Source organism: Entelurus aequoreus, linkage group LG01, assembly GCF_033978785.1.
Source record: "Entelurus aequoreus isolate RoL-2023_Sb linkage group LG01, RoL_Eaeq_v1.1, whole genome shotgun sequence".
Lineage (NCBI taxonomy): Eukaryota > Metazoa > Chordata > Actinopteri > Syngnathiformes > Syngnathidae > Entelurus > Entelurus aequoreus.
This window is the reverse complement of record NC_084731.1, coordinates 89,649,624-89,755,356: the sequence shown is the minus strand read 5'-3', so window position 1 is coordinate 89,755,356 and position 105,733 is coordinate 89,649,624. Positions and strand designations below refer to the sequence as shown.

Sequence of the window (105,733 nt, the reverse complement as noted above, 5' to 3'; positions counted from 1 at the left end):
GGCCAGGCAAAATTGGCCCCGCGGCCATGATCCACAGAGGGCCAGAGGCTCTCAATCATTATTATCAAAGCTAATTCTCAAATTGGATGGATCACACAACCTCACTCACATATTCTTTATCAATTATTAAAGGTTGTTTCTGAATTTTGATCACAGAACTTAATGCAAATATTCTTGATTGATTGACAAAGCTCATTCTCAAATTTTGATTACACAACCTTACTCTGACAAATTATCATTATCAAAAAGCTCTATCTCGAATTTGGATCACAGAATCTCACTCAAGTATTCTTAGCTGTGCCCCTCCCCCATCAAGTCTTTCATAAACCGGTCTGTTCTTTTAGAATCTCCTCATTTGGTATTTTGAACTCGTGAGAGACTGCTCAAAATTTGGTTTCCTTTCCCTCAGTTCAGACTCAGAGATAATTTGAAATCATTCAACAAGAAGTTTAACGCGCGCACACACACACACACACACACTTGAGTTGAGCATTACTTGGAAATTCTTATATTTTCCATTTTGCTGTTATTATCAGCATCTTCCCATTTTGTCCTTTTCTTTCGAGAAAGTTTACAGTCTGACATTTGTCACTGCTGTCAGTTAATAACTTTTTGGTCTTTGACCCATTTTGTCATTTTCTCGATTCGATCGTCACTGACCACTCTCTCCTGTCTGGCAGACATCGTTGCTGCCATCATAGCTAGCAAGCTGCCTGCAGCGGGTCATCCCTATGTTCCCCGTCCCTATGTTACCCGGGTCCTATGTTCCCCTCTACCGGGGAACTAAGGACCCTTTTTAAAAAAAAGGGTTCTATGTTCCCCGCTGCGGGGAACGTACAACACTTTTTCCAGAAAAGGGTTCTATGTTCCCCGCTGCTTCCAATGCGCGACTAAGTAAGACGCACGCAGACACGCATGACAGAGACGCGTTTAAGTTGTCGAAGGAAGGAAGTTCGCGTTTGAGTTGCTCTATCTGCTGCCGCACGCCCTGTGACAGGTTAGGTTTAGGGATGGTTTTGGTCAGGGCACAATTTCGCCAAAAAAGTGCTCCACAACGCCCTGTGACAGGTTAGGTTTAGGGATAGTTTTGGTCAGGGCACAATTTCGCCAAAAAAAAGTGCTCCACAACGCCCTGTGACAGGTTAGGTTTAGGGATGGTTTTGGTCAGGGCACAATTTCGCAATTTCGCCAGATACAATGCAGGGAACATAGGACCCTTTTTTAGAAAAAGGGTCCTAAGTTCCCCGGTCGCATACAAAGACCCAGGAACAACCGGGGAACATAGGACCCGGGGAACATAGGACCCGGGGAACATAGGACCCGGGGAACATAGGCACGCTCCCGCCTGCAGATAGCAACATTTTGGTGTCCTTTGGGAAAATATTTAGAAAGAAGACAAAAGTACACACAGTTGTACAACTATTATCTTTATGATCTTTTTTTTGTTAGTTTCTCTGTTACTGTGTGTGGCCAATTAAGCGACTTTTGGCCATACCTGGCTGGTGACATTTAGCGACTTTCTGGTTGATGTTAAGATTAATAATAGCAACAGTTCTCTTCATCTTAATGCAATTTATTGTGTCTGTCTCTCCACATTTTGCCATTAGGTACTTTGAGCTCTTGTTGGTCAGTCACTCTAAGGTACATTGTTGCTGCCATCATAGCTAGCAAGCTGCCTGCAGATAGCGACATTTTGGTGTCCTTTGAGAAATATTAAGAAAGAAGACAAAAGTACAAGACATTGTACGATTACTATCTTTTTAAAATTATTTGTTTCACTGTGTGATTGACCGACTTTGCCGCTAGATTTCGCGTCTTTTGGCCATACCTGGCTAGCGACTAAAAACATCATTTAGCGACTTTTTGGTTGTGAAGATAAGTGGTAAAAGCAGATCTTCCTGTTGGTCTTCCCACATTTTGCCATTTGGTACTTTGCACTCTTCTTGGTCACTCCAAGGCATTTGTCCCTGCCTTCAGCTAGTCACTTGGCTCTTTTGGAATATATTTCACTGTAATTGGCTCTCTCTCTCTCTTTCTCCTCAGTACAAATCAGCCTGTTCCCTTGCCATTCATCACTGACCACTCTGCTCTCCTGTCTGTCAGACATTATTGCTGCTTGCAGATAGCTTGGGGTCCTTAGAGAAAATATCAGAAGAGAAAAGTACACAATTATCTTAATTATCTTTTTTATTCAGTCAGTCCTTCAGTGAGTCCCAGTGTGTTGGCGATTAAGCAACGTTGGCATTCAATTAGCGACTTTTGGCCATACATGGCTGGCGACTCAAAAAACTAGAAAAAAAGTACAAAAAGTTGTACAATTAATATCTTTATTATCCTTAATTCCCCTGAATCCTAGAGTGTGTTGCAATTAAGCAACTTTGCTGCTAGGTTTAGCGACTCTTGTTTTGGGCATACCTGGCTAGCGACTACAAACATTATTCAGCAACTTTTTGGCTGTTAAGATTAACGTTAATAAATTAAATCCTAATACAATTTATTGTGTTGGTCTCGCCATCTTGCTATTAGGTACTTTGAATTCTTGTTGGTCTCTGCTAAGGTATCTGGCTGTTGTCTTTGCCTTCAGTTAGTCACTTGGCTCTGGAATATATTTAACTGTACTTGGCTCTCTCTTTCTCCTCAGTACAAATCAGTCTGTTCCCTTGCCATTTAGACATTTTCTTGATTGGATCATCACTGACCACTCTGCTCTCCTGCTGTCTATCAGACATTGTTGCTCCCATCATAGCTAGCAAGCTGCCTTGGTGTCCTTTGTGAAAATATTTAGATAGAAGACTAAAGTGCACAAAGGTGTACAATTATTATCTTTTCAAAATATTTGTTTCACTGTCAGTGTGATTGACCGACTTTGCCGCTAGATTTCGCGTCTTTTGGCCATACCTGGCTAGCGACTGAAAACATCATTTAGCAACTTTTTGGTTGTGAAGATAAGAGGTAAAAGCAGATCTGCCTGTTGGTCTTTCCACATTTTGCCATTTGGTACTTTGCACTCTTGTTGGTCACTCCAAGGCATTTGTCCCTGCCTTCAGCTAGTCACTTGGCTCTTTTGGAATATATTTCACTGTAATTGGCTCTCTCTCTCTTTCTCCTCAGTACAAATCAGTCTGTTCCCTTGCCATTTAGACATTTTCTTGATTCGATCATCACTGACCACTCTGCTCTCCTGCTGTCTATCAGACGAATCAGTTGATTCTCTGCTCTCAATTGTCTATGCTAGTAAGCTGTTATTCTCTGCTTTGGAGTGTTGATGCTGGGTTGCTAGTTTTCTAAATCACCTCACACACTTGAAGGAAGCAGCACCGATCATAAACACACAAACAAACTCACACACACACACACACACACACACACACACACACACACACACACACACACACACACACACACACACACACACACACACACACACACACATAGTTGGTTTATCTGTTGTGATAGGCAAAGAGCCAATGTGCAAAGAAAGAAGGGAAATATGGATCATAAACGTTTAAGTGGAGGAGCTAGAAAAAAAATTCAGCAAGAAAAGAAAAAAAAGGAATCAGTTTTACTTGAGAGTGTTCCAAATATCTCCAGCTTCTTCAGTACAAAGACATCTGCTGAAAGCAATTCTATAAATGCTACTGCAAATTCAGCTAAGGTTAGCAATGCACCTGAGCTAGCATGTAGCTCCCAAGATCCTGAGACCACTACAAGTGTAGACACTGAACCAAATGCTTCTGATGCTTATGATTCAACCAATTCAGCAGTAGCCAGTTGCTCGGATGAATGTGAGGTCACTGCACCTCTGGACAGCATAGAAAATGAGCTGAATCTTTCTTCAACACCATCTACAGTGACAACTCTACCTAGTGATCCCGCTAAATGGGCTGAGACCCTCACTGAGTCAATGAAGGAAGTTCTTATTCAAAGAGGTGCAAAATCATTTCACAACCGTCACAGCCATTATCCAGCTTCTGTGAGGAACAGTGGGCTAGGAGGCAAAACCCGATGCCTAAACAATGAACATTTTACTTCACACTTGCCCAATGGACAACGAGTACAAAGAGAGTGGCTGATGTACTCTCCCTCTACTGGTAATGTTTACTGCTTTGCATGCAAACTGTTTTCCCCAAAAACGCATTCTTTTGTGACAGGCTATTGTGATTGGAAACACTCAGAAAGATTTGGTGAACATGAGCGAAGTGCTGAGCACATAACCTGCATGCAAGCAGTCTTGAACCGCGCCAAAGGTGCCACAGTTGATGCAGACCTGTTCAAACAGTTTCAGGCAGAGAGCAGCTATTGGAGGCAGGTGTTACAAAGAGTTGTTGCAGTCATTAAATTCCTTGCAGAAAGGGGCCTTGCATTTAGGGGTAAAAATGAATCGTTAGGGTCTCCTCTCAATGGGAACTACCTTGGTATTCTGGAGGTCCTGGCTGAATTTGATCCCTTTCTAAAGGATCACATCAGAAAGTTTGGGCAGATGGGTCGAGGTAATACCTCATATCTGTCCTCCACCATTTGTGAGGAATTCATTGAATTGATGGGTGCAAAAACCAAACAGGCTATAGCAGATGAACTGCAAGCAAGCAAATACTACTCTATCATTGTGGATTCAACCCCAGATGTATCTCATGTGGACCAATTGACATTCATATTCCGTTTTGTTAGCAAAGAGGGCAGTGTTGTTGAACGCTTTGTGGGTTTTGAGCCCATTACTAGCCATACAGGTGAAAGTTTGGCTAACTGTGTCATGTCTGTGTTGGAAAATCTAGGGTTAGAGCTGTCAAATTGCAGGGGGCAGGCTTATGATAATGCCAGCAACATGTCAGGGAGGTATAATGGGTTGCAGGCTCACTTAAAGAAAAGCAACCCATTAATACACTATATTCCATGTGCAGCTCACTCTTTGAATTTGGTGGGAGTCAACAGCATTGACAGATGTGGAAATGAAGTCTCTAAGTATTTTGACTTGATTCAGTCTATTTACAACTTCACAACTGCATCCACACACCGATGGGACAGGGTATTTGGCAATTCCAACATAGATCTCACACTTAAAGCTTTATCCAACACGCGTTGGAGTTGCCGTGCAGAATCTACCAAAGCACTGTGGCAGAACTACAGTAAAATAAAAGCAGCACTACAGGTTATTTCCACTGATGACACAGAGAAACGAGACACACGAACTGAAGCTGACAGTCTAGTGCGGAAGCTGGATTCACTTGAGATGGCCTTCATGGCAGGCTTTTGGGACACTGTTCTGTCCAGATTTCAGGCCACAAGTCTGCAACTTCAAAAAGCAGACATGGACCTTGGTACAGCAGTTAGATTGCTGGAATCTCTGCGCACCTTTGTTCTCTCCCAAAGAGATCTATTTGATCATTTTGAGCAGAAAGCCTTAAACATGTTGGGTGGCACCCCATCTTACAGGGCTGAACGGACGAGGAAACGTAAAAAGTTTGCTGATGAATCAGCATCCCCAGATGTTGTGCTTGAGGGAAGGCAACTGTTTCAAATAGAGACATTTATTGCCTCTATTGATCAACTGAGTTCAAGCCTTAATCACCGTCTGGAGGCCTACAAACATCTGAACAATTTGTTCAGTGTCCTTTTCTCTTTGGATACAGAGTCCAATGCTTCAGTCCTTCACAAGGCCAAGATTCTCACTGAATCATACCCATCTGACCTCAATGAAAGTCTTGGACAGGAGCTTATACAGTTCAAATCTTTTATACAGCTCAACAACACTGATGAGGAGAGGACCCCTTCAGGACTGCTCAAAACAATAATACATTTTGGACTACAGCCTACGTTTCCTAATACATACATTGCGCTACAGATTTTTCTCACTCTACCGGTCAGTAACTGTGAGGGAGAACGCTCATTCTCTCTTTTGTCAAGAGTAAAAAATGAGCTGCGCACAAGAATGACTCAGAAAAGATTAAATGCGTTATCTCTAATGGCAATTGAGAGTGAGCTGACAAGAGAGTTGGACTTCAATGATGTGGTGGATGATTTTGCAAAATTGAAAGCACGAAAGAAACCCCTTGCTTAAAGGTGCACTGTGTAAGATTTTTAGGTTATTTCCAGAATTCACCCATTCACTAATGTTAGGCTACCTGTTTTCATGAATACTTACCACCACCATAAAATTCTAAGTATCCATTATGACTTGGAGAATTGCACTTTTGCCATTTCTGGGAAGTGTCACCTGGATTGTGAAGATAGGATTGACTTTAGGCAGAAGCTTGGTGCTTTCTCTGGCAAACTGAACCTCAAGCTTCATTCTCTGCAGCTTTGCATTCTTGTGCAGACTTTCATCCACAAGGAACTTTTCAACTTCCCCACTATCGTGAAGGGGCCATCAAAAGATTTCAGTGTGTCCAGCATGTCTAGTCTCTTACTCTCCTTTCTTTGAGCCATCTCTTGTTTCTCATCTGCCCTACTCTCGAATTTTGCCTTCATGAATTTACTCCAGTTGAGTTCAACCTCCCTTTTTGCTTGTGCTGCTGCCTTGAAACCTCTGAAGCTCCTGGCTCTTCTGTAAAATTATTGACCTATTGACTGCGTTCAGTGTGCCCAACTTCTTCAGTTTGTAGTCCACCTTGCCACATTGTCTCTCCATCCCAATGTTGTGCACAGGGGTGCCATCAATGTTACTAGCCTGTTCACTGACAGGGTCCATTGGGAAGGTCTCCTCATCCATCCTCTGCCTGGCCAGGACAGTCTTCAGATGGGGCAGCATGAGATCTGTCAGCTGCTTCACTTCATCCAAGTATTCGGCAGCCACGTCTGACACTGAGTTCAGGACATGTCCAGTGCCTGTCCAGCCACTATAGCATTCTTGGAAATGGGCTATCTTGACCTGCATGCAGCCCTTGTACCATGAACTGGCCTACACCTTTCTTTGTGGTGCTCTCCGATGCATGTTATCATTTTACCTTTCTCCTTCTCCTCAAGCTTAACCACAAATAGATACAGACTTTGAGCCTCAATTTGCTGCACAGCTGCCGTTATGCCAATGTGTTTTCCTAAGATATTATTTTATTTTTAATGATAGAAGGGAGGAAAAGGGGGCAAAAATCATGTCCGATTTAGTTTTTTGGGTGGGTTGGGGGGTTTATTTCATGATAGCTACCAACTTCCAATACATAATATCTCTCAAATGACCCAATGCACCATCACTGAAGTGGGCGTAATCATTTTCAAAAATGTTTATTTTTAGGCCATTTATCCCCTCCCCCTGTGTCTGTGTGAAACCTGTGCTTGTCAGTGTCTGTGTGGTATACCTAATAGTGTGTGTGCAGTATGTGCACTCTTCTGTACAGTACAGTGTGCATGTCTGTTCACAGTATACAGTATTTCTTGCATAGTGCGTGCGTGTGTGTGCGCCCACACGCGCGGGGGGTTGAGGGGCCAAGACCATGTCAGGCCCAGGGGGCCAAAATTTCTTAATCCGCCCCTGGCTGCAAGCCACATATTTACTGCAAGTACACTTTTGTCCTTTTTCATTCAGTCCAAGGCGACGCCAACGACTCATTAAAGGGTCTGTTCACAACATTTAGACGCTAACTTTCCAATGTATTTTTTTTTTTAGCATTAAATCCCGACCTCTTCTTGCTTCTATGACGTCACACATGCACGCGCGTTAGCTTTGGGTGTTGTTGGCTAATAATATCGATGTGGATAGTTGACAATTGTCACGCCAAATTTCTTCCCCCTACAAACCCCCCCCGCATTTACTTCCGTGGTCATGTTTCCTCTTACGTCATTGACAGCGATCGATAGCACTTCGGCTTTGACAGCTGCTGGAATCTGAAGAAATCGACTATTGTTTTTTTTTTTGTACAGGCGCGAAACAGGACAGTCGCGTGCCGGTTAAGGACCCCCGGCAACTTTGTGATTTTATTGGACGCAGCCCCGGAAGTAAAGGGGGGGGGGGTTTGTAGGGGGAAGAAATTTGGCGTGACAGCATATACATTCAATGAGAGCTAATGCTACAATGACGTCACTGCTTTTGTATATGTGCACGCGCTCTCTGCGCGTACATGTTGACGAGACAGGGTGACACTAATCATTTTATTCGGGCCGGTTATAAAAAAAAATAAAAAAAAGTTGTTACCAAACTTAGTAATCGTGAAAAATATACTTTCAACATGTATGGTAACATAACGATTATGTTTTTACATGTTACAGTTACTTGTAATGTAATTGTGAACAAGTTGCAAACAGTTTGTCAGTTGTTGCAGCGCAAAACCACAGAGTTTGATTGATTGATTGATTGAAGCTTTTATTAGTAGATTGCACAGTACAGTACATATTCCGTACAATTGACCATTAAATGGTAACACCCGAATAAGTTTTTCAACTTGTTTAAGTCTGTGTGCAAGAAGAATACGACTTTACTTGAATCGCTGAAGATGAACTTACATTGACCCCTTCAATAAGTGCATGGTCTCTCTCTCTCTCACACACATTCTTGTATTTGTTGCCTTCTTGACACCTGAGAAAAAGGCCTACCTCTTTAGGACCACCCTTTCTAGATATATAAAGATTTGTATTTACAACATTAATAATATATACATACTATGCAAATATAAAAAAGGTAAGCTTTTAGTTGTATTTTTTTTATAATTGGTTTTTAATCTTACTTTAATAACTTGAAGTAAATGATGTCTCTATAAAAATATTTAGTACCGTATTTTTCTGACTATAAGTCACAGTTTTTTTTCATAGTTTGGCCGGGGGTGCGACTTGTACTCAGGAGCGACTTATGTGTGAAATTTTTAACACATTACCGTAAAATGTCAAATATTATTTATCTCATTCACGTAAGAGACTAGACGTATAAGATTTCATGGGATTTAGCGATTAGGAGTGACAGATTGTTTGGTAAACGTATAGCATGTTCTATATGTTATAGTTATTTGAATGACTCTTACCATAAAATGTTACGTTAACATACCAGGCACGTTCTCAGTTGGTTATTTATGCCTCATAACGTACAGTTATTCAGCCTGTTCACTATTCTTTATTTATTTTAAATTGCCTTTCAAATGTCTATTCTTGGTGTTGGGTTTTATTAAAATGAATTTCCCCCAAAAATGCGACTTATGTTTTTTTCCTTCTTTATTATGCATTTTCGGCCAATGCGATTTATACTCCGGAGCGATTTAAACTATGAAAAATACTGTAATTACGATGCAAATATAAAAAAGGTAAGCTTTTAGTTCTTGTTTTTTTTTATAATTGTTTTTTAATCTTCATTTACTTCAAGTTATTAAAGTATGTCTCTATAAAAATATTTATTACTTTTGGCCAAAGGGGGTGCATTTCAATTTCTTACACACTTGTTATTTCACATGTTGGCCAGAGGGGGAGCACTTTTAAAAAGCGACAGTCAATTTGAAAAGTCCCTCCTTTTTGGGACCGCCCTAATTTTGATAGATTTCACCACCATGGGTGCAAATGAGACATTCTCTATTAGAGGCAATGCTTTTCTGTATTGGGACCATGATTTATGTCTTAACTTGTCCTCATATGGAAGCTACTTTTCCTTGTCTCAAGAAGGGTAGAAATACAATAAAACACAGACATACTTGCCAACCTTGAGACCTTCGCATTTGGGAGTTTTTTTGGGGGGTTGGTGGTAGCGGGGGTGTATATTGTAGCCCGGAAGAGTTAGGGATGCAAGGGATTCTGGGTATTTGTTCTGTTGTGTTACGGTGCGGATGTTCTCGGATGTGTTTGTCATTCTTGTTTGGCGTGGGTTCAGTGTGGCGCATATTTGTAACAGTGATAAAGTTGTTTATACGGCCACCCTCAGTGTGACCTGTATGGCTCTTGATCAAGTATGTCTAGCAGTCACTTTCGTGTGTATGCAGAAGCCGCATGTAACATGTGACTGGGCAGGTACGCTGTTTGTATGGTGAAAAAGCGGACAATAAAGGCAGTGCCGTCACGGCACGCCCTTAATATTGTGAAAATCGGGAGAAATTCGGGAGAATGGTTGCCCCGGGAGATTTTCGGGAGGGGCACTGAAATTCGGGAGTCTCCCTGGAAAAATCGGGAGGGTTGGCAAGTATGAACACAGTATGCGTTATGAATAATCAGAAAGGGTTGAATCTGTTAGTTAAAAAATAAAAATAAAAAATCACTTCTTTAATTCAAACAGAAATACAAGATACATGCTTTTTGAATGAAACAAAGTATTTTTAATGGAAGTCAATGCTGCTTTTTTGACACAAAGGTGACAAATCCCCCCGCCCCCTAATAATATATTATATGGAAAATAACTACCCTTGTGTCTTTTGTAATAAATAATGACAAGCTTCACATGAACTGACATTTAATGGTTTTAAAGTCCTACAAATGATTGAATGTTTGGCAGCTATGTGAAGTGTAAAAATATTGACGTACGACTCGACAAACAGCAGTTTTTGTGTGTACAAGCGTGGGACTGAGGGGGAACGCGGCCTACACGCTTCCTTTAGGGCGGCTGTGTATTTACAAGACTTTTTTATACACTTCAAATAAGTCTTGGGCTGTTTGCAAGCGATATCCTCAGACCAGCTGAGAACTAGTTGTGTTTTTACTTTAGACTCCGCATATAATGCATGTGTGCAACTTTTTTTTGTTCATGCCAGCAGACTCTTCATGTTGAAATGGCTTTGAGTGTTTAAAAGTGAATACTTGAAGCAGGACCAGTGTTGCTATTATTTACAGTCACTAACCGTCGCACTCGACATCATTCTTTGCCAGTTACTGACGTTCATTTCCTACGAGTGCGTACAAGTCTGTCGAATGTTTCCGACTCCAACGTCTTCTACTGCAGCATATCCACAAAAGCGTCAAACTCATCGATGTTTTTCTCGTAGATGGCCAGTTTCTCTGGCAGCGAGTCCTGCGTGGAGAAAACAACAACAACTTCATGTTGGGTCCAGCAGGACGTCGGTGAGAAACCTACCAGGTCGTCGGCCATGGACTGAGAACTGATGTGCAGCGAGAGGCTGGCCAGCTGAGGAGGGTTTTGGAACTCCCGGTAGAAAGTTCCCAGGTCCATGGGCAACAAGTCGTCCTTGGAGAACGCCGGCCGCTGAGGGTGAAAGAAGGCGTGAGAAGAGAGATTCTGCCACGGCCGATGAAAAGGACGGACGCACGTACAAAGTCCACCATGACGAAGTCGTCGTGCTGCGCCGAGCCCTCGGAGTCCTGCGAGTGGAGACTGGCCTGCAGGGGCGACATGCAGGTGGGAGAGTCTGGAGGGTGCACCTAAACACGCAAACACACTTTTGAATACGGCTGATGAAGAAACACTTCAGCATCCACACTGACCATCGGGTCGTTGTCCTCAGAGTCCAAACCTCTGGGAGCAAACGCGGCGAACGGCAAGTCCATGGCGGCGGTTAGCTGCACAAAACAAAAAGTCTTAAATGAAATCATCTTCACTTTTCAACGTTTTCGCCAACGGGAAATCTTTCATTGTATATTTCATCCATTTTGAACATTTTCCCTAGGGCGTGCATTTAAACATGGAGACGAGTCCATTTACCCACAGATCATTCCGCAGAATCGAGTGCCCAGACAAAGAATTGTGTCACAATAAACACTTAGGTATTTTTTACATGTGAATAATATAAATACACTAAATACTATAATACTAAATACAGTCTATTATACAGCATTATTCACATGTGAATGATATAAATACAGTCTATTATACAGCATTATTCACATGTGAATGATATAAATACAGTCTATTATACAGCATTATTCACATGTGACTAATGCTGTATAATAGACTGTATATTATTATAATGCTGTATAATAGACTGTATATTATTATAATGCTGTATAATAGACTGACAGCATTATGCACATGTGAATGATATAAATACAGTCTATTATACAGCATTATTCACATGTGAATAATATAAATACAGTCTATTATACAGCATTATTCACATGTGAATAATATAAATGCAGTCTATTACACAGCATTTTTCACATGTGAATAATATAAATGCAGTCTATTATACAGCATTATTCACATGTGAATAATATAAATGCAGTCTATTATACAGCATTATTCACATGTGAATAATATAAATGCAGTCTATTATACAGCATTATTCACATGTGACTAATGCTGTATAATAGACTATTTATATTATTATAATGCTGTATAATAGGCTGACAGCATTATTCACATGTGAATGATATAAATACAGTCTATTATACAGCATTATTCACATGTGAATAATATAAATACAGTCTATTATACAGCATTATTCACATGTGAATAATATAAATACAGTCTATTACACAGCATTTTTCACATGTGAATAATATAAATGCAGTCTATTACACAGCATTATTCACATGTGAATAATATAAATGCAGTCTATTATACAGCATTATAAAAATATAAATACGGTAGTCTATTATACAGCATTATTCACATGTGAATAATGCCGTCAGTCTATTATACAGCATTATAATAATATAAATACAGTCTATTATACAGCATTATTCACATGTGAATAATATAAATACAGTCTATTATACAGCATTATTCACATGTAAATAATGCTGTATAATAGACTGTATTTATATTATTATAATGCTGTATAATAGACTGACGGCATTATTTGCATGTGAATAATGCTGTATAATAGACTATTTATATTATTATAATGCTGTATAATAGACTGTATTTATATCATTCACATGTGAATAATGCTGTATAATAGACTGTATTTATATTATTCACATGTAAAAAATACCTAAGTGTTTATGGTTTATTGTGAGCGAACTGGGGTGCTGAATATCCCCCCAGGGATCAAGAAAGTACTTTCTATTCTATTTTAACTCCACACGCTGGTGACTTAGTCTCAGTGCTGCTTTCATTATGAAGTATGACTGCTAGATAAGCCGCCATGGGGCCAATGAAAGTTGCGAGTGGCAGCACTTTGATAACGAAGGTGAAAAAACGATTGAATTCCAGCATAGTTTATTAATCACTTATTTGTCTCTTTTAGTGATGTCCTGATACCAATAGTTTGGTACTGGTACCAAAATGTATTCCAAAATAAAAGGAGCCACATTTTTATTATTGGCTTTATTTCAACCGAAATAAACTCTTATGATACATTAAACATGTTTCTTATTGCATTTGAAGAACAATTTAGCAACACAAAATGAACATACTAGACTACTTGTTTTTAAGCAAACAAAAGTGCCTAATTTGGCTGCTGATACATGCAATAACATATTGTGTCATTTGCCATTCTATTATTTGGTCAAAATGATAAGGGACAAGTGGTAGAAGATGAATTAAATTTTAATCTACTTGGTAGTATCTACCGTATTTTTCGGACTATAAGTCGCAGTTTTTTTTCATAGTTTGGCCGGGGGTGCGACTTATACTCAGGAGCGACTTATGTGTGAAATTATTAACACATTACCGTAAAATATCAAATAATATTATTTAGCTCATTCACGTAAGAGACTAGACGTATAAGATTTCATGGGATTTAGCGATTAGGAGTGACAGATTGTTTGGTAAACGTATAGCATGTTCTATATGTTAGTTATTTGAATGACTCTTACCATAATATGTTACGTTAACATACCAGGCACATTCTCAGTTGGTTATTTATGCCTCATATAACGTACACTTATTCAGCCTGTTGTTCACTATTTTTTATTTATTTTGAATTGCCTTTCAAATGTCTATTCTTGGTGTTGGGTTTTATCAAATAAATTTCCCCAAAAAATGCGACTTATACTCCAGTGCGACTTATAAATGTTTTTTTCCTTCTTTATTATGCATTTTCGGCCGGTGCGACTTATACTCCGGAGCGACTTATACTCCGAAAAATACGGTATACATCTGTTGGTTGTAGTCCGGTGCGGCAGATATGTAGAAAAATATTTTTTTATTTTCAAATTTAGTGGGTGCGGCTTAAATACCGGTGAGCTATATAGTCTGTAAAATACAGTTTGTATCAAATTTTTCTCTCAAACATATTTTTACGTGTCTATCGCGGTGTTTATTGACAATGTTTTAACACCCATCCCTATCTCTGTCTGTCTAATGTTTTCTGTGCACGGTCCCTAACAAACTAAAAAAAATTGCTTGGTCTACAGACCTTTTTTTGAACTGCAAACTAACAAAAACGGAATTACTGTTGTACGTTGAAATAAAAAAACAGTAATTACCTGTGCGTTGGGTTTATTGACAAACGCTCCCACTTTCCTTGTGAACGCGTTAAGAGACTGGAGCGGGTCGGCGGGAGAAGCGCTCCTCCTTCCCTCGCCGGTATGGGACAAGATGTCGTCGTCGCCGCTGGGAAGATATGCCGTTAGTACGGGACAACACATCAACTTTATGAAGCAAAGTACCTGCTCCCAGTCGTGTTGCCGATCGTCTCTACCGTCAGGTGGGCATCCGCACCACGGTGAGGCTTTGCTGGATGCAACACCACCCCATCCTCCTTCCCGGCATGCAATGTCTAAGGAAAACAGGTTTACAAGTGTATCACGTCTGGAGCTAACAGCGCCCTCTGGTGGACGAGATATGTAATGTAACTTGAAGGCATCTGCATTTGTATTCCTGTCTTTCCCTTAACACTGAAAACTTAAAGGCCTACTGAAACCCACTACTACCGACCACGCAGTCTGATAGTTTATATATCAATGATGAAATCTTAACATTATAACACATGCCAATACGGCCGGGTTAACTTATAAAGTGACATTTTAAATTTGCCGCTAAACTTCCGGTTCGAAACGCCTCTGAGGATGACGTATGCGCGTGACGTAGCCCGGCGAACACGGGTATGCCTTCCACATTGAAGCCGATACGAAAAAGCTCTGTTTTCATTTCATAATTCCACAGTATTCTGGACATCTGTGTTCGTGAATCTGTTTCAATCATGTTCATTGCATTATGGAGAAGGAAGCCAAGCAAGCAAAGAAGAAAGTTGTCGGTGCGAAATGGACGTATTTTTCGAACGTAGTCAGCCACAACAGTACACAGCCGGCGCTTCTTTGTTTACATTCCCGAAAGATGCAGTCAAGATGGAAGAACTCGGATAACAGAGACTCTAACCAGGAGGACTTTTGATTTGGATACACAGACGCCTGTAGAGAACTGGGACAACACAGACTCTTACCAGGATTACTTTGATTTGGATGACAAAGACGCAGACGTGCTACTGTGAGTATGCAGCTTTGGCTTTTTTTTGCGTATGTACGTAACTTTTTTGAAATATATAAGCTTTATGAACCTTGGGTTAGGTGAACGGTCTTTTGGGCTGAGTGATTGTGTGTGTTGATCATGTGTTTGAATTGTATTGGCGTGTTCTATGGAGCTAGGAGCTAGCAGAGGAGCTAGGAGCTAGCATAACACGTACCGTACCGTACGTGCGCGTCACGTACGTAACTTTTTAAAAATATATAAGCTTTATGAACCTTGGGTTAGGTGAACGGTCTTTTGGGCTGAGTGATTGTGTGTGTTGATCAGGTGTTTGAATTGTATTGGCGTGTTCTATGGAGCTAGGAGCTAGCAGAGGAGCTAGGAGCTAGCATAACAAACACGCAGGTGTTATTATGCAGGATTAATTTGTGGCATATTAAATATAAGCCTGGTTGTGTTGTGGCTAATAGAGTATATATATGTCTTGTGTTTATTTACTGTTGTAGTCATTCCCAGCTGAATATCAGGTACCGTGAGTATGCAGCCTTGGCTGCTAAACATTCGATAACTTGACCGTATGTGCGCGTCACGTACGTAACTTTTTAAAAATATATAAGCTTTATGAACCTTGGGTTAGGTAAACGGTCTTTTGGGCTGAGTGATTGTGTGTGTTGATCAGGTGTTTGAATTGTATTGGCGTGTTCTATGGAGCTAGGAGCTAGCAGAGGAGCTAGGAGCTAGCATAACAAACACGCAGGTGTTTTTATGCAGGATTAATTTGTGGCATATTAAATATAAGCCTGGTTGTGTTGTGGCTAATAGAGTATATATATGTCTTGTGTTTATTTACTGTTGTAGTCATTCCCAGCTGAATATCTCACAGCATCTTCCCTATCTGAATAGCTTCAACTCCCCACTAGTCCTTCACTTGCACTTTACTCATCCACAAATCTTCCATCCTCGCTCAAATTAATGGGGAAATTGTCGCTTTCTCGGTCCGAATCTCTCTCACTTCATGCGGCCATCATTGTAAACAATAGGGAACTTTGCGTATATGTTCAACTGACTACGTCACGCTACTTCCGGTAGGTGCAAGCCTTTTTTTTATCAGATACCAAAAGTTGCAATCTTTATCGTCGTTGTTCTATACTAAATCCTTTCAGCAAAAATATGGCAATATCGCGAAATGATCAAGTATGACACATAGAATAGATCTGCTATCCCCGTTTAAATACAAAAAATTCATTTCAGTAGGCCTTTAACACAATTACATTTTTCCAACACCTTCCTTTGGATGATAAAGGAACACATTTTAGAATAGTATATATTACATAATGTAAATAATACAATTAATGCAATAAACATGTAAAATATTGGGTAAGAGACATGTTTTAGAATGAAAAAAAACTAGAGAAAAATAAATTCACATTACATGGTTCTGAAAATATATATTTTTTAAATATTGGAAGCCTTTTTAATTATTCCGATAAACACACAAATAATTAGGTGACTTTTTATGTGTTTATAATTTTTGACAAGCAATTGACTATTTGCTGTGCTGACCATGCTGCTCCTATTTGACCACGATTTTGATTATTAGTGATATTGCTTACCGATACAGTGTTATGATTGTACTATGGCTGACATTTACATTTCAATTCAAGACATTCATACTTAATTGTTGAAGATATTCACTGGGACATATTTATATCCAACATCTTAGCTCTTGTAGAAAGTAAAATACATTTAGCTGTGTGACTATGGGGGTAATGTTGGTGTATACGAGGTGTGTATAAGCAAATTAATAACACCACAAACAACACAAATTAATACATAAAAGTGTCAACTCGTAAAAATAATCAGTTATAGACACAGAGAAAATGTAGGATTAAATAAAGTATAATCATTTCTTCTACTTTTTGGACATGTTGAATCAATTGTGCAATTGTAACTTTGTGATGTTCCTTAATGTAACTTAACTCCTCTGACATCACTGATTTCTTAGTAGATGAAAGAATTACTACCTGGTTTGGATTGGCAGCAGTGCGACAAAGATCAGGAGTTCCAGGAGGCTGGTAGCACAACCTGGAGGCGTACAGCTACATGTGCACACAAAATAGCACATTCATTTCATTTGTGGGTCAATATGAAGATGTTGTGTTAGATAACAAATGAGGAGGAAGAGAACAAGATACATCTGTGAATTCAACCAGCAGAATTAAGAAAGAAGCCAAGAAAATAAGCAAGTGTGGACTCACAGTGTGAGTGACAAGTCCAGGAACCAATGGGATCTGTGGACTGTCCAGAGGGAGGGCTTTAGACAGCTTGGAAGGAGAAGGACTCAGTGTACAGACACACTGTACAGCAGTCAGATGACAGGAAGGAGAACAAGCAAGTAAGAAAGCGGAGGCAAAGGGAGAGTAAAGAAATTGAGGAGTCTATTTTTACCTGAGAGGGAGGAGAAGTGGAGAAGGAAGTCGTGCAGACCTCCTGCGAATCCTGGACGCCGGAGAACTGGACTCCATCATCATCATCGTCCGGTGGTCTGGTGGGAGAAAAAAAAATAGAATGTTTTGTTTCTCAAATAGTGGGCCAGGACCACCTGGGAGCATACAGAGAGGTATCAGAGTGGGTCGTGAAAAGCCGAGAAAATGTCCAATATGTGTGTCAGCATTAGGGATGATGTTCGAAACCGGTTCTCCCGGTTCTTCGATAAGAAAAGGACCGTTCGATAAGAAAATAACCGATTCCATGGACCCGAATCCCTTTTTTTATTTTTTTGTCCTGTCCAGCTTCTCAGGCAAATCATATAGTTGATGTAGATGCCCGTATCAGCTGTTCAGATTTACTTTACAAAAGAGAAGTGTAGGATAAGGACGTGCAATCATTCCTGGAGGAGGCCACACTGATAGACCCCAGAAGGATGTTCCAATAGCAGCAGAAGTGCACTTTTTGGAGAGCTGTATTATTTTCAGTTTTGTGCCCAAGGGACTGATTTTATTTAACACTATATTATTATTTATACACCTATAGTGATCACAGAGACAGGTTGTTTTTGTGTTACTGTATATATTTGTTTTTCTGAAAAATCCCACTTAATATACTTTGGGTAACAACAGTCAATATTTATTTATTTATTTATTTTTTAGGGGGGTAACAACAGTCAATTTTTTTTTTTTAAATAAAATAAAATAGAGCTTTTGTTAAACCAAATGTTTTTTCTTCCATATACAACAACCTATCTGGATTCGATAAGAGAATCGATAAGGAATCGGTTCGATAAGAGGATTCGATAATGGGCTCGAACTCAATAATTTCTTATCAAACATCATCCCTAGTCTGTATGCTAGTATACAAGTTAGAAAGATACATCAGCCTACAGGTAGGGGCAGCATGGCTCGGTCTAATCAACAAGCTCACGGTTATACCCTGTAGAGGAAGTAAGCACGCAGGAAAACATGTGTACATACAGAGCTAATACCCATTGGGAGTATTTAGTACACAGGAACACATAAGTACAGAGCTAATACCCAGTAGAAGTAGAAGTACACAGGAACACATGAGTACAGAGCTAACACCCAGTAGAAGTAGAAGTACACAGGAACACAGGTGTACAGAGCTAACAGAGGCGAAGAGATGGAGAAGATTGTGACAATCATCAGTAGCAAGGAAAACTAGTGACAATAACCACAATATAAGCTAGCGCTGAATAAAAGTGACCATGAAGTACATCACATATTTACAGTTTCACATTCAAACATGTCTAAAAGGGAGTAAGAAGAAGCAGATCGTATGTGTGTGTGTGATTAAACTGCAAGTGCAATTAATCATTCATCCCAAGTCAAAGCCCGTTTAATGTCAGTACCTGTAGTTGCAGGGCTGACCCATGTTTGCAGCTCGCTGGCCACCACAAGGAGGATCCACAAAGTGGTCCACAATGATCCCCATGATAGGGGCGGATCGCTCAAACTGCCTGCAAGCCAACAAGATGTTTGTTGGAATCAATGAGGTGTAGTCTATAAAGACAATTGTATGATTTAGAATTTGAAAAGCAAATACTCTGTGTGTTACCTGTTGGACATAAAAGCCAGGTTGGTGCGATAAGCACAGGAAAGTGTGATGGTACCAACAGGGGTGCCCACAACACCAACACGCACCGTCTGGAAACCTAAACAAACAACGGTATTTTACAAGCTCACCACCTGCGCTCAAGACATGACAGATTTACTGTATGCGACACACATGCATGTTTGGAATCTGCTGCTGCACAGACTGCACGGAAAAATCATAACTACCTTCTCCAAATCCGCTCATCTGAACTTCCCCGAAGTAGATCCTAGACGCAAAAGACATGCAGAAACAATAAGCTGACTGGTTGTTTACACAGTAAAAACCCAAGATTTATACATGTATTTATATTTATGTTCAAGTGAAAGTAAAAAAATGTGAATATCGTGCAAAGGTTCATTAATTCCAGCAATTAGATTTACAAGGTAAAACTAACATAAAACATTGGCTAATAACATGCAACTCAAGATGTTTCTAACCATTATTTTGATTATTATGGCTTACGGCAGTGATTCTGAAACTGTGGTACGTATAACCATTACAGTGTTTTATTTTCCTATATTCAAACTGTGGTCAAAACCACTAAATGTACTTGTTAATTAAAAAAATTTGGTGAATACTTACGCGTACTACACTACTGCTTTTTAATGTTGGTCATTAGAGCCAAGTTTTTTCTGAGGTTATGCCTTGTGAAAAAAGTTTGAGAACCACTGGCTTACAATTTATGAAAACCTCAGAAAATTTTGGGTTTTCGAAAGCTGTAAGTTGTGATCATCAAAATTATAACAAATAAAAGGCTTGACATATCACATGTAATGAGTTTATATCACATATTAGTTTTAATACTTGAAGTTGAATTGCTGAGATGAAAAACATGGTATTTAAATCTTATGAGTTTCACCTATATATCATTCTTACTTGATAGTGAGTGATTGAAATACTAAAAGAAAATGCAAATGTAACTCACCTGTATAATATGACATAGTCATGTCCCTGTTTTCTGGAAAGTTTATAGGCAGGTGTTACTCTGGTGATGGCCAGCAGAGACTTCAGAAGGACAGACAGTCGGTTGTAGACGGTGTATGACACTTTTATGTCTTTATCACACCTACAAAAGAAATAAACACATTTGAATACAATCACCATAATAAATATTACAAACATATTTGAGCTTGATCTTCTTACAAACATATTTGTAACAAAAAAACTCACTTTTCATTCATCTCCAGGCACCAAGTCTCTAATTCCATCGAGTCCCCCTAAAATAAAGGTAGATGATGACGTTAAGTTATTTATCAATGCTACAGATTTGACTTTATGTTCACATTCCACATAAGAGAAAAACACGCTACAGTGGGTTTATCGATGCCACAAACGTTGAGAATTTTACCTCTGAGGTCTTGAGGGAGATCTCCACGCACATTGAGTGTCCCACTCCTGGGAGTTGACCTGCCAGTGCTTTCTTGGCTTCATGAGTCACCTCTGGGATGTCTTTGATTGCTAAGTTAAACTGGAAAAAAGTACCTTTCAGTATCTATGCAGTATGTTACATTGTTCAAATTAAAGCAATGACTATTTAAAACAATGCTCAAAGTTTTACCCAATCAGAACCAGTAGGGGATGACGAAGAGCGAGTGCAGATCTTCTCACCAAGGCGAGCCTGGACTATCACCTGAACGGTCTATGAATGAGGAAAAAAATGTACTTACTAAAACAAAAATCATAGAGGAAGGCACTGTGGTTTTTTTGTTTCCCCGCCAATTGCTCAACAATGTCATTTAAAGGGGAAACACACTTTTTTTTAAAACTTTGCCTATCATTAACAATCCCTATGTAAGACAAGAACAAAAACAAGTCATTAAATACGGAAAGGACTAAGTGGCTAACAATGCAGCCAATGGGAGTAATCTATTGCGCCCTTAAGCCCTCCAAAAAACATCCAAAACCCACCAACGATACTCCATCTTGTGACCTGAATATTAACCAAACTACTTTTAGTGGTGCTGTGATCACAGAGAGCTATCTAGCTTATGCAGCTACAGTGCTGACATAGAGTCGTTGAGCTTCTGCCTCGCCTCTGAGCTGGTGAAAGTTAATTTGAGATTATTAATAATGCCTCTCACTTGGATAATAGAAGGTTTTAGCCATAAACCGATAAATTGGTCAACTTTGACATTCAACGCATGGCAAAAAGCAAAGCTTGTTTGCGGACACCTTTTCTTTTTTAACCTACAGGTGAATTATGATTAAATCTTCATCCACACAAAAATATATAAATCAATCAAAGACTATTCAAAATCAAAGTGTAGTTCCCCTTTAAAGCCTTATTCAGCTGTTTACTGACATATATTATTCATGTTTAAATAAATTTTACTGCAAATGAATATCAGCTCGTATCGGCCTTCTTGACAACTAAGAATCAGTATACGTCCTAAAAAAAACACATCGGTCGAACTCTCGTTAGAATGCATAATAAAAGAAAACGTGTGCTTGTCTCACATTTAGATTGTGAATGATAGGCAAAATCCCCCCCAAATGAGTGTAGTACCCCTTTAAGATGAATATCATTGCTTTCTCACCTTCAAGGCAAAGAACTTGATGAACTTGTCCAAGTCCTTTTTATCCTGGAGGCTCAGGTCACTATCCATGTTGACACGAGCCTGCAACCATGAGCACACACTGAAGATGCTCAAACCACATGAAAAAGAGCTATTATAAAAATTTAAAAAAAGTTACTAAATATACATGAATATCTGAACGTGTAGCAAGAGAACACTTGTGTTGTTGTATTCAATTTACGCAACAAAGCCACTCAAATCCTATTTGACAAAAAAAGGTTCAATGCAGTGTTTTTCAACCTTTTTTGAGCCAAGGCACATTTTTTTCCTTTAAAAAAATAGGGAGGCACACTACCAGCAGAAAAGGTTAAAAAATGAAACTCCACCAGGTTGTCGCGCCTTATTTTGAGTTTGTTGTTGTTTCCTGTGTGTAGTGCTTTAGTTCCTGTCTTGCGCTGTTATTTTGGTGACCCTTACTGTTTTGTTGGTGTTCTCCTGTAGCAGTTTCACGCCTTCCTTTGACTGCTATTGCCCGCACCTGCTTTGTTTTCGCAATCAAGACTATTTAAGTTGTGCGTACGCTATCCTTCTTTGTGGGGACATTGCGGATTGTCATGTTATGTACGGATGTACTTTGTGGACGCCGTCTCTGCTCCACACGCTGTAAGTTTTTGCTGTCGTCCAGCATTGTTTTTTTAAATTTTGTAGCCAGTTTAGTTTTACTTTTGTTTTGCATAGCCATCCCTATGCTTCAATGCCTTTTCCTAGCAGGACTTGCCTTTTGTTCATTTTTGGTTGAAGCGTTACAAACCTTTTTACCTGTACGCTGTCTCCCGCCGTACTCTACATATTGGGATCACGACAAACCATCCTCGACGCATTCCGACTTCTACAAAGCAATGAACTATCTGCTGCCACCTACTGATATGGAGTACTACATGGTTGCACTAGTGCAGTGTTTTTCAACCGCTGTGTCACTAGTGTGGCGTGAGATATTGTCTGGTGTGCCGTGGGAAATTATGCAACTTCACTTAATTGGTCCAAAAAATATTTTTTGCAAATCAATAATCATAACAATGTGCCGTTGTCTAGTGCCTGTGCTGTGTAGAGCTTGGCAGGGTAACCATGTAATACTCCATATCAGTAGGTGGCAGCAGGTAGTTCAATGTTTTGTAGAAGTCGGAACGCGTCGAGGATGGTTTGTTGTGATCCCAAAATGCAAAGAGCACAGCGGGAGACACTGTGCAGGTAAAAAGGTATGCAACGCTTAAACCAAAAATGAACAAAAGGCAAGTCCCGCTAGGAAAAGGCACTGAAGCATAAGGATGGCTACGCAAAACAAAAGTCAAACTGAAATGGCTACAAAGTAAACAAAAACAGAATGCTGGACGACAGCAAAAACCTACAGCGTGTGGAGCAGAGACGGCGTCCACAAAGTACATCCGTACATGACATGACAATCAACAATGTCCCCACAAAGAAGGATAGCGTACGCACAACTTAAATACCGTATTTTTCGGAGTATAAGTCGCTCCGGCCGAAAATGCATAATAAAGAAGGGAAAAAACATATATAAGTCGCACTGGAGTATAAGTCGCATTTTTTGGGGAAATTTATTTGATAAAACCCAACACTAGGAATAGACATTTGAAAGGCAATTTAAAATAAATACAGAATAATGAACAACAGGCTGAATAAGTGTACGTTATATGACGCATAAATAACCAACTGAGAACGTGCCTGGTATGTTAACGTAACATATTATGGTAAGAGTCATTCAAATAACTATAACATATAGAACATGCTATACGTTTACCAAACAATCTGTCACTCCTAATCGCTAAATCCGATGAAATCTCATACGTCTAGTCTCTTACGTAAATGAGCTAAATAATATTATTTGATATTTTACGGTAATGTGTTAATAATTTCACACATAAGTCGCACCCCCGGCCAAACTATGAAAAAAACTGCGACTTATAGTCCGAAAAATATGGTAGTCTTGGTTGCGAAAAACAAAGCAGGTGCGGTCAATAGCACTCAAAGGAAAGCGTGAAGCTGCTACAGGGGAACACCAACAAAACCAGAAGGGTCACCGAACTAACAGCGCAAGACAGGAACGCTTAAACCAAAAATGAACAAAAGGCAAGTCCTGCTAGGAAAAGGCACTGAAGCAAAACAAAAGTCAAACTGAACTGGCTACAAAGTAAACAAAAACAGAATGCTGGACGACAGCAAAAACTTACAGCGTGTGGAGCAGAGATGGCGTCCACAAAGTACATCCGTGCATGACATGACAATCAACAATGTCCCCACAAAGGAGGAGAGCGTAAATAGTCATGATGGCGAAAACAAAAGCAGGTACGTGGACCCCGACTTAAACAAGTTGAAAAACTTATTCAGGTCAATTGTACGGAATAATACTACTATAAAAGTTTCAATCAATCAATCAAAATTCAAAAGTACGGGCAATAGCACTCAAAGGAAGGCGTGAAGCTGCTACAAGAGAACACCAACAACACAGGAAGTGTCACCAAAATAACAGCGCAAGACAGGAACTAAAGCACTACACACAGGAAACAACAACACACTCAAAATAAGGCAATACAACCTGGTGGAGTTTCATTTTTTTAACCTTTTCTCCTGGTGTTGTGCCTCCGTATTTTTTTTTTAATGAAAAAAATGTGCCTTGGCTCAAAAAAGGTTGAAAAACATTGCAATATTGTACATCCCAGAGTTTCTACTTAGTATACTATCTTACCATTTTTAAAAGAGAAACACTTGTTAAAGTGTATTAAACCATTTATAGATAGATATGCCGTTTCTCAGAGAAGCAGCTTTACAGTGACTTTGCCAATGCGTGGATTTTAGCAGTAATGCGATGCTGGAAAGAAAGAATATAACGTTTATTGCTGCAAACCTTTTTTAAAGCAGAAGCGTTTGTGGTCGTTAGATAGCAAATGAGGCCTCCACGTCACCATTAGACTGCACGTTGACATGTGGAGGAAACGTCAAACCACTGACCAGCACAATATTATGTACAATAGTCGTGCTGATTTATCATTGTATGTATTAAAAACGTTCAATAGTTTCTCTACCATAAGAACTGATCAATTATTAGCATGTAAGCTAATGCTAGCTAGCCAGCTAGCTAGACGCCACGCACTTTAACCCCTGCTGCAAAAACAAAAAAACCTTACATTAGTTTTCCCTTCAGCAACGCAGCTCCGGTGAAGTACAAATCAAGTCAACGAATATGACATTTAATGTCACTTTCTATCAACGTTAATACGCCCAATTCTAATGTTAACAACGTCAAAACAGGCTGTGCTCTGTTTATCTTCCCCATCTCAGCATATTTGGCTAGCAACACTTTCCCAACGGCACTTTCGTTATTACGTATTGGAAATAAAATAAACATAGATAATTGTGTCATATGTTAATACATTTGCATTATATAGAATACTGATAGTACATCAAAATAGTAGTCTGAATAAAAAAAAAAACATGGTGAATTTATTTGGCGAATCTGCGAGCAAGTGCGGTGAGTTAGTTTCCTTGAAATACGTTGAAGGTGCATTTGGAGTACATACAACATGGCGATATCAATAGCCGTTCTGGATTGCGACCTACTGTTGCATGGTCGGGGCCACAAGACCCTGGACCGCTTCAATCTGGACTCGGTGTCTGACGAATTCCTCCTCGCACAATTTGGCTTCCCCAGACACTTTATCCTGTATTTGGTGGAGTTGCTCAAAGAGGTAACATAATGTGACGTCACACTTGATTTGGAACCAGGTCTTAGTCGTACTGAATCCGTACTATGTTGTGTTGCAGTGCCTGTGTAGACCCACACAGAGGTCCAGAGCCATCAGTCCCGAGGTCCAGATTCTGGCTGCTTTGGGCTTCTATACATCAGGTTCTTTTCAAACATCCATGGGCGATACCATCGGAATCAGCCAGGCGTCCATGTCCAGATGTGTGTCCAATGTAACCAGTGCTCTGGTTGAGAAAGCCTCCCAGTTCATCACATTTAACAGGTCTTATCAAAAGGGACAAGCGGTAGAAATTGGATGGATAATAAGTATGGAGTGAAATGACTGCCAACATTTCACAAACACACAAAAATGTTTTAAATCACGCCCAACGATTTGCAGGTAAAAAAAATATATATATTTCCTGCAAGTATAACAACTATTTTCTGCAAGTAAAAAACGATTTCCAAAAAAAAACACAAACATTTGCAAGCGATTTGCAAGTATGAAACCAATTTTCTGATAGTAAACAAACGATTTTGAAGTTAAAAAAAATTTTTGCAAATAAAAAACGCTTCGCAAGTATGAAAACAATTTTCTGTCATTATAAAAGCGATTTGCAAGTATAAAAAAAAATGATTCGCAAGTATAAAAACAATTGTCGTCTATTAAAAAAACTATTTGCAAAAATAAAAAAAAATGTCTTCAATTAAAAACGATTTGAAAGTAAAAAAAAAAAATTCTTCAATAAAAAAACGATTTACAAGTATAAAAAAGCAATTTGTGCAAGTAAAAAAAACGATTCTCAAGTATAAAAACAATGTTGTGCAAGTAAAAACATGAATCGCAAGTAAAATATCGATTCGCAGGGATAAAAATAATTTTCTTCAATTAAAAAATGTTTTCAAGTAACTAAAAGATATGCCATAAAGCAAGCAAAAAAACAATTTTCTTAAATTAAATAATTAATTTGCAAGTAAATAAAACAATTTTCTGCAAGTAACAAAAAGATCCTCAAGTATACATTTTTTTTCTCGTTAATTAAAAAAAAACAATTTCCGAGTAAAAAAAAACTGTTTTTTGTAAGCAAAAAAAAAAAGATTCGCAAATATTAAAACTATTTTCTGATAGTAAAAAAATTTTTCGAAGTAAAAAAAAAAGAAAAAAAGATTCGTAAGTATAAAAACAATTTTTGTTAATTAAAATAACAATTTCCAAGTAAAAAAAAAAAAGATTATTGCAAGTAAAAAAACAGTTTTTTGCAAGTAAAAAAAACGATTTTACAAGTATGAAAACAATTTTCTGTAATTATAAAAGCAATTCGCAGGTATAAAATAAAATTTTGCAGGTAAAAAACGATTCGCAAGTATAAACTTCTTCTATTAAATAAACAATTTTTAAAAAAATAAATACAATTCTTCAATTAAAAACGATTTGAAAGAAAAAACAAACAATTATTTCAATTAAAAAAAAGATTTACAAGTAAAAAAAAAAGAAGCTATTAGTGCAAGTAAAAAAAACAATTCTCAAATATAAAATGTTGTGTATTGTTTTGTTGATTGATTAATAAATTCATTAAAAAAAAAAAAAAAAGTATAAAAACAATTCTGTGCAAGTAAAAACATGATTCGACATCCGCCAAAAATAACAAAGAAGAAGCAGCAGGGTGGGGAGTAAAATGGCGGTCAGAAGAGAGGGGAAACAAGCTCAACCTGTAAGTTAACATGTAAGGTGTTCTGAGTTGCTTACTGCCAAAAGTTTTAATTTGGGGGAAATTGTTTTTTTACTTGCAGAATTATTGTTTTTTTAACTGAAGACATTTTTTGTTTTACTTGCAAATCTTTGGGCAGGAGTAAAAACATTTTAGTGTGTTTGTGGAGTTTTGGCAGTAATTTCACTCCATAAATAAAAATGAGCCATTGAATGTGTTTATCGCGCAATCAACATTGTTTCCTGCACAGAGACACTGCCATCAGAGAGCAGACGTCCCAGGAGTTCCAGAGGGTGGCGGGATTGACAGGAGTCCTGGGAGTGCTGGACTGCGTTCAGGTCTCCATCAAAGCTCCGAACAGCGAAGACTCGTCGTACGTGAACAAGAAGGGCTTCCACTCCATCGGCTGTCAGATAGTATGTGATGCCAGGGGCTTGTTGCTCAGCGCCGAAACTCACTGGCCCGGCGGGCTCAAAGGCGTGGAGGTTTTGGAGAGATCTGCCCTTTACAAACAACTACAGGAAACCCAGGAGGGTTATTTGCTGGGTAATCAGGGTTTGTGTGGAGTTTATATTCCCTGATGTGTTGAAGCTAAAGGGTTTCTCTTTGTTAGGTGACAGCCGTTATCCCCTGAAGACCTGGTTGATGACCCCAGTGGCGTGTCCACAAACCCCTGCAGAGTTTGAATATAATCTTGCTCACGCAGCGACTCACGAAATAGTGGACAGAACGTTTAGAGCCATCCAGACCAGATTCAGATGTTTAGATGGCACCAAAGGATACTTGCAGGTACAGTGGAGTCTCAATTTACAAACGTAAATGAGTTTTGAACAGGGTTCGTGATTCGAAAAATGTGTCTAGTGAAGCAAATTTCTCAATAAACAATGTAAATATGAATAATGGGTTCCAGCCTCGACAAAAGTCCACATTTTAGTTTAGGTTTGTACACTTTGAACACAATATAAAGGGCTACAGCAGGGGTGCCCACTACTTTTCAATTGACCAAGTCGAGGGGATCTACCTCATTCATGTATATCATTTATATTTATTTATTTATGAAAGAGACGTTTTTGTTTACAAGTTAAAGGTGTTTAATGATAATACAAGCATGTTTAACACATATAGATTCATTTCTTTCATGAAGACAAGAAAATAAGTTGGTGTATTACCTGATTCTGATGACTTGCATTGATTGGAATCAGACAGTGGTGATGATAACGTCCACATTTTCAAATGGAGAGAAAAAAATATCACATGAAAGTGGTTGGTTTTTGGCATCTTATTTGTTCAGCTTCCATACTTGTTTTTACACACTTTACAAGAAATATATTGATGGCAAACTCTGTGTCTTGCCAGCTTGTGCCCGCCAGCTTTCTGAGACTCTTATTTTGTTTGCGCAGGCAGGATGAAGCAGCGCTTTTATTGGGAAGATAGGAACTGTGCAGTCGGTCTTTAGAGTTTTGACGGCAGGTACGGCGTGAGAGTCTGTTAAAATAGTGTTTCTCAACTCATTTTTTCTTAATAATCTCACAAAACCCTTGAGTGCCGTGAATGTCAGTAAAGTGACGTATTGGTGAAGATTGATGAGCGCTCATTTTTAGGTCTATTTTTTTTTTTTCCCTGGCTGGCGAGCACTGACACATCCTCCGCGATCGACCGGGAGCTCGCGATCGACGTAATGGGCATCCCTGGGCTTCAGAGTATCGCATATCAAACAAACATAACAAGGAGGTGATGAACAAGCCAAAACGATGACGACAAGCCCTCACAAATGATCAGAAATCACAAAAGTCCTTAACTTTACCAACCATGTTGTAATAAACATTTTAAAAAATAATACCAATTAGACCAGAGGTCGGGAACCTTTTTGGCTGAAAGAGCCATGAAAGCCAAATATTTTAAAATGTGTTTCCGTGAGAGCCATATTATATTTTCTACACTGAATACAACTAAATGCGTGCATTTTTAAGTAAGACCAACATTTTTAGAGTATAATAAGTCTCTTTTTCTTTTTAATAACATTGTTATTCTGAAGCTAACCAATAATAAATAAAATACTTGCGACTTCTTGAACAGGTGCGGTAGAACACGGATGGATGGATTTTAATGCATGAGAATATTTTATATTTTGAACGTTATTTTTAACACTGGGATTACCAGCGGAATAATTCGTTACTTATCGTGTTAAGCAATGTCAGCTAAAATGTATCTGAGAGCCAGATGCAGTCATCAAAAGAGCCACATCTGGCTCGAGAGCCATGGGTTCCCTACCCCTGAGTCTTATACAGTAAATTAACATTGGCAAAGGTCCTTTCGTGATCTGCGCCTTTGCAGAGGAGGCGAGAAAGGATGTCCTGTGTGCTTTGGAAGAGGTACGAATCCGGCTTCCTCAATCTCTTCAATGCGAGCAGGCACAAAATGGCTGCCTGTGAGACACAAAATAAACAAATGAACTGTTTGTACACAGATATTGCGCAATCTAAAAGTTTGTAAACCAAAACGTTTATAAAGAGGGGTTTGTAAATTGAGGTTTATCATCAGGAACATGTGCATGAATTCAACCAGTGATGTCGTACCCCCCTTCTGCACAGTACTCGCCCGAGAGGAGCTCGTCCATCGTGTTGGCCTGTTGTGTCCTCCACAACGCCTCACTGCAGTCGGGATTGGACGCTTGGACTCTGGAGAGGACGGACCCTCTGGAGCAGCCCGAACCTCTGGAGCAGAGACCCGAGGACCGTGACGTCCAGGCGGAGGAGATGCGTCAACAGCTCATCCTCAAACACCCCAGCTGATGCGTGCTTGGACTCGCACGAGACGGACACAGACGTTCTATTCGGAGCAAGCAAGTCCACAGACACGGTGTTGCTGATGCAGATTTTTAATATTTTGCTGGTTTCTACTCTACGGACTAGACTACGATAACATAGGAATATAAGGAAGAACATGCAAGACGCTGTACAGCAAACCCAAACAACAACAATCTTTTGTGGAAATTGCTTGATTGATTTTCTCCTCAAGCATTTGTGAGCCCGCTGTCCCAAATATTTAGCTTCATTGTTGCCCAAGTTTTGGGAAAAGCGACCCAACCTCTCCATCCATCTCCCTAAAACCACCGCTTGGGCTCATATTTACAACAGCACATGATCTATACTGTATGTACACTGATTTATGGACACTGCTGAGGCACCCGGGACAAGAGGACATGTTGTGACTAGACCAGTGGTTCTTAACCAGGGTTCGTTCGAACCCTAGGGGTTCGGTGAGTCGGCCTCAGGGGTTCGGCGGAAGTCAAGACACACCCGACTCATCGTGTAAATACAAACTTCTCCCTATCGGCGTATTACGGATACGGCAACAGCTTACTGGCTTGCAGGTGTGTAATTTGTTGTGAGTTTATGCACTGTGTTGGTTTTGTTCTTTGAACAAGGTGATGTTCATGCAGGGTTCATTTTATGCACCAGTAAAAAAAACATGGTAACACTTTAGTATGGGTAACATATTCACCATTAATTACTTGCTTATTAACATGCAAATTAGTAACATATTGGCTCTTAACTAGTCATTATTAAGTACTTATTAATGCCTTATTCTGCATGGCCTTATTATAACCCTAACCCCCTGACCCTAACCCTAACCAAATAACTCTAAATTAAGTCTTTATTACTTAGAATATGTTCCCCTAGTGTCCAAATAACTCTAAATTAAGTCTTTGTTACTTAGAATATGTTCCCCTAGTGTCCAAATAACTCTAAATTAAGTCTTTGTTACTTAGAATATGTTCCCCTAGTGTCCAAAAAACTCTAAATTAAGTCTGTTACTTAGAATATGTTCCCCATACTAAAGTGTTACCAAAAACATATAACTTTGTCTTGAATTTGAGAAAAAAAACCATTTTATTTTTCACTGAAGAAGGGTTCGGTGAATGTGCATATGAAACTGGTGGGGTTCGGTACCTCCAACAAGGTTAAGGACCACTGGACTAGACCAAACCAAATACAACCAGAGACAGGTCTGTTCATTGTGGTGTTTGGGGGACATAGATCTTTAGAGCACACTGAAATGTTTACATTTATTCTCAACCCCGAGAGGGACAAGTGGTAGAAAATGGATGGATGATCAGAGCAATGGTGGAGGTAATTATTACCCACCTGAAGTAGGGCTTTTTTTTTTTGTAATTCATCAATATACATGCTCTTTCTACAGACATAAAAAAACAGAAGATACATTACTGTCGCACAAGAATTATTTGACATTAAACTTAAATGTCACAATCTAGTTAGGTTGTGGAAATTTGGGTCAATGTCGAATACTTTTGCTGTGACTTCAATGTGTCTTTCATATTAAGGATTTCTTTTTTGTGCGATAAAACAGAATTCGGGGAAAAACGACACAAACCCCCAGTTTGACGCTCACAAAACAGCACTTGAATTACACACCACCAACGGTCAACACAACATGTCATTGTTTTATGCAACAAAAAAGCAAATTAGCTCTTTCTTTATGCTTGCAATATATTACGAACCGATGTAATTTTTGTCTCTTTTACATTATTTAAAAAAACAAGACAATACAAACTAATGTTAAAATCAGTACACATGTATTTTTTTTTGTTGCATAATTTAAATATGCTTGATTTTGATGCTGCAAATATATTATATATACATTTTTGAACTCCATAAAAATACATGTATGTCACGTTTCCCACCGTCTGTCAGATATCTCTAATAAGAAAATAAGGTTGTAATTTTTGAATTCAAGTTGAGTAGACCTCACACATAGATGAACTGGTCTGTTAAAATGCTCTAATCCTTAGAGGGGTTATTTGGTTGTCTCCCTAAGCCTTTTATTTAAGGCCAAGTGGTCAAACGCAAGTGGAAGGCACTTAAATGACTTCCTGTGTAGAAGGACACCAACATGCCTCGTTTAAAACATGTTGGTGGGTGTCAGTGGAATGCACAAGTTGAAATAAAAAAAAACCCACAGTGGAGGTCCATACGTGCTTGCATGAATGAGATCTGTGATGTCATTCACTTCAACTCAAAGTTACATTATCATAATAAATACGGGCAGGTAAACTTTGTGTAAGGAGTGGCTGCAATGAAGTTTGAGGGGGCGGCTATTGCAGTCGGTATCTTCTGGGATGTGACGGGAATGATGCTTCAGGTTGTCTGTCAGAAGAATTCTGAAACCTCCTTTGGTTTCGTTTCTCTGGGGAGGAAAAGTAGACATCAATGTCAGTAGTGGTGGTTTGTGTACACCCGTCATGGGTTTTTAGGCCCTTAAGGACTTATATCATGGATGTCAAGCTCGTTTTGAGGGCCACATCGCAGTTGTGGCTGCCCTAAGAGGGTCACTTGTGACAGTAAATATTAGAGATGTCCGATAATATCTGACCGCCGATATTATCGGCCGATAAATGCTTTAAAATGTAATATCGGAAATTATCAGTATCTGTTTCAAAAAGTAAAATTTATGACTAAAACGCAGCTGTACGGAGGAGTGGTACACGGACGTAGGGAGAAGTACAGAGCGCCAATAAACCTTAAAGGCACTGCCTTTGCGTGCCGGCCCAGTCACATAATATCTACGGCTTTTCACTCACACAAGTGAATGAAATGCATACTTGGTCAACAGCCATACAGGTCACACTGAGGGTAGCCGTATAAACTACTTTAACACTGTTACAAATATGCGCCACACTATGAACCCACACCAAACAAGAATGACAAACACATTTCGGGAGAACATCCGCACCGTAACACAACATAAACACAACAGAACAAATACCCAGAACCCCTTTGCAGCACTAACTCTTCCGGGTCGCTACAATATACACCCCCCATCTCCCCCCGCCCCCGCCCACCTCAACCTCCTCATGCTCTCTCAGGGAGAGCATGTCCCAAAATCCAAGCTGCTGTTTTGAGGCACGTTAAAAAAAAAAAGCACTTTGTGACTTGAATAATAAATATAGCAGTGCCATGTTGGCATTTTTTTCCATAACTTGAGTTGATTTATTTTGGAAAACCTTGTTACATTGTTTAATGCATCCAGCGGGGCATCACAACAAAATTAGGCACAATAACGTGTTAATTCCACGACTGTATATATCGGTATCGGTTGATATCGGAATCGGTAATTAAGAGTTGGACAATATCGGAATATCGGATATCGGCAAAAAAGCCATTATCGGACATCTCTAGTAAATATGTATGAATATTAATGTATAATTGCCTAATGATATTAATACTAATTGCCAATGTATTTGATTACATTTGTTTTATGTACAAATTGATGGATTTGTATTTATTCCAATTCTAAATCGATTTACAATTTTGAGAATTGACAAAAAAATAGAATTTTTTGGGCAATTTTTTCTGTTAAATACATTTTTAAAGACGCTTGTATAAGCCATACGTCAGCAGCAAAGAGGAGCTTTTGTAACTTATAACCTGTTTTAAAAAGGCTGTATTATAATTAATATACCTGGTATAATATATCACGAGAATCGTGCCGAATCGGGAATCCATTCTGAATCAAATCGTGAGCTGCCCAAAGATTCCCACTTCTCGATATATGTATAGTATTTATTTTTATATTAACAAATGTTTGTAATATATGCTAATATAATGTGTTGCATGAGCAGATAATACTTTTAAAATACATGGACTTACATGCAGCACATGCACATTTTTCTGTCAAAATAAAAATAAAAAAAAATTTAGTAACGAGTGTGGCTTTATTGATGCACATTATTTCCAAGGTTTTGCAGGCCACATAAAAATATGTGGCCTTGAGTTTGACACCTGTGATTTATATTAACGGATACTTTCCCAGAAAGGAATAATAATATAATGGCCTAAATGTATATGACACACACATGATTCACGTGATGTCTTTACATACAGTTCTGACCCAGGGCTGAGCTATAGGTGGTGCTGGGGGCTTTTTCGCCCGGTATCACAGGCTTTAAAAGGCCTGGTCATGTGCCAGATTTGTTCCGCCACTGGTTCTGACCAAAGATGAAGCGTGCAGGGCTGCTGAGGTTGCAGTGGAAAACCGTACCTGTGGTCCAACTTGGGCCCGGTTGTGTTGTTCCTGTGAGCATCAGCTGTGTAGCGGCTCGTCTGAAAGCTACTTTGTGACTCTATCCTCTCCACTAGTAATGTCTTTGGTGCATCCTCTAGTGGAGATCCTCCATCGTAGAAGAGGAGGCTTCGGGATCGGACTGCAACACACATAGAAAAGTATCCCGTTAATACTAGAAGAGAGAATAAGGCCACACGGCATGAGGTCTTGTCTATGGAATGCACTCATATTAATGTGATTAAGTAAGGAGACCGCAAACTAATTAATCTAAAAATGGATCTGGCTAGTCATGCCCTAGTTATTCTTTTCTTTATTATATTCTTTTCTCCAGAGTACTTTGGTTTCTACCTTGAAGCGCTTTCATTAAAAATGTGCAGTATCTGACATGCCCACATACCCTGAGTGGTGGTATATAGGTCCTCTGACTGGGTGGAGGGAGGGGAAGGGGCTTGTATGGAGGAGGATGTGGCATCAGTTATGAAAGAGAGGGAGGAGAGGCGAGGAGAGAAGGAGCCCAATACCAGGACAAAACACAAGGCCATCATCTGCATAGAGAGAAGGACAGAACACTCTTGTGGCTTTTGTGCAAATTTGACATCCACAGGGAAGGCAAAGACATCCAAACACTTACCATGAGGCACGTCCCTGTTTGAGTTGAGGCCATTTTACAAGAGCGTGGGACAACCTTCCCTGAAATAAGCGACTGCAGTTTCTGAAGCTGCTGTAGGAGAGTCCTGCAGACAGGTGAGGTACAGGAAGAGAAATTAACACTCGTGGTTTTAGTTCATTTCGTCCAAATATCATCACAACTGCCGCGTTTACTACTTCATACTTCTTACAGTCACACAGAGTCAGGCTGATAGAAGAATATAGTATGGCGTTTTTTGTAGCAACTGGAGAGCAGGGTTCTCATGGTATGTGCTGCAATGACACAATCCACCACTGAGGGGAGACAAAACCCCAAGGAGCCCTCACATAGGTCCCCATTTGAAGGTTTGAGTGGAGCTGTTATGCATGTTCAACAACAGCCATTGGCTCAGTCACTCAGAGGGAAACCACAGCGACCCAATGAATTACTGTCCGTTCCAAATATTCAACTGGCACAACAAGCGAGTCATGCAGTCAGTCACTCCCCAAGTCCTCCTTAGTCCTGTTGAAAACGTGACCAAGTAGTTAAGCATGGCCAACATTGAGGAACGGATAAAGATGAGCACCATATTCCCACCTCAACACACACTTTGATGTCAAACCGCAATGACTGATGGTTGTTTTGAATGTGCAGCACGTATAAAAAGTTCCTCAGTAAACGTGGTTGGATTGAACTCGGCAAGTCAGCGTGTTAAACACAACCACCACGTCACATACATTAGTAACTGTGTGTTAGGACCGTGGATACAAACTGAATGCAATATGGGATGGTATTGCGAGCCAAACGACCACTAATAACTGGATGGAAGACACCAGGATGTTTTTTCTTCTCTTTAGAGTTGCTATACTGACTCATAGGGGGGTGTTGAAGAAAGCTTTGATTACATACTGCTGCAGACAGAACCCACCACCATCACCACCAGTGCTTCCATCCACACCCCTATACAGAATCTCTTCAACATAATAGGACTCATATCTTAAATACATGAACTCTACACAGACTGCAGACACGGAAAAGGTAGTGATTGTTATTTTTCTGGCATAAGAGATGACAGTCACTCCTGCAGAACATCGAGCGGCATTCTTCACGCTGATAATCCAATTCATTTTGTCTGCATGTATAATTATGGTTTATGCCAAGCCTGGTAAAACACATTCATGCAGAGCACAACAAGGGCCCTACTGAAATTGCAGTGTTTTTTCTTCTATGCCAGTGGTTGTTAACCTGGGTTCGATCGAACCCTAGGGGTTCGGTGAGTCGGCCTCAGGGGTTCGGCAGAGCGGAGGTCAAGACACGCCCGACTCATCGTGTAAATAAAAACTTCTCCCTGTCGGCGTATTATGGATACCCCCAAACAATGTTCCCTCTAATTTTCCATATGTGTGAGCAAAGGCAAAAACTCCGTGAGCATTCGGTGGAGCACATGTGAGCGACGTCAGACGTGCACATGCACTGTGGTCACACGTGCAGCACACCTGTCCCAAACCTGACTAAATAACAAGTTCAATGTTTTATTATTGTAATCAAATGACAGCAGTCATTTCCATGAGATTATTTTCTAATATAAGTGTTTTGGCCCACTTACAATGACTATAACATATTGTTTTTCATGAGCTGTGTACTAGTATTATGTCTGGGTGGGGGTCCTACTTTGGAAATAATATGTATCCCTTTCAGATATCGCATTTAGTTCCCACTAAAACATTCACATGTTGCACAATGAGATGTAAACATGGGATCATGTGTGCATTCCTGTAACTTTCTGTTTGTAAAATATATCTTTATTAGTATTTTTTTAATATAATAACATCATTTTATGATTACGGTTCGGGTTTGGTGAATGCGCATATGAAACTGGTGGGGTTCGGTACCTCCAACAAGGTTAAGAACCACTGTTCTATACTATATAGGCCTATATATACATGCACGAAAAGTCCCCATATTTTGCAGGCACGTCAGGTATGCCGAAAAATGTTATATTTTTTAAGGTCCTGAAAATTGAAATTCAAAATTGGCTCTCTAGAACAGTGATGTATGTCCAAACTACGGTCTGCGAGCCATGTGCGGCCCGCCGACGTCCTCAATTTGGCCCGCAAGATGTCATAAGTTTAATAAGGAAACTTACCCCCAGGGTATATACTATACCATCAACCTGCCAGGGACTGCAGGTGGAAGTTAGCCTTTGGCTACAATCAGGCACATTTGCATGTTCTTTAAAGGCCTACTGAAACCCACTACTACCGACCACGCAGTCTGATAGTTTATATATCAATGATGAAATCTTAACATTGCAACACATGCCAATACGGCCGGGTTAACTTATAAAGTGCAATTTTAAATTTCCCGGGGAACTTCCGGTTGAAAACGTCTATGTATGATGACGTTTGCGCGTGACGTCAATGGTTGAAACGGAAGTATTCGGACACATTGTATCACAATACAAACAGCTCTGTTTTCATCGCAAAATTCCACAGTATTCTGGACATCTGTGTTGGTGAATCTGTTGCAATTTGTTTAATGAACAATGGAAACTGCAATGAAGAAAGTTGTAGGTGGGATCGGTGTATTAGCGGCTGGCTGCAGCAACACAACCAGGAGGACTTTGACTTGGATAGCAGACGCGCTATCCGACGCTATCCGACGCTAGCCGCCGCTAGCCGCCGACCGCATCGATGATCGGGTGAAGTCCTTTGTCGCGCCGTCGATCGCTGGAACGCAGGTGAGCACGGTTGTTGATGAGCAGATGAGGGCTGGCGTAGGTGGAGCGCTAATGTTTTTATCATAGCTCTGACGAGGTCCCGTAGCTAAGTTAGCTTCAATGGCGTCGTTAGCAACAGCATTGCTAGGCTTCGACAGGCGGCACAGCATTAACTGTGTAGTTACAGGTCCAGGGTTTGGTTCAGTGTCTCCTGATAGAAGTATTGTTGATCTTCTGTCTATCCTTCCAGTCAGGGGCTTATTTCTTTTGTTTCTATCTGCATTTAAGCATGATGCTATCACGTTAGCTCCGTAGCTAAAGTGCTTCACCGATGTATTGTCGTGGAGATAAAAGTCACTGTGAATGTCCATTTCACGTTCTCGACTCTCATTTTCAAGAGGATATAGTATCCGAGGTGGTTTAAAATACAAATCCATGATCCACAATAGAAAAAGGAGAAAGTGTGGAATCCAATGAGCCCTTTTACCTGAGTTACGGTCAGAGCGAAAAAAGATGCGTCCTGCACTGCACTCTAGTCCTTCACTCTCACGTTCCTCATCCACAAATCTTTCATCCTCGCTCAAATTAATGGGGTAATCGTCGCTTTCTCGGTCCGAATCGCTCTCGCTGCTGGTGTAAACAATGGGGAAATGTGAGGAGCCCTTCAACCTGCGACGTCACGCTACTTCCGGTACAGGCAAGGCTTTTTTTTATCAGCGACCAAAAGTTGCGAACTTTAGCGTCGATGTTCTCTACTAAATCCTTTCAGCAAAAATACGGCAATATCGCGAAATGATCAAGTATGACACATAGAATGGATCTGCTATCCCCGTTTAAATGAAAAAAATTCATTTCAGTAGGCCTTTAATGTGCATTGTCTAAGCCTGGGCCGATATTCAATAAGTCAATCAACCGACAATAAATGAAAATTAAGCCGGTAAGTTTTCCAGCGTCAATAAATCGCCATGTGCATGCTTCAAGAGCATTCACGCTTTTCATCGGTTTCAGCAGCTGTCTGTGTTTGTGCCCCAGCGGAATGAAAAGAAGGGGGTGAATTCTCTTGTCCTTCATCAAGTGTCTTTGACTCGTTGTGAAGCGAGGCGGGGCCACAGCTCTTACGTATATATCAAAGTTTTTTTTAAATTAATGTGCATGTTCGGCGAGCGAGACGGTCTGCACAATAATAATGATAACCGTGATCATTTTGATCAACATTACTTTATTTAGCCATTTTGTTTATTGCTTTGGTTGTGTATATTTGAGGGTCTCCCACACCCACCGGAGACAGAACTTATTTTATTGATTTTGTTTGTGATTTTTTATTCGAGTGCAACATTTTGCTTACAAAGTATATTTTATTTGTATTATGCGTTTGTTTTATTTACTTTGGTATTTAAAAGTTTACATTTAATTTACAATGTTAAAATATACGAGAAATACAAGTTATTGCATCTGAAAGGGTATACTTTCATTATTATTATGTATTGTCATTACATCAGTGGTTAATTTGGTCTCCATAAAAAATAATGGCAATAATATTATTTAATGGCAATAGTTTGTAGGTGGACATATCATCGAGCAAAATTTGTTATCCGCCCAGGCCCAGCATTGTCCCATGGAACAAAGACATAACAAATATAACAAATGGAGACTTCTTTTCAGGAGTTTTGATGTGCATTTATGAACAAGCTTACTGGTGTGACTCGTGGGACAGGCAAAGTGAAGTCAGAGAAAATGGGGTCGTTTATAAATGATTTAATGTTTCTGTGCGGCCCCAAAGCAAATGCGTCATGGACCGGTAGTGGTTGGGAACCACTGCTTTAGATGAGCATTTGGAGTAATCCTCACCTGTTCGCAGTCTCCAGGTTTTCCACTTTTCTCCACAGGTCACCATTTTCTGACGTATAGTTATCCACCCTGAAACATTGAAACAAAAACATTGTTTCTTGTGATCACCCTAGCTGTGCATATGTCTACGATAAGAATACAAATAATAAATATTTGTGATCATGACTTGTGGACATTATTTGAGGATATTTCCTTCTTATTGACTTTACAGTGCTTGTCAAACACTAAATATAGTCATTCATCCAAGTCAGCGTATTTTCAGGGTTATTGAACAGATCCCAACTGGACTGTACAGTTTGACTTGTATGATGTTTCGCCTCTCATCCGAGCAGGCTTCATCAGCTCAGGCTCACAGACTTAGATACAACAGACCTAGTCTGAGTGCTTGGTGCCGGATCCAAAGTATTTATCCTCCATACGCAAGAATGCTCTATTGTGGTTGTAAAAAAAGAACTGCATTTTTTTGGAATTTTGCCCATCATTCACAATCCTTATGTAAGATAAGAACACATGTTTTTTCTTTTTTTTATGCCTTCTAAACAGTAAATGTGATCAAAAGGCCACTTACACTATTGCTCTATTCTGCATATAAAAGCCCTTAAAAACATCCAAACACCATTATTAAGGTTTTATATACATACTGTAAGTATATGTAATGTAGTAACAGACACATTTATAATAACATTTAATAATTACGTATTTTGATCATTTTAACCATATGTAGCGCATTAATTTAAAGGCCTACTGAAACCCACTACTACCGACCACGCAGTCTGATAGTTTATATATCAATGATGAAATCTTAACATTGCAACACATGCCAATACGGCCGGGTTAACTTATAAAGTGCAATTTTAAATTTCCCGCTAAACTTCCGGTTGAAAACGTCTATGTATGATGACGTATGCGCGTGACGTCAATAGTTAAACGGAAGTATTCGGACACCATTGTATCCAATACAAAAAAGCTCTGTTTTCATCTCAAAATTCCACAGTATTCTGGACATCTGTGTTGGTGAATCTTTTGCAATTTGTTTAATGAACAATGAAGACTGCAAAGAAGAAAGTTGTAGGTGGGATCGGTGTATTAGCGGCTGGCTGTAGCAACACAACCAGGAGGACTTTGACTTGGATAGCAGACGCGCTATCCGACGCTAGCCGCCGACCGCACGGATGATCGGGTGAAGTCATTTGTCCTTCCGTCGATCGCTGGAACGTAGGTGAGCACGGGTGTTGATGAGCAGATGAGGGCTGGCTGGCGTAGGTGGAGCGCTAATGTTTTTATCATAGCTCTGTGAGGTCCCGTTGCTAAGTTAGCTTCAATGGCGTCGTTAGCAACAGCATTGTTAAGCTTCGCCAGGCTGGAAAGCATTAACCGTGTATTTACAGGTCCATGGTTTAATAGTATTGTTGATTTTCTGTCTATCCTTCCAGTCAGGGGTTTATTTATTTTGTTTCTATCTGCATTTAAGCACGATGCTATCACGTTAGCTCTGTAGCTAAAGAGCTTCGCCGATGTATTGTCGTGGAGATAAAAGTCACTGTGAATGTCCATTTCGCGTTCTCGACTCTCATTTTCAAGAGGATATAGTATCCGAGGTGGTTTAAAATACAAATCCGTGATCCACAATAGAAAAAGGAGAAAGTGTGGAATCCAATGAACCCTTGTACCTAAGTTACGGTCAGAGCGAAAAAAGATACGTCCTGCACTGCACTCTAGTCCTTCACTCTCACGTTCCTCATCCACAAATCTTTCATCCTCGCTCAAATTAATGGGGTAATCGTCGCTTTCTCGGTCCGAATCGTTCTCGCTGCATTGTAAACAATGGGGAAATTTGAAGATCCCTTCAGCCTGTGACATCACGCTATTTCCGGTACAGGCAAGGCTTTTTTTTTAATCAGAGACCAAAAGTTGCGAACTTTATCGTCGATGTTCTCTACTAAATCCTTTCAGCAAAACTATGGCAATATCGCGAAATGACAAGTATGACACATAGGATGGATCTGCTATCTTCGTTTAAATAAAAAAAATCATTTCAGTAGGCCTTTAAAAAAACACATCACAACGTTCGCTTTTTTTTTGATTGCTTGAACATCAGTGACTAACACCCTCCGCCCACCACATCCCACCTCCCCGGATTGTAGATAATCAAATGTAAATAATCAAATGTATATACTTGTTCTTATGCTTTCTGAGCTCACTATGTTCACTGCTCGCTGTACATATCCTACCAAGTCAGACCTACACTGTTTCTCAGATGATATAATTGTTGATGACTGAAGTGCTGATATCAACCAAACCTAACCCCCCCCGCCCCAACCCCCTCCACATCCCACCCCCCGGATTGTAAATAATGTAAATAATTAAATGTATATACTCTGATGATTAACTTGTGTGATGACTGTATTATGCTGATAGTATATATTTATACCATGAATTGATTAACGTGGACCCCGACTTAAACAAGTTGAAAAACTTATTCGGGTGTTACCATTTAGTGGTCAATTGTACGTAATATGTACTGTACTGTGCAATCTACTAGGGCTGCAACAACTAATCGATTATAAAAATAGTTGCCGATTAATTTAGTCATCGATTCGTTGGATCTATGCTATGCGCATGCGCAGAGGTAATTTTTTTTAAATATAAACCTTTATTCAAAAACTGCAACATGTACAAACAGCTGAGAAACAATAATCAAAATAAGTATGGTGCCAGTATGCTGTTTTTTTTCCAATAAAATACTGTAAAGGATTGAAATGTAGTTTGTCTCTTTTATCCGATTATTAATCGATTAATTGAAGCAATAATCGACAGATTAATCGATGATCAAATTAATCGTTAGTTGCAGTCCTACAATCTACTAATAAAAGTTTCAATCAATCAACCAATCAATCAATCAATCAAAAACAACTCACCGCAGACTTCCTGAGAGCCAAACAACATAATAAAACATCCCTTACTGTACAATGTCTGCTGTTATTAGGCTGCCGACTGCTCGGCTGTTCATATATTCCCATTTAGATGAAGAATGACTCATAACCTGCTCACTGGCCTTGTGGTTAGACTGTCCGCCCTGAGATCGGGAGGTCGTGAGTTCAAAACCCGGCCGAGTCTTACCAAAGACTATAAAAATGGGACCCCTCAGCATCAAGGGTTGAATTGGGGGTTAAATCATGAATCCAGAGCGAGGCCACCAGTGCTCCCAGGGGGTGAAACAAGGGGATGTGTCAAACAAAGAGGGTAATTTCACCACACCTAGTGTGTGTGTGTGACTATCAGTGGTACTTTAACTTAAATCCTCTTTTCGTGTTGTTCTCGCCATTCCCGGGTCTAAAATGTCTGTCAAAGTGTACCAATTTGCCGGAATACGTCCTCATCCTTCCACAAGTGAGGAATCAAGTAAGCAGCTGACCACTCGAGGATGTCAACAAAGGCACACAAGCTTGTGACCACGGCGCCGCTACAAATGGTTTGTCAACGTTACCGCTTATAATACCAAATATGACTAATACTTGGTTAATATTCAAGTCACAAATTGTAAATGGAGTATGTTTGGCGCTTTTTGAATGGCTATTTATTGGGTTTTATGGGCCGAATAGAGGACCTCCCATTGGCTCCGCTGCAATGGGCTTTTTATTTGCGAGTTAAAATGCATTAAAAAATGCATATGTCGTCATGTCTTTCACAATGGTTGTGAACGATAGGAAAAATTCCAAAAAAAGTGCAGTTCCCCTCTAAGATGCAAAGAAAAGAGACGTCTGCTAGCACAACAACGTTTCCGTTCTATTATGGTTCTAAAAAAAACGACAGCTGGTAGGATGCAAAGAAAAGACACCTCTGCCAACACACCAATGGCTCCCTCCATTAGGCTTCTAAAAAAATGACAGCTGTTAGGATGCAAAGAAAAGATACCTTTACCAAAACAACAACGGCTCCGCTCTACTACGGTTCTAAATAACGACAGCTGTTAAAATGCAAAGAAAAGAGACCTCTGCCAGCACAATGGTTCCGCTCTATAGTGGTTCTAAATAAATGACTGATGTTAAGATGCAAAGAAAAGAGACTTCTGCCAGCACAACAACGGTTCCGCTCTATTGTGGTTCTAAATAAATGACAGCTGTTAAGATGCAAAGAAAAGAGACCTCTACCAGCACAACAGTTGATAGGATTGAATCACCGTGGTTAGCATTCCAATCAGTTGTATCAATGGTCAAGTGGCTACCTGAAACCAAAAGTGCCTGCTTCCTGCTGTTATTTGTTAGAGGTGCTGAGAATAGAGTTATTGTAAATCTGCGAGCATGAACTGATGAGGCGAAAAGTCTCGTCAAATACAATTTTTTTTACACAAATGGAGGATGAAAAAGTTTTTGTCTCTCCCTGATAATCTCATTGATCCATCACCGGAGTTCTCATAATCCAACTGTATTTGCTTTGAATGAGTCTCATTCAACACACGCTCCTTCGAGCAACCCCGCTGTTTGCTTCCCGAAGGATCAACCAATAATCCTGCAGCACTTGCGACCGCGAGAGGCGAGCACTAATACAAAGAGACTGCTTTCCGTCTTCATGACGAACTTTGTCTAACCTGTGGCAGAGGCTGCTCACTCAGCTGGGAAAAACTTTAAAATTAGAAACAGCTGGATTTGAACTTTGACCGCCATGTCTCCCCTCCTCCACCCCCACTTTCCCCTCACTGGCGTGCGGATTGGATTGCCTGTGCTCCTCGCATGGTGCACACAAGTGGGAAGAAACTGTTGGTTTGGTTTAAACCTTTTCAGGTTTTCATTAGGTGAAATGTGATCCAACCCGCTGTAAGCAAAAGGCCAATGCCACTGATATATATTTAGTGTGACAAGAAAAAAAGGACAGTAGATAAGTGAAGAGAGAAAAGAGTTGGAAAAAAGGCAAAGATTTATTTTTCCGACTCACTCACTTTTTCTCCAGACATTCCACATACTCTTTCTTCTTCCTCCGACTCTCCTGAGCTGAGATCTGTTTAAAAAAATAAATAATGGTTGACTTTTTTAACAGTAATGCCCACAAACAAATTATTTGAATTCAGATGAATATTACAGTAAAATTCAATCGCTAGCTTTCGTATTGCAGTGTTTAAAATAATTTATTTGTGGCGGCCCGCCAAGGATAAATGTGCACTGCTACGAATTGGCGCTGTTAAGAATTCTCCATGTTTATGCAAGTACTCCTATTCTGAATCATTTGACTATTAAGTGTCACTTTCGCCCCTGCAGAAGTCATTGCCAATGTGAGTTTCCTAACAATTTTAAAATATGTTTTTGAAGCTTTAATGGCATATCCTGAGTTGGTGTGATGTTCTATTGATGTTTTGATATCAATATAGACAGGTGTGTTTATTAGGGGTTGTCCTGATCTGATATTAATATTGGATATCGGTCTAATATCAGCAGAAAAAAACAAAAGTATCGAATTATATTGGTATACATCTAAAATCTACAATATAAGCACTAATACAAGTAGCACGCTTAATCATGCATAGCTTGGCAACTATCCATCCATCCATCCATTTTATACCGCTTGTTCCTTTTGGGGTCGCAGGGGTCGCTGGAGCCTATCTCAGCTGCATTCGGGCGGTAGGCGGGGTACACTCTGGACAAGTCGCCACCTCATCACAGGGCCAACACAGATAGACAGACAACATTCACACTCACATTCACACACTAGGGCCAATTTAGTGTTGCCAATCAACCTATTCCCAGCTGCATGTCTTTGGAGGTGGGAGGAAGCCGGAGTATCCGGAGGGAACCCACGCAGTCACGAGGAGAACATGCTAACTCCACACAGAAAGATCCCGAGCGCAGGATTGAACCCAGGACCTTTGTATTGTGAGCTAGTTAACGGCTAAATATCCTCCAATAAGCACACAATGTCGATCACTTCTTGTATTTTTGTGAATTCATATACAAAAGGTAAACATAAAGGTAGCAGCTACACAACAGCCAAGCACACGATAACACACAAGCTAGACATTCGTAATAACTAATAAATGTCCATAATTGAACATTGTTTACGATTAAAACACATTTGTCAATAAAAACAATTATAAAATTATTATTTGCATATTACTTACACATACACAGACATCATGGCAGAAGCGTGTTATAAAGTATCCAGTAACAAAAGTGTCCACATTATTTACTTGGTCAAGCCTTTTCTAACATTCCACATTACAAAGTTATAAAAGTATGTATGGTTCGTGCTGATATTGTATCAATGTTTGTATTGGCCAAAACTCATGGCTCCAATATCGGTATAGTATCAAAAGTGAAAAATTGCTAGTGTTTATTTAGCATCTAGCTGCTAAACAAATGACCTGTTAAGGCTAACCCGCACAAGACTACAGTTTAATTGACACTTAATACATGGAAGTGTATATATTAATATTCAGTTGATATGCATATATGATGTAGACCAGGGGTCCCCAAACTTTTTGACTCGGGGGCCGCATTGGGTTAAAAAAATTTGGCCGGGGGCCAGGCTGTGTATATATATATATATATATATATATATATATATATATATATATATATATATATATATATATATATATATATATATATATACATTGTCTTTATAATCCGTTTTGTCATTTAACATCAATTAACATTGATGTTCATCAACATTTAACATTGTCACGTTATCGATGGGAAAATTCATTTTTAGACAATATGATTTCCCTGAGCGACTAGGAGACACCAAGAGTAACAAGCGGTAGAAAATGGATTAGAAAGGAAAGATTTCAAAAATAAAAAAAAAATTAAAAAAATAATACTTTTTTATTTATTTATTTATTTTTTTTAAACTTGGGACTTCCTGTGGGCCGGATTTTGGATGCTGAGGGGCCGGATCCGGCCCGCGGGCCGTAGTTTGGGGACCCCTGATGTAGACATTGAGTTGACTTATTTAGATGACTTTATAATACAAATACCTTGCACTATGTTAATGTTTAATTAAAGTGTGGTGCACAGACCAAGTAAGAAAATGTATGTATTAATGTTTACCATTATAACATCAGAGGAACACATAACATGTACCGTATTTTTCGGATTATAAATCGCAGTTTTTTTCATAGTTTGGCCGGGGGTGCGATTTATACTCTGGAGCAATTTGTGTGAAATTATTAACACATTACCGTAAAATATAGAAGAGGAAGCGGCGCATTGTCTACCTTTGGAGTTGGCAGAGTTGTTTAGAAGCGACACAGAGGAAGAAGATTTCATGGGATTTAGCAATTAGGAGTGACAGATTGTTTGGTAAACGTATAGCATGTTCTATATGTTATAGTTATTTGAATAATAATATGTTACGTTAACATACCAGGCACGTTCTCAGTTGGTTATTTATGCGTCATATAACGTACACTTATTCAGCCTGTTGTTCACTATTCTTTATTTATTTTAAATTGCCTTTCAAATGTCTATTCTTGGTGTTGGATTTTATCAAAAAAATTTCCCCAAAAAATGCGATTTATACTCTAGTGCGACTTATATATGTTTTTTTCTTTCTTTATTATGCATTTTCGGCCGGTGCGATTTATACTCCGGAGCGATTTATAATCCGAAAAATACGGTACCTCAGTACTGGCCATATAAAAAAATTAAGTAAAACGTGGAAATATTCAAAAAGACACCCCTGGTTGAGCCCCACATGTTCAATCACTGATTCAACAAGTGTGTAAACAAATTGATGTATAATTCTGATAAAATGTGTAAGAATTTACTGTACCTTATTTTTTATCTTCCGTCTGACTCTCTTCAGCGCCTTCTCTTCACTCTTAGTGAGAGGAAGTTTGTTGGGTACAGGATATCCCTCAGCGACCAGAGTCCGCTTTTCTTCCTCCGTCAGCATGAGGGGTCCGGAACCCTGCAGCTTCTGCACAATGATGCATAAACCTTAATCAATAATTAATCGGTTTAAGATTAGGAATCATCAGGGGAGCGAAGGAAGGAGAGGAGGGGCGATGGCGACTGACGTGCGGTGCGGTTAGTAGAGGGGAAGACGAGATGGCTGTAGATGAGGAGGAGGACAAGGAGCCACGACCCGCTGGCCTCTGTTGGGGCTGCGGGGAAGACGGAGGCAGAGGGAGGAGCGGGGAGGAAGGTGGTAGGGAACCATCACTGTCGCCGTGGTTACTGCTTGGCGGGGTGGGTGGCAGCTGGAGGGCGTCATCTGGGGGGAAAGTGAGTTGAGGAATTCTTATGATTGTTGTGAGGTGAGAAAATTGAGTGGCGATGTGCGGCTGGTGTGTGTACCACTGGGCAGGCTGAGGTATTGTCCCATCTCTTTGGGTTCATCTTTGATAGCCACGGGCTTGACGTCGTCCAGACTGCGCACCTGATAAAACCAAACAGACTCTTTCACAAAAATAAACACCATGTATGTCTTTGCTGTGGGGCAGACCCAGTGGGATACTCACTGTGTGTCTCCATGGTGATGCTCTTCGCGGAGGGGCGGGGCTTAGAATAAAAGCTGGGCCTTCAACAGGCTGCGGATCTGACCTCTGACCCACGTCTGGCTCCTCCTGTTTCACTAAAATGGCAGACAGGTCCTGACTGAAGTTCCATTCAAACTCTAGGAGAGAGACAGGTCGCACTTGTTACATTTTTTTCCAATGTCAATTTCATTGTTTCATTATTCCAGTTTAAATATAAAAGGTCATCTTCATTGTTACATACAGTATGTTCTCTCACGTTCCATAACTGTGCAGTGGATCCTGGTTTCACCAGACTCTGTTCTAGCTCATGTAACGGATACCAGCAAGAGATGCCTTAAGGCAGGCCTGGGCAATTATTTTAACTCGGAATGCCATCCATCCATCCATCTTCTTCCGCTTATCCAAGGTCGGGTCGCGGGGGCAGCAGCCTAAGCAGGGAAGCCCAGACTTCCCTCTCCCCAGCCACTTCGTCCAGCTCTTCCCGGGGGATCCGGAGGCGTTCCCAGGCCAGCCGGGAGACATAGTCTTCCCAACGTGTCCTGGGTCTTCCCCGTGGCCTCCTACTGGTCGGACGTGCCCTAAACACCTCCCTAGGGAGGCATTCGGGTGGCATCATGACCAGATGCCCAAACCACCTCATCTGGCTCCTCTCGATGTGGAGGAGCAGCGGCTTTACTTTGAGCAGAGCTTCTCACCCTATCTCTAAGGGAGAGCCCCGCCACCCGGCGGAGGAAACTCATTTCGGCCGCTTGTACCCGTGATCTTGTCCTTTCGGTCATAACCCAAAGCTCATGACCATAGCTGAGGATGGGAACGTAGATCGACCGGTAAATTGAGAGCTTTGCCTTCCGGCTCAGCTCCTTCTTCACCACAACGGATCGATACAGCGTCCGCATTACTGAAGACGCCGCACCGATCCGCCTGTCGATCTCACGATCCACTCTTCCCTCACTCGTGAACAAGACTCCGAGGTACTTGAACTCCTCCACTTGGGGCAGGGTCTCCTCCGCAACCCGGAGATGGCACTACACCCTTTTCCGGGCGAGAACCATGGAAACTCGGAATGGAATTTTAAATTTTTTAATGAATGAGACACCCAGAATGTACATGAAAATAAAGAATGTGGGATTTACAATATTAACTATGAACGATAAAACACTGAATATTGACAACATATGAACGTCACACCCCCTCTCGATCGACATATTTTACAATCAAGCGAAACACAACAAAAATGCAACAAACACAGCAAAATAAGAACGCGAAGGGTAAAAAAAAAAACAACAACTACAATCTGATATATCACTGAGCTTTAGAACTTTGCTGTAAAAATCTCCTTCCGCTTCTTTCCCTGACACCCCCATTTCAGGCTGGCCATTCTGGAAACACTCTGTGGAGACGCTCCCCACCCACACTGCTTGGTGCCTCGTCTGAGCTGCTGTGACTTGGATTACCATAGTAACTAGTACATCATGCAAAAGCGCTGATTCCAACCATTGAAATACTTTGTATAGTTCAAGACTTACGGTAATTTGAAAACATGACTGCACATCATAGCGGCGGCTACAGTTTCCATCTTAAAGATCTAAAAAAATTATTTGGGAATGTCCGGCGGGCCAGATTGAAAAGCTCAACGGGCCACATTCGGCCCCCGGGCCTTAATTTGCCCAGGTCTGCCTTAAGGGCTGCGCTGGACAGTGAGTTGACAGCCAGGGCTTGACGGCCGAGCAATGCGCAACCCTCGGATTCGGATTCAAAGGGTATGTGGTACGGGAATATTGACACGGAACAGAATATGGAATTTGGGGGACTTTACCAGACACCTTTAAATACAAGCTTGTAGTACATCCAGCATTATGTATACAGGCAACAGAAGAAGTGGCTGACAAAGTTAACTGGTGGCCAACGATTAATGAGACTTGAGTAAGAAGACTTTTTTATGTATAGGCCTTGACTATTTATGTCGAGGTAGTTATGCAACTTCAGTTGCACCTTGAAGTGTGTTATTATTCATAGGTAGCAACTACTCGAGTTACATAGAAATTGATGATATCAGGATGTGTGGGCGCGACTTTGAGCCCAGGCAAGGTGCAGGGGATGGACTGTGCGTTACTTTCATTTACTGTAACTTTTTGTAAATCGATGTGTTGTCTTTTTTGACTTATATTGGAGATCCAATTACTTATTTAAATACATTTCTTTAATCCACCAACTTTTCTCTGAATTCCAATGTGAGTGGGAGGACTTTCAACCTTTAAAACATGGTCAACGCAGACTTGATAATATACACCTATACAGAAAAATACGATTTTAAAATATATCTATCAATGCATTTAATAAAACTGAAATGTGTAATTTAACATCTAAACATTTAGGACTTTATCTACTAAAGATTTGGGTATATTAAAACATGTGCAAACTTAATAGCGCACACAAAGCTGATATACCGAGGATTGTGTCTGTTAAATGAGGAAAATAGCTCTTGCTGTCCATTTAGCGTGTTTGTCTTTACGCACTATATTTGGATTATATGATAAATATTACAACGTCCACAATACTGGGTGGAGAAGATGCACATGTAATCATTTTGCGCCCCCAATGTGATTAATCAAGCCTGAAAGTGTTGTTGTTGTTTTTGTGTCTATATGATTTGCACTGCAAAAAAGACCTGATAAAATATAAGATAAAAAGACTAGATTTGAGGAAAAAATAAAATAAAATACTAAAAACTAGAGGAATTATCTGTCCATGCAGCTAGTTAATTTTACTTGAAAATACATGCTAAGTTAGGATTTCTATGTCTAGACTTTTAGGATTTAGGATCCTGTTTTTAACTTAGTATTCTTAAATTAAGCATCTCCTGGATGTTGCAGAATCTTTTAACACAATTTCCTAAGTGAAGAAAGACAAAATATCTTATTTGAATAGTTTTTTAAATTAAATTTTTAAATTTTTGCACTAGAACAGACAAACTATAATTATTTATGCTAATATTAAGATTATGCTGTAATGTCAAAGACTAAAAATAAGTAAATAGATCTGAAAACTAGGGAAATTTCAAGAAATACCATTTTAAATCTTGGCAAGTGGCAAATAATTTGCGGAATACTACCCCCATATTGCCCTGTGTGTTGCCCGCAGAGGGAGGCTTCACCGACCGGGAAGCTGAACCACGACGAGCCATAGACGGTCCCCGAGCGCTACACGATGGCTGCCAACTGGTCATCAAGAGAGGATGGGTCAAATGCAGAGACTACGGTAAATATTGCTGTACATACGTTGTGCGTATGTGACAATAAAGTAAAAAAAAAAAGTCTGTACTTATGACGAGAATGATAGAGGCTGAGAAAGAATCCTCCGTCCGTGTCGACGTATTTGGACTGTCAGAAATAAAAATAGTACAGACATTGCCATTTTTGAGCTGCCGGATAAACGTATGGGCTGATTTGGAGCCAGCAGACACTAAAACGAATAAATATATCTCCTAAATGAAAAATATTATTGCAACCCTGCATTTTCCTGTGCACCGTTGCAGCAAGTGCTGGCATGACTGGAGGAGTGCTTCTGTATTGCCCAGAAAAGGTGGTGCAGATAACACTTTGCTGCATATTCCACGACATAGCAAAACACCTGGGCTTGGAGCATGATGCCACTAATGTGGAGATAAATGACTGCTGATAGTACAAGCAAAATCATAAGCCGATCTGCACCACTTTTGCACTTGTTACCAATTGCCCACCCAGGCTTAGTAGATCACCTGCAAAACGCCCAAAAATATCTGGGCTAGGAAACAGAATGTTATTTGTAATCATATACAAACTTGTAGGTCTATTCATATCTATTCTGACTCATATTGCAGTATTTAATTAACTAATGTTGAAAAAACCCAAAACATCAATAAATGTAGCAGAGATGTGGAATTTTCTAGGGTGCTACAGAAGAAGAAAGAAGGATCATCTTTACTTTTAGAGTTAACCCATCCTCTTGATGAGCAGTGGGCAACCACCGTGTGGCATCCAGGGACCAAATCTGGGTTGTAGGTCAGCATCTTGGTCAGCAAAGCACCCATGTGTGGTGAACGTGGGTGGAGTGTCTTGCCCAAGGACACAACAACAAGTGACTGGGATGGAGGAAGCAGGATTCAAAATGGACGACCGTTTTACAAACCCTGTTTCCATATGAGTTGGGAAATTGTGTTAGATGTAACTTTGCAAATCCTTTTCAACCCATATTCAATTGAATGCACTACAAAGACAAGATATTTGATGTTCAAACTCATAAACTTTATTTTTTTTTTGCAAATAATAATTAACTTAGAATTTCATGGCTGCAACACGTGCCAAAGTAGTTGGGAAAGGGCATGTTCACCACTGTGTTACATGGCCTTTCCTTTTAACAACACTCAGTAAACGTTTGGGAACTGAGGAGACACATTTTTTAAGCTTCTCAGGTGGAATTATTTCCCATTTTTGCTTGATGTACAGCTTAAGTTGTTCAACAGTCCGGGGGTCTCCGTTGTGGTATTTTAGGCTTCATAATGCGGCACACATTTTCAATGGGAGACAGGTCTGGACTACAGGCAGGCCAGTCTAGTACCCGCACTCTTTTACTATGAAGCCACGTTGATGTAACACGTGGCTTGGCATTGTCTTGCTGAAATAAGCAGGGGCGTCCATGGTAACGTTGCTTGGATGGCAACATATGTTGCTCCAAAATTTGTATGTACCTTTCAGCATTAATGGCGCCTTCACAGATGTGTAAGTTACCCATGTCTTGGGCACTAATACACCCCCATACCATCACAGATGCTGGCTTTTCAACTTTGCGCCTATAACAGTCCGGATGGTTCTTTTCCTCTTTGGTCCGGAGGACACGACGTCCACAGTTTTCAAAAAACAATTTGAAATGTGGACTCGTCAGACCACAGAACACTTTTCCACTTTGTATCAGTCCATCTTAGATGAGCTCAGGCCCAACGAAGCCGAGGGCGTTTCTGGGTGTTGTTGATAAACGGTTTTCGCCTTGCATAGGAGAGTTTTAACTTGCACTTACAGATGTAGCGACCAACTGTAGTTACTGACAGTGGGTTTCTGAAGTGTTCCTGAGCCCATGTGGTGATATCCTTTACACACTGATGTCGCTTGTTGTTGCAGTACAGCCTGAGGGATCGAAGGTCACGGGCTTAGCTGCTTACGTGCAGTGATTTCTCCAGATTCTCTGAACCCTTTGATGATTTTACGGAGCGTAGATGGTGACATCCCTAAATTCCGTGCAATAGCTGGTTGAAAAAGGTTTTTCTTAAAACTGTTCAACAATTTGCTCACGCATTTGTTGACAAAGTGGTGACCCTCGCCCCATCCTTGTTTGTGAATGACTGAGCATTTCATGGAATCTACTTTTATACCCAATCATGGCACCCACCTGTTCCCAATTTGCCTGTTCACCTGTGGGATGTTCCAAATAAGTGTTTGATGAGCATTCCTCAACTTTATCAGTATTTATTGCCACCTTTTCCCAACTTCTTTGTCACGTGTTGCTGGCATAAAATTCTAAAGTTATTGATTATTTAAAAAAATAAAAAAAAGTTTATCAGTTTAAACATCAAATATGTTGTCTTTGTAGCATATTCAACTGAATATGGGTTTAAAATGATTTGCAAATCATTGTATTCCGTTTATATTTACATCTAACACAATTTCCCAACTCATATGGAAACGGGGTTTGTACCTCCTGAACCACGCCGCCCCAGCTAAAAGAGAACCGACTGCGATGGGTCACTTATAAGACTTCTTAAAGTTAGTGTGATGTCCACACACCAGTTAAAGTTCAGTGGGCAAGCAAAACGTTATTACATTTTGATTTAAACACCAACAGGAGATTTTAAAGTACATCAGTGACAAATTATAACCTAACTTTACCAATGTGAATTGAGCACAAAGTAAGATATGAACACACCCTCGCACATGTTCACTTTTACAGAGCTTCTGCCTACGAAAGTTCCTTTAAATGCGACAACACAAAACTTGCATCAACTTTGATGTAACCGGTTAGCAAGCTAGTCACAGACTGGTTCTACTATTGACGCAGTTTGGGGCGAAACTAATGAGGCCACTCTCACTGCTTGCTGAGTCTCGTTAAGTCTGCTGCCTCGTTAAGCTAGGTGAGCTTGACTGGAAGCCGCCGCCACTCACTAATGAGCGGCAAAAGCAACTGTCTCTAGCTACTGATGGGAGTGATATAAGAACACTATGATCATTACAACACCAGAGTTCATGAGGCATTAATGCGACTTCAGTAGTTTGATATGTACGTCAAATCAAACAAAAAGAGTCAAGTAGGAACCATGTATAATGATGAAAGGCTGCAGAATGTCATCCCAGCGGGTTAAGGAAGAATACTGTGTGATCTCAGTGGGGCAGCGGCTCCATTAAAACAATTGCAGCGGGCCGGGCGCTGCAGTAAAACGCACAGCTTCTCTACAACCGGGCCCTGACTAGTCAGAAAAAGGACCACAGACCAAGATGGGAGGCATTGAGGTTATTTAAAAACATAAAGTCATATATTCTTAAATCACGGACCAGAGCTGCATTTAAATGTAAGTGAAACATTTGAGGTACAATTGGATAACTAATGCATACAAGGGTGCGTGCAGTTGTCAACATGTTTGCTTTGGCAACGTACAAAAGCGCTCAAATCGAGCCCACTTAAAGCGTGACAAGTCTGAGGGACACTCAGGGACACTTTTTTTTTTTTTTTTTACTTTCCATGTGACCTGAACTCTTTTTCTACTCATCCAGCTATTTTGGCAGAGCAGGTAATCTGATATTCGTACAGCTGAAGGGGATTTGATTGGATTAAGGGCAAGCAAGCATGAGAAAGACAATGAGAGAGAGAGTTTCTTCTGGCTATGACTAAAGCTGCACTCAAAACCATGTGCTTATCATAGTGCAATGTGTGTGTGTGCGCGTGTGTCAGCGCGCTAGGTGGGCAGGGCTTACTTAGCAGGGAAAAAACTATACAGACCGAAGGATCCCTGGGACAAGCGGAGAACAGAGGAGCAAAGACAGTTGGACAGGGACAAAAGAGAAAGAGAGCGAGGCCAGGAGGAAGATGAAGAGGCCGCACTTCATTCAATGCACGTTGTGCGACAACATATGTTGACTACATCACAGGAATGCAGCAGCAGCATGGACCAGTGCGTTCTTCGTGAGGCTCAAATTTACAGAAGAGAGTCACGTGAAAGATGCAGAAGCAGTTACCCACCAGAGTCTTCGTCCATCTTGACTGACAGGGCGGGGCTCTGGGGGGCGGAGTCTTCACTCAAAGAATAGCTGTGCTCTGCTTGGATGTCTGTGAGGCCCAAAGAGTGAGGCAGGTCAGGAGTGACTGACAAAATACATAATTATAAATACAGTACTGGAGATCGACCGATTTTTAGTAGTCAAGGAGGCCGATATCTGCAGCCGATATTCATTTGCAGTAAATAAAATTACATTTTTTATTATTTAAACATAAATTGTGTAAGTCATTAAACAGGCTTTTTTAACAAGATTTTTTAGGGACACGTCCGACCAGTAACGTAATGTTTTATGCGGCGCTAATGTTGTGGTAAATTCAGCACCAAACTAACACCTTTATAACGTGTGTCTACTGCTTCAACAATTGCATTTCAAAATATAGAAAATCTCCTGGGAAAACTAAAAATAAAAATATGATGTATCTGTACATCACAATAACTGGCCATCTACTCAATTGTAATGGCACTTTATGGATTTAATACATTGTCGGGTTTTCCTTGTGAGAAACCCTGAAATATAGCAAACATTTAAATAAAAACAATTCTGGGCTCCTTCACGTAGCTTATAGTTTAGGCATTTTTCAAGCTGGCTGACATAATTGATTCCTGGATGTTACAGAAAGTATGAGAATGTGTGAGCTGCTGCCTGTTTTTCTTTACTTATATGAGACTCCTATTTGTCAAGATATTTACACCAAGTTTGGATTTTTGACAGCGATATCTATTCTGTCGTCTTCATGTCCATTCATCCCGGTCGCGTTGTCTTTTGATTGCGTTCGTTACGTCTCGTCTCAATTACTGTAAGGTATTATTTTCGGGTCTCCCTATGTCTAGCATTAAAAGATTACAGTTGGTACAAAATGCGGCTGCTAGACTTTTGACAAGAACAAGAAAGTTTGATCATATTACGCCTATACTGGCTAACCTGCACTGGCTTCCTGTGCACTTAAGATGTGACTTTAAGGTTTTACTACTTACTTATAAAATACTACACGGTCTAGCTCCAGCCTATCTTGCCGATTGTATTGTACCATATGTCCCGGCAAGAAATCTGCGTTCAAAGAACTCCGGCTTATTAGTGATTCCCAGAGCCCAAAAAAAGTCTGCGGGCTATAGAGCGTTTTCTATTCTGGCTCCAGTACTCTGGAATGCCCTCCCGGTAACAGTTAGAGATGCTACCTCAGTAGAAGCATTCAAGTCCCATCTTAAAACTCATTTGTATACTGTAGCCTTTAAATAGACCCCCTGTTTAGACCAGTTGATCTGCCGTTTCTTTTCTGCTGTGCCCCCCTCTCCATTGTGGAGGGGGAGACACACAGGTCCGGTGGCCATGGATGAAGTGCTCGCTGTCCAGAGTCGGGACCCGGGGTGAAACGCTCGCCTGTGCATCGGTTGGGGACATCTCTGCGCTGCTGACCCGTCTCCACTCGGGATGGTTTCCTGCTGGCCCCACAATGGACTGGACTTTCAGTAATATGTTAGATCCACTATGGACTGGACTTTCTCAATACTATGTCAGACCCACTCGACATCCATTGCTTTCGGTCTCCCCTAGAGGGGGGGGGGGGGGGGGGGGGGGTCCTCTCCAAGGTTTCTCATTCACATCGACGTCCCACTGGGGTGAGTTTTTCCTTGCCCTTATGTGGGTTCTGTACCGAGGATGTCGTTGTGGCTGGTGCAACCCTTTGAGACTCTTGTGATTTAGGGCTATATAAATAAACATTGATTGATTGATTGATTGATTGATTGAATCACCGAGCATGAACCTCCACGCGCTTTTTTAAATGAGCGTGACGGAACGTTGTCGAGCGACTCCTTTGCTGCAGTAGGGAAAACAAACAAAACGGAACCGGGAAGACGCCAGGAAAGAAGGACAAAATCTGGTTTTCCCGGCAATGAATGTAGGTTTGGACAGGTAAGCAGAGGAGACGTACTGTAGAAGACCAGCATTGCAGGAGGGAGAGAAAGGAACGGGCTGCTGTGGGTTTTTTTTTTAAAAAAGGGAACTTTTCTAATGCTGGTGCTTGAGCATTGGTTATTACTATCTACTTCACTAATATTTTTCTGGTATAATAAATACTGGCATCATGTGTGTATATATTGTCTCTGCTGATGTAGTTCTGTTGTAGTTTGTAAAAAATAAAAACAAATGAAACATAAAACAGTCTTGAGGTTTAAGCTCAAAAAGCATTGCAGTTATTTGGGAATGATTTACACTTTCACCTGTTAAAAAGTCAAGCCAAGGCTAACACAGGGTTTCGACTTTTGGTGGTAAGAGAGGAGACTGAGTTGTCAACGAGGTTTGGGGAAAACCTGATACGGTTGGTCTCACTGCCGAGTTGGCTCCAAAATCCAGCTGAAGTGAGATTTTGGGGTTCACGTCTGTGCAGATGTTGACTGAGAGGTCAAGCTAATGTGCAGGAATCCCAGGATATGAAAGCCAGTTTGCAGAGAGTTACTTGGATTTCACCCACACTTGAAACCAAACATTTTCAGGCCAGCATTTGGCAACACGTTTGGAACTATATGTCGACTCCTTTATGACATGACTGACCTGGGCTGCTGTCCATGTCCATGTGTAGGAGGGAATGCCTGTCGGCCAGCAGGGGGCGCTCTAACAGGTGGTCCTCAAAGAAACTGCTGAATAATTCACTGCTGAAGTCGTCCATCTGGTCTCCTGAGAAGGGCTGCAACACACAAACAGATTTTTGACATGAGTGACAGGAAGTAAGGCTTTCTAGCATCATAATTGTCAATTACGTTTCCTTTTACTAGGGCTACTTATGTACAATGTACAGTCGTAAAACATTCAGTCAAGAAGCTCAGACAGCTGTTCTGCAGGCGCTTTAGATGCTGAGTCAAGGGAAATATTAAGAAAAATAATTTCATGGGGGATGAGTTAGTCTTCAGCAGCAGAGGTTGAATTTGGTTTGAAACACTTAATGGAACAAACTTGTGTATACAGTGCACAGTGACGTAATTGTTTTACTTACTTCCTTACTCAGCTTTTATTATTATGGGTTTGATGGTTGTTTGTGTTTTTGCAGAGTGTCTTAAATTGGAGATATTCGAAAAGATTATTTTTCTTATCAGATGACTCAACAGCGACGTGATTACATACAACACTCGTTCATCCTGAGTTCAGATGAGTCACACAGCTGTGACGTTCTAGAAGACAGCACAGTGCTCTTGACTTCGCCAGCATCCACACGCAGAATGCACCACTGCGCGCAACATGAGTCACCTCTGTGCTGAATGATTGGAGACCTCACAAGCGGAGATCTTGATTTGATTGTAGGGAAATACATTTTAGCATCATTTTGTTGAAAGATACTAGGAGAGAGAGAGACTGGGACCGCATTAACAACATACCTTCCCCCCGCCCTGAAAGTACTGTTTAAAAAAACGAATCATGATTTTACTCAACACTGCAAAATTATCAACCATTTAAAAACAAAAACAATTGTTCTTTAATACATCGCCTTTGCGACTGTCCGGGAGATTGCCTGCGTTTTTAGCTCAGTCGTCAGGAAATTGACCTTTCACACCGGCAACCTGGGTTCGAGCCCCGATTGGAGTAATAGGAAAAAAACTAAGCAGCCGAGAGATAGAGTACACATATGCTACACAAAGCAGAGCTATGAACACCAATCGTTGCATTCCGCTGTCAAAATCGGGGGCCTCTGATTTGGTGGGGGTACTTGGCTTCAGCCCAGGTAAGCCTGTGCATTAAGGCGGCCATGCCTCCAGTCAAAAGGGATGCCTGCTGCATCGTCTCCAAAACATTATGGGCAAGCCAATCCGAGGCAAGATAGTGCGGATCATAACACTTGAAAACCAGGAAGCATAAATCATAATATTCTGCCCTGGCAGAAACCACATGAGGAGAGGGTCTCTCCAGGGAACAGATCATAAAAATATTTATTGCAGTTTACTAAAGTTTACTGAGTTTACCGTAAACTCAACCACAATGGAGGGTTTTCAAAATAAAACCTAGCACTCTATAAACATAGCCTTTTGATGCACGGTTTGCTGCTTTGTTTGTTTGAATACATATGTTTCTTCTAAGGTAAATCAACAGGCTATTTGCCGGTACTTTTATTTAATTTACATTACATTTTTATGAAAGTTCTGTTTTGTTCTGGCTAACTTGACAGTGTACAGCTCTGTGAGCAAACCACTCAGGCAGGAGGTAGGCGATGGGAAAGTGTCAATGCCGATTACCCAATGCTGCTTATTTAACACTTGTATACGAGTTACATAGGATTTCAGTCCTGGCACAAAAATATGTTCACTTTTATTCATTTCTGTTAAAAAATATGAAGTTTGTTAATGTCTGTTTTGTGAGACAAAAGTTTTGCACTTTTCCTTTGGCCAGGTTATTGTCATTTTTCCATTGTGCTTTCTGTTGAAACAGTCATTTATCCTGTGCTGAAAAGTCTTCATTCCAATAGAGAGTATATATTTTGGTGTTTATTTAATCATGCTTTAATTACATTTATTTCCAGTGTTTTCTCCCTCATTTTGTACATGGTACTGCAACTTTGCAAGTTTAAATACATGTTAAATGTTGAAAAGTGTTTATTTGAAATTATAATCAAACTGAAAAAAATGTCTCTGCCTATTTGATTGGTGGAAAGTTGACCACAGAACTTTCCTCCTGAAGGTATTATCTTTGTCCAGATGAAACAAAAATTGAGCTGTTAGGCCACAATACCCAGCAATATGTTTGGAGGAGAAAAGGTGAGGCCTTTAATCCCAGGAACACCATGCCGACCGTCAAGCATGGTGGTGGTAGTATTATGCTCTGGGCCTGTTTTGCTGCCAATAGAAATGGTGCTTTAAATGGCACAATGAAAAAGGAGGATTACCTCCAAATTCTTCAGGACAACCTAAAATCATCAGCCCGGAGGTTGGGTCTTGGGCGCAGTTGGGTGTTTCAACATGACTATGACCCTAAACACACGTCAAAAGTGGTAAAGGAATGGCTAAATCAGGCTAGAATGAAGGTTTTAGAATGGTCTTCCCAAAGTCCTGACTTAAACGTGTGGACAATGCTGAAGAAACAAGTCCATGTCAGAAAACCAACACATTTATCTGAACTGCACCAACTTTGTCAAGAGGAGTGGTCAAAAATTCAACCAGAAGCTTGCCAGAAGCTTGGGGATGGCTACCAAAATCGCCTTATTGCAGTGAAACGTGCCAAGGGACATGTAACCAAATATTAACATTGCTGTATGTATACTTTTGACCAAGCGGATTTGGTCACATTTTCAGTAGACCCATAATAAATTCATAAAAGAACCAAACTTCATGAATGTTTTTTGTGACCAACAAGTATGTGCTCCAATCACTCTATCACTAAAAAATAAGACTTATAGACAGTATTGGAAACTCAAGACAGCCATGACATTATGTTCTTTACAAGCATATGTAAACTTTTCACCGCGACTGTACATGCTGTCTATCGTTCAGCACAAGACTTGTGTTCCTCGTTTAGATGAAGAATCTATCATAAACCTCAGAGGGGGAAAACAAAAAAGTTGGGAGCAAATGAGCTTCTTTTCCAACTTCCTTGCGATGTCTTCAGGTCTAAATTGAATGTCCAAAGTTCACCAACTTCTCCAAACCTAAAAATATGTACAAATGGAGAAACGATGTCAACAAACTGACAAACTCTCCTTGCGTCTCAGGCTAAAGTCGCAAATAAATGTGCGAGCAACAGCTACTTTTGATTTTGGTTATATTAAAAACCGCATTAGTCAGCCAGTCCGAGGTGCGTCAACATAACAGTTTTACTGCATCGTGTGAGACTTAAGCTAAGTAAGCATAAAAGGATAAACTCTAACTTTGAGAAGCTCTTGCCTAATGAGTTTAGGCTGTGATGTGTTGTGCTTATAGGCAGTGATGGGCAGTAGCAAGCTACATGTAGCTAAGCTAGGTAGTTTAACTACATTTTCCATTAGCTTTTCTTGTAGCTTAGCTACTTTTAGACCCATGTAGCGAGGTAGCTTACATCAAAGCTACAAGCTACAAAGAGAAAAAATGGGACTGTGAATCCAGGCCAAAAAAAATAAAAAAATATGGCGAAAATACAATGACCTGAATTAATGAGAACATCCATACATACGGAGAAAATCCATGATGATTGGTTGGTGTTTGATGAATCACAATTGACTAAGGTTAGGGCGAAACATTACGGACTGGCCAATCAGAAGCAAGATAAGACGGATCATGGAAACTAGAAACCAAATCATAACAGTCACGCACTCATGTCACATGATGATTAAGGAGTCGGAGACAGAGGGATGCTTCAAGCTGACGACTCAAAAAAAAACATTCTTGAAAATGGCAGAGGAATTCTCTCCCGCAGATTAGATTTTTCCTTTAGTGATGAAGCTGACGTGCAGGAAACCCACATAAATTGTGTGTCCTTAGTCATATTTAGACAAATGTAGCTAGGTAGCTTACATCAAAGCTACAAGCTCCACAGAGGAAAAATGGACTGTGAATCCAGGCCAAAAAAATAAAAATATGGAGAAAATACAATAACCTGGATGAATGAGAACATCCCACAATAATGTGTGTCCTTAGCCATATTTAGACAAATGTAAACGTTTAGAGCAGGGGTCGGCAACCTTTACTACTCAAAGAGCCATTTTGGCAAGTTTCACAAATTAAAGAAAATAATGGGAGCCACAAAAAAAATTAAAATGAAAAACACCGCATACAAAGCTTAAACGCTTTGTGCTATGTTAACCAGGGGTCTCCGACACAGCACCAGCACGCACTTTAATGTGGAAATTTGATGTTAGTGCGGCCCGCAAGTTGTGAATAAATGGCGCTTGATAATGGCGCTTGATAGCGTCACACTTGCCAACCCTCGCATTTTTCCCGGGAGACTCCCGAATACCAGGGTGTGATGACACTGCTTTTGGGGACCTCTACAGCCTGCCCAAACAGCGTACCTGCTCGACCACATGCAGAATGCAGTTTCAGCTTGCTCACGTAAGTGACAGCAAGGCGTACTACCTCAGCAGCCACACATCTTACACTGACGGTACCAATACCCAGAATCCCATGCAGCCCTAACTCTTCTGCTCAACCAACGCACGGAGAGGGGTGGGGGGGTTGATGTGTGGGGGGATTTGGTGGTAGCGGGGGTGTATAATGTAGACCGGAAGAGTTAGGGCTGCATGGGATTCTGGGTATTGGTTGTGTTGTGTTTATGTTGTGTTACGGTTGGATGTTCTCCAGAAATGTGTTTTTCATTCTTTTTTGGTGTGGGTTCACAGTGTGGCGCATATTTGTAGCGTAACAATGTTAAAGTTGTTTGATACGGCTACCGTCAGTGTAAGCTGTGTGGCTGATGACTAAGTATGCTTTGCTGTGTGCAAGAAAAAACAAAACATACAACATGTGGCTGGGATGGCACGGTGCTTGTAAACGCCATAGAGGACAATTACTACAGTGCAATTAGGGCACTCCCTTTATTTAGTAATTAGAGTGTAAATAGGATTATATTTTCCCTGCGAGTTAACTATGAGAGACACTGAGATCCATAAGTCTCCTGGGAAAATCGGGGGGGTCGGCAAGTATGTAGCTGAGCCGCATCAGAGTGGTCAAAGAGCCGCATGCGGCTCCGGAGCCGCGGGTTGCCGACTCCTGGTTTAGAGAAAACAAAGCCCAAAACCTTAGTTTTTAGTAGTTTACTTTTTAAACCCAAATCATAACTGCTCTCTTCATCTAAGACAGTGGTCCCCAACCACCGGGTCGCGGCCCGGTACCGGCCCGTGGACCGATTGGTACCGGGCCGTGGCCGCACAAGAAATTAAAAAAAAATTTTTTTTTTTTTTTTTTAAATTAAATCAACATAAAAACCACAATATACACATTATATAATCAATATAAATCAATACAGTCTGCAGGGATACAGTCCGTAAGCACCGGTCCTCACGTACAAAAACACACATTAAAGTGGGTTGAGTTCATGAAAAGTTTTACTGCACATAATTACACATAATTGCACATTACCAACTGTTCCCAAACAATACACAAATCATTGTTTTTTGTCAAGATATATATAGATGTTGTTTTTTACTGTAGGTGAAGAAAATGAATAACAATTTAGGAGTGGGCCAAAGAAAAGGCAAACTACATAAATACATACAGTGGGGTGCAGGGACCCCTCGAGGTAGTTGTAGGGTGTCCACAGCTAAATGACAGATAGTTAATAGTAATAAAACCTTATTGAGTCCATTTGTACACTCTCAATTACATTAACATTTTAATTGGGAGTAACTTGTAGCTTAGCTTACTACATTTTCCAAGTAGCTTGCCCATCACTGCTTATAGGATGTTATTGCATTTTATTATTTGCAACCGGGACTGATTCTGGATCTCAATGAGGCCGTGTCATACATCAGACAACACTCCAAAATGATCAGTGCAATCTTATAAAGTTCCCCAAATTCCTCGGTGAACCAACATGATCCCTCTGTTGGTTGTGTGAAGCACACACGCCATACGAATGCAAAGATGCAATACATTTGGATGGACACTTGTTGCTAGAACAGCTGCTGTCAAAGTAGGCCTATCATTACCTACACACAGCATTCTCTGCTGGGAAAAAAGCAAAGATTTTACAGCTCACTCTCATACGTGTGTGTAATTAGGAAAGAAGAGACAGAACGGAGAAAAGACGAGGCAACAGACACAAGGTTTAATTATAAAAGCAGGAAGCGCAGTTATGCCTGTAATTAACAGCACTTGGTTTGAACACATCACCCCTCCATTCCACCAACTGCCACCATACAAGCAGTATGTCGCAATTAGGGATGATACAGACATTGGAGCCTTGAGTATTATTTGATTGATCCAATACGATACCAGTACCAATCATATATGCTTCTATTATTTTGTAGTGTGGATTGTTACAAAAGGCTTGATCAAGTGAAAGTACTCAAACAGACAACAATGGCAGGTATGAAAACACCTATATATTATCAACCATCTAGAATGGACTTTTGCTGTCTTTAAGTTAAAGTGACGTGGTAATTGGGCTTCAGCAACACCTAGTGGCCACAAAAATGAATTAAGTTAGGCTCATGACGGCTCATTAGTTGAATGGCGCAGACACGTTTGTTTCTGGATAGTTTCTGATATGATTTAGCCTTGAAAACTTGGTATGTGTAAGTAATATGCAACTTTAATTATTTGACATTTGTTTATTTTGACAAATCCGGTGTTTTAGACTACAATATTGTTCAATTAAGGACACTTAGAAGTTATTACATATGCATAGCTTGTGGGTTATTCTGTGCTTGGCTGTGGTGTAGCTGCAACCTCCTAGTATCCTATAGCCTACCATGTTTACCTTTTGTAAATGGCTTCCCTAAAATGCAAAAAAAGACCGATTTAACCCGATACTCGTTTTTAGGCTGATATCGAACCCATAAAGAATCTTTAAAGTTGAAGTTTTGGAGATATCAATATCAGATTCTGACACCCCTAGTTGCAATCCCACCAATTTCCACATATTCAACCAATCACAACAAACTCTGCGCAACCTTGCATCTTTGTCAAATTCCAGCAATTTTCCTGCACATTTGGCCAATCATCGTCATTTTTACCTATCAAATTTGTCTCTGAATGGCGGTTTAACGTGTGTGTCAACTGTCTAACGCTAACCAATCAAATGTGTCCCGACATTGCTCACCTACATGCTCACTTCCTTGTTTATACTGACAGAGATGTTGACGTGTGACGATAATCTTTCAGCAATTCTCATTTACCAAAAAAAAATCAACAAGCACTTTTCAACCGTAAAACATACACGGAAAATGTCTGCAATTTGTGGACAACAGAGCAGAAGGCGGTGTATGTAAAAATGGTAGCACACTGTAGGTAAGTGTTGGCTAACAGATGTATGGTAAATAATGCATTAAAGCCTAAAGATACATTTTATAAATAAAACATATTAAACATTAACTTAAGAGCATATCCAGGTTCTCACAGAAGTGAGTACTGTACTTCCCTCGACTCTTTTTATTACACTATATATTTGCAAGGGAGACAAATTAAGCTTGGAAATACTCAAGAGTAGTCAATGTATTTGCATTATTTAGTCATCTTCAGCATACATTATTTCTAACTGTAAAAGTTTTGCTTGTATGTTTTTCTCATGTTAAAGGCTGTGATAACATTTTAGCCTTTTTCTTACAAAAATATAGGTTGAGGCTTAAATAAAGCCTTTTTGCACATTTTTGTGTGCCATGTTGTTAAGATGATTTTGTCAGTCTTTTTGTTCATTACCTACCAATTTCTCCTGCAATTTTAATGCAACAAACATATTAGAAAAACACTGCAACTTCCATCTCAATTTTTGGGGATAATCATAACATCCCAGAAAATGTCCATGAGATACTGCAGGCAACTGTTAAATTGATGTCAAAGATACAAAAAAAATGTGCTCTGTACTTGTAATATGTAATATGCAAACAAAGCAGATTTTGATTTGTTGAAATCCTGTCCTTTTTGGGATTTCTGGTTATAAGAACACATACAATATTGATTACAAATTCTTAAAATAAGCCTCAAAACAATGCAACTTTCTATAAAAATTGCTGGGTATCAGTCATCATGATTGGCTGAAACGATCACAAAAAAGCCTGCTAAATCATTGAGTAACTAATTAATTCACAACATCACATTTTCCTACATATGTGCATTTTGTAACAATTCACCTTTTAAAGGGGCTGTTTGCAACATTTACACTGATGTCTAGAAGGCGCTAACCTTCCAATGTACAAAACCCAAAACCAGTGAAGTTGGCACGTTGTGTAAATCGTTAATAAAAACAGAATACAATGATTTGCAAATCCTTTTCAACTGATATTCAATTTAATAGACCGCAAAGAAAATATATATAATGTTTGAACTGAGAAACCTACCGGTAATTTTTTTTTTGCAAATAATCATTAACTTAGAATTTGATGGGAGCAACACCTTGCAAAAAAGTTAGCACAGAGGCCATTTTTACCACTGTGTTACATGGCCTTTCCTTTTAACAACACTTAGTAAACGTTTGGGAACTGAGGAGACCAATTTTTAAAGCATTTCAGGTAGAATTATTTCCCATTCTTGCTTGATGTGCAGCTTAAGTTGTTCAACAGTCCGGGGTCTCCTTTGTCGTATTTTACGCTTTATAATGCGCCACACATTTTTAATGGGAGACAGGTCTGGACTACATGTAGGCCAATCTAGTACCTGCACTCTTTTACTTCGAAGCAACACTGTTGTAACACGTGAATGTGGCTAGGCATTGTCTTACTGAAATAAGCAGGGGCGTCCATGAAAAAGACAATGCTTGGAATGCAACATATGTTGCTCCAACACCTGTATGTACCTTTCAACATTAACGGTGCCTTCACAGATGTGTAAGTTACCCATGCCTTGAGCACTAATACACCCCCCTACCATCACAGATGCTGGCTTTTGAACTTTGCGCCTATAACAGTCCGGATGGTTCTTTTCCTCTTTGGTCCGGAGGACACGACGTCCACAGTTTCCAAAAACAATTTGAAATCTGGACTCGTCAGACCACAGAACACTTTTCCACTCCATCTCAGATGAGCTTGGGCCCAGCGAAGCCGGCGGCGTTTCTGGGTGTTGTTGATAAATGGTTACTGGCAGTGGTTTTCTGAAGTGTTCCTTAGCCCATGTGGTGATATCCTTTACACACGGATGTCGGTTTTTGATGCAGTACCGCCTGAGTGATCGAAAGTCACAGGCATTCAATGTTGTATTTTGGCCTTGTGCAGTGATTTTTCTGATGATATTACGGACCATAGATGGTGAAATCCCTAAATTCCTTGCATTACCTTGTTGAGAAATGCTGTTCTTAAACTGTTCGACAATTTGCTCACGCATTTGTTCAAAAAGTGGTGACCCTCGCCCCACCCTTGTTTGTGAATGACTGAGCATTTCATGGAAGCTGCTATCATACCCAATCATGGCACCCACCTGTTCCCAATTAGCCTGATCACCTGTGGGATGTTCCAAATAAGTGTTTGATGAGCATTCCTCAACTTTCCCAGTCTTTTTTGCCACTTGGGCCAGCTTTTTGAAACATGTTGCAGGCATCAAATTCCAAATGAGCTAATATTTGCAAAAAATAACAACGTTTACCAGTTCGAACGTTAAGTATCTTGTCTTTACAGTGTATGCAATTGATAATAGGATTTGCAAATCATTGTAAACGTTTTTTATTTATGATTTACACAGCGTGCCAACTTCACTGGTTTTGGATTTTGTATTTCAAGCGTTATATCCCACCCTCTTCCGGCTTTTAGGACGTTATGACGTAACTACGTGCATACATAACACATGCACGCGCATTAACTTTAGGTGTTGTTAGCTAATAATAGCGATTGGGATAACTAGTGTTAGCTGTCATTGAATGTATATTCTATCATAACAACATGACTGCAAATTGTTTGTTGCTTCTCTTGGACTGCTTTTTGTATGTGTGCTGTAAACGCCTATCATTTTAATAACCACGTTAAACCCAGATTCCGATCTAACAAAGGTCTTAACTCATTCTCCTTCTATGCCACATCAATATGGAATGCACTCCCAACAGGTGTAAAAGAAAGGGCATCTCTATCCTCCTTCAAAACCGCACTAAAAGAACACCTCCAGTCAACTTCAACCCTTGACTAACACCTCCCCCCCTCCACATCCCACCTCCCCGGATTGTAAATAACCAAATGTAAATAATCAAATGTATATACTTGTTCTTTTGCTTTCTGAACTCACTATGTTCTCTGCTCGCTGTACATATCCTACCAAGTCAGACCTACACTGTTTCAATGTCCATTTCTCTGATGATGCAATTGTTGATGACTGAAGTGCTGATATCAACTAAACCCTCCTCATCCCACCCCCCGGATTGTAAATATTGTACATAATGTAAATAATTCAATATATACACTACCGTTCAAAAGTTTGGGGTCACATTGAAATGTCCTTATTTTTGAAGGAAAAGCACTGTACTTTTCAATGAAGATAACTTTAAACTGGTCTTAACTTTAAAGAAATACACTCTATACATTGCTAATGTGGTAAATGACTATTCTAGCTGCAAATGTCTGGTTTTTGGTGCAATATCTACATAGGTGTATAGAGGCCCATTTCCAGCAACTATCACTCCAGTGTTCTAATGGTACAATGTGTTTGCTCATTGGCTCAGAAGGCTAATTGATGATTAGAAAAACCTTGTGCAATCATGTTCACACATCTGAAAACAGTTTAGCTCGTTACAGAAGCTACAAAACTGACCTTCCTTTGAGCAGATTGAGTTTCTGGAGCATCACATTTGTGGGGTCAATTAAACGCTCAAAATGGCCAGAAAAAGAGAACTTTCATCTGAAACTCGACAGTCTATTCTTGTTCTTAGAAATGAAGGCTATTCCACAAAATTGTTTGGGTGACCCCAAACTTTTGAACGGTAGTGTATACTCTGATGATTAACTTGTGTGATGACTGTATTATGCTGAGAGTATATATTTCTACCATGATTGATAAAAACTTATTCGGGTGTTACCATTTAGTGGTCAATTGTACGGAATATGTATTGAACTGTGCAATCTACTAATAAAAGTTTCAATCAAAAATTGTACCATGAATTGATTTACGTGGACCCCGACTTAAACAAGTTTGAAAAACGTATTCGGGTGTTACCATTTAGTGGTCAATTGTACGGAATATGTACTGTACTGTACAATCTACTAATAAAAGTTTCAATCAATCAATCAATCAATCAAAAGGTCTTTACTCCACAAACTTACTAATTGTGAAAAATATAGACCGTTTTAACACAAATGTGTTCCGTTAAACCACTAATGGTAACATAAACTAGCCAATGGTGTTCTTGTTATATTTTTTTGCTTTGAAAAATGTAACTGAGCGAAGTTGCAAACAGCCCGTTTAAGCAATCAATGGAATTTGGGCTAAACACCTTGCATGGCTGCTAATGAGAAATACAATTGTAAAATGAAACTGCAATAATGCCATGGAGTTCAAAACAAACCAGTGCGCCCTATACTGTATTTGTTTTAATGTGGCTGCGGTGGTTTGGCTACATTTAGCTTCACTCTCTCCGAGTTAATGTGGTCCCTGTGTGTGGACTAAAGTCAAGTATAGTTCTCAGGAAAACAGAAGACGGTTTTACTTTCAGACGGTCTCTCACACACACAGAAACTTGCACACACAGTAGCATGCCTGCTCACATTCCTTTTGGCAGCTCCGTGGCCAACCAGCAGTGAGCATGCAAATGAGTTGGGTGTGTCTTTCAACAGCTGGAGTGCAAGGTCTGAATGGAGACTAAACCCCCCCAAAAAAAAAAAAAAAAAAAAGGAATAGAACACACTATTTAAAAGCAAAGGCAAACCTGCATAGTAAAAGTGCACAGTTTTCGGGCATTTGATGTACCAAAACACTATAAAGTCTATGTATATGTAAGGGTATAGAGAAATGCACTCATATTGCAGTACAAAACAAGTTGTTTAAGTTGTTGACATTTCAAGAAAAGTTTTTCCCCTTGGGAAATATTGTAAAGTGTTTTAATCTGTTCTAACAATTGATATCTGAATGTACGAACATTTTAAGAAATATTTTAGCATCCATGAACGTCATCACACATGACTAGGTACTTAAAAGTCATTCCTTAGCTTTACTAAGTTACTCACTGCTAAAAAATCACTAGAATACATTTGGATTATAACACAATGTCACCTGAAATGCACTAGCCTCAGTGACCAGGGTTCAGCCGTCAGCTTCACATGAGCATGTCGGTGTAGTGTTCGCAGCCGTGCAGGAAGACCCGCCCAGTGGCTCCATATCTTACGCTGTTTAGTAATGTGCCTGGATTTGAGTCTCGGTCGTCTCGAAAAGTTTCGGTCTTCCCATAAAGTAGCGAACGTAACAGGATTTGTTTTGATCTGCAACTGTAAGGTGATTACTTCTACTATTTACAGTAATGCATCACAGTGTTCCCTCGACGCCCGTGTGGTACGTCAATTTCCGCAAACAAGGGACACTATTCAGTCAATGATTTTTATGAATATGATATGCATTGAAAGTGTTCATAAGCCCTCCATACACTTACAACCTATTTAAACACTTCATACACAATTTTAAAAAACCTCAATGGGTATTTGAATCCCAGTGAACTCAATGAACCCAGGGCTGCTCAATGGTACACAATGGTACTTTAAAGGCCTACTGAAATGATTTGTTTTTATTTAAACGGGGATAGCAGATCCATTCTATGTGTCATACTTGATCATTTCGCGATATTGCCATATTTTCGCTGAAAGGATTTAGTAGAGAACATCGACGATAAATTTCGCAACTTTTGGTCGCTGATAAAAAAAGCCTTGCCTGTACCGGAAGTAGCGTGACGTCGCAGGTTGAAGGCTCCTCACATTTCCCCATTGTTTACACCAGCAGCGAGAGCGATTCGGACTGACAAAGCGACGATTACCCCATTAATTTGAGCGAGGATGAAAGATTTGTGGATGAGAAACGTGAGAGTGAAGGACTAGAGTGCAGTGCAGGACGTATCTTTTTTCGCTCTGACCGTAACTTAGGTACAAGGGCTCATTGGATTCCACACTTTCTCCTTTTTCTATTGTGGATCACGGATTTGTATTTTAAACCACCTCGGATACTATATCCTCTTGAAAATGAGAGTCGAGAACGCGAAATGGACATTCACAGTGACTTTTATCTCCACGACAATACATCGGCGAAGCACTTTAGCTACGGAGCTAACGTGATAGCATCGGGCTTAACTGCAGATAGAAACAAAAGAAATAAACCCCTGACTGGAAGGATAGACAGAAAATCAACAATACTATTAAACCATGGACCTGTAACTACACGGTTAATGCTTTCCAGCCTGGCGAACCTTAACAATGCTGTTGCTAACGACGCCATTGAAGCTAACTTAGCTACAGGACCTCGTCAGAGCTATGATAAAAACATTAGTTATCCACCTACGCCAGCCAGCCCTCATCTGCTTATCAACACCCGTGCTCACCTGCGTTCCAGCGATCGACGGAGCGACGAAGGACTTCACCCGATCATCTATGCGGTCGGCGGCTAGCGTCGGATAGCGCGTCTGCTATCCAAGTTAAAGTCCTCCTGGTTGTGTTGCTGCAGCCAGCCGCTAATACACCGATCCCACCTACAGCTTTCTTCTTTGCAGTCTTCATTGTTCATTAAACAAATTGCAAAAGATTCACCAACACAGACGTCCAGAATACTGTGGAATTTTGCGATGAAAACAGAGCTTTTTGTATTGGATACAATGATGTCCCAATACTTTCGTTTCAACGATTGACGTCACGCGCATACGTCATCATACAGAGACGTTTTCAACCGGAAGTTTTGCGGGAAATTTAAAATTGCACTTTATAAGTTAACCCGGCCGTATTGGCATGTGTTGCAATGTTAAGATTTCATCATTGATATATAAACTATCAGACTGCGTGGTCGGTAGTAGTGGGTTTCAGTAGGCCTTTAAAATCCACGATGCACTGAGACTAGGACTGCAGCTATAGATTACTTTAGTAATGGACTAATCCATTGATTAGTCTGTTTGATCAATCAAGTAATCGGATAAAACACACTTTATAGCCTCAACGCGTATTTAAGGAGAATTTGTTGAAATAAAAATGTTTTCTGCTTGCCGTGACCTTCATTTTTTTCCCTTCTAATAAACGCACATCATCAACATCAACATTGCACTATTGCCATGTGTGCATTAAATAAATGCATAAAGATGAAAAACTTTTTGCGGTTCGCCACCACACAGATCACAGCGGCCCGTGTGGAAACTATGTTCGCATACTTAAAGTTCCTCCGACTCCACACGGTTCGGATTTTATAATTGTTTCAAATGTACCCTCATTAAACAGCAGAATATAAATCAAAGCTGTTTTCTAATCAAATTAATCAAAATAGTTGATAAATCATTGGAACCCCAACTGAGATCGCAGTAAGTAAACCACAAAGTGGCGAGGGAACACTGTACCGTAATCCCACGGAGCCTAACAGTGGTAAATAATTTTCTGTGAAGTAGGATCGTTAGAATCGTTAATTATAAATCAAATATTTTCATAGCTAGAGCATAAAAAACGAGTGTATAACCATCTAAATACATTTTTATTAATATGAAAGCCCTCCTGAAATAACACCCACATATCACATTTACACCTGTTTACCGTACTCCATTATAGTAATGCTGGCTGAGGCTGAGCCAATCAGTGACCACGATACTAAACAGCGCACTTTGATTGGTTTGCTATCATTTTTAGCTGATTAAATGAAAATGCTTAATTTAGGCCAAAATACGTAGAATATGCTTTAAAAAAATGTTACCCCCCCCCCCAAAGAAATGTGATGTAGTGAAGTCACAAACGTCGAAGCACGATGTGGCGAGTGACGACTGTACACTACTTCTGCGTTACAGACAGATGTAATCTGATTACAGTAGCACTGTATGAGTTGTATAGGTATTGTTGGGATGAATAAGTGGTGAGTTGTGTGCATTATCTGTGACATTTACGACGTCACAGTAAGTTCCGATTCCTGTTAAATGATTATCGGTAGACATTTCCTCTTCGCCATCACTGGTATGGTAAGAAAACTTAACAAAGAAAATGACTACACTGCAAAAACTGAAATCTAAGTAAGATTAAATATCTCAAATAAGGGTGACATTTGCTTATTTTCTGTCCGATAAGATAATTCTTCTCACTAAGCAGATTTTATGTTAGAGTGTTTTACTTGTTTTAAGTGTTTTGGTCCTAAATGATCTCAGTAAGATATTACAGCTTGTTGCTGAGATTTTATGAGCTATATTGAGTAAAACATGCTTGAAACTAGAATATCAACTGTTGCAAAGCTGTGTCATCAACACTCACAAGTATAAAACTGCTTTTCAAAGTAAGAATTTCTTATTTCAAGCATGAAATTAAAAATCCTGACTTTGGCACAATTGTGTCTCATAATTAAAACTTTGCTGTTTTATTTTCAATGAAAAAATAGAACATACATACTCATATAGTAGTACAGTTTGCACAGTACAGTAAACTGTCAGTTAATATTTAAACATTTAACATGTGACATTTCAAACAATTTTGCACATTCAGATAAATTCTTCAAAATTACAATAAAAAAAAATGTGGTTGGGGGCCGGGCTGTAAATATATATATATATATATATATAAATATATATATATATATAAATATATATATATATATATATATATATATATATATATATATATATATATATATATATATATATATATATATATATATATATATATATATATATATATATATATATATTCCTTGCGCACTAATTGACTGAAAGAGCACGCACTTGGCGCGATGATGTCATTTTATCGATGGGAAAATGCAAGAAATGTAATGCCGATCGCATATCATTATGTCAAGATAATGGCACTAGCATTTACTTAATTGAACAATATTTTCCTACACATTGAGAAAAAAGGTCTCATATTTGTTTTTCCTATCAAGAAACGTGCACTTGTTATTAGTGAGAAAATACTTATTTTAAGGTATTTTTGGGTTCATTGAGGTTAGCTAATTTGACTTGTCTTGGAAAGTCTTGACAAGCCGAATTTTCTTGTTCTATTAGCAGACAATTTTGCTTTGTTCAAGTAAAATGCAGCTAACTTTCGTTTTTTTTTTTCTTGTTTTTGAACACTGACTTTTTGCAGTGTAACTTGTTGAGTTAGATACTAACAGATTTGCTGATGCATGATGGAGGTTTGAACGACATCTTTTTGAGACATTTTTGAGAAATTTCCAGAAATACTTGACTGAACTCCAGATTTTTTTATCATTTTTGGAGCGTTGACCTTTGAGTTTCCACTGACTATTGATGGTACCAGGGGAAACAAGTACAATTAACTGACTAAAAACCAGGCCTGTGGAAGCACTACTTAAAAAGGGAAAACAGAACAGAAGCAAGAACTATGATTAACGCTAACACTGTCCTTGATGAAGTCATTAACATTAATGTGCAGCGGGAGTCTGCATATCCATGAATGAGGGGTAAAAAAAAAAAAGTCAGCCATGGTTCGACACACGATGGCCAACATTAACCTTTGCCATTTTGTCACAAGAAATCAAAATGTCCCTAAATTGGCTTCTTGTCACATGCTACAATAGCTTTTACATTGTCACTGATCAGTCTGTTGCATTTCATGTTGCCGCAGCTTAAATGAAACGCAAACAAACCACACACGCATGTAGCAGACATTACCGGCTACTGCTGTTGCCACTGGTAACCTGTTGTTTTTCAATCGGGGCAGAGGATGGCGGGTAGCACAATGGGCGAGCGGTAAGCACTCTGAAGCCTCAAGACGAGAGCTGATGTGTTTGGACTTTGAAAGTTTAAACCTGCGCTTTCGTGGGTTCTCTCACGTACCAAAAAATGTGCTTCAGTAAAGGCTCTAAATTGTGATGATAGGCTCCAACAGAGGACAAGTGGTATAGAAAAAGGATGTGCAAAGACTCCAACGTGCTGTAATGTATCCCAAAACTATTGAAAATGTGGGCGTTATAGAAAATACACTGATAACAGCAGATTGGCGTGAGAATGACACACCAAAGACCAGCAGTCACACCATCCTGTAAATGTCAGAAAGATTTATCAGGTGGTGATAAGCTTAATCAGGTGTGGACACACTACACCAGGGTCGAGGGCTGCATACAGAAAAACAAAGTTGATATTCAACAGCTTTTGTTTACTTCATTACATGCTAGGCTTTGTAAGTCAAATGTGCTGCGCAGTGCAACATATTTAACTCAGCTTTGCGTTACAGCAGACAAAGCAAATTATTTGTAATTGTATTAAATGGGAGGAATTATGTCATTTTGTGCCACCCGGGCCATACTTTGATGCCTCTGCACAGGGCCGGCCCGAGGAATTAACCATTATTCTAGGGCCAAAACCCCTCGGAAGGGCCACATGACCATGACCCGAGCTTTTGTAATGATTTGAAGATGGTTTTTTTTCTTTAAATTAGAGATGTCCAATAATGGCTTTTTTGCGGATATTCCGATATTGTCCATCTCTTAATTACCGATTCCGATATCAACCGATACCGATATATACAGTCGTAGAATTAACACATTATTATGCCTAATTTTGTTGTGATGCACCGCTGGATGCATTAAACAATGTAACAAGGTTTTCCAAAATAAATCAACTCAAGTTATGGAAAAAAATGCCAACATGGCACTGCCATATTTATTATTGAAGTCACAAAGTGCTTTATTTTTTATTTTTAACATGCCTCAAAACAGCAGCTTGGAATTTGGGACATGCTCTCCTTGAGAGAGCATGAGGAGGTTGAGGCTTATATTGTAGCGTCCCGGAAGAGTTAGTGCTGCAAGGGGTTCTGGGTATTTGTTCTGTTGTGTTTATGTTGTGTTACGGTGCGGATGTTCTCCCGAAATGTGTTTGTCATTCTTGTTTGGTGTGGGTTCCACAGTGTGGCGCATATTTGTAACAGTGTTAAAGTTGTTTATACGGCCACCCTCAGTGTGACCTGTATGGCTGTTGACCAAGTATGCATTGCATTCACTTGTGTGTGTGAAAAGCCGTAGATATTATGTGACTGGGCCGGCACGCAAAGGCAGTGCCTTTAAGGTTTATTGGCGCTAGGGCTGCAACAACTAATCGATTAAAGTCGATTATAAAAATAGTTGGCGATTAATTTAGTCATCGATTTGTTGGATCTATGCTTTGCGCATGCGCAGAGGCTACTTTTTAATTTTTTTTTTATTTTTTATTGTTTTATTTTTTTTACAAACCTTTATTTATAAACTGCAACATTTACAAACAGCTGAGTAACAATAATCAAAATAAGTATGGTGCCAATATGCTGTTTTTTTTTTCAATAAAATACTGGAAAGGATAGAAATGTAGTTTGTCTCTTAATCGGTAATAATCGACCGATTAATCTATTATCAAATTAGTTGTTAGTTGCAGCCCTAATTGGCGCTCTGTACTTCTACGTACCTACGTAGCGGCGTTTTAAAAAGTCATGAATTTTACTTTTTGAAACCGATACCGATAATTTTGAAACCGATACCGATAATTTTCGATATTACATTTTAAAGCATTTATCGGCCGATAATATCAGCAGTCCGATATTATTGGACATCTCTACTTTAAATCCATCAGCTATAAAAGACGAGGTATAAAAGTTCAGATAAAATCAATTTTGTCGTCATAGGTTGGAATGTGTGACACAACCTACACTCCTTACATCCATCCATTTTCTACCGCTTGTCCCTCTCGGAATCGCGGGGGGTGACTGGAGCCGATCCCAGCTGCATTTGGGCGGAAGTCGAGGTACACCCTGGACAAGTCGCCACCTCCACCCTTTACATAAAATGCAAAATGGTTCATTCTGTCTGGTAGCGACAAATCCACCCAGCAGGCACAAGACATTAAAACAACGTTGACAACATGTTGAATTAGGTCATGATGTTGAGTAACTCAAACATAACATTGGAACAACATGCTTTTTGACAGCGTTTATTCAATGTCAGCTTGTGACGTTGATTTGACCATTGAAATTTGGTCATTTCCCAACCAACAACGTCGATCCATCGTTAGACACCAACATTGTCTCAATTTACAAACAACCATTTTGCAACGTTAAAGTCAGTTTTAAAGGACATGTACACTACCGTTCAAAAGTTTGGGGTCACATTGAAATGTCCTTATTTTTGAAGGAAAAGCACTGTACTTTTTAATGAAGATAACTTTAAACTAGTCTTAACTTTAAAGAAATACTCTATATATTGCTAATGTGGCAAATGACTATTCTAGCTGCAAATGTCTGGTTTTTGGGGCAATATCTACATAGGTGTATAGAGGCCCATTTCCAGCAACTATCACTCCAGTGTTCTAATGGTACAATGTGTTTGCTCATTGGCTCAGAAGGCTAATTGATGATTAGAAAACCCTTGTGCAATCATGTTCACACATCTGAAAACAGTTTAGCTCGTTACAGAAGCTACAAAACTGACCTTCCTTTGAGCAGATTGAGTTTCTGGAGCATCACATTTGTGGGGTCAATTAAACGCTCAAAATGGCCAGCAAAAGAGAACTTTCATCTGAAACTCGACAGTCTATTCTTGTTCTTAGAAATGAAGGCTATTCCACAAAATTGTTTGGGTGACCCCAAACTTTTGAACGGTAGTGTATGTATAATTAACGCTGTATCAATGTCTTGTGCCTACTGGGCAGCACTGAACACTTCACTGTTCACTCAACACAGACGTCATCTAAGCTCATTTTTATGCATTCACTGCGCCAACATTTGGGAATCAGGGTAGGGGATTGATATAAGGTAAAAAATAGGATACATTTATTTGTGGCAGCATCGGACAAAACATCTAATAGCACAACTGTAGTGCGTTCAAGTAACCTTGATTAATATTCGAAACAGAGGCGTCACTAGTTTTTAGAAACAGGGGATGCTTAACCCAGAGTAGATGCACTAACAGTTATAAGTATAATAATGATGTAATATTATTAGAGGAGGGAATCTTTGGGCACCTCATAATTCGATCCGATTCTTGGGGTGACGATTCAATTCAGAGTCGATTCTCGATTCAACACTATTCTCAATTCAAACTGATTCTCGCAATGTATTAATTAATATAATGAATTTAATAAAACCTTTTCAAAACAGGTTACAGGTTACAAAACCTTCTTTTGGTTGCTGATGTATACCCACAGCGAGTATAAGCAAGGCCTACAAATTTATTTTAAAAAATGTGTTCTTAATTTAGCATTTTTAGGAGCACCACTACTTATTACGATAATTATCATTCACTAATAATAATCCTACATTAATAAGATCATCCAATGCTTCTCAATTATTTTCTGTTACGCCCACCCTATATAGAAGAAAAAACTTTCACTGCCCCTCCACTCTCTGTACAACTATAAATATTATCCATCCATCCATCCATTTTCTACCGCTTGTCCCGTTCGGGGTCGCGGGTGGTGCGAGATTATCATTTGTCAATAAAATTGTTATAAGTACACCTCTGCATAACATTGTATCGTTACTAACATTAAAGAGAACAACAAAGAAAAACTGAAGAAAATGTATCAACTTACAAAAATAATAACTTTATCTACATTTTTTAGTCTGTAACAGAGAATATTTAAAGTGCAAAAGTTTAAAATCAATTTGCCTGAAAAAAAAAAAAGTAAATCCTTATTAACAGTCAACTGTGAACATTTCTTAACCCACTTGAACCATTTTATACTGTAAATAAACTCAGTAAATAATAATAAATTCAAATTCATTACAATTTGTACTGATTTTATTTTTTTTTAAATCAAAATAAGGATGTCAAGACTAATAGCTACAATGAGTACAGTTTTTCGAAGCGGGGTTTGAAGCATACTGCATCATACTGATAAAGCATATTATCCGGCATCGCACCGTGCACCTCTAGAGGGGCCTGGCCCACTATTTGAGAAGAACTGAGATACTCATTAAAAAAAAACCTTCTTAAGGCTTTTCCTTTCAAAATCTTGGAGACGTTACAAGTTGCATGCTGAATGCAAAAACCTTTAGGGTTTTTTGAAAAGCTAGTTTCAACCAAATTAAGTCAACAATTATTTTTTAGTGCATGTGTGTATGTTTGGCGGTAATGTTAGCTTTAAGGTGGGGTGGGATTGTATAAGTAATATTAAATAACAAAATGGAGCTGTAAACAAAATCTTGTTAAGGGGCCCCCTGCCCCTGCACTACACCTACTTGTTCAAGGATTCCTTGAGTCCTTGAATGCATCATTGGGTCTAGTCCAGGGGTGTCAATCTCATTTTAGCTCAGGGGCCGCATGGAGGAAAATCTATTCCCAAGTAGGCCGGAATGGTAAAATCATTGCATGATAACTTAAAAATAAAGACAACTTCAGGTTGCTTACTTTGCTTTACTTTGGCCAAAAATAGAACAAGCACATTATGAAAATGTACAAATCACAAATAATCCTCTGGACAAAACACTCCAAGTTTGTTAAAAATTCAGAGGAAATTGGTGCAGTTTCAAAAACACAATGAAGAACACAATGAGCTTAGACTTTGTCTCAGTGTATCTACAAAGCCAGGATTAAACTTTGAGTCACAGTCTTTCTGGGATTGAACAAAAAACACAACATGTAAACTCTTCGAGGTATCAAATACCTCCTTTGTCATGTCCACGTATCAGTCCAACAAACCATAAGAAACGAAGGTAAAAACTATTCAAAAGGGTTACGTTTTCTCATTTTTGACAGAGACATTATGGGGGAGTAAGGGTGCCAAAATAACGATGTGTTTGAAGCAGAAGACATAAAACGGCGGGTTTTAAGTTTCCACGCTTTACTTTGTACCTCTTGCTAGTCCTAACAGAATTGCTATTGTGACATCCAGTGGACACGTTCAGAACAGCAGTTTCTTTCATTAAAAAAAAATGCAGCTCATTTTAATACTTGGCAACATGTGCTTTTTTAAGGCTTGCAAACCCAAAAAATTGTTTTTTACTCAATATGACAGTAATGTTCTTAGAATCCTGAGATAATATGAAAAAAGCAATAAAAATGTATTCAAACATAACTCTTAAACCAAACATGCAAAATGTCTAATAATAACTGGAATAATGTACATTTGTGAGTTTTACTAGAAAAATTATCTTTTGTAAGGTTTGCAAAGACAACAATTAGTTTTTTTTACTCAATATGACAGTATAACTGTGAAAGTTATATAAACATAACTCCAAAACCAAAAATGTAATATGTCTAAAAATGCCTGTAATAATGTATCTATGTGAGTTTTACTTGAATAAGGTGTTTTTGTAAGGTTTGGGAATACAAAAATTTGTTTTTTACTCAATATGACAGTAATGTTCTTAGAATCCTGAGATAATATGAAAAAAGAAATAAAAATGTATTCAAACATAACTCTTAAACCAAACATGCAAAATGTCTAATAATAAATGGAATAATGTATATTTGTGAGTTTTACTAGAAAAATGATCTTTTGTAAGGTTTGCAAAGACAAAAATTCGTTTTTTTACTCAATATGACAGTATAACTGTCATACTAAATATGAAAGTTATGTAAACATAACTCCAAAACCAAAAATGAAATATGTCTAAAAATGCCTGTGATAATGTATCTGTGAGTTTTACTTGAATAAGGTGTTTTTGTAAGGTTTGCAAATACAAAAATTTGTTTTTTACTCAATATGACAGTAATGTTCTTAGAATCCTGAGATAATATGAAAAAAGCAATAAAAATGTATTCAAACATAACTCTTAAACCAAACATGCAAAATGTCTAATAATAACTGGAATAATGTACATTTGTGAGTTTTACTAGAAAATGTATCTTTTGTAAGGTTTGCAAAGACAAAAATTTGTTTTTTTACTCAATATGACAGTATATTGAACGATTTCCCTTGTGGATCATTAAAGTTTGTCTAAGTCTAAGTCTAAGTCTAACTGTCATACTAAATATGAAAGTTATATAAACATAACTCCAAAACCAAAAATGAAATACGTCTAAAAATCCCTGTAATAATGTATCTATGTGAGTTTTACTTGAATAAGGTGTTTTTGTAAGGTTTGCAAATACAAAAAAATTGTTTTATACTCAATATGACAGTATAACTGCCGGATAAAACCTGTTCGCGGGCCTGATCCGGCCCACGGGCCGTATGTTTGACACCCCTGCTCTAGTCTTGATATTGAGGCAGTAAAAGAGCTGCTTCACAAAAATATGCTTTTGATGATGATTTTTTTAACCTGTTATTAATTATATATTATAACTAGTTATGATAAACCACTAATAGCACCGGATGTGAATCAGGATCTGTCCCTGCCCTCCCGATGTCCGGTCTGGGTGCAACAGGCAGCTGAGGTGCGTTGATTTTACAACGTAGCATCCGCCAGACGAGCAGTGCAAATCCCCAAAGTGCTCATTAATGAGTAGTGTTTCAGTGTATCTACAAAACCAGGATTAAAATTGAAATCACAGTCTTTCTGGGATTAAACAAAAAACACAACATGTAAACTCTTCGAGGTATGAAATACCTCCTTTGTCATGTCCACCTATCAATCCAGTGCTAACTCAACAAACCGTAAGAAACGTCAGTAAAACTATTCAAAAGGGTTACGTTTTCTAATTTTTGACAGAGACATCATGGGGGAGTAAGGGTGCCAAATAACGATGTGTTCGAAGCAGAAGACATAAAACGGCAGGTTTTAAGATTCATTTGGGTCGAGGGAGAGGAGCCGCAGCCACGCTTTACTTTGTACCTCTTGCTAGTCCTAACAGAATTGCTATTGTGACATCCAGTGGACACGTTCAGAACAGCAGTTTCTTTCATTAAAAAAAAATGCAGCTCATTTTAATACTTGGCAACATATGCTTTTTTTAAGGCTTGCAAACCCAAAATTTGTTTTTTACTCAATATGACAGTAATGTTCTTAGAATCCTGAGATAATATGAAAAAAGCAATACAAATGTATTCAAACATAACTCTTAAACCAAACATGCAAAATGTCTAATAATAACTGGAATAATGTACATTTGTGAGTTTTACTAGAAAAATTATCTTTTGTAAGGTTTGCAAAGACAAAAAATTGTTTTTTTACTCAATATGACAGTTACACTGTCATACTAAATATGAAAGTTATATAAATATAACTCCAAAACCAAAAATGAAATATGTCTAAAAATGCCTGTGATAATATATCCATGTGAGTTTTCCTTTAATAAGGTGTTTTTGTAAGGTTTGCAAATACAACATTTTTTTACTCAATACAACAGTATAACTGCCGGATAAAACCTGTTCGCGGGCCTGATCCGGCCCACGGGCCGTATGTTTGACACCCCTGCTCTAGTCTGGTATATTGACGCGGTAAAAGAGCTGCTTCACAAAAATATGCTTTTGATGATCCATCCATCCATCCATCCATCCATCCATTTTCTTCCGCTTGTCCCTTTTGGGGTCGCGGGGGGGTCGCTGGAGCCTATCTCAGCTACAATCGGGTGGAAGGCGGTGTACACCCTGGACAAGTCGCCACCTCATCGCAGGGCCAACACAGATAGACAGACTACATTCACACTCACATTCACACACTAGGGCAGTGGTTCTTAACCTGGGTTCGGTCGAACCCTAGGGGTTTGGTGAGTCGGGCTCAGGGGTTCGGCGGAGGTCAAAACACACCCGACTCATCGTGTAATCAAAAACTTCTACCCATCGGCGTATTACGGATATGGCAACAGCAGAAGTCACACTGATTTGCAAGTGTGTAATTTGTCGTGAGTTTATGCACTGTGTTGGTTTTGTTCTTTGAACAAGGTGATGTTCATGCACGGTTCATTTTGTGCACCAGTAAAAAACATGGTAACACTTTAGTATGGGGAACATATTCACCAGTAATTAGTTGCTTATTAACATGCAAATTAGTAACATATTGGCTCTTAACTAGTCATTATTAAGTACTTATTAATGCCTTATTCGGCATGGCCTTATTATAACCCTAACCCTCTAACCCTGGCCCTAACCCTAACCAAATAACTCTAAATTAAGTCTTTGTTACTTAGAATATGTTCCCCTAGTGTCCAAAAAAATCTAAATTAAGTCTTTGTTACTTAAAATATGTTCCCCATACTAAAGTGTTACCAAAAATATATAACTTTGTCTTGAATTTGAAAAAAATTTTTTTATTTATTTTGCACTAAAGAAGGGTTCCGTGAATGCGCATATGAAACTGGTGGGGTTCGGTACCTCCAACAAGGTTAAGAACCACTGCACTAGGGCCAATTTAGTGTTGCCAATCAACCTATCCCCAGGTGCATGTTTTTGGAAAACATGCAAAAAAAATAAAAAAAAATAAAAAATAAAAAACATGCTTTTGATGATGATTTTTTTTAACCCTAAACTAACACCCTCCCCGGAATGCTAATTATCAAATGTAAACAATCAAATGCAGATACTTTTTCTTTTTCTTATGCCTTCTGATCTCTCTCTCTCTCTCTCTCTCTCTCTCTCTCTCTCTCTCTCTCTCTCTCTCTCTCTATGTCCACTACTTGATGTCCATATCCCCCCCCCCCACCCCCCCCCACACCCCTGATTGTAAATAATGTAAATAATTCAATGTGATTATCTTGTGTGATGACTGTATTATGATGATAGTATATATGATAGTATATATCTGTATCATGAATCAATTTAAGTGGACCCCGACTTAAACAAGTTGAAAAACTTATTCGGGTGTTACCATTTAGTGGTCAATTGTACGGAATATGTACTTCACTGTGCAACCTACTAATAAAAGTCTCAATCAATCAATCAATCAAAAACCGGTTATTAATTAAACATTATAACTAGTTATAAAAATCGCACTAATAGCACCGGATGTCAATCAGGATCTGTCCCCGCCCTCCCGATGTCCGGGTCCGGGTGCAACAGGCAGCTGAGGTGCGTTGATTTTACAACCTAGCATCCGCCAGACGAGCAGTGCAAATCCCCCAAAAGTGCTCATTAATGAGGAGTGTGTGCGACTAACCACGTTGGTGAGGAAATCTCCGTCGTTGAGTTCCTCCAGGTCCAACAGGTTGGTGCCTCCGGACGAGTAGAGTTTGTCTGCTGTCAAAGTGTCTAAAATGGACTCCATCATTGTAGCGGTAAGAAGTCATTCAACAACAACAACAACAAAAAAAAAAAAAAAAAAAAAGGTTCCGTGCAGCTGTCACGACACCGGGGCAGCGGTACCGGCGTCCACGGAGGACGGGGTTCGGTCAGTAGTGGTGGGTAGTTCACGTGTGTGTCATGTCGCTATCCAGCTGCCGGAGAGCCAAGCCTCCTTCAGCCTTCTGTGAGTGTGACTCGGGGAACGAACCGGAGCTCCACACGCACTGATGAATATTCAGCGAAGCCCCGCCCACCGCGGGCGACGCAACACACAAACACGCACGCACGGTCAGAAAACTATTATGGCGCTTTTCCCATGCGTCTTTATGAAACAGCTGAATCACCTTTTGCCACAATCAGAGGCAGAGGTGGGTAGTAACGCGCTACATTTACTCCGTTACATCTACTTGAGTAACTTTTGGGATAAATTGTACTTCTAAGAGTAGTTTTAATGCAACATACTTTTACTTGAGTATATTTATAGAGAAGAAACGCTACTTTTACTCCGCTACTTTTATCTACATTCAGCTCGCTACTCGCTACTAATTTTTATCGATCTGTTAATGCACGCTTTGTTTGTTTTGGTCTGTCAGACAGACATTCAAAGTGCCTGCGTTTCATCAAATACAGTCACTGGTGACGTTTCACTCCGTTCCACCAATCAGATGCAGTCACTGGTGACGTTGGACCAATCAAACAGAGCCAGGCGGTCACATGACCTGACTTAAACAAGTTGAAAACCTTATTGGGGTGTTACCATTTAGTGGTCAATTGTACGGAATATGTACTGTACTGTGCAATCTACTAATAAAAGTTACAATCAATCAATCAAAAGTGTGAAGGAAAAAAGACACTTTTTTTATTTCAACCGTACATCCCGTCAAAAGCCTAAAGATTGACCGCGCAGTTCCTATCTTCACAATAAAAGTGCCGCTCCATCGCGCCTGTCCTTACAAAATAAGAGTCTCCGAAAGCCAGCGCAAACAAGCTAGCAAGCTACGGAGTTTGCCGCCAATGTATTTCTTGTAAAGTGTATAAAAACGAATATGGAAGCTGGACAAATAAGATGCCAAAAACCAACCACTTTCATGTGGTATTAGACAGAAAGGAGGAACTTTTTTTCTCCTCCATTTGAAAACGTGGACGTTATCAGCACTGCTGTCTGATTCCAATCAATGCAAGATCAGAATCAGGTAATGGGTGAGGGCGGACCTACGTCACTTCCGCCTACCAATCCCCTAGCAACCGGGAATTCGTTGAAAACAAACCAGCTCACAGCGAACACAGCATTGACAGAAAAAGCATTTAACGAGCGTTGTGGCTTGGAAGTCGGCGTTAAATCCTTCATTTACGCATTTTTACTTATTCGCATATCGTGTGAAAAAACGAAAATGTATTATTTGCGTCAGACTCGTCTCAGTGAACTTTAAAGCTTCTCAGGCTTAGCTTAGCTTGCTAGTTAGCTTAGCCCCCGCGCTACTAAGAAAGAGACACGGAAGTTATCAACAACAAGATCAAGTGTTAGTGTATAAAATATTGAGAGATTTGAGGGCTACATGTATTGAATGGCAACATGAAAATTATAGGGTTTATTGGTTTTTAAAAACCCAACTGTTAAGTGCAAATTTAAACGAAACCGGTTTTCGAAAATAGCTAGCTAGGCTATAGACTATATAGTATATTACTTACTTAACTTAATCCTCTTCTTCCCGGATGGGAAATAAGGCTTTGACGACTCGACGCCATTCATCTCGCTGCTGTGCTCGTCTCTGTGCCTCACCCCATGTAAGCTTCATCTCTTTCAGCTCCCCTTCAACTGTTCTTCGCCAGGCGTTCTTTGGCCGCCCTGGCTTACGTTTTCCCGGTGGTGTCCATATTAACGCTGCCTTTGGTATCCTCTCGTTGTCCGGTTTTCGAAAATAGCTAGCTAGGCTATAGACTATATAGTACAGGGGTCACCAACGCGGTGCCCGCGGGCACCAAGTCGCCCATAAGGACCAGACGAGTCGCCCGCGGGCCTGTTCTAAAAAAAATTAAAAAAATTTTTTTTTTTTTTTTTTTTTTTTTTTTTAAATTCAATCTACATAGAAAAAACACAAGATACACTTTCAATCAGTGCATCAACCCAAACAACCTCCCCCATGCACACTCATCCACACCCACTCACACAAAAGGGGTTATTTCTTTCTGCAACCAATATTCTGGTTCCCACAACATAGACAACACATCTGCAAGGGACACAGTCCCTGAAGCACACATGATTGTATAGGCTGCTGGTCCACTAACATTTTCATTAATTACTATTTTTAATGTAATTATTTTTATATTGTTTTACTTTCTTTTTTATCCAAGAAAATGTTTTTTTATTTATTTATCTTATTTTATTTTATTTTTAAAAAAAGGGCCTTATCTTCAACAGACCAGGTTGTCAATGAAATTAGATTTGTTTAAAGGGTTTTTTAAACCAGGCCCAGTCCAGATAATGTCCAAGTCGGACTCAGCAACACACACCTTCATTCATGTACACAGAAAAAAATTAGGGAACACAACAGATTGCATATAATTTATAAACAAAATTACATTTTCAAAATAAGCATTTATGTACAGTCTAGATTATGTCCAGGTCACTCAAATTAGGGAACACAACAACAGATATCATATAATCTATAAACATAATTATACTTTCAAAATAAGCCTTTGAGGACTTCTCATCTTTTTTTTAATGTTTTTTGGCATCATTATCGTTTTCAACCATGTAACTTTCTAAAGTTAGAAAATACTGAATAAATGTTTTAAAGAAAGTAATACTAAGTGAATATCTGTTTTTGGCCTTAAAAATAAACATTTGACCGAGTACTATAATTAAATTGACTAAATCATGATTGTCAATGAACTCTCCTAAAATAACAGAAACCACATTAAGCTTCATAAACAAACCAATCCTTAAACACATTTTTTCAACTTCCACCCAAAACAAAGACACAATATGACAATACCAAAACAAATGTAGGGTGGATTCAGGCTCCTGACAACAAAATCGGCAATCATCTGACTCTGTCATATTCCATAATTTTAACATTTTCCCTGTGGGTAAGAAGTTATAAATCATTTTAATTTGAAAATAACGAATTTGCACATCGATAGTGGTTTTATAGATTAGTTTGAATATGGCATCCCATGGCAACGGGCAGTCAAAAAAGTCCTCCCATTTTCCATTTGTGTTGTATGAGGCAGCCTTCAAAGATTTCTTTATTAAATAAAAATTATATATTTTTCTATTTATTTTAGTTCCTTTTTGCCAACTAGAATTTCTTATTAGAGGTTTACAAACTAATAATTTAGTAGTTCCATAATTAATTATTTGTTTCCATCTTTTCCCAATTACTCCAGTTAGTTGATAAAATGAAAAGCTTGCGCAAGCATCACCATACATAGCTCTAAATTCATCATACTTCATAATTTTACCATTCTCATTGATAATATCATTGACAAAAATGATTCCTCTTTCAAACATATTTTTCCAAAAGAAAGGCTTTCCATCTATTACAATATTAGAGTTCATCCATATTAACTGCTGCAAAATATCGTCTCTTTTTTCTGGCACATAAAATTGAAAACACTACTATGAGTGGATTGTTTCCTTTATGAACCCCGCCATGTTTCCCAGCAGACTCTCTGGGAGGGGATCACTTGTAAAAAAGGATACAATTTCTTTTGATACAGTACATGTTTTTTGTCCAACAGGACATTTGTGTACCACTCAATGTTTAAATACATCTTTGGAACAATTGATGCTTTTAAAGACAGACACATAGCTTCAAGGTTGAGAAGTTTCAGGCCCCCATATTCATACTCTTTGTACAAAACCTTTCTTTTAATCTTTCCTGGTTTGCCCTTCCAGACAAAATCGAAGACCCTCCGCTCATAAATCTTAAAAAAGTTTTGTGATGGAGCTGGTAATGACAAAAACAAATAAATAAATTGAGGAATAATTAACGAGTTGGCAATAGACATTTTACCATACAAGGTTAGGGATTTCCCTTTCCATAATTGCATAATTTTGTCCAGTTTTCTTAGTCGATTATCATAATTTACTGAGCCTAGATCTTCCAGATTTTCTGGGACAACAACACCAAGTATGTTAACTGGTCCATCTGTCCACAAAACAGGCACTTTGCATTCCATTCGAAAGGACGTTCCCTTTAGATTTCCGATCCTTAACATTTCATCATAATTAAGCTTAAGGCCAGATTGCTGTGAAAATATGTCCAAAAGATTAAGAAGGTTCCGCAAACAATGAGGAAAAATCTTATCTTTGTGAATCAGCCTTTTCTGACATGAACTTCATCAAGAACAAACACAGAACACGCCTCACTGATGCACATCTGCAAGACTCACTCAGAGTTGCAGAGTCAAGTTACACACCAGAGTACAACACACTAGTTAACAGCATGCAATGCCAGGCTTCCCACTAACTGACAAAGAAACAGATAACAGATTTGGTGTCCAGTTCAAAGTGTGACATGATTTAAAAATTTGAGAGTTTACTTTTGTATTTTACATGAGTTATTATTTGTACAAACATGGTGCAAAGTAATTCATGATTTGTTAAAAAATGTTAGTGGCTAGCTAGTTAAAATGGGATATTGTGATTTCACAAGACTGTCTTAGAAGTGATCATTTGAAAATGTTCAATTTGAAAAATGTGCACTTAGAGAAAATATAAAAATAAAGTGTTGCATATTGATATTTATCTGTTTCTATATATATTTATTGTGAGAAATCATTAAGATGATCAGTGTTTCCACAAAGATAAATATCATTAATTATTAATAATAACAGAGTTAAAGGTAAATTGAGCAAATTGGCTACTTCTGTCAATTTATTTAAGTGTGTATCTAACTGGTAGCCCTTCGCATTAATCAGTACCCAAGAAGTAGCCCTTGGTTTCAAAAAGGTTGGTGACCCCTGCTCTAACCCTAACCAAATAACTCTAAATTAAGTCTTTGTTACTTAGAATATGTTCCCGTAGTGCAGTGGTTCTTAAGCTTGTTGGAGGCACCGAACCCCACCAGTTTCATATGCGCATTCACCGAACCCTTCTTTAGTGAAAAAGAAAATGCTTGTTTTTTTTCAAATTCAAGACAAAGTTATATGTTTTTGGTAACACTTTAGTATGGGGTATATATTCTAAGTAACAAAGACTTAATTCAGAGTTATGTGGACACTAGGGGAACATATTCCAAGTAATAAAGACTTAATTTAGAGTTATTTGGTTAGGGTTAGGGTCAGGGTAGAGGGTTAGGGTTACAATAAGGCCATGCCAAATAAGGCATTAATAAGTACTTAATAATGACTAGTTAAGAGCCAATATGTTACTAATTTGCATGTTAATAAGCAACTAATTAATGGTGAATATGTTCCCCATACTAAAGTGTTTAAGTGGACCCCGACTTAAACAAGTTGAAAAACTTATTCGGGTGTTACCATTTAGTGGTCAATTGTACGGAATATGTACTTCACTGTGCAACCTACTAATAAAAGTCTCAATCAATCAATCAAACCATGATTTTTTACTGGTGCATAAAATGAACCGTGCATGAACATCACCTTGTTCAAACAACAAAACCAACACAGTGCATAAACTCACAACAAATTACACACCTGCAAATCAGTCAGCTGTTGCCGTATCCGTAATACGCCGATAGGGAGAAGTTTGTATTTACACGATGAGTCGGGTGTGTTTTGACCTCCGCCAAACCCCTGAGGCCGACTCACCGAACCCCTGGGGTTCGATCGAACCCAGGTTAAGAACCACTGCCCTAGTGTCCAAAAAACTCTAAATTAAGTCTTTGTTACTTAGAATATGTTCCCCATACTAAAGTGTTACCAAAAACATATAACTTTGTCTTGGATTTGAAAAAAAACAACATTTTATTTTTCACTACAGAAGGGTTCGTTGAATGCGCATATGAAACTGGTGGGGTTTGGTACCTCCAACAACGTTAAGAACCACTGGTCTGGTATGTTCACTATTTTATTTGAGGACAAATGTGCAATAAGAAACATATGTTTAATGTACCGTAAGATTTTTTGCTAAAATAAAGCCAATAATGCAATTTTTTGTGGTCCCATTTATTTAGAAAAGTACCGAAAAGTATCGAAATCATTTTGTTACCGGTACCAAAATATTGGTATCAGGACAACACTAGTACCGGTATTTATTCCCGCAGTACTCTTAAGACACCTTGGGATAGCCGGTAGCTCTGGTTTACTTTCTGAGAGACAACCCTGAGAAGAAGGCTGTAATTTAAGCCAGCAAGACGATCCATGGTCTATTGTTAGTTAGAAATCGGAAGTGGATTTGTGTCCATCCTTGACCTGTTACACAATCTGTGTGGATTCATATAAAAGAGACATAAACATTTGCAGGTTTATTTATAGGATTGTTGGGGGGAAAGTTGTGTTCAAGTGTCCTTATAGCTATGAAATTCAAATGGATGGATGAAGTCTTACATAAATTACTGTCGGCATGTGAGCAGGTTCTCTGAGGGTTGGTATGTGCGTATAGCTCCGAGCACCTAAGTTTAACCCAGCAAACCTATTCTGGACTGTGCCTGAGCTTGCCAAGGGAATTGCTGCTCATTGTTCAAATCAGGGGCATTTCCAAAAAGGCTTTGTGAAGCTGAAACACGGCCATTATATACACTTTTTAAAATAAAACCTGACACTCTTGTTACGTAAAGAGCTCATGTTATTCAATAAGATATACGTTCCTAACTTTATGGCGCACAGGTTATTGCTTGAAGTTGAAAAACCTCACTGAACAGATGATTTTGATGTCAGTTATGAGGTCTTTATTCATGGGCCGTTCCACAGGAAATAACATGTCTCAATGCATGTTATTTATTACTGATCTGATTGCATATTTGCACCTGATTGACCTACTGCCCTCTGCACTGCAAAAACTGAAATCTAAGTAAGATTAAATATCTCAAATAAGGGTGATATTTGCTTATTTTCTGTCTGATAAGATAATTCTTCTCACTAAGCAGATTTTATGTTAGAGTGTTTTACTTGTTTTTAAGGGTTTTGGTCCTAAATGATCTCAGTAAGATATTACAGCTTGTTGCTGAGATTTTATGACCTATATTGAGTAAAACATGCTTGAAACTAGAATATCAACTGATGCAAAGCTGTGTCATCAACACTCACAAGTATAAAACTACTTTTTTAAAGTAACAATTTCTTACTTCAAGCATGAAAAAAAAATCATGATGCAGAGAGCATATCATTATGTCAAGATAATGGCACTAGCATTTACTTAATTTAAGAATATCTTTCAACATATTGAGCAAAAAGGTCTCTTTGGGTTCACTGAGGTTAGCTAATGTCACATGTTTTGGAAAGTCTTGATAAGCCAAATTTTCTTGTTTTATTGGCAGATAATTTTGCTTAGTTCAAATAAAATACCCCAAATGTTTGTTGGTTTTTTTTTCTTGTTTTTGAACACTGACCTTTTGCAGTGTGGTAGGCGCTACAAGTCCGTTAGATTTTGGACAACCAGACTCAGGGATGGTTTCTTTCACCCTGAATGCACATTTGCACTAAAGCACTTTATTTGCCATCGTTTTATGTGTGAAGAAAATAATTATTTGTGCAATCACAATCTGCTATTTGTAACTCATTATGATATACACTACCGTTCAAAAGTTTGGGGTCACCCAAACAATTTTGTGGAATAGCCTTCATTTCTAAGAACAAGAATAGACTGTCGAGTTTCAGATAAAAGTTCTCCTTTTCTGGCCATTTTGAGCGTTTAATTGACCCCACAAATGTGATGCTCCAGAAACTCAATCTGCTCAAAGGAAGGTCAGTTTTGTAGCTTCTGTAACGAGCTAAACGGTTTTCAGATGTGTAAACATGATTACACAAGGGTTTTCTAATCATCAATTAGCCTTCTGAGCCAATGAGCAAACACATTGTACCATTAGAACACTGGAGTGATAGTTGCTGGAAATGGGCCTCTATACACCTATGTAGATATTGCACCAAAAACCAGACATTTGCAGCTAGAATAGTCATTTACCACATTAGCAATGTATAGAGTGTATTTCTTTAAAGTTAAGACTAGTTTAAAGTTATCTTCATTGAAAAGTACAGTGCTTTTCCTTCAAAAATAAGGACATTTCAATGTGACCCCAAACTTTTGAACGGTAGTGTATGTAATCTTGTGCAGTTTTGGGGATTTATTTGCAATGCAAATACCTTGCTTCAGTACAATCGCTGTTAATTGGCAAGCGCCATGATGTCACGTTATCGATGGGAAAATGCATTTTTAGACAATATGATTTGCCTGAGCGGCTAGGAGACCCCGAGGGTAACAAGCGGCATAAAATAGATTAGAAAGGACACATTAAAAAAACAAAAACTTGAGAATTCCTGCGGGCCGTATTCGGGAACCCCCTGATATAAACTTTACCGTATTTGTTTCTATACTTTTATTGTCATATTTTCAGAATGTGTTTGTACTTAATAACATTTGTCCCCTCTTGACTCAGTCTCCCCATTGTTGACTTTGGACACTGGTGCCATCATTCTTGGTTACCATGGCGACACATGGTAAAAAGTAAGTAAGACAAATTTTTTAGTTTCAATGCCATGATTTGAATAGTGTGCACAGATTTATCCCTCCATGCGGCCCCTGAGCTCAAATGAGTTGGACACCCTTGATGTACAGTATTACGTATATGTAACCGCTGCAGCAAAAAAAAAAAAAAAAAAAGGGCGGCATAAAATAGAGAATAAATCCAGCAGAAAATAGACCAGGGGTGTCAAACTCATTTTAGATCGGTGGGCCACATGGAGAAAAATCTACTCCCAAGTGGGCTGGACTGGTAAAATCACGGCATGATAACTTAAAAATAAAGACAACTTCAGATGTTTTTCTTTGTTTAAAAATAGAACAAGCACATTCTAAAAATGTACAAATCTAAATGTTGTTGTTTTTTTTTTACACTTACATGTTGCGGTGAGGGGTATTCTACCTTTATTTGTCGTTATTTATACTTTCTGAATAAATGATGTGATAATGTTCATCAGTCAACTCATTGGTGTTAATTTTCAATCCATCAAGATAAAAAAAATGATATCAAAATAAAATTACAGTATGTTATTTATGTAGTTTGATAATTTTCCTCGACTGGTGCACAAACATCATGTAGTTTTTTTTTTTTTTTACATATGTAGCATCATCTACAACAGACCTGGGAAAATTAAGGCCCGTTGAGCTTTTCAATCTGGCCCGCCGGACATTCCCAAATAATTGTTTTAGATGTTTAAAGGCCTACTGAAACCCACCACTACCGACCACACAGTCTGATAGTTTATATATCAATGATGAAATCTTAACATTGCAACACATGCCAATACGGCCGGGTTAATTCATAAAGTGCAATTTTAAATTTCCTGCGAAACTTCCGGTTGAAAACGTCTAGGTATGATGACGTATGCGCGTGACGTCAATGGTTGAAACGGAAGTATTCGGACACCATTGTATCCAATACAAAAAGCTCTGTTTTCATCGCAAAATTCCACAGTATTCTGGACATCTGTGTTGGTGAATCTTTTGTAATTTGTTTAATGAACAATGGAAACTGCAAAGAAGAAAGCTGTAGGTGGGATCGGTGTATTAGCGGCTGGCTGCAGCAACACAACCAGGAGGACTTTGACTTGGATAGCAGAAGCGCTATCCGACGCTAGCCGCCGACCACAACGATGATCGGGTGAAGTCCTTCGTCGCTCCGTCGATCGCTGGAACGCAGGTGAGCACGGGTGTTGATGAGCAGATGAGGGCTGGCTGGCGTAGGTGGATAGCCAATGTTTTTAGCATAGCTCTGTGAGGTCCCGTTGCTAAGTTAGCTTCAATGGCGTCGTTAGCAACAGCATTGTTAAGCTTCGCCAGGCTGGAAAGCATTAACCGTGTAGATACAGGTCCATGGTTTAATAGTATTGTTGATTTTCTGTCTATCTTTCCAGTCAGGGGTTTATTTATTTTGTTTCTATCTGCAGTTAAGCCCGATGCTATCACGTTAGCTCCGTAGCTAAAGTGCTTCACCGATGTATTGTCGTGGAGATAAAAGTCACTGTGAATGTCCATTTCGCGTTCTCAACTCTCATTTTCAAGAGGATTTAGTATCCGAGGTGGTTTGAAATACAAATCCGTGATCCACAATAGAAAAAGGAGAAAGTGTGGAATCCAATGAACCCTTGTACCTAAGTTACGGTCAGAGCGAAAAAAGATACGTCCTGCACTGCACTCTAGTCCTTCACTCTCACGTTCCTCATCCACAAATCTTTCATCCTGGCTCAAATTAATGGGGTAATCGTCGCTTTCTCTGTCCGAATCGCTCTCGCTGCTGGTGTAAACAATGGGGAAATGTGAGGAGCTTTTCAACTTGTGACGTCACGCTACTTCAGGTACAGGCAAGGCTTTTTTTATCAGCGACCATAAGTTGCGAACTTTATCGTCAATGTTCTCTACTAAATCCTTTCAGCAAAAATATGGCAATATCGCAAAATGATCAAGTATGACACATAGAATGGACCTGCTATCCCCGTTTAAATAAAAAAAATTCATTTCAGTAGGCCTTTAAGATGGAAAGTGTAGCTGCCATTATGATGTGCAGTGATGTTTTCTAATGACCGTAAGTCTATACTAAGTCTTTCAATGCTTGGAATCTGCATCATACACTATTTACTATGGTCATCTAATTAGTTACTATGGTCATCTAATTAGTTACTTTGGTCACTATCTCAGATTGTAGGTGGGTTTTGTTTTTTTTACCCTTCGCGTTCATATTTCACTATGTTGTTGCATTTTGGTTGTGTTTCGCTTGATTGTAAAATATGTCGTCAATATTCAGTGTTTTATCCTTCATAGTTAATATTGTAAATCCCACATTCTTTATTTTCATGTACATTCTGGGTGTCTCATTCAGTAAAAAAATGTCAAATTCCATTCCGTTTTTTAAGGCGGTCTGTCATAACGTTTATAGCCATACTTGCCAACCCTCCTGGTTTTACCGGGAGACTCCCGGAATTCAGCGCCTCTCCCGATAACCTCCCGGAAGAAATTTTCTCCCGATAAACTCCCGGAATTCAGCCGGAGCTGGAGGCCACGCCCCCTTCAGCTCAATGCGGACCTGAGTGGGGACAGCGGCGACAGTCTGTTTTCACGTCCGCTTTCCCACAATATAAACAGCGTGCCTGCCCAATCACGTTATAACTGTAGAATGATCGAGGGCGAGTTCTTGGTTTCTTATGTGGGTTTATTGTTAGGCAGTTTCATTAACGTCCTCCCAGCGCGGTAACAACACACAACAACAGCAGTCACGTTTTCGTCTACCGTAAAGCAGTTTGTCTGCCGTAAACAGCAATGTTATGACACTCTTAAACAGGACAATACTGCCATCTACTGGATAGCCTCCGGAACACTGAAATTCAAGTATTTATTTTATTTATATGTATAATAAAAAAAATATTTAAAAAAAAAAAAAATATATATATATATATATATACATATATATATATATATATATATATATATATATATATATATATATATATATATATATATATATATATATATATATAATTCACCGAAAGTCAAGTATTTCATACATATATTATATTATTATATATATATATATATATATATATATATATATATATATATATATATATATATATATATATATATATATATATACACAGTATATATACTGTATATATATGAAATATATATGAAATAATCGAGTTGGTGAATTCTAGCTGTAAATATACTCCTCCCCTCTTAACCACGCCCCCACCCCAACCACGCCCCACCCCGCCCCCCACCTCCCGGAATCGGAGGTCTCAAGGTTGGCAAGTATGTTTATAGCTTTCAATCATTATTGTGAGGTTTTGTAATAGTGTTCCTAAAAATAGATATACCAGCCCCCAAACACACTTTTTTATCTAAATCTGGCCCCCCGAGTAAAATATTTGCCCAGGCCTGATCGAGAAAGTTACAAATAATTGCTATTGTGACATCTAGTGGACACATTTAGAACAGCAGTTTCTTTCATTCAAAAATTTCGACTGATTTTTGTACTTAGCAAACTCATCCCGCCGGCTGGATTAAACCTGTTTGCGGGCCTGATCCGGTCCGTGGGCCGTACGTTTGACACCTCTGTTATAAACAAAGAGAGGTAGCTAACATGGAAGCGGTCGGACAAAAAAAAACCAAAAAAAAACCTTGAGACTTCCCGCGGGCCGGATTTTGGACGATGGCGGGCCGTAGTTTGGGCACCCCTGGTATAGACCAGTGATTCTCAAAGAAGTCTGTAAATATGCACTGTATCATTGTTGATGATATTTGTTGCATTGTGCGTAATGTTACCGTGGCCAATAATTTTAAATGTACTTGTTAAATAAAACCTCTGCCTTAAGTTTAACGAATACTTAGGCCTACTCCGCTACTGCATTTTAATGTAGGTCATTATGGTGTTTTCTGAGGTGGTACTTGGTTGGCTTGATGGATGTCAACCTTGCGGATTGGCTGTTACATTCTGCGTATGTTATGATGCATGTATGACTCATCGTCTATTCTCAGGTGTCTTTCAGTTCTGACCCGTCTGTCTACGAGGTGACCGCAGTGATGTCATCGCCATTAATCCACTCGCATGACCTTCATCCATTCCATAGCTGTTAAGTGTACTCACACACACTCATGTTGGTTAATATATGCAAAAACGTGCTTTTTTTTTTGTATTTGTGCTGTGGGTGAAAGAACCAGGATGTTGTATCTCTATAAATCCTATGCAAACTTTGGAGTCGGCTTGTGATTTGCAGGTGGTCCTGGTTCCTCGCCACAAATAAGATGTCTGATGACAAAGTTGCTGGGCGGCTTCCCTGCCAGTTATAGTTCTTTTCTTTTCCTCCCACTGATCATAAAGAAGAGGAGGGAGGTTGCAGTTTGTGGTGAGCAAGATGTATAATCAGAGCCCTGCCTCATTCTGAATGATCGCATTGGGATTACACTGCGATCGACACACAAAATACTCACGATTGCACTCACAATTGCAAAGGGAAGACACAATGTGAGGGAATTGGCCTTCCAGCAGTATACACGGCGCCATCTACTGGGGGTGACCCGCCATTGCATGCTTGCAAGTATGTCATCCGACCACCTTGCCTTCACAATATGGGCGATACGGCACATTATAGTCGACTCAATACCTGTGTAAGTTCTAGTATTGCCGATAAGAATATAAAAATGTATTTGATCGGTACAACAAAGAGGGGGAAACATAACACATTTGAAAAGGGGTAAAGCGTTTATACAAATTACATTGGATGAACTTTTTCTTACTGAGTTCACTTGTTTTTATTTACTTAGAATCTTAATGACATGTTCAACTAATCCCTAGTTTATTTGTTTTTAGTACAGATGCTTAAAACTGGCAGGTTAAAAACAATGCAAAAAATGGTGATATTAATCGAGATCAAATGATTAAAAAAAAAAAAAAAAATTATTATCGCCCTGCGCTAGAATCTGATCATCAGCTTGCAATAATCCCACATACGGAAACAATTAGAGATGTCCGATAATATCGGCCGATAAATGCTTTAAAATGTAATATCGTAAATTATCGGTATCAGGTTTTTTTTATTGTCGGTATCGTTTTTTAAATTTTATTTTATTTTTTATTTTTTTTATTAAATCAACATAAAAAACACAAGATACACTTACAATTAGTGCACCAACCCAAAAAACCTCCCTCCCCCATTCACACAAAAGGGTTGTTTCTTTCTGTTATTAATATTCCGGTTCCTACATTATATATCAATATATATCAATACAGTCTGCAAGGGATACAGTCCGTAAGCACACATGATTGTGCGTGCTGCTGGTCCACTAATAGTACTAACCTTTAACAGTTAATTTTACTCATTTTCATTAATTACTAGTTTCTATGTAACTGTTTTTATATTGATTTACTTTCTTTTTTATTCAAGAAAATGTTTTTAATTTATTTATCTTATTTTGTTAATTTTTTAAAAAAGGACCTTAACTTCACCATACCTGGTTGTCCAAATTAGGCATAATAATGTGTTAATTCCACGACTGTATATATCGGTATGGGTTGATATCGGTATCGGTAATTAAGAGTTGGACAATATCGGAATATCGGATATCGGCAAAAAGCCATTATCGGACATACCTAGAAACTATAATAATAAAAATAGAAAAGCCTGATAAAAAATATTTTTCCCACATGTTTATTTACACCAGGGGTGTCAAGCGTATGGATCAGGAACGCAAACAGGTTTTATCCGGCTTGCGGGATGAGTTTGCTAAGTATAAAAATCAACCTGAAATTTTTGAATGAAAGAAACTGCTGTTCTATATGTGTCCACTGGATGTCGCAATAGCAAGTCTTTGTATCATTGTAGATGATGCAACATATGTACAAAATAAACCACATGATGTTAGTACATCAGTCGAGGAAAATTATCAAACTACATAAATAACAGACTGTAATTTGATTTTGATACCATTTTTTAATCTTGATAAATAGAAAATTAACACCAATAAATTGACTGATGAACATTATCACATAATCTATTCAGAAAATATAAATAACGACAAAGAAAGTATATATACTATTAAACGCAACGGGTAATTAAAAAAACCAAAAAACAACAACATTATGATTTGTACAATTCAAGTATGTGCTTGTTCTTTTTTTTAAACAATCTGAAGTTGTCTTTATTTTTAAGTTATCATGCTGTGAAAATCTACTCCCAAGTGGGCCGGACTGGTAAAACAGTCCGGCCCACTTGAGAGTAGATTTTTCTCCATGTGGCCCCCGATCTAAAATTAGTTTGACACCCCAGATTTACACCAATTACATATAATATTGATAAGAATACAAATTAATACGGTATCGATAAGGAATATCGATATTTATATCAGTATCGACAACATTTTAACGATATACATCTCTATGAGTGAGTTTGTTATTGAGAATATATACGGATGTATTATTTTATATCATTTGTATCTTGTAATATTATATTGAATATTGTTATATATTAGGTAAATATGTATCATATTGTTGATCAAGAATAAGATTATTATATCTGAGTGATGGGCCAGAAGCTTTGCTTCTTACAGCTCATTTTCAGACACACAATATGTTTCCCATTTAAAATGTGTTTTTAATATTACTATTTTTTGTTGTTGTTGTTGTTGTTTTTCTTACAAATGACAATATCGTATGAGATATACTATTTTTCTTATTTGTGTAGCTCAGTGTTTCTTAACCATAGAGCCAGGGCCCTCTGCAAGCGCACCGTAGAGGCTCGCCAAAAATATCTATTTGTCAGCTGTGTTCAGGATGGGCAGTACTCAGTTGTAATACACGTTTCCACCACTTGTGGCAGTATTGACAGTCTTAAACAAACAGAAGAAGTCTGGAGATTAAGTCATTGAGAAGTTTTTTCAGCGCAAAAATTATAACTAAAGTGGTGAAGCTGTATTTTCATTTGCATTGTCATTCTATTGACAGTTTATTTAAGAAACATATATGTTATTATATTAGTTTATTTTTATTGCCACAACGTAATTGTGTGTATATTCATTTTTCGTCATTTATTTATGAGTCCCTTCTCATGTAGTATATTTGATTAGTATTTATTTTTTCTAATCAGCCTGACCAAAGCCTTGATAATAATCGTTGTTATTAACACATGGTTTCATCCTGTTAAAGTGTAAGTAGGTTAAATATTATTATTGAATATGAATACAATCAAGAGTAAGATGACGAATTTAGTGTTAATATTTGAGTGGGCCCCAGGCCCTCTTAACTCAAAACACTTGTATCTCAAATCAAGGTCTCCTATTGATATCAATTTAATCGGTACTTCGGCCCCCGAAACAGCACAATTTTAATATGTAACATGCCTTTGAAAAATAAAAACTAACTTTTACATAAGAAATATTGTAGAAAAACAATACAATGTACCACAAACAGTAGTTGTATGAAGTAATATAATAATAATGTACAGTATTTACCTTTGAGAGTGGACTTTTACAGTACCTTCTTACATCTGCTTCTTCGTCAAACACACCAGCAGCATCTTCTCCATATTTACATGGATAAATGTCTGCAATTTAGACATCATTTTTAACATTCTTGGCTGGCGTTACACTCATTCTGCTTCGGTATGGTGCAGACTTGCAGTGATACGTTCAAACTGCGTCACCAAGTTGGTGACACGGTCAGTCATGTTTTTGATGATTTCTGTCAGGCTTGGGTCGCATGTTTACGCGGGGGTCGTTCTCCCAAGATGCAGCAGGAACTCTGGAGGCAAGGTGCAGGTCAGAATATGATTTATTGTCCATAAATCACAAAAAATACAAGTGAGCTGAGAGGACGGAATAAATAGCTCTCTGATTAGTGCCCGGGAGCAGGTGAGCCAATCAGAGGCAGCTGAGAACAATGAATAACCATAGCAACCCAGGAGACACACAGGGATGCTGAAACAGAACTTAAACAACAAGTGAATCAAAACGTAAACAAACTATGATCCGGGTAACGGATCATGATAATTTATTTCTCTAATTCAACGAATATCATCCATTTCTTTGTCCCAGCACTTTCTTCCTTCCCATGCTTGGAAAATAAGCTAATGCTAGCGAGTGAGACCACATGTTTGGGGCACATCTTTCGCTTTGCCAACGAATGGCGGTGATTCTTGTAAGTCTGATTTTTGCTTGCAATTTAAAGCATAACAATTAGCTGAAAGACAGCTCTGATCACAAAACACTCTTAAAGGGGAACCACACTTTTCTGAAATTTTGCCTATCGTTCACAATCATTATGAAAGACATGAGGACGGATGTTTTTTTTTAATGCATTCTAAATATTAAATACATTTGATCGAAAGTCCGCTTACAGTGGGGCCTATAGGAGCTGTTTAATTCTGCCTATAGAGCCCCTAAAAAACATCTAAACACCTCCATTAAGGTTTTATATCAGTGGTCCCCAAACTTTTTGACACTGGGGCCGCATTGGATTAAAATAATTTGGCCGGGGGCTGGGCTGTAGATATATATATATATATATATATATACACACATGTATATATATATACACACATGTATGTATATATATATATATATATATATATATATATATATATATATATATATATATATATATATATATATATATATATATATATATATATATATATATATATATATACACACATATATACATGTATATATATTTATGTGTATATATATATATATATATACATGTGTGTATATATACATGTATATATATATATATATATACATGTGTATATATATATATATATATATATATATATATATATATATATATATATATATATATACACACATGTATGTACATGTATATATATACATATATACATGTATGTATATATGTATATATATGTGTATATATACATATATATGTATATATATATGTGTATATATATTTATATATATGTATGTGTGTATATACATATATATATATAAATATATGTATTCCAAGCCCGATGATTTCACGTTATCGATGGGAAAATGCATTTTTAGACAATATGATTTGCCTGAGCGTCTAGGAGACACCGAGCGGTAGAAAATGGAGTAGAAAGGACAGATTTAAAAAAATGATAATTAAAAAAAATAAATAAATAAAAATGTTAATCGTAATTATTTTTATTTTTTTATTTTTTTTAACTTGGGACTTCCCGCGGGCCTGATTTTGGATGCTGGCGGGCCGGATTCGTTTAGTTTGAGGACCCCTGTTTTATATACATGATGTAAGTATATATGTAATGTAGTAACAAGCACATTTATAATAACATTTAATATTTACGCATTTTAATCATTTTAGTCATATGCGGCGCATTCATTTCAAAATGCATCACAACGTTCGCTTTTTTCCTATGACATCACTGATTATTACTCACTGCAGACTTTATGAGAGCCAAAAAACATAATAAAACATCACTTACTGTGCAATGTCTGCTGTCATTAGGATGGCGACTGATAATACCTTGTTATAGTCCCGTTTTAGATTAAGAATGACTCATAATCCTCGTGAAGAAAAAAGGGGATGGAACCAAGCGTCTTTTCGTGTTGTTCTAAATTGGTTGTCAAAGTGTATCAACTTGGCGGAATACCTCCCCGTCTTTCTACTATGAGATGCATGATTTATGATCTACAATAACATTTCACGAGCAAGGAAACGAGGAAGCAGCTGATCAGTTGATCATGTAAACATTGGCACAAAAGCTTGTGATCACGGCGCGCTATAAACAGTTTGTCTGCGTTAGCACTTATAATAACAATATCACTAATACTTGGTGAATATACAAATCCATCCATCTTCTTCCGCTTATCCGAGGTCAGGTTGCGGGGGCAGCAGCCTAAGCAGGGAAGCTCAGACTTCCCTCTTCCCAGTCACTTCGTCCAGCTCCTCCCGGGGGATCGCAAGGCGTTCCCAGCATAGTCTTCCCAACGTGTCCCGGTTCTTCCCCGTGGCCTCCTACCGGTCGGACGTGCCCTAAACACCTCCCTAGGGAGGCGTTCGGGTGGCATCCTGACCAGATGCCCGAACCACATCATCTGGCTCCTCTCGATATACAGGTCACGAAATGTAAATGGCGTATTTTTGGCGGTTTTTGGATGTTTTTGTAATTGGGTTTTATGGGTGGAAGAGAGGACCTGTCATTGACTTTTATTTACGAGTGATTATTAGGGATGTCCGATAGTGGCTTTTTTGCCGATATCCGATATTCCGATATTGTCCGACTCTTAATTACCGATACCGATATCAACCGATACCGATATATACAGTCGTGGAATTAACACATTATTATGCCTAATTTGGACAACCAGGTATGGTGAAGATAAGGTCCTTTAAAAAATAAAAAAATAAAAAAATAAGATGAATAAATAAATAAAAATTTCTTGAATAAAAAAGAAAGTAAAACAATATAAAAACAGTTACATACAAACTAGTAATTAATGCAAATGAGTAAAATTAACTGTTAAAGGTTAGTACTATTAGTGGACCAGCAGCACGCACAATCATGTGTGCTTACGGACTGTATCCCTTGCAGACTGTATTGATTTATATATTGATATATAATGTAGGAACCAGAATATTAATACCAGAAAGAAATAACCCTTTTGTGTGAATGAGTGTAAATGGGGGAGGGAGGTTTTTTGGGTTGGTGCACTAATTGTAAGTGTATCTTGTCTTTTTTATGTTGATTTAATAAAATAAAAAATAAAAAAAACACGGTACCGATAATAAAAAAAACGATACTGATAATTTCCAATATTACATTTTAAAGCATTTATCGGCCGATAATATCGGCCTGCCGATATTATCGGCCGATATATCTCTAGTTAGAATGCATTAAAAAATACACCTGTCGTCATGTCTTTTATAATGCTTGTGAACGAATGGGCTATATTCCAAAAAAAAGTGCAGTTCCCCTGTAGAGGTGAGGAACCACTGTGGAACAATATCGACAAAGTAATATCAACAGCACAGATATTCTGATACTTCCCTCGGTATTGGTATTAGGGGTGTGGGAAAAAACTATTCGAATTCGAATCGCGATTCTCACGTTGTGCGATTCAGAATCGATTCTCATTTTTTAAAAAATCTATTTTTTTTTTCTTTTTTTTTTTCTTAATCAATCCAACAAATCAATACACAGCCATACCATAACAATGCAATCCAATTCCAAAACCAAACCCGACCCAGCAACATTCAGAACTGCAATAAACAGAGCAATTGAGAGGAGACACAAACACGACACAGAACAAACCAAAAGTAGTGAAACAAAAATGAATATTATCAACAACAGTATCAATATTAGTTACAATTTCAACATAGCAGTGATTAAAAATCCCTCATTGACATTATCATTAGACATTTATAAAAAAATAAAAGAACAATAATCACAGTGGCTTACACTTGCATCGCATCTCATAAGCTTGACAACATACTGTGTCCAACATTTTCACAAAGATAAAATAAGTCATATTTTTGGTTCATTTAATAGTTAAAACAAATTTACGTTATTGCAATCAGTTGATAAAACATTGTCCTTTACAATTATAAAAGCTTTTTACAAAAATCTACTACTCTGCTTGCATGTCAGCAGACTGGGGTAGATCCTGCTGAAATCCTACGTATTGAATGAATAGAGAATTGTTTTGAATCGGGTAAATATCGTTTTTGAATGGAGAATCACGTTGAATCGAAAAAAAAAAAAAAGATTTTGAATCGAATCGTGACCCCAAGAATTGATATTGAATCAAATCGTGGGACACCCAAAGATTCGCAGCCCTAATTGGTATTGTCCATATTTGACTAGATGCGCCCACCCCTATACCTTATACGGTTGTGGGTGAGCTGGAGCCTATCCCAGAAGGCTTCAGTTAAAAAGTACACAAGCACAATATGATTCAAACCTGGATCTCCTTACAATGAGGCCTCATGCAGAAGTCTTCAGTTCATAATGTCCTATGACGACAATATGAAGGTATGATGGTTGAGGTCACCACTGCATGGTTTTAGAGCGGGTCAGCTTCTTGGTTAGAGCGTGACGCATGGTCAGCATGTAGGAACGGCGGTCCGGCAGAGACCGCTGGTGGTCCAACACCCGCCTGTCACACATGAGAGGCAAGACAATGCCAGTAGTGAGTTCTCACACACACACACACACACATTTCTGTGTACAGAAACACACACCATTGGCTGGAAATGTGTGCGTAAAGGGGGTCTGGTGTGTTTTATAGCCCGGTGCAGGTCTACAGAGAAGCTAAATGTGTGTGGTTGTGTCAAATGCTGTTTACATGACTAACCTGATGAGCTGAAACACGGCTGCTTCCACAGATAACACAGCGTCGGCCACCGACAGCTCCTTGAAACCACACCTTCACACACGCACGCACACACATTTTATGAGTATTTTGTTGCGTTACAACAGTCATAAGTGCTGCTCCGAAATCAAATAAGGCATTCACAGAGGTGGGCTGAGTCAAATACACTCGGGAAATAACGTACAACACGCCGACCGTTTTTCAAGTCTGTGACGTTAGTGATGATTTTTTTTTTTTTTTTTGCAGGTGCGTGTGGTGTTGCAGGGGGAGGAGCGAGCCGGTGAACCGCACACTAGCGCCTCAAGTCAGGAGCGTTATCCACAGGGCCGCCTCTCCCTATACACAGGTCACGCGCTGATTCCGTTTTGCACGAAGAAGCACATGTAAAAGGTCAATTAATGAATGACAGGGCACTTCATATGAAATGTTACCACAAATGTATTCCTAGCCTCTTCCTGCTCTGTCACTGATAAGAATATAATGTCAAATATATCCAAATATTCTCACTTGCGTCCGTGTTAGTGCGAGTCTTGAAAGGCAATGGTATGGGGTTTGAATCCCGGTCAGAGATGAGCTAGGA

General features: G+C 39.0%; 4 protein-coding genes across 12 annotated transcripts in view; 1 reads left to right on the top strand and 3 right to left on the bottom strand.

Annotated features, from left to right (window-relative positions):
* Window positions 1-8,317: 8,317 nt before the first annotated feature.
* atg13 (ATG13 autophagy related 13 homolog (S. cerevisiae)) lies at window positions 8,318-25,848 on the bottom strand. 8 transcript variants are annotated; one of them, XM_062061134.1, is made up of 18 exons: window positions 25,651-25,848; window positions 25,462-25,580; window positions 21,850-21,930; window positions 20,871-20,951; window positions 20,661-20,780; window positions 20,483-20,529; window positions 20,238-20,378; window positions 19,498-19,538; window positions 19,274-19,370; window positions 19,068-19,175; window positions 17,651-17,747; window positions 17,461-17,559; window positions 17,227-17,301; window positions 14,407-14,516; window positions 14,224-14,350; window positions 11,335-11,409; window positions 11,164-11,271; window positions 8,318-11,095 (listed from the first exon to the last, which is right to left on the bottom strand). In XM_062061134.1, exons 3-18 carry the CDS (start codon window positions 21,916-21,918, stop codon window positions 10,826-10,828), a joined length of 1,665 nt encoding a protein of 554 aa, XP_061917118.1. In that variant the 5' UTR covers window positions 21,919-21,930; window positions 25,462-25,580; window positions 25,651-25,848; the 3' UTR covers window positions 8,318-10,825. The 8 variants fall into 8 exon arrangements, with proteins under 8 accessions (XP_061917118.1, XP_061917135.1, XP_061917127.1 ...); XM_062061151.1 differs by having other exon boundaries at window positions 25,462-25,562; XM_062061174.1 differs by lacking the exons at window positions 25,462-25,580; window positions 25,651-25,848 and adding an exon at window positions 25,029-25,205 and having other exon boundaries at window positions 9,030-10,903; window positions 10,967-11,095; window positions 11,164-11,229.
* harbi1 (harbinger transposase derived 1) lies at window positions 25,374-34,127 on the top strand. The gene is made up of 5 exons (XM_062061208.1): window positions 25,374-25,589; window positions 25,666-25,868; window positions 27,545-27,840; window positions 27,908-28,083; window positions 29,886-34,127. Exons 1-5 carry the CDS (start codon window positions 25,425-25,427, stop codon window positions 30,084-30,086), a joined length of 1,041 nt encoding a protein of 346 aa, XP_061917192.1. The 5' UTR covers window positions 25,374-25,424; the 3' UTR covers window positions 30,087-34,127.
* On the bottom strand, window positions 32,031-84,355 carry creb3l1 (cAMP responsive element binding protein 3-like 1). Its single transcript, XM_062061196.1, has 13 exons — window positions 84,043-84,355; window positions 57,900-58,032; window positions 55,312-55,398; window positions 48,031-48,185; window positions 47,867-47,948; window positions 47,587-47,783; window positions 47,340-47,486; window positions 44,512-44,570; window positions 39,576-39,644; window positions 35,012-35,114; window positions 34,778-34,925; window positions 34,357-34,519; window positions 32,031-32,502 (listed from the first exon to the last, which is right to left on the bottom strand). The coding sequence occupies exons 1-13, from the start codon at window positions 84,151-84,153 to the stop codon at window positions 32,466-32,468; spliced, it is 1,491 nt and encodes a 496-aa protein (XP_061917180.1). The 5' UTR covers window positions 84,154-84,355; the 3' UTR covers window positions 32,031-32,465.
* A 15,832-nt stretch (window positions 84,356-100,187) lies between these two features.
* zgc:110699 (uncharacterized protein LOC325371 homolog) overlaps window positions 100,188-105,733 on the bottom strand; it is an 18,534-nt gene continuing 12,988 nt past the window's right edge. Inside the window, exons 7-9 of one of the 2 annotated variants that reach the window (XR_009827532.1) lie at window positions 105,136-105,207; window positions 104,757-104,937; window positions 100,188-100,579 (exon numbers count right to left, since the gene is read on the bottom strand). Coding sequence is in view for 1 of the 2 variants with exons in the window: in XM_062061222.1 (XP_061917206.1) it covers window positions 104,829-104,937; window positions 105,136-105,207 (181 nt within the window). In the remaining variant the exon portion in view is untranslated. Of the gene's footprint in view, window positions 100,580-104,417; window positions 104,938-105,135; window positions 105,208-105,733 lie in introns of those variants that run through there. The other variant, XM_062061222.1, reaches the window with a different exon arrangement.

Coding starts and splice junctions, on each gene's coding strand:
- creb3l1 (XM_062061196.1), bottom strand. CDS start 84,153: ATGATGGAGTCCATTTTAGACACTTTGACAGCAGACAAACTCTACTCG. Junction 47,949..48,030: donor CATCACCATGGAGACACACA/GTGAGTATCCCA, acceptor TGGTTTTATCAG/GTGCGCAGTCTGGACGACGT. Junction 47,487..47,586: donor CTCTACTAACCGCACCGCAC/GTCAGTCGCCAT, acceptor ATCATTGTGCAG/AAGCTGCAGGGTTCCGGACC.
- harbi1 (XM_062061208.1), top strand. CDS start 25,425: ATGGCGATATCAATAGCCGTTCTGGATTGCGACCTACTGTTGCATGGT. Junction 27,841..27,907: donor CCAGGAGGGTTATTTGCTGG/GTAATCAGGGTT, acceptor TCTCTTTGTTAG/GTGACAGCCGTTATCCCCTG. Junction 28,084..29,885: donor GCACCAAAGGATACTTGCAG/GTACAGTGGAGT, acceptor CCTTCTGCACAG/TACTCGCCCGAGAGGAGCTC.
- atg13 (XM_062061134.1), bottom strand. CDS start 21,918: ATGGATAGTGACCTGAGCCTCCAGGATAAAAAGGACTTGGACAAGTTC. Junction 20,379..20,482: donor TGCCTGGAGATGAATGAAAA/GTGAGTTTTTTT, acceptor TTTCTTTTGTAG/GTGTGATAAAGACATAAAAG. Junction 11,096..11,163: donor ACTTCGTCATGGTGGACTTT/GTACGTGCGTCC, acceptor TTTCACCCTCAG/CGGCCGGCGTTCTCCAAGGA.